This window comes from Mirounga leonina, unplaced genomic scaffold, assembly GCF_011800145.1.
Source record: "Mirounga leonina isolate KUSES-001 unplaced genomic scaffold, KU_Mleo_1.0 Mir_197, whole genome shotgun sequence".
NCBI classification, from domain to species: domain Eukaryota; kingdom Metazoa; phylum Chordata; class Mammalia; order Carnivora; family Phocidae; genus Mirounga; species Mirounga leonina.
In genome coordinates this window covers 1227669-1362908 of record NW_023270494.1, presented here as the reverse complement: position 1 = coordinate 1362908, position 135240 = coordinate 1227669, and the positions used below count along the sequence as shown (strand labels likewise).

Here is a 135240-nt window from a genome sequence, read left to right as displayed (position 1 = left end):
AGCGACCCCACCCCTCCCAAACACGGTGTGAGTGGCCAACCCCGGGGAGAAGGCCCCTCTCAGCCCAGACAGGGGGCTCCAGGTCTCCCACTCCCACCCCACGCGTGGCTCTCACCCCCCAGCCGCAGACCCCGGAGAGCCCCCACCCACCTTGCCCCAAGCAGGCTGGATGCCAAGATAAGGTCTGTGGTCCACCAGCTGGCGTCCAGGCACTCCCAGCCCCCACGGACCCCCACCCAGGCCAGTGCCTCTTGGCTGGGCTGGGTGACCCAGGCCATCGGAGAGCCGAGTGGGAGACGTGGAACCTGGGGGCTGGGGGAGGGGTCAGGACACGGCCATGTGGCCTAGGGCCTGAAGGGAGGGTGAGACCAGATGCCCGGTCCCTAAGCCCAAGTCCCTCCCCGTGCCTGGGGCCTGAAAACCCCCTCCAGTGAGTCCAGCCAGTGTGGTCCAGTCGGGACTGGGGCGCTTTGGGAAGAGCGTGCGAGGAAGGGAGTGCAGAGCGGATGTGCCCAATCAGAGTGGGGAGGAAGGGGCCCCCCCCTCCCCCCAGCCTCTCCCCAGCACCCTCCTCAGCCACGCCTGCTCCTGACCTCACTACCCACCCCCCACCCCCGCCTTAAAGACAGAGGAGCTGGACCCAAGTGGGCCCCCTGGTCAAGGGGGGCTTAGTTAACCCTTCGAGGACCAGACACGAGAGCCCAGAGGCTGCAGAGGGGACAGGTGGCTGCCTGAGCCACAGCCCGTGCTGCCCCCTAGTGGCGCCCAGGGCAGGAGGGTTGGGGGCTCACCCGCCCAGGGCTTGCCGCCAGTCATCAGTGTGAGGACTCCCCTCTGCTGACCTCTGCCACAGGGTGCACTTGGCCTCAGACCCTTGCTGAGCGGGGGAGGGGAGGCAGGGAGGCGTGCCCCAGGGGTCCCCAGAGGGGCCAGCTGGGGTGGCAGTAGGGATGCCCCTGCGCCTGGGAGGAGAGAGGCTGGGACTGCGCAGAGGCCATCCTCTGGCGGGCCAGAGCTGTGTAAGGGATGGTGAGCCACGCGCAGCAGAGGCTGGCTGAGGGACCCCTGGTGCTCAGTGTGGCGTCCCGTCCCCGATGGGGTGACCAGGCACCCCAGCGTGAGGCTCCCAGGGAAGCTCCGGCCTGTGTCCCATTTGTCCTTACCCCCCACCCGTCTCCCCTCATTCACGAAGGTTTCACAAGATTCCACTTTATCTCCTCTCAGCTGGTTAGGTGTCCGGGTCGTGGGTCTCCTTTTCTGGAGACTAGGTGGCGGGCCCCCAGTGACTGCCCTGCCCCCACCCCGCCCCACCAGCGGCCTCCCGCCGGCAGGCAGGGGGAGCGCCCCTCCCCACTGCTGTGTCTCCGCCCCCGGGAGGACGCGTGCTCACACCTCTCCAGGGTTATCCTGTGGGCAGGAGCGAGGCTGCCTGTGTGGGGAGCGGGACGGTGGGGCCCAGGGGCAGCGCAGTGAAGCCCGGGGGCTGGGGACGTGCTTCCAGCGCTGCTCGGCCCACCCCCCGCATCTGTGCCCACCACCGCCCAACCTCCAGCGTGCAGGCTGTGTGGCGGCCGCCCACTCTGCCGACTCGGACCCGGACTCCCCACTGGCCCCTCTCCCTCCTTGGGGACGAGGGACTCGCGTGCCCCGCAGGCCAGGTGGGCACTTCGCCCCAGTGCTGGGAGACCCCCTACCGGCCCCCACGACCACGGAAAGACCAAGGCAAGGTTCATCCGAGCATACCCCTGGGGGGGCCCAGAAATGCAGCTCAGAGCTGCCGCCCCAAACACACACACACCCAGAAGCCGAGGCAGCTCGGCCCGAGAGCACACTTGTTCTGCGGCAGAGGAGCCTCACGCCTCCCGCACGCGCACAACGGCACCATGTCAAGTCCGAACGGGCGTCAGCGCCGGAGGGAGGCAGCTGGGGGGCTGCAGCCCACCGTGAGGGGCCCTGGAAGCAACGCACAGTGCTGGGCGCCGGGCGCAGCCCCGGCTGGGAGCACCTACCGGGTGAGGGTGGGAGCCACAGGGAGCGGCGTCCCAGCTGGTGGCCTCAGCAGAGCACAGACGCAGGGCTGAGGGGCCCCGAGGGGGACGAAGGGGTCTGCGCGTGGCGGGCGTGGGTGGGCGGGCAGCGGGGCGGTGGGAACAGCAACAGTCAGAGACGCAAACCCGCAGGTCCCGACCCCAGAAACCTTGTCCGCGGCCCGACTTCTGCGGGGAGGGGAGGCCGCTGACCCAGCCCCCGTGCCCCGGGCCGGACCGCCCAGCTCGACCAGGTGCCGCGGGAGCCGTGGGCGGCTGTCCAAGGCAGGGGAACGCTGTGGGCCGCTCGGGCCAGGGCGGACGGGGCCGCAAGGGCAGAGCCCGGTGCCCCGGGCGCCTGTGATCGACACGCTTTACACACGCCCTGGAGCAGCCGCGGGCCCCATGTCCCGTTCAGTGGCCCGGCTCACCTGCCTTCCCCCACCCCACAGCCACAGCCAGGGTCAGGCGGCGGGAAGCAGCCTCCGGTGCCCTGGGCGTGTCTCCGTAAAGCCACGGGGGCGCCTGGCTTGTGGCGGGGGCGGGGCGGGGCCCACGAGGCGTCACAGCAGGAGGAGGCTGGGGCTCCGGAGCTGCCCGTACACCTGCAGGAGCCTCTCGGCAGTGCCACAGGAGCTGGCTTCGTCCTCCGTGCACAGCCGGTCCCGAAGGGCCCGCACCTCCTGCAGCAGTGTCTGCGGTGGGGCAGGCAAGGGCTCAGAGCCCCCTCCTCCCTGCTGGGACACCCCCGATGCGCAAATCCTACTTGGGATGTGGCAGCTGACCTAGGAATGCAGGGGACGTGCAGCCAGGCCCCCCTCCCCAGGTGACAGCAGGGGCCTAGTGAAGGTGGACTAGCAAGAGGAGCAAGGCGGGAGACAGAAGTAACTGCAGCCACCCCGCCCCCTGCCCTGACTCTGGGCTGAGGACTGGGCAGGCCCCCCCCTGTGCCGGGTGACGCCTGTGCTCCCAGAGGATCCCAGCCAGGGATGGTCCTCCCTGGCCAGGCTGGCGGGAGGCCCCGGGGACGGGAGCTGGAGGGGCCTCACCTCGTGGTTGATATGGATCTGGTGGAGATACTGCACACGGAGGTCAGGTGGGCTGGAGCTCTGGGCAGCGTGCTCCACAACCATCCTCTGGGGGCGGGGGCGGACAAGGGGCAGGTGGCTGGAGAGGTGCCCAGGGCTCCAGCACCGTACCACCCCCTCTGTCTCTTCCGCTCCAGCCCCAGGCTGACAGTGGAGGCCTTGGAAGTCACTTTCTCCTAAGTTCCTGCCCCCCCACCTCCTCCCTCGTCCCCACAGAGCCACCTTCCACCGCCCCATCTCCCATCCTTCGTCCCAGGCCTGGTGCCTCCTGCCATCACGGGGCCACCCAACCTGCCCCACTGGCACATCCCCTCGGCACAGCCCGCTGTGGGGCTGGTTCTTGTCCTGCATTCCGGGGGAAGCCCAGGCAGCTCCTGGGGGCTCAGATCCAAGCTCCCAGACAGGATTAGGCAGCAAGGCCCCCACTGGCCTCTGTGGCAGGCCCTGCACATCTGGCAGGGTCCCCCAAACTCTGAGCGGCCAGGACAATACAAACTGGTTCTCAGGTACACGCCCATCACGGGGAACAGGGCATCAGCTGACGGAGGACAGACTGGCGTGTGCAGCCCACGTGAGGATGCCCCTCAAGGGAGCATCTGCAGCCCTCCCTGTTCGGAGCCAAATTCACCTGGGAGTGCTGCCCCCAGCAGCTCAGGGACTATACTCGGACATGAGGTCTCTGCAAATGAGCGAGGTCGGACGAGCTCCTGCTCGGGGGGGGCGGGGGGCAAGTCTAATAACAAGCGATCAGGACACAGAGGACAGTTACATGCAAACGTGGGGAGAAGCCGTTTGCGTGACGTGGGGAGAGGCCTGGGCCTCCAGCACTGAATTCTTGCTGTTTGTGCCCCGTCTGTGGCTGTCATGGCAACACCAGGACACTGACCTCCCCCTCCTGCCGGGGGTCCAGGCAACACGCTCCTTCCCCCACATCACACTAACCACACCTCCTGACCGCCATGCTCATGCTCGGCAGGGTCTGGAGACAGCCTGACAGGGAGCAGGGGGACCTCGGTCTAGGAGGCTCCCCTCTGGGCAGACGGAACGGGACGCACTCTGGGGGCAGGGCCTCCTCTGATGGCTCGAGGAACTCGGATCTACACTCCTGAGCTGCGTGTGCTGCCTCAGGCCCATCACAGCGCCACACAGGGTGGCCGCGGTGGCCACGGGCTCCTGAGTGGCGCCCACCTGCCTGGGGGCACCGGTGGGTCTAAACCAGCGGCGCTCAGGTCCTCGTCAAAGCCTAAAAGCCTGGCCTGCAGGTTCTCCGATTCTCAGGGTCTGGGTGGGGCCTGGGAATGTGCCTTGGCACGTTCCCAGGTGAGGCTGAGGGCTGCCACTGCAGAGTCCTCTGTGGCCACCAGGGCCACAGTCGGAAGCAGCGGGAGGAGATGGGCCAGCCAGCCCCGGGGCCTGGGCTCTGCCCGGCCAAGGGCACCAGGGGAGACCTTCACCTGGAACGGGGGACCCTCTCAGACCCAGGAGTTACAGCCCCCAGACGGCAGCGTAGCCGCTGCCTCCTACGCCTGGTGGGGCCCCCAGCAGCGCTGAGAGGGTGCCGCCACTCTTGCTTTCCTGGCAGAGATGTGGAGGCTCAGAGTGCAGGCCCCTCGGCCCGGGACCCACGCCCAGCGCACGCAGCCCCAGAGCACGGCCTCTCTGCACAAGGGGTTCCTCGGCCAGGCAAGTGCGGGGACGTGGAGCGGACTGCGGCAGGAACACGCGCACCGTCCTCCTCTAAGCTAGCGGCAGGGGGCTTACGGGGGCCCAGCGGGGGCTGCCAGCACACCGGGGGGCAGCGTCTGCTACTGAAGGGCAATCAGCAAAGCTCCCCCACTCGCCTCCCGGGCGCCCACAGCTCCCCTGCACAGCACGTGGGAGCAGAGGAGGAGGCGTGGTCCTGCGACCCCCATGCAGGCAGCCCCGTCGCCCACAGTCCCATGTTCCCCCCACTGCCCACCCCCCCAGCAGGCCCACATACCTGCAGCCGCCCGATGACCGCGTGGTGTGCACTGCACAAGCTAGACAGAGAGGAGCTCTCCACCTGGATCTCCACGGTCTGCATGGGCCCTGCTGTGCACAGGTGGGTCACAGTCACCTGCAACACAGGACGAGCCTCAGCGACCACGCACGGCCCTGCCCCACCCCAAGGGCAGCTCCACCTGCCCTGAAGAGGCCCTGGGGCCCCCCACTCCCAGGCCTGGGTCTCCCCACCCCTCGTTAACTTGTATCAGAAACACCAGCCAGCCAATCAACAGTGGCCCGTGGGAACGTGTGTCCAGGAGGAGCCCTGTTCCCTTGGAATCGAGACCCACGGCACTCACTCTACGGCCACGTGACTCTGTGCCCACCCCACCGTGGACAGCCCACGCCTGGACCACCCCTACGGCCCACACTGGGGCCACGAGTGCCAGCTGTGCACGGGGTGGGGGCCCACACGTGAAGGACAGGCTGGTCCCCATCGGGACCCCACAGCCCTGGGAAAGCTGTTCAGCACAGCCGGGCCTCAGACAGCGCACGTCAGAAACCTCTGCAAGGTGGGGACCGATGACCCGATTCCTCTCGAGCAGCCCAGAGACACAGCTGGCTTGGGGATGCCGCTCGGAGAAGCCTCTCCCCGGAGGGCGGACCCCCGCTTGCCTCTCGGATGGTGAGGTGCAGGTCAGTGCCATCTGGGGCCACTCCCTGGACCGAGCACAGCCGTCGGGCCCGCACGACATCCAGGGCCGTGTTCTCAGCGAGGAGCCACTGCAGGGTGGCAGAGCCCAGGGACGTGCCTGCTGGACAGGGGTGCCGCCGTGAGCTCGGGCGGGGCCTGGGAGAGGGAGGAGCCCTGTGTCCCCAGGCCCTGGGGCCACAGTGACGCCAGCCACCACCACCAACCTGCATGACTGTCCCCCAAGGCGGCCCTCAGAAGCTCTGCGGACACCTTGATCGTGGCCACCGACGGGGGCAGGAACTTGGCCCGCAGGGAAGCAGGTCCCGCCGGCTCGCTGCATGGCCCGAGAGATCCCAAGAAGGTGTCCACAGAGTCGCTCACCGGGCCGAGCAGCCCGGGGGCCTGCATGTGGGGTGTGGCCAGGCCAGGAAAGCGCAGACACTGCAGCATGTCCACAGTGTGCTCGCTCAGGGGCAGGCAGATGCCGTCCTGCTCAGGCAAGACGTCAGAGGGGCACTCATCCAGAGAGGGGCCCGTGAAAGACTCCGAGGGGGCGAGGGCCCCACCCACAACCTCCCTGAGGCTGTAGTGTAGTGCGCAGGACACGGTCAGGGGCAGGTCCAGGGCGCCATCCTCCCCAGGGCCCAGGGGCAGCGTCACCTCCCGCCGATCGCCAGGGCCCAGCCGGTCCACGGGGATGGTGTAGGTGGTGGCCGAGCCAGCCGCGTCTGGGTCCGAGGCGGGGGTGGTCAGCACCTGCACGCACAAGGCCCAGCCCCGGTCCAGACTGAGGCCACTGTTGTTCTCCAGCCGGCAGGTGGCCGTCAGCACGTCCTGCGGCTGCAGGCGGCTCCAGGCGGTGGTGGTGGTGCACGAGATGGGCCTGGCGCCCTCCCGGCCGGCCAGCAGGACGCAGCTCACGTTCATCGCTTCGTTGAGGCACGTCAGGGCCTTGTTCCGCTGGTCAACTGCCTTCTTCAGAGAAGACACTCTGGAAGGAGCAAACGTGGCACCCGAGGGAGGGGAAGGAGGCGTGGTGGTGGGCCCCTCGTCCCCTCCTCCCAGGACGGGAAGACACCAGAACCTCGCTCCTTGACACACACCCCGTGAGGGGCAAGCCGCTGCCTCGGGGAGCAGCGCTCCGGTCCCGCCCATGCCACAGCCCTTCCGAAGGGGCCCCCAGCCGTCTGACCCAACCCCTGCTCTCAGGCAGCAGGACCACGGAGGGCAGAGGATGGAGCCGACAGAGCCCACGCTCAGCAGGCCTGGCCTCGCTCACCGGGCTCCCGGCCGCCGCCAACCTCGTCAGGACCACGTGGGCCCAGGGGCGGCTGCGCCTTCCCAGCCGTGTTCTGAGTGGGCCCCTTTGCTCCGCCGTGGCCACACGTGACGGCCCAGAGGACAACAGGCACTTCGGAAATGGCCCTAAACCACAGGGTGCCACGGCCTACAGACTGTCACTCCGTGCCGCACAGGACAGGTGAGGACTGTGGGGAGCCCCGTTTCTCTGAACGGGTCAGAGGAAAAGGCCGCTGGGGCCTTTGCCGAGACAGGAAGGCAGAGGCCCCTGAGGAGCGGGGTGCCCTGGGGGAGGGCCGAGGAGCCAGCACGGGCAGGGAAAGGTGTGGGTGGGGTCTAGGAAACGGGGCACGTCCCTTTCACCTGCTGCCATGCAACGTGGCATCTGGGGCTGTCCCTGGGGTCGGAGGCCTGGGCCGACGCCACCACCCAGGACGCCACCCCCGCGGACGCAGCACTGGCCTCTGCCCGAGCCACCGGCAGCGCGGCTGCTCACCTCTCAGAGACGGTGCCGATTCCAGAAAGCAATTCCTTAATCTTTTGGCCAGTATCAGCCATAGCGGCTCTGGTGGGGCACGGCATCTCAGAGCGCAGGTCCAGGCTGCAGGTCATCAGGCGGCCCCTGGCGGACAGGGCCAGGAGCCTGGCACCACCTGAAGATGCACACCCATGGGGCCCGGTCAACGGGCGGGGAGGGGCAAGCTGCTGGAGGCACAGGGCAGAGGTCGTCGGCAGGTCCGCACCCAGGTGAGAAAGAGCGGGTCCCGGAGACGGAGCTGTGGAGCCCCGGACGCACACCAGGGCCCGGGCAGAGTCCCTGCCCACGTCCATCTCATCACACGTTCTGAAGGGCCCTCCTGGGGGAGAATGCTGGCACACAGAGCAGCTTAGAGCCATGTGGGGAAGGGGTCTAAACGGGGCCAAGCAAGGACCCATGTGGGCCCCTGAATCAGCCAGGTGCAGCTGGACCTTCGACGGGCCCCTGTGGTCTGCAGAGAAGAGCTCTACACTCACCAGGCCTTTCCGGAAGCCTGGGGGCTCTCTAGCATCTTCTGTCCCCTTCCCTCCCCTGGGCTCCACCTCCTGCAACTGTCTGCTTGTCTCCCACACCCACTGCCACTGAGGCCCCAAGCCCCAGGCCGAGGTGGGGCAGCCGAAGAGCGAGGCACGGAGCATGCGCAGGCCGGGCTGCAGCCTGGCACCGCCGTACTCGCGGCCGTCCTTCCCTGCGGCACAGACACTGGCCTTGTCCCCTCGGAGCGCTTCCTCCGCGATGAGTACCGCCCCGTGGGCCATCTCCTGGAGAACGTGTGCCGGGGGAGGGTGGCTCTGTCCTCGCCCCACAGCCCCGGGCAAACACAGCTACCACCTTCCCCGGTGCCGTCCTGGGAAGCCACACCCAGCGCGCAGCTCCGGCGCAGAGGAGCCCAGGGGGCAGGCCGCGGGGGAAGCGGGGCAAGCGTTCCCTAGCCTTCAGAAACACGCCAGGGCTTGGCCGGAACCCACCTGAATCTCCCGGGACTCCCCACCACGGAAGACCTGTCTTGGAGAGATGCCCTTGCTCTGCGCCGCCCAGGGGCAGCCCCCGCCCCTACCCACATGGGACACACACCATCAGGCACCCCCGGACCCCGAGACAAGTGCCAGCCTACAGCAGCTGGGGAGAAGCCTGCCCGTCAGGTTTGCCAAAGACGGGAACATAGCAGGGAGACGAGCATGGGCCGGTTCACAGCTGAGAAGACAGCCCCACGGAAAGTCCCACCCCCACCACGACACGCTGGGGCACCTCCGGTTTGAATGGCAGCTTGTACCTTCGGGCACCTCGGAGGACACAGAGAGGGTGACGACGCTGCAGATGCCTAAACCAGCTGGACACAGCAGAGACGGCAGGCCTCCCGGGCCCCCCTCGGGGGCATGTCCCCGAGCCAGGTCCACGACACAGAGCTCCAAGGGGGTGCTATGGTACACACGGCCCCCCCCGCCACAGGCCGCACAGAGCACAGGCCCCGGCAGCTGGTACTCCTGCAGCTCTGGCACCAGAGTCCCTGCCTTGTCCCAGCTGGCCTTGATGGCCAGGATCCGGCCACCGTGACCAAGTGCCACTAGGCAGTCAGGGTGTGTGTCCTCCGCGTCCTCGGGCAACGACTCTGTCTTCAAGGCCCCAATGAGAATGACGGGTTCCTCCAGGTGATGGAGGATCTTGACAAGGGCCTTCGGGTCGCCTGGGGACAACCTTGAGGTGACCAGGGTCTTCAAGACCACACAGCAGAGCTGGCCATCGGGGAGACCACAGAGGATCACTGGTGATTCTAGAAGGGAGGCATCAACTCCAAAGAGTAGCCCAAAGAGGGCCTGTTCCAGCGAGAAGCCCCTGGAGCCCCGCGTAGGGGTCTGCAGAGCACTGCGGCCCGGAGGAGACGCACAGCACAGCACTGGGAGGATGCGGGGGGCTGCGGGCTCCCCGGGGGCCCCAGCCACGGGGCTGGAGGTGGACAACTCCACCTCGCCAATGTGGCCTCTGGGTCTGGCGCCCTCCCCTGGACAGGGGCACTCAGACAGCTGTACCTTCCACCGGGCAGGGCCCTGTGCCAGGGTGACAAGCATGTCATCGACCACAGTGAAAGCGCACAGAGTGTCATCCGGGAGCAGGCAGGCATCTGGGTGCACGGGGATCACAGCGCAAGGGGGCTCGCCGTCCCCACTGTCCTCGCTGTCCCTGTCATCCCCATCACCTCGGTTCACAGACCTTCAAGAACCAAGCAGCGGTGGGTCAGAGCATGCATAAGCTCTCTTCCCAGCGATGCGCCGCTGAGCACACTGGGCCTGGGGTCTTCCCAGGGAGTGACCTCGGTGCCCATTACGGGTGGGAAGGCCCACCCGGGGGCAGATGGCCTGTCACATGACCTCTCATCGGCCCGCAGACTGCTGTCATCAGCACCAGTCACCCCGGGACACACACACACAGCAGGATGTACCCAGGCTTCCAGGAACGGGTTCAGGAGGAAAACCCTCCTCAGTGCAGAACTGTAAGACCCCCGAAGTCTAGCCTGTGAATCCCACCCCCTACCTTCCTAAGTCCTGAGCCAGTAGGGAGCGTGGGCCGTGTCTAGCCTCTGCCCTGGAGCATCGGGAGGGGCCCAGCTCCTCAACATCGGCCCCCTTGACCGCCTCAGGGTCCAGGGTGCTTTGCCGTGACGGCTAACTGCAGAGACCCGCCTAAAAGGTGTGCCACGCCAGCGGGGACAGGGTCCTGCCGCAGGCTGCACACTCTGCAGCCTGAGCCCCATTTACTAAGGATGCTCCTCGGGCAGGAGCCTGCTGCACATGCTGGGGGCTGGGGACACCCCAGACTTCAGAGCTGGGCCCTGAGCCCACCAGCCCTCCAGGGCCCCCAGGGGAGGGCTGGTGCGTGCTCCCTGTGACCCTGATGCAGGCCCCGCTGCGCGTCTCGGTCGCACAGGGGCAGTGTTTGAGGAGGCAGGGTGGGGTGGCCGGGGCCAATGAGGAGTGCCCCGGAGGCCGAGGCAGCCTCCCCCACGCGTTGCTGCCCGCTGTCCCCGTCACCTGCTCGCCTGGTCCAACGACAAGCAGTAGATGCCTTTCTGGGCGCACAGGACGTAGAGCAGCCTGCCGAGGGCCCGGAGCTCCAGGTGCCACACCGGGCCCGGGAACCTGTACACGGCCTGGACATCGGGGACAAGACAGCGTCAGGCCAGCCGCGTGAAGGACGGAGGGGAGGCAGAGCACGGCACCCAGTCCTTAAACGAGCTCCTCCCAAAGAACCAGGGCGCCCCTCAAGTCTCCTCGCCCCGACCCCCGACCGGGGTGGTCTGTCCCCCGTCCCCCCGCCCCCCGGGGCTCCAGGGGCCCGACCCCTCCCCGCCCGCTTCTCCTTCCCGGGGGCCCCCGCCCGGGGCTCACGGTCAGCAGCCGCCCCTCCTGGTCGTAGACGTAGACGAGCTCGCTCCCGGTGGACGCGAAGATCTCGGCCCCGTGGCACAGCACGCGGGGCTTGCCCGCCGCCAGGCCCCCGAGCGGGCAGCGGAAGCGCTCCAGGTACTCGACCCGCGGCCCGAAAGCGGCCATCGTGTGGGCCGGCGGCGCGCGGAAGCAGCTCCGTCTGGGGGCGGGGGCGCGGGGCGCGGGGCGCGGGGCGCGGGGCGCGGGCGGGGGCGCTTTACGGCTGCCCACGTCGCGGCGCGACCTCCGCCGTAAAGCTGCCCGGGCGGGGGCGGGGCGGGGGCGGGGCGGGGCCGGGCCGGCTCGCGGGCTCCGCGGCGTCGGGGGTGGCGTCCCGCTCGGAGCCCCGGCTGGCGGGCTGGCGGGCTGGCGGGGGCGCGCGCCCCTGCGAGCGAGCAGGCAGGTGGACCCGGCGGTTTGCCAGACAGCCAACGTGTTTGAGGCCAAACGCGGGACGCCCCAGAGCCTGCGCTCGCGGACCCGGTCCGCCCGGGGGTGGGGGAACCTCGCGGCCTGCAGCCCCTCGCACGCACGTGCGGGGCCCCGGGGCCCCGGTGGTTGGGCCCGAAGTCGCGTCGCGCCTCCCTCTGCGCCCTGGAGCCGGGCCGACTCCGGGACCCTGCCAGGACGCGGGCTCCCTCGGGCCGGAGCCGGGGAGCCGGGGCCAGCCGAACGCCACCTCCTCGGGGCAGGCGGCCCACTCCTAAAGCGATTTTGGGGGGTTTCGGGAGCGGTTGGATTTCACGGGGGCTGGGTGCGCGATGCCCGCCCCACCCCCAGCGTTTGAGGTGCCCCTCCCTCCACACCGGGCCACAAGCTGTTCGTGGGTGCGTTGGTTTGGACGATGGGTCACCAGCAATCAGTCTGGGGTGAGGGTGAAGCGAGACACCTCCCCTCCCACCACCCTGGCGGCTCCCCCTCATATTCCACAGGGCTTTGCAGAGAGGTGCTGACCAGAGAGGGGCCAAGAGCTCTCTTCTGGGTGAGTCAGGAGACCCAGAGCATCCCTGAAGGGTGTCTGTGGATGGAGAGGTCAAGTACATCGCATTCCTTTAAGGCCAGACACTCATGAGCGAAAGAGGCGTCTGTGGGGGCGTGTGACCAAGCACAGCACGCTGCCAAACGTCCCCTGGGCTTGGACGTGAAGCTGACCGACCTCACGGAGGCTGGCACGTCTGTGTGTCAGGACTCAGAGCCGGGACAAGTTCAGACCCCTCTTGTAGAGGTTGAGGTGGGCACTCAGCCCCCAGGACAGTGGGCAGCCCGTGTCTGGGTTGAACTCCATGTGAACTTGGCATCTGCAGTCCATCGTTTGCCCCTTTTGCTCCCAGCTGAAGTCTGGGCTGGAAACATCGTCCGGGATGAGGAAGACTGACTCCCACTAGGCCTTCCTAATTGGGAAGTGAGGGCAGGCTCCTCTCCTAGGAGAGGGCACAAGTCTTCTGGGCCAGTCTTGACTCCCATTCCCTGTGAACTGCCCCCCCCCCGGAGGACTGTCCTGCAGAAAATGAGCACCTGGGGAAGTGGATCTGGAAGGGGGTGGGTTGAGCCAGGCAGGCCTCTCCCCTACCCCCCATCCCCCCTCCACCCGGGTTTAGCCCTTGGCTGGCCAGGATGCCCCTGCAGACATTGTTAGGTTGGATCCCTACTCCCTTTGCTGTGATGTAAGGATTTATGATCAACAGTCTATCTAAACAAAGACAGGGGCCCTGAGTGCTGACCCCTGGTTGACAGACACCCACAAAAGGGCTGAAGGTCAGCTCGGACAGCAGCGGGGTGAGCGGAGTAAGGCAGCCGCCCACGTGGGTGTGCAAGGTGTGCACTCCAGTCAGTGGTCTTTATGCCAGATCTGCGGGCAGTGTGATCTTCCCAAGGTCAAATGACACCACCAGCCTGGGGAGAAGCCACGTGTGTGCAGGGCAGTTGCGGGCTACGCTGGGCACTCCTCACAGGCAGCACACCCCCTTCACGTGGTTTCCCGAGGTGGGAAGTCCAGCAAGTCCAGCTGTCTGAGATGCACCAAGGGCCGGATATGACAGTCACCCCAACTTGGGGACTATGGTTGGTAGCATGCACCACACCCCTGCTGAGAAAAGCCAGGCCCGGGGGTAGGACTAGAGGCACCCAGGGCCCCTTACATCGGCAGGTGCTGTTGTCTCTACTTGTCCAGGGAGCAATGCGTCCCGAGGCCAAAGGACAGGGTGGTACCCGAACACCAAGAGTAATTCAGGACAGGCACCACGTCCCCTCCAGGCCTCACACCTCCAGGCACCAGTACAGTTGGGGCTTCCGGACTGCATCCCTCACCTGCTGTTGGCTGCAAGCACCTGCCTCCCCCAACCCCCACCAGGCCCAGAAGCAGCCACATGGCTGACAGGCAGGAAAGCACCCAGGAGAGGCCACGCTCTCCTCCCAGCCCGATGACACGCTGGGGTCCATCAGCGAGGACAGTGACATGTGGAGAAAAGTGAAGTCCCACAACACAAAGCAACTCGGAAGGCGGCCTACAGACACACACTCGGCGCAGGGAAGGCCTCAGGGCCCAGGAACAACAACTGGGAGCTCAGCGGTCGCTTCAGGACTTTTATTGGCTTCACGGCGGGACCCGAGTCCAGGTAACGCTAATGCAAACCCAGCTGACGCACCTGCTGGAGCGGCAGCACCAGGAGCAGACTGTCAGAGGCCAAGGCCGCCGGCTGTGTGCACCTGGACAGCTGAGCAGTCACCCCGCGCCCAGTGGCCAGAGGGTGCGTCCACACGAGGGCGAGCAGGATGCAGGTGGGGCTGGGGGACCCCTCCCTCCCTTGGGCAGGAGGAGGTGGCTGAGCTGCCCATGGCCAAGGCCTCTGGCAGGGTGCCCCCACACCCTCACGCTGAGCTCGGGGTCTGTTTATTTGGACAATAAAATAAAGTGCGTTTACTGAACAAAGAGTGACTCAAAACCAGAAGCAGAGAAATCAAAACGCTCTTCCTTTAGCTAAAAGATGAAAGGAAATGAATTCTGCATCTGCCAGAACTTCAGAGTGAGGAGAATGTTGGCTGAAGAGAGACGGGAGCCAGCTTGGTGGGTGAAGGCGACACAAGGAGAATGGGGGGTTGGGGGGGCCTGGGGGACACAGAGGGGGAGCTCAGGGCCCAGGGCCACCGGGCCCCTCTGCAGCCTCACACTGGATCGCAGGGACCACACGACACGGGGCCCGTCGTGGAGAGCCCCTCAGCAGGCGGCTGGGAGCTGAGCTTGAGCTGGGACAGCCGCCACACCCTGGCGGGAGTCTGCGCTCCGCGCCTCTCCTGCCCACCCCCCTCCCCCAACAACCGATGGCTCTGCTGAAGCCAGACCCAACCTCATCGGCCCCTGGCCCCCAGAGGAGACGAGACACCAGGTGGACCTGCAGGTGCCAGGCACAGCCCTGCCGCGAGAAGCCAACATGCAGAGAACAGAGTTCTCTGTCCACAGTGCCATGGGTTAAGGTAGGGTCACAGAGGCCTCCCCCCACCCCCAGGGCAGAGACATGAAGTCCCCAGCACAGTCCACGTCTGGGTCAGCCTCTCCCATGGGTGCCATGCAGCTCAGAGACATGGCCCTCATTAAGGCAAAGAGGCATCAGGGTGCCGCCCACAACTCCCTGGGGACCCCAGAGCACACGTGCAAGGCCTGATCATGACCTCTGTCCTGGGACCCCCACAGCAGTCCAGTCACCCGACAACAGACCAAGCCCCTACTCTCTCACTCGGGCCTGTTGCAGTGGCTCTTCGCCGTGCAGGAGGCCCGGGGCTGGGCGGGGCAATGGGAGAATGGTGCACAGGGCAAAAGGGGCTAGAGCTTCGGGTCCCGGGCGACCCAGCTCACCCCAGGCAGGCCTGGCCCATCTGGAGGCGCCGATGCGTGGACCACCAAGTCTGCAGCTGCGGCTGCTGTGTGGCTTGGCAGGAAAGTCTCAGGCACTGAGGTTTACTTCCAAGAAGAACTGACTGTGGGTCCCCGTCCACCCTCGCCCACCTTGCGTCCACCCTGCCCCCACGCCCAGGGACTCACTATGGGAAGGAAGAAGTGGGAACTAGTCTCTCACTCCCCTTTTATGTAGTTTTTATCTTAAAAAGAAATAAATAAAAGTCTTCTGGGCAGAAATTACTGATAACTGTTATTACAACCAACGCAGACTTTAAAAACCCCACCTGGATGTCAGGTGAGCGCAAGGAGGAGGGCGGGCAGCAAATTAACCTGCAGGTCAGGCAGAAGGGAGACCAGCAGCCCTGGGCCCACTCATGTTTCCACAAGACAACGGCCGCCGGCAGGGGAAGAAATGGCCCTCACAGGCAGGGTCAGCCCAGAGCAACAGTGCACAGAGGTCACCAAACACTCCCCACGGGAACCACGGGAGGGGCAAAAACAAAAAGCATCCAAAAGAAAGGGAAGAGAAAGCTGGATGGCGGCAGTAAGCCCTCCCCACCCCTCCCAGCCCCAGGTGATGGTTCCGAGGTGCCCAGGTCCTTCCACCACCTCGGAGGCTGGTACGGGGCGTCCAGGCGGGCCATCGTGCCGCTCCGCTAGAAGGCTGGTGTCAGCCCGCAGAGCACCAGCCCAGCTCTCCCTCCAGGGATGCCGGTGCTGAGAAGCTTTGTGGGTCAGAGACCCGAGGGCAGCCACCCTGCCCTGCCCCCTTCAGGGCTGCCCACCATGGGGCAATGGTTACAATGATCCCGGCTTCAGAAAGGGCTGGGGTGGGCCCAGTCCTGCCAGCAGGGGCCGGGAGCCCTAGGTCCTAGGGAGGCTACACATCTCGCAGTGGCCGGTGCCCGGCTGGTTCATGAAGGTGCAGTGCTGACAGGCCCACATGGCGGCCGCGGCAGCGTGCGTGGAGCCCCCGACGGCTCCGTACTCGTGGAGGCCCGGAAGCTGCACTCCGACGGTGCCTGCAGGGTGGGAAGAGAAGCTGTTTGTCGCTGCTCAAGGCCTCTGCCACGCCCCCCTCCCCGAGGGCTCTACCTTGCTGCGCGGATGGACAGGGCTCTAGGACCTCAGAGAACCCACCGCACAGAGCTGCTGTCCACAGAACTGCAAGCTGTCAACCGCGGCCGGCTCGGCCCCACCGCCAGCTCAACCCCACCGCCACCCTCCCGGCTTGCTGGGCGGAGCGAGGCTTCTCCGCGAGAGCACCACCTCTGGCTACCCATGTGGGTCGCTGACTGTCCTGGGCCATCACCAGCAGGGCTGCGGCGCATACTCTCACACACAGCTCCGTGTGGACCTGTGTTCCGTGTCCCGGGGAAAACCCCAGGAGCGGGCCGCCTGGGTCGGAGCGTGAGTGAAGTCTCCCCAAGGCTGCCCGCCCGGCGGCCTGCACACGTCAGCAGTGTGTGCGAGGCTTCCAGGGCTGCTGGAGCCCCGGGACGGAGGCGTGACAGGCTCTCACTGGGTGTAGAGTCCACGTCCCTGCTCCCCGGTGCCCTTCTCTCGCCAGACCTCTCAGTCACCCAGGTTCTTTTCAATCCAGGTGTAGTCCACACGGGACGCTCTCTTCGTTTCGGGGGTAGAGCACAGTGCCCCCCCCACCCCACCGCCCAGGCACCACACCACTGTCCACCCGAGGGCACGAGGCTGCAGGCTTTCACTTTAGGGAATCTGGTGGCAACAACTGTCCTCTGCCTTAGAATGACTGGACAGCCCCACGACCGACCTGCCGGTCAGAACTGCAGAAGGGAAGACGAGACCCAAAGCGCAGCACAACCAACACCGAGGCGCCTCAGAGCACGGACCCCCAGGTACTGGGGTCCAGAGAGAACAAGCGTCCACGAGGCTCCCTCGCAGCTTAGGTTCCACTGAGGCTTTTCCTGGCTACTTATGGCTCTAGTATCTAACCTACTACATAGAGAAAACGGGATAAACATTTCGGATATGTATTTTCAAAGCTGTCTGAAGAGGGCATTCCAGTATTTCTCAAAGCCACAGGGAAAGGGACCGCTCCAGCAGCCTGCCACCACCCGGAGCCCCCGGCTGATGGGGCGCCTGCACCGGGAGCTCCTGCCCCGGACTGAAGACAGAGGCTCCCCCTGGGGCAGCGAGGTCACTCAGGCTCCTGGACAATCTATCCTGTAAGGTTTTTCCTCTTTATCCTTCAAGAAAGCTCTGAGACCGGTAGAAAGAAGGGAAAAAAGAAAAGCCTGAGGAGACCAAAGATTTCTGCCCTTTCAGCACTGTGGTGAATGTAAGGTTTCTGTTTATCTAAAACAGTGACCTTCAAGTTGCTCCTAAGAGGCTGATCCGCGCATCCTCTCTATCCATGCCAGCACAGAGCTGTGTTCCAAAGGCCTGTGTGGCCTCGAGAGCAGGCACAGCGCAGCAATGAAAAAGTCCTGTCCTTGTCTGACTGCCCACTACACCCATCAGAATGCACCTGGCGTCAGGCTTCTAGGACCTAAGGAGCTGTGCGGCGTATGTGTCCGGTTCCCTGGGCTCTGGCAGTGGCAGTGGGAGGGCGTGATGCCTGGGACTGAGGAGGGGGAGGACACTTACTGCACAGTTGCTCGATGGTGGCCCACTGCTCAGACTTCTTCCACGTCTGGGCGAGCTCCTCGTTTCTTGTCCTCACGGCCTCCAGCAACAAGCTGATGCTGTCCTGCAAGAACCCAAAAATGAAGGCTCCCACGTGCTTCACGATGGTGGACACGCTGTCGTTAGTGTCTCCTTCCCCAACATCAAGACACGCTTCAGGGGCGATTAAAAAAAATCTCACAGGCTGTCACTATGAAACACAAAATGCCACACACTTAGCTCTATAAAATCAAGTGCTAAATTTTAGAGCTAAGTTTAAGTTCTTCCCAAATAGCCCTACTATGCTGCTCTCTGTCATGAGGAGTGTGCTCAACCAGCAAGATACTAAAGCTCACGTCCCTTATCCTGAGGGCCTGGATGCACGGACAGGTGCCCAGGGTCATGGGGTCCATCCTCCACCCTCATGCTCTCCCTGCAGGCTCTCTATCTTCTCAACCATGTCTCTAGATCCTAGGCCTCCAGGGTCAAAGTGCAGAGAATTAAAAGAGTTTATACAGTGGGGAACTAATAAGGCTTCGGGGGCTCTCAGGGGCTCCCCAGAACAGGTTTTCTAACAGGCGACTGCCAAACAGTACACGTCTACTGGTGAGGAGGCCCTGGTGTGAAGAGCCCAGACTTTTGCCGCCTGTCCAACTGGACGGGCAGCGGCTGCACCTGGGGCTGAGGGGCCACCCTCTAGGCTTACCAAGGCAAGCAAAGCCAGAGGGAAGTCTCAGGGTGCCTGATGTCCAATGTCAGAAGTGGGTAGTTTGGGGATGAAACACAGACACCAGCTAAACCCAGCAGGATACAAGAACAGCCACAGGCCGCCTGACGCAGGAGAGCAGTGGGGACAGAAGGGCCTATTTTGTCACCTTCAGGGAACGTGTCAAGTCAGAGGCTCAGAGAAAACTCGTTCCCCTCTGTCTGGTGTGTCCTTGGGTCTCAGGCAGGAAAAAAGGGCACAAAGTAAGGGCTCCCTGGCTGGCCCCACGGCCCCACATTGCTCAGAGAGCAGCCGCCGCCCATGACACCTGCCCTCTTCTTCCCAACAGTGCGTCTTAAAAATGCCAACCATGCAGCTGTGCACTCAGGGCCTGGACGCGAGCCAACCGTCTGGGCCAAGGCCATAAAACCACAGTTGATTCAGGAGGAGGGGAGAGAGCAGTAAGGAGCAGAGGCCGTGATTCTGACACTGTTAGGACAGGAATTCTGTAAATTGCTGGCTCTCTAATGCTCCATGCTAGAGGACACAGAGCTCAATACAGAATTATAACGAGTGAAACTGTCCTCCGTTGTGGGGGGCAGACCCGTAAGGAAGCTGTTTCAGGGCAGATGCTAATGTGAAAACTCCATCTTTCTACCAGTAAGCCTCCTGCGAAAAGCCACTGCCCACAGAACGTAAGAGGGACTTTGACCCAGCTTCCCAGCCATGCTCTGACTACAGCCAAACCCCAGCTGGGGACCCCCAAAGCCAGGTGCTCAGCGGGCACACTCAGGCCCATACCTGCAGAGGCATGACCTCATTGGTGACCAGAAACAGCAGGAGGTGGAAATCCGAGATGGTATCCAGGAACACGGATGAGGTATTCTGGGATAGATAGGTGGCCAAACTGTGGAAGTCCTACAGTGGCGAGGCAGGAGGAAGCGAGTGAGCAGGCGCGTCCCAGGACAGCCCCAGTGCCCAGCCCAGAGCCATCTGTCCCCTCCTGGACACGGCTGAATGCGGAGTGCAGACACACACCTCTCCCCATCTTGATCTATAATCACTGATGGGGACCCAGGCCAGAGGGACACGCAGCTACCATATAAGTAAGCTACGGCTCTATCCTCCCAGGACGGTGCTCTCAGTACGTGTGACTCACTGACGTGTGTAAGAGAGCATGTGTATAAAGCCGACCCAGCTGGAAGACACATTCAAAAAGACAGAAAATGCCCCCCACCCCTCCAGGTGGAGAGTGGGTTGTGGGAAGGGCTCACTTTGGGGCTAGAAGACCTGTCTGCACTGGACTGTTGACCTCGGACAGCTGGACAGCGAGGAGCATGTGTGTGTGTGTGTGTGTTGGGGGGGATGATGCAACACTCCCACTGTCAGCAAAACTAAACACAAGAGGGGGCGCCTGGGTGGCTCAGTGGGTTAAGCATCTATCTGCCTTCAGCTCAGGTCATGATCCTGGAGTCCCAGGATCAAGTCCCGCATCGGGCTCCCCATTCAGCAGAGAAGTCTGCTTCTCTCTCTGACCCTCCCTTTCTCGTGCTTTCTCTCTCTCATGCTCTCTCTCTCAAATAAATGAATAAAGTCTTTAAAAAAACAAAACAAAAAACTAAACACAGGAGGTTCAAGAGTGCCACCAGGAAGTGGCTCTGCACCTCTTCAAGCACCCCGAGTCCCTGCACAGATGCACCATGAGGAGAGCAAAGCATCAGGGAGGTTTTGCAAATAAAGCACCACACTTCCCAAGAGAATCTCCTTATATTCTTTTCTGCAACACCTGTTAGCAATTAGAACCTAAGAACAAATGTGTGTCCCAGGCTGTCCGTGTGGCAGCACGAGGCAGGTGTGCAGCGGAGAGCAGGGACCGCCGCACAGGAAGTGCTGTGTGGGACCCGCACCGCGTGCTGGAAAGCCCGGGCGGCCAGGCCACAAGAGGCCCACACGGCCCAGACGGTGTGTGAGAAACGCACAGGGTGACAGGGCTGGAAGCCAGAGCGGTGAAGTGACATCTCCACAAGGAGATGATGCTTGTTAACAAACAAATAATAAAAAAGTTGTTGGGAGAGGACACAAGTGACAAATACGTTTGGGGAAGAAAAGAAGTCAACTGAGAACGGCTCTTCTGGCAGATCCACAAGCCTGTGGCCTTACGGGGAGTTGCCTCTGTGGTTACATCAGCCCCGGCCCCACAGAGGATGTCTCGGTGATCAACAGTGTCTCAGAAAAAGTCCTAGCTGGGCTTCGTCACAAGAATCAATCAGGAGAGTTTGAAAGCTTGGTACTTTCTGGAGAAACAACACTGACACTAGATAAACAAGCAGTAGTTACTTTAAGTTATGTTTCTAAAGACAAAGAGCTTACCTGTGTCTCACCCAATACATCCCGGTTTTCAATAGGAAATGGATTTTGCGAAATAGAAAAAGTATAAACTGGATCCTTGGGGAAAGTGGTTGTGATCTAATGAACAAAAACAAAACCCCTGATAAATTGTGCTGCAAACAGGGGTGAGGGCGGCCCCAGGTGCTCCAAGCAGCCCTGAACACAGCACCCTCCCCCGAGCTCCAGCCAGAGTCCTATTTTCCACTGGACACCACGGTCCCCGGTTAAAGACACCCCGAAATGAAATCCCTGACACTCTGATCTGGGAAGCAAAATGAAGGATCATTGTTCACAAGTTTTAGGATCGTGCCGCTTGCGGGCAGTTTGTGTGTGCCGGCCTCCGGGCTTCCGTCTGCCGAGCCGACCACACAGCGGCCCTCGCCCGCGGAGGAGCCAGAGAGTGAGCTGTGGGGACATAATAGATGAGGCCAGGAGAATTCTCAGGGTCAGCTGTGATGGTCTGAGAGACGCAGTGACCTCCAGAGAGCTTGCTGAGGCCCCTTGGGACGTATGGCCCCACGGGACGGAGCTGGGGCAAGTCCAGGCCGCAAGAGAACCCATGCTTCTGAGCTGCAGGACACGGCAGTCGTGCTTTCCCCATCAGACGGGCTGGAGTCAAGAACTTGTGTCCAAAGGGGAGCCTAAGCCCTTCATTTGGCTCAGACATGCTTTAGTAACAACAGAGGGCATTTTAAATCTAACACACAATCGATACAAACTACAGGGACAGTGGTAAATGTGCACGAATCAATACAAATACCGTTTTTCATTCCCCCTGGCAGGCGCTCCTCCCACGAGAGCACCCAAGTGTGAGCTATCAACCACCTTTCAGTTGACACAGCCTCTCCTCTACAACATGACACCAGCGGTAGCAGATTACACCTCGTCCAGATTTAGGGTAGCTATTCTGGTTCCTTTGGGACTATTTCTAAAGAATGAAGATGTTGTTCTGGTCTGTTTTCTGCATCAGCAAAGGCAGCGGGCCGTTTCAGGCTGGCTGGCCCAGGACTCGCTGTGACTTTGCCAGCTCACTGGAAGACGGCTGAGCCGGCAGCAGCAGCCGAGACCGGAGCCCCACTGCTCTTTTAAAGATGCTATTTTGGGGGCGCCTGGGTGGCTCAGTCATTGAGCGTCTGCCTTCGGCTCAGGTCATGATCCCAGGGTCCTGGGATCGAGCCCCGCATCGGGCTCCCTGCTCTGCGGGGAGTCTGCTTCTCCATCTCCCTCTCCCCCTGCTTGTGTTCCCTCTCTCGCTGTCTCTCTCTCTGTCAAATAAATAAATAAAATCTTTAAAAAGAATAAAAAAGATGCTATTTTTAAGTCATCTCTACGCCCATTGTGGGGCTTGGACTCACAACCCTGAGATCAAGAGTCACACATTCCAGCGACTGAGCTAATAGCCAAGCGCCACTCCCGCTGGTCTCTTACTGACGAGACCACGCAGCCGTGTGGGCTCCGGCCACAGTGCCACGTACTGGCCGCGTGGCCTCTGTCAGCTACGGATCCTAAGCCTCAGTGTGTTCCTCTAGAGTCAAAGATGACCCGAGTGCCTACGTCCACTAAGGCTCAGACACGCAAGCCCTTCTCAGTCTCCAGCTGCTGTCAGAGAGACAGCGGAAGAGACGAAGGCCCGTGGACGGCACAGCGCTTCTGCTTCGGGAAGGCAGACACGGTGGTGGACCAGCAACTCAGAACCCCTACCAGGCAACAGATGTGGGATGAAGAGACGTCTTTGTTAGACTTGTAACCTCCCCTCAGAGCATGACAGTACCAAAGTTCACTAGGCAGTCTGTGAATATCCCAGACACCCACAGAGGGGTGCAGGGCATCCAGCACCTTGTCCTGTGTTTAAGCCACCCCCCAGCCAGCCTGTCTCAGGTCATCTAGCCGATGCCCGGACACCTCCACAGCAGCCCAGGGAATGTGGCCCATGCCTTCTCTTGCCTGAAACAGCAGACTGCTCATGAGGCTTGATGAGGGGCTGAGCACACCAGTCTGGACACCTGCTCTCAAGGGACTGCTCCAACCTCGTTCCACAACAACAGAGAGCTTGGCTATCAGGAGGCAGAATGTTCCTTCACAGCCAAACTCTACTGACACAGCACACTAAGCAAGAACTCGGCTCTTTTGTAAGAAGAAAAGGGTGGGGAGGCCACGGGGAGAGAAGACCTCAGAAAGCTGGCTTTAAATCATGCCGACTCCTCCTAAGTGTATGTTCCATCAATCTGTTTTCATCTTAATTACACCCTAGGTAGTCTAAATAACAGATGCCTTTACGGCCTAGGTAATAAATACGTTCTCGGGAGCTGTCAATTGGAATGGAGCACCGATGGGCTTGGCTCCTGGGGACCCGCTACTCCAAATGCAATGATCTTTTACAGCCTGAATCACATGCCCTTCCTGAGTCCTAATGCAGCCCAAAGAGAACCTGGCAGGCAGCAGTTAGGAAATGAGCAGCCGCCTGTCCCCCTGGGACAGAGCTGATGGCTACAAATGTGTTGGGCATTCATGCCGGAGCCCTTTGCTGCCCTCTGGCCTGGGGCCACACCTCCATGAGCCGAGCACACCTCCAGAAAGCAGCCGAGACGAGGATCGTGCGTTGCAGCCAGCTGCCTTCTGGGCTCCTGGAGTTCTCTCCAGGAAAGCACATACCACCTCACTTGAGGACAGTCACGCTGGCTGCCCCTGGGACTGACTCAGGTGGAGAGGCCCACCACGAGCCCGGCTCCGGCAGCCAAGCTGTGACCAGGGTCGCACCTACACACGGTGCCACGCTGGGCTCACTGACCTTCAGAGGCTGCCTGGCCAGGTCGGTGGTCCTTTGCTGCACTTTAGTTTGGGAGAAGGTAAACCCTAAGTTGTACTTAAGGAAATAAAAAAACTGAAACTAGACGGAAAAGCCCTTAAAATCGCCTGGTTTTCAGGGATGACAGGAGCTCAATGATTCATCTACTTCCTGGGTGCCTGTCCTGGGCCAAGCAGAAGGCAACTGTCCAAGCCACCGCTGCCACCCTCACCCAGCCCCCACCCGGCCGCCCAGGGTGTGGTGGACGCCGCACACTTACATCTATGATCAGATACTCCACGGGCAGGGGCCGGGCCAGCTGGGTGATCTCATTGCCAAACTTGTCTATGTCCTGAAACAGGAAACAGAAGCAAGCGGCGTGAGTGAAGGCGTGCTGACCAGTGACATGGTTAGTCTTTCACATGTTTGTCTTACCTTGTCAACGATTATGAGTCTTGTCGAAGTGTATGAAAAGCAGAGAGGAAACTGTGCATGTTTTTGCTACACATCCACCTGCCGTCATTGCCCAGAGCTCGGTATGACAGCCGTAACATGAAAAGCAGCCGTGCTTCTGGCTAATGGGGAGTCTCCGCTGGGAGCGTGCATCACAGGCCCCTGCCCAGCACACACATGAGGCCTGGTAATAACACTGCCCTGTGTGAGCAACACATGGGCCCAGGGCTCCCTCCCGCCTGCCCCCCCCGCCCCCCAAGCTACACCCGTGCCTCTCCATCCTTCACAAGCACTCCTCAACCTCGGGTCTGAAGGCTAGCTCCTAACGATCCTACTCACACCTCTGAAACCCGATTTAATACGTGTTCGTTCATAAAACAAATACACACGCAAATAAGTACACACACACACAAATACGCAAACGTGGAAAACCCCCACCAACAATCTGTCAAAGTCTAAACTTGTTTTGCTCTGTCAGATGCACAGAACATAAAGTTTAATTATGGGGAAAAACGGCCAGCATATGTTCATTAATCATAAAATGACAATTATATCTGATTTATGTCAAACATGCTGAGTTCAAACAGAGCTCTAGAAATAAGTTCGTAAGAACCAACACTTTTCATTAAAGATTCTGTGAGGGGGTCATATTTTCTATCTAAATCATCACTTAACAGCATATAAATCATTCACTGAGTCATATATAAATTATACATCCATAACTTCCAATTATGGGGCCTTCCATAAAAGTTTACATTTATTAAAGCCCTCGGACCCGAATGGATGCCAGCAGACCCCGCTGAGGCCTGCAGGGCGACATCAGGCCACCCTGGCACATCCCACCTGTCCACGGACGTCACAGGCGCACACCACCTTTCGAGACAACCTTCACAGGCTGTTCCTACGTTGAAGCAAATCTATCATCCTAACGGCAAGTCCAGAGGTCCTATTTGGCCCAGATCCCTTCGTTTAGAAATTAAAATTTCTGGTCTGTAATACATCTCAGTTTATGCCTTACCGACCTTTCCTCGATTCACAACTTAAGAGAGCTGTCAACCGGAACCTGCCCCTTTGCTCTCCCAGAAAACGGTCCAAATCTGTCTAACCAGCTAGCTACACAGGAAGCATCAGCACCCCATCAAAGGACACATGCCTGGAAACAACACACCGCTTTGTCTGTCTGCCTTCCTTTGAAGTTGGAATTACATTCCAGTCCATTTGGGTAAGTCACTTGTCCTTCATGTGACAGGTGGCCACCCTGTGCTGCTTTCTGCAGTGGTCAGGGTGGGCCCAGCTTTCTGTGGCTGTACCAGCTTCGAAGGGGGCAGCCCGAGACACGAGCTGGCTGAGTGGGTCCTGGAGCCCCAGAAGCGGAAGTTTCTCGGAGGAGATATGGTAGGAGGCAGGAATCAAACCCAATCAAACTAAATCACCACTTCCAAAAATATAAGTTTGCCCCTACAAGAAATAACCTGCAACAACTCATACATAATTAGCCCGTCTGGAATTCATCTTCAAATCTAATTAAGCTCTATTATGCAGAAACATTCTTCCAGCACCTGTTCGCTTTCATCTTCCCCTCTAGGGATTTTTCTTGTTAAATGCCCCTCTCTCTTTTTTCTGTGTCGTGCTATTCTCTTTCAAATTTAACTACCCAACTGTACCTTTCTGCTCCCCAAGAAAATAAAGGTGTTACATCCCCCTCTGTTCCCCGGGGGGAAACAGGTAACTTCCATCTCTCCCCCATGCCTCCACGTCGATGTTCTTGCCAGCCAGTCCCCGGTCCTATACAGCATCTCAAAAGCAATTACTTTTTATGGGCATCAGCAGATGTCGGGCTGGGGGAGGAGGGCCTCTTAATTCCCAGGTCGGCAGCCGACAAAGTGTCAGCGGTTTCATTTCCACGGGGAGCACGCCTCTGGGAGAGACAGGGGCTGAGGTCCCTGGTGCCCCGCACCTGCCACGGCCATGTCTGCCACGCTATCGTGGAGAAGTCCTGTGCTTGTGCCAGGACAAGGGCAAGCTCCACTGACCGGGGGCGCCATCTTGCCTGGAAAAGGCGGATGGAATCCCTACTGTATTGTTCTTCTCTTGAAAGAACCAGCAAGAAGGATCTCAAGTGACACCAGCAGCTTCATCTGACTTCACAGGACAAAGAAAAAATTCGAGTTCTCTGAGCAAAGTTCCTCCAAGAATCACCAGGAAACAGTCCTGTCGATAAGCACCTACAGAGTGTCTGTCGATGAGTACAGAACCAGTGACCGACATATGTTAGGTGGCGCACAGTCCAGGCCAGAAGCCATGTGTCCACAACCACCAGGTCCCCAACGCATGAGGACACCAAGAGCTAACAGGCGATTCGTGTGCCTGAGATTGAGAGCCTGGTAGACGCGGAGGGGGCTTAGAGACCCGGTCCACCCACAACTCAACTCAGGAGCTCAGCATCGGAACTGGGCACACTCTCCCCCACACGGTGCTGGCACCGTGAGGTCACATATTCCAGCCACACTCCTCTCCTTGTGGGGACCCTGTGGCCACAGACCCGGGTCCTGACAGCACTTGGGCTGAGCAAGACTTGCTACCTCCAAGTCAAGGGAAACAAGAGGTACCACAGGTACCAAAAAATCCTTTTTCCTAGACTGGGATATTATGCCAATATGTTGTTCAGAATCTCTTCTCTTATTGGCAATTTCTTTCTTCTTTCTTTTTTTTAAGATTTTATTTATTTATTTGCCAGAGGGAGAGAGAGAGTGAGAGATCATGCGAGCACAAGCAGGGGGAGTGGCAGGCAGAGGGAGAAGCAGGCTCCCTGCCGAGCAAGGAGCCCGATTCGGGACTCAATCCCAGGACCCTGGGATCATGACCTGAGCCGAAGGCAGATGCTTAACCGACTGAGCCATCCACGCATTCCCAGCAATTTCTTGATTGATAAATGTTCCTGAATAATGCCCATTATGTAGCAAACATAATCTCCTGTAATTAAAACATTCATTTAAAAAAGCTGAATGAATGCAGGGTCTTACCCTGATAAATACAAAAACGTATTATGGAACTACAATAAACAGAGAAGCACTAGAAGGGGGTGCCTGGGTGGCTCAGTCGGTTAAGCGTCTGCTTTCGGCTCAGGTCATGATCCCGCATACTGGGATCGAGCCCCACATCGGGCTCCCTGCTCAGCAAGGAGCCTGTTTCTCCCTCTCCCTCTGCAGCTCCCCCTGCTTGTACTCTCTTTCTCAAATACATAAATAAAATCTGTAGAGGAAAAAAACAAGCACTAGAAAAAATGTAGGTATATACACTTTTGGAGTAAAGAATTATTTCCTAAATATGATGACAAAGGCAGAAATTATAATGAAAAAGGATCTTTTTTTTTTTTTTTTAAGATTTTATTTATTTCAGAGAGAGAGAGAGAGCAAAGCAGGGACAGGAGTAGAGGGAGAGGGAGAAGCAGACTCCCCGCTGAGCAGGGAGCCTGACACAGAGCTTGATTCCAGGACCCTGAGATCATGACCTGAGCCAAAGGCAGATGCTTAATGACTGAGCCACCCAGGCGCCCCAAAAAAGGATCTTTGAAATCAGAAACTATTTCAGCTTCTTTGTAGGAACAACATGAAGAAAATGACAGCCTGGCATGTGTTTGCAACATGACAAAGGGTTAATATACAAAGACCCGACAAACGATGTAGAAACAATGACCGGCCTCACAAATACTTACGTGCCGCCCCCGCCAAGGCAATTCACAAGGGACAAAGATGACTCCGGGATGAAGCGGGTGCAGAGCAGGGTCCTGAGAGCACCACTGTGCCCCAGCACGGCAAGGGCAGGGTGGTCTGCAGGCCAGCCTGCATGTACGAACTGTGCCACCTTCTTGGAGATTTGGGAGAATGCATTACCCCTGAAATACAGCTCTCCTTCGACAAGTAATGCAGAGCACACGCCAAGAGTGAGGCATGGGATGGCCCACGAAGCACGGCGGAAAAGTGCCAGGCGCTGGGCCAAACCCAGGTCCCTCAACAGCCAGCTCCTGGAAAGAGGGACACCCCCCCGCTGCCTACGTGCCCTCCTCCCCACAACCCCTGGGACCGCACCCACCTGCCCTACTGCCTCCCTGTCCTCTCACTTCCTCCAGGGCTTCCAATGCAGGTAATGCCAAAAATGGCTTGCTCGGCTTCGTTCCTGTCCCACCAGGCCAGACCTCAAACACGAAACACTGGCCCCTGGCTCTCAGTGTGCTACTCACCGCAGCTTCTGACCCCAGCGCCTGCCCGCTCACCCCAGCCAGAGACCTGGCTCCAGCCTGGGTTCCTCCCTGCTATCCCGGAGCAACCCAAAGGCCACAGGGAGTGGACACATGCCCCTGCATAACAGCACCAGCCATCTCTCTGGGTTCCCCAACTCTGTGCCCCAGAATGACCTTCTACAACAATGACCTCCTGCCCGCAACCTTGTTTCCAGCCCCCTCCTACCCCGTCTCATACTGACTGCAGGCCCACCTCACATCTCCCTCCTGCTGCCCTCTCCCGGCCCGGCCACCGGCACGTGAGGCTTGTGCTGTGAAATCCCCCCGCCTCCACGTCCCTCCAGCAGGAATGTCCCAGCACCACCTTCCATGTCTCTGTCCATGTTTTCCCACCACCCACCTCACCATCTTAGCACACTGGTGCTACCGCAGAGCCTCGGCTCCCAGACGCACCGTGCCCTCCTGACGTGCAGGCCCTGGATGGGCTCCCCCAACCTGGCTCTCTCTCTAGGTTCTGCAGCGCCCTGCCACACCACACTGGGACACCCCCCCAGTCGCCCCACAGACAGCCCGCGAGGAAGGCACCAGTGTGACTTGTCCCAGGACCCAGGTGTGACACCTGGCATAGTCTCCAGGTCTGGACTGAGTGAAGAGGCTGCAGACCCACTGATGATACCATTACAAGCTCACCATGTGTGCACAGCGGGTACTGGAAGGGCAGGGGGAATGGTGCTGGGGTGCCTGTTTTCCTATAACCAAAAATTTCTGATTTTCCACAACAAACACTGGATTTCGTATCAGTAAAGCGTCCCATACATTAACTTAAGACAGACCTGCACTCCTGATCCACATGAAACTCTCAACTGTGACACAGCCCCTCGAGGTCCTGCTACCCGTCCCCGGCCGTCCCCTCACCTGCTGTCTAGACGCTCACTTCCAAGCTTCCAGCAGCTCCACCTGTTTGTTGCCTTGCTCTCAGCTGATGACTGGCTTCCCCCAGACCAGCAAACTGGTCCTCCAAGACTCCCAGTCCCAGCCCTCCACCAGCTGCCCGCCAGCTCAGGAGCTAGGGGCCCACGTCCGCGCCCACCGGCCCCTCCCCGTCTCCGGATGCCCCAGAGCCCCTTCCCACACCAGGTCCTCTCCCATCGCCAGTCACCCTTTGCCAAGGGCCAACGCCAGTAGCACACGCACGCGGTTTATTTCTCTTACGCTAAAAAAAACCCCAAACAAGAAAAGTGTCTTGATCCTACTTCCCACACCAGCCCCGTCCACTGCCCCACCTGCCTTCCCAGCAGACTCGGTTCTTCCCTGGCCTCTTTTTTAAACCCATGCTAACCAGCCCCACATTCTCTACACTAGCTGCTCAGGGCCCCGACGGTCACGTGGTGCCGACAGCACCATGAGACAAGGAAACTCTTTCTCTGCTTGGCTTCCAGGTGCCCCCTGGCACCCTATGGGTGCACACTCAGCCTCTGCTGTGGCTCACCTGCCCATGTTGAAGGTCCTTTTGGCCCTGGATGCTCGTCTCCACCTCTACGCCCCAATGATCGCATCCAGGCAACAGCCCCAAACACCATCCACACACCACGCCTGCAGACCCACCTCCAGGTACACCTCACTCTCCCAGGCTGCACGCTCACCCACCCCCGACCAGAGGGTGCACCGAGGCACACCAGGAGCGCTAACAACATCCAGGAACAACCAAAGTAGCTATCATATATCATGATTTAGCCAAATATTCAATAATGTACTCCTTTATCTCTATATTCACCATATCAACAACTGACCTAAAACAACAGGAAAGAAATAAGAAGGAAGTATGCCAGATGCAAACAGTGGTTACTGCCCACCAGGCCTTCCTCGTGTCTTTCTGCAGGACCAACCACGAACACGGAAAACTCTAGCTTTAAATTATGAAAGGAACCCACGTATAGAGCGAAGCAGCAGAGAGAGACAGAAAGGAAAAGACCACACTCCTCCCCTCCACCCTGCACACCCCCAAGATAACCCATGCCAAGCGGTGACTCAGGAAAAGCACTTGCTTCTACAAACAACAGGCCGTGGATGTTGCTGCAGTCCCCCCGTCCCTTCCTTCCCACAGTGTCACAGTGGCTCTAGGTTATACTTCTCCCCTCCCACCAGCCATTCTTTGCTGGCTGCATAGTACCCACTAGGAAATACACATCAGAGCTGTGGACAAGCACTGACCACCCTCCCAAAGGACCCCCAAGCTCTCCAGGCCCGTCCTCTGTAAACACACACACAGGAACGTGTGCATAAACACCAACATACGTATCTCAATGCTGCACATGCAGGTGTATGTATAATTTTACATTATGAGTTTTATCCTAGATCTTTAACTTAAATTGAATTAATTGACATATACTGCATTATTAGTTTCAGAGGTAGAGATCAGTGATTCATCAGATGTATATAACACCCAGTGCTCATTACATCATGTGCCCTCCTTAATGCCCATCACCCAGTTGCCCCATGCCCCCACCTCCCTCCCTTCTGTAACCCTCAGTCTGTCTCCTATGATTAAGAGTCTCTTATGGTTTGTCTCCCTCTCTGATTTCATCTTGTTTTATTTTTTCCTCTCTTCCCCTATGATCCTCTGCCTTGTTTCTTAAATTCCACATACGAGTGAGATCGTATAACTGTCTTTCTCTGATTGACTTATTTCACTCAGCATTATACCCTCTAGTTCCATCCACGTCCATTGCAAGTGGCAAGATTTCATTTGTTTTGATGGACGAGTAGTATTCCATTGTATGTATATATATATATATATGTATCACCTCTTCTCTATCCATTCATCTGTGGACGGACATCTGGGCTCTTTCCATGGTTTGGCTACCGTGGACATTGCTGCTATAAACACTGGGATGCAGGTGCCCCTTCAGATCACTACATTTGTATCTTTGTATCCTAGATCTTTAAATAATTTTCAAGCACACGACTTCCATGGCCACATAATATTCTACCCCAGAGATATATTCTAATTTAATGCCCCATTATTGGACTTTAAGATTGCTTCCCATTTTTGTTATCACAGACAACATGACGAGTAGCCTTGGATGAACCTCGGTGCATGTCCCATTTGCAAGGCTGACTCAACCCAGCCACAGCCCACAGCCCACAGGAGGACCAAGAGGATTACTTCCATGTTTGCCCTCAGAGGCCTCTTTGCTCAAACTGATTTTCCTACAACATATGAGAAATGAGTGTCTCAAATCCTACAAGGCTATAAAAAATTGTGGGAAGCACTGCTAGCGTGCTCTCACTAACAGACGAGTAAGCAGCCCAAGAAGACCACAGCATGCCTAAGGCAATAACACAAGCTCCTGACAAAAGGGAGCTCACTTCTTGGGGCGCCTGGGTGCCTCAGTTGGCTACGTGTCTGACTTCAGCTCAGGTCGTGATCTCAGGGTCCTGGGATTGAGTCCCACCTCGGACTCCCTGCTCAGCTGGGAGTTTGCTTGAGATTCTGTCCCTCTCTCTCTCTGCCTTCTCCCCACTCATGCTCTCTCCTTCTCAAATAAATAAATAAAACCTAAAAAAAAGAAAAAAAAAAAGGGAACTCACTTCTTAAGTGCAAGAAATTTACAAAACATGGAAATAAAAAGCAAATTTCCAACTCAATGAAGGGTACTACCAAACAAACAAACCCACAGCAAACTCATAGTTAATGATGAAATCCTGAAAGCACCTCCTTTACGGTTAAAAATAAGATAACAGGGCTGGTCACTGGACATTGTTCTGGAAGCCCTACCAGCAGGAGCGGAAATGAATGGGAAGGGAGAGACAATTGCCGTTCCTGGACAATATGCTCATCTGTGCAGAAAACCCAGAAGAATATACATGTAAATTTGGGGAACCAATAACAGATAGGAAAGTTGCCAAACAAACATTTACCAGTTTCAAACAACAGTTTGAAAACGCAATTTTAAAAAGACACTATTTATATTATGTAGAAACTATAAAGTACCTAGGAACAATCTAACAGATGATGGGCAGGACCTCCGTGCAGATGACCCTAATGCCCTGAGAGACACCTGGGAACATCGAACAGGTGCAGCACCCCCCACATGTGCAGGGGAACTCAGCACAGAAAAGGGCGCGATGAAATCCTAATAAAACCTGTTTGTTTTGGTGCAACTTGCGAGCTAGTGTTCAATCTTCTGGGGAGGAACAAAGGGTCAGGAGAAGTCAGGGCTGTAACCAATCAGGTATAGAGAGTAACTGCAGAGTCGGAGTGGTGGCAAGCGCGTGGTGTTGTGCCGGTGAGGAAAACCGGCCAACGGAGCAGAGAGCAGCAGAGACACACATCCTGGGTGAGGGGACAGCAGATGACAGAAACACCACAGATCAACAGGGTCCAAAGAAGAGGGTTCTTCTCAATAAATGGTGTTCAGACAGTTGATTATCCATACAAGATTAAAAAGAGAAGAAAGAAGTAAGTTGGGCCTCTGCCTCACCCCATACACTGAAAACAGTTCCAGGTGGGCTAAGAACCCAAATGTGTAAGACAAAAGCAAACCTCATACAAGGTGACAGACTATCCTCTGACTCAACTTGCTGAACCGTAACGACAAGAGTGACAAAGCTGACCATCGTGAAACATAAAGCTTTGGCATCAAGACACCACAGGCAGGAGGAGCCATGCTAAGAGCTGTCACACGAGTGACTGACAAAGGGAGGAGACGGAACATGGCGAGAACACCTACAAATCAACAGGCAAAAGACACAACCACCCAGGGAAAAAAAAGGAAGCCGACTTGAACACGCACATCCCAGGATGCAAGAAGAGCCAACACACAAATAAAAAAGGAGTCTGCCCTCACTTAGCATCAGGTCGGTACAAGTTACGACACGATGACAGAGTGTGTGGAGTCGGAGTGGCGGCTGACACCTGCACGTGGCCGGGGGGCCATCCTGGGGAGAGGGCCCAGCAAGTGTCTGTCAACCACAACACACAAGTCACCTGGTTTAGGAAAACCAGCACAGGAGGTACAACTAGGGAGAGAAGCAGGGAAGCTGTAGCTCAACTGTGCACGGTGGTCACCTCATGAGAACGAGGAAGAGGTGGAGGCCTAGGAGGGTCCTAGGAATGTTTGGTCCTTAAACTCCCGGTGAGAGCCTGGGTATTATGTGATGTTGTACTTCTTAAACACGTTTTACAAATAATCTCTATTTGATATTTAACTTTAAAAACTTCGAAAGAGAAACAAATAGCAGTCTGATTCATCTACAGGGACACAGTCATTCATCTTATGCACGAAAGGGTTTCCTGAGCTTGTGCTGGCGTCGGAAAGCCTGGGTGAGGAACCTCAGGTGTAAGACACGCTGAGCTCTTCAACGGGGACACCAGGTTCTGCCATCACCCACAGACCCACAAGCTTTCCTGAAAAGGGTTAAATGAAACTACTGTCCAAATGCTCAGAATGGCATCCTCAGGTCCTAAAAATGAGTCAAAACATTGATTCTGCATTACAAAACATCGCATCACAAATGCATCCTTGTAAGACACGAACTTTGGGGGGAGGGGGCAACAACACGCTCCTATTTCTCATACTGGTTCCCAGCATGGGGTGGGGTTTGATTTGTGAACATTCACTAATGGTTTAAAACTGAAGTGCCTGCTCCACAAACAGGAATTAAGGGCGAGGTCTATGCTTTCAAGCCCAATTGTTAAACACCATGGGGGAGGAGGGAGGAGGAGAAGAACCCCTACACAAGGGGCGAGGAAGCGCTTTCTCGAAGACTGATAAGGGTGCCCCTCCCCACCGGCTCCATTGCTGCCCCAGCCCCGAGAGGCACCGGGGAGGCACCGGGAAGCTGCAGCAGTCTGGAAGGAGCAGATGCAGCAGAGCCGCCGTCCTGCGCTCCACAGCCATTTCCAGAGAGTGGCTGACAAGAGCACACCTCGCGCCTTGGGACATTCGCCTCTGCTCGCCAGCCCCGCAATTCCAGCCAGGGTTCCAGCCAGGGTTCCGGAGCGCCGCCCGGGGCTCCCGCGGACCCCACAGCCCCTTCAGCTGCAGCAGCTGTGCTGACTCCGAGACAGAGGAAGAGAGGCGAGGAGGGGCCGGGAGCCAGGACACAGGCACTGCGGAGCGGGCCCACGCCCGCGGCCCCGTCCCTTCCCATCGCCCGGGCCTCCCCTGCCCGGCAGACATTAAACAGGCGATGCGACTCCACACAGCGACTCAGCCTCCCCTTTTTTCTGATGGGTGAGGAAGTGAATTCTTTGTTACAAGGGCTTCAAAAGTCCCTCTCCAGGGAGAGGTCCAAGCCTCCTCAGCCCCGGGACCTGCCCGCCACCGCCGCCCGCCAGTCTGGTACACTCTCGGCACTGAGCGATACTCAGGAAGACAGAGACTGAGGACTACATGCTACAGACACGGCTGGACCTGAAGACGTCCGGAAAGTGAAGAAAGTGCCTCACCACAGACCCACGTGGTGCGATTCTGCCAGGCGAGCGCACAGACACAAGCAGACGAACGACAGCGTTCAGGGACGGGAGGCTCGGGGGTGGGCAGCTAAGGTGTGCGGGGTGTCTGTTTCGGGGACAAAAGTGTTCCAAAGTCCGATGGGGGTACACGAATATGTGCGAATATGCTAAAACCCACTGAATTCTGTACTATCAGTGGGTGAACTGTACTGCATATGAGTTATATCTCAGAAAAGCCACTGAAACATTTAACTTGAAGGGCGCCTGGGTGGCTCAGTCAGTTGGGCACTTGACTCTGGTGCAGGTCATGGTCTTGGGGTCTGGGGATGGAGCCCCACGTTCGGCTCCCCACTCAGCGGGGAGTCTTCTTGAGATTCTATCTCTCCCTCTGTCCCTCCCCCTGCTCTGTCTCTCTCTCTCTCTCTCAAATGAATAAATAAATAAAATCTTTTTAAAAATTGCTGGAGGGGCGCCTGGGTGCCTCAGTCGGATGGGCGTCTGCCTTCGGCTTGGGTGATGATCCTGGGGTCCTGGGACTGAATCCCGCATCGGGCTCCCTGCTAGGTGGGGGGCCTGCTTCTCCCTCTGCCTGCCTCCCTCTCCCTCTCTCTGCCTGCTGTTCCCCCTGCTTGTGCGTTCTCTCTCTTTCTCTCACCAATAAATAAACAAAATCTTTTAAAAAAATTATTCTTTAAATTGCTGGAAAAACCAATTCATTGTAAAGAAATTAGATCATCAAATTTTGGCCTAGATATCCTGGACAAGGTATAGTGGCCACAGAGATCATTCTCAGTAACAGGAACTATAATCACTAAAATTTGTTACCATTAAAAATGTCTAGCTTCGGGGCGCCTGTGTGGCGCAGTCAGTTGAGCATCCAACTCTTGGTTTCAGCTCAGGTCATGTCTTGGGGTCACAGGATCAAGCACCGCATCGGGTTCTGTACTTGGGTCAGAGCCTGCTTGGGATTCTCTCTTTCTCTTTCTTTCCCTCTGCCCCCATTCCCTCCCCCTGCTTTCTCTCTCCCTCTCCCAAATAAATAAATAAATAAATAAATAAATCTTTAAAAAAAATAGTTAGCCTCATTATTGATTGGAGAAGTACGGGAAGAGGCACTACTTGACCACATCAATGAGGGTGAGGACGCGGAAACAGGAATACTCCCTGACTGCTGGCACCTGGTCAGCGGAAACCCCCAGATCCCACCTCCTCCCATTTCCACGCCTCGGCACCTGCCCGGCCTCCTGGACCCAGAGGTGCTCGCACACGCGCACCAGGATTCGCAGACCAGAGCTCGGCAGCTGAGTTACTCATAGAGGCAAAACCCTGTGGACCACCAGTGTGGCCCCGGCAAGGAGAACGAGATGGGCTGGGGCGCACCTTGCTCACCAGTGGAAACAAATGCACTCGGGTTCTACATGGCCACGGGCACAGTGCAGGGATGTGAGGGACGTGAGGGACGTGAGGGATGGTCACACAAGAAATTACATCACGGTGGTCCCACTTAAACACATTCAAAAAGGGGTATACGACGATACATACAAGCGGTACAAGAAAAAACAAGGAATGATGAACCCGTCAGAGGGGGCTCCCTAGGGCTTCTACAGCACTGATAAGTTTTCTTTTTAAGATTTTATTTATTTGACAGAGAGTGAGGAAAAAAAAAAACGCATGCACACAAGCAGGGGGAGAGGCAGAGAGAGAGGGAGAAGCAGACTCCCCACTGAGCAGGGAAGCCAGACTCGGACTCAGGGCTCGATCCCAGGACCTTGGGATCATGACCTGAGCCAAAGGCAGACACTTGTCACTGACAGAACCACCCAGGCGCCCCTCCAGCTGCATTTTAAAAGCTGTTAGAGAGTTGTGGGCATATGATGCAAAATTTCTGCCGTGTATGGGGTGGAATGTCCACGTGTTTAAACTGCACGAGGCAGCAGCCAAGCTAGAGACTTCTTCAGGACAAAAACCAAATCTCCCAGTCTTTCAGGGCCAAGGAGACAAAAGTGCAAAGCCTGAAGGACCATACTCTACGGAAAGGCAAGAATCAGCAGCAGACGGAGTCTTACACAGATGCGAGTCAGACCTGACCCAGCGAAGTACTGCGTCAATGTAGTGGACAGCCCGTCACCCCAGTTCCCCACTGGAGGAAGGGGCAGCCCTTTCTGGCGGAAAGGTCCTCCAGGGTCTGTGGCTCTTTAATATGCCATGACCAGCACACAACAAAAACTTCCCAAACACCTGAGAAGAAAAAACAAGACAACAGCTGCAAACCCACAGATGATACATGTGCTGGACACAAGGGTCTGAAAATATGTGATCACAACCCATAATTAGAGGAGGAAAAAAGAAATCAAAACTGATCCAGAAATGACAGATTTAGTAGATAAGGACATGAAAATGCTCATTGTAACTGCATCGCAAATGTGCATACAGTCGAGTAGAGACCTACGAGCACCGGGCGAAAGCTGCGGCGGTGACAGTCACAGTGACCGGGCCACACAGTTTGCTAGCCAGGAGCGGCCACAGCCCAGACACACACAAGTCAGCACGTACAGGCTGCAGAACTCAGCAACGCAGACTACCCAAAATGAAGCACAGAAAGAAAAAAAAAACGACAGGGTGCCTGGGTGGCTCAGTCGTTGGGCGTCTGCCTTCAGCTCAGGTCATGATCTCAAGGTCCTGGGATAGAGCCCTGCATCGGGCTCCCTGTTCAGTGGGGAGTCTGCTTCTCCCTCTCCTTCTGCTGCTCCCCCTGCTTGTGCTCTTGCTCTCTCTCTCTCCTCTCAAATAAATAAAATCTTAAAAAAAAAAAAAAAAGACTGAAATAAAGTGAACAGAGCACCAGTGAGCTGCAGGATGACTTCAAGCAGCCAAATACATGGAGTCCCCAAAGGAGACGGAGGAATCAAAACCAACAACAAACCACCAAAACCAAAAAATCAAAAGATACTGAACAACCGGTATCCACAGAATTCTAAAGATGGTCCTGAAAAATCTCCCAGCCTCCTCCCCAGGACTGTAACTAAGACAAGAACTCGTGCCCACGGACACGTTCCCTTACGTGGCAAAGGGGATTTTGCAGGTGTGATTAAGGTCACTAACCCACTGACTCTGACGTCGGGAGAGGACCTCAGGGCAGCTGCGCAGGCCAGATGGATCAGCAAGAGCCTGCTGAGCACGCCCGGGCAGCGGCGGTCAGAGAAGCACACCCCTGCGGGCCTGTGGGGCGAATCAGCAGACCACCATGCTGTGAGCAGCCGCGGGGCTGGATGACCAGGTGCCCGGGGCCGCCAACACCTCACACTGCAGGTCATCAAATCAGAGCCCAACCAACATCACGGTGGCTGAGCGAAGCCCAGACCCTGACCGTGGGGCTGTGAACGCACACACAAGGGTGGTCTTTTTTTTTTTTTTTTTAAAGATTTTATTTATTTATTTGACAGAGAGATAGAGACAGAGAACAAGTACGCAGAGAGGCAGGCAGAGGGAGAGGGAGAGGGAGAAGCAGGCTCCCCGCTGAGCAGGGAGCCCGATGTGGGGCTCGATCACAGGACCCTGGGATCATGATCCAAGCCGAAGGCAAACGCTCAACAACTGAGCCACCCAGGCGCCCCACGAGGGTGGTCTTACGGCCACCAATGTACAGCTACTTGTTATGGCAGCAACACAAAATGAATACAATGGCCAAAAAAATGACACAACTCATGGACCCAAGAAGCTCAACAAACCCCAAATGCAGGACACATGAGGAAAACTACCCAAGCACATCAAGACCAAGTTGCTAGAACGCAGTAATAAGAGAACATAAGGGATGCCTGGGTGGCTCAGTCGTTGGGCATCTGCCTTCGGCTCAGGTCATGATCCCTGGGATCGGGGTCCCGGGATCGAGCCCTTCATCGGGCTCCCTGCTCATAGGGGAGCCTGCTTCTCCCTCTCCCACTCCCCCTGCTTGTGCTGTCAAATAATAAACAAACAGACAAAAATAAATAAATAAATAAATAGAGAGACAACATAAAAAGCCACCAGTAGGAGAAGTCCCATTATGGAGGGAGGAAGCCCCGACAGTGACAGCCAGCTTTCCCGCTGGAAACGCTCAGAGTCTAGTAACAGGGGAGCCAACCTGTCAACCTAGAATTCTTTATACGGTGAAAACAGCCTTTAAAATGAAGACAAGATACCCTTTGGACAGACAAAAGCAACCTCACGCCGGGAGAGACAACTGAAGGAACCGTCCAGGCAGCAGGCCGGTGCCAGAGAGAAACCAAGTCTGCCCACTCAGGAAGCAAGAAGGTGCCTGGCCCGTAAGCAGGAACAACTGCCAAGCTGAGGAGGAAAACAGACTCTCTCCGGTCCTAGAGGGAAGCCCCTAACTCCTACATGTTCGAATAGGACATTCTTCAATAAAAATAGCTTTTATAGCTCTCACAAGAAACAAAGATTTAGAAATGGACAATGATGTGTCTAAATCGTTAACTCACACTTTGGTGCCCTGCGGAGAGCCCACGTACCCACCCCACAGCTCCGTTCTTTTTTTTTTTTAAAGATTTTATTTATTCATTTGAGACAGAGACAATGAGAGAGAGAGCAGGAGAAGGGGGAGGGTCAGAGGGAGAAGCAGACTCCCTGCCGTGCAGGGAGCCCGATGCGGGACTCGATCCCGGGACTCCAGGATCATGACCTGAGCCGAAGGCAGTCGCCTAACCAACTGAGCCACCCAGGCGCCCCCCACAGCTCCGTTCTGGACTCCTGCTGAGGCTCTGACATATCCAGGCTTCTTATGTTCAGAAACGGAAACTGTGTCTGTGTTGCAAGGGTTTGATTTGGTGTCCTATATCCCCAACCCAGTGTGTGCTCATTCTACTTTTGGTGAGACACCCCGGACATGCTCTGGAATGCCTTTATCCACAAGGCAGGCTCTGAACCGCCACAGGGGACCAGCGGCTGACAGGACCACAGAGTCTGACACAGGTCAGCGTTCACAGCATTCCCCGTCCACCACTCCCTCCGCACCTCGGTGATCTTACCTTATAGAACACGTCGGGCACGTACTGCTCGCTGCTGGACTCCTTGGCGTAGCCAAGCTCGGGGGCGTCCTTGCAGGGAAGGAGGCACTCGTCGCGGACCAGCGCCATGCACTGATTGGACACCTGGTACCCTTCAAAGTGGACCTGGTTGTCGGGACCACCTGCAAGAGAGAGACCTTCATGGAGAATCCACCAGAGGAGATTCAAACCAAGTCTGTATGTGTTCATCACTTCGGACCCACAGAACAAATAAACCCTCAGGAGTCTGTCTTGGGTAAGAGTTGAAAAGCATCTGACGGCAACCTGACAAGTGGCCTGAGCACATGGCCTAGGATGCAGGGCAGGGAGGCACCACCGCAGCTCCTCCAACAGGTCTCCACTCCCCGCCCTAACTGCGCGCCGTGTCCTCAAGTACCAGGGACGTGAATGGCAGACAGCGCCCCGCATCCCAACAAACTTCTGCTCCTGAGTGGACGGAGCAGGGGGATGGAGGTGGACGGGACAAATGGTGAAAACCAGGCCGGTGTTTGCACCGTGGTCTCTCCCCTGCACACACCGCACAGCCGCCACACTGTCTTCCAGCACCACACCCGGGAGGAGCGGACACTGCCCCCGAGCCGGGGCCGCCGCGTTCACTGCGCCGTGCACTGCCCCGCGTGCCTTTCACCCCTGACCTCTCCATAGTCACGGCATAAACCCTCCACTGTGACTTCAAGTTAGGGACATGGATAGTGCAAAAGCCGCTGAGAGGGAACCATCCAGTAAGTTCAGTGGGGCAGGAACCTGGCTGAGATCCTCAAGAGAAGGACCGGCACCCTGTAGAAGGCGGGCCCTGAGCAGAAGAGGGAAGACCAGATGGTGGGGACAGCTGACTTCCACCACCACATACACGTGCACTTGCACCACCGGGTTAGGCTCTAACGTCTGTTACCATTTCCAGCTTTGGAGAATTAAAGAAAAACCCTCAACATCTCTATTTTAGTTTCTTTGACAAAAACAAAATAATTTACTCATCAGGGAATAGAAATTTTTTCCATCTGGCTTTCAAACATTTATCAGAAACCAGACCTGGTGGCCAAACAACCAGAGAATGTGAAGGGTGGGGGCAGAACAGCCCAGGAGGGGACAAGCCAGGGGCCTGCCGTCTGCTCAGCTTCGCGCACCAGAGGCCCCGTGGACGGCAGACAGCGCCCCGCATCCATCCCCCCGTGGACAACCAAGCCGAGCACCTCTGTCCCTCACTCACATACTCAGGGGAGCTGGGCATGACCACTCCCTAATGTCAGGCCGCGGATGCAGGGCGCATCACCCCCTGCTGTGCTCGGGGTTGGGGTGGGGGGAGCAATATCAGGGGTCCCTGGGTAGGGCAGTCAGTTAAGTGTCCAACTCTTGGTGTCGGCTCAGGTCATAATCTCAGGGTCGTGAGATCAAGCCCTGAGTCGGGCTCCGAGCTCAGCAAGGAATCTGGAGTTTCTCTCGCTCTCTCTCTGCCCCTCCACACAAGCACTCTCTCTCTCAAATAATTTATTTATTTTTTTAAAGATTTTATTTATTTACTTCACAGAGATGCGAGAGCAGGAACACAAGCAGGGGGAGTGGGAGAGGGAGAAGCAGACTTCCTGCCGAGCAGGGAGCCCGACATGGGGCTCAATCCCAGGACCCCGGGATCATGACCCAAGTCGAAGGCAGACGCTTAACGACTGAGCCACCCAGGCGCCCTAATTTTTTTTTTTAAAAGCAACATTAATCTGGGGCACCTGGGTGGGTCAGATGGTTAGGCATCTCCCCTTCTCAAGTTAATCTGCCAAGGAAACCTGCACGTCGGAGGAAAGGGCCTGTAGCAGAAGAACTGTGCCTGGGGCACAGCCTCAGGAAGGGACTCTCATGGCCCAGAGACATGGGTGGCCAGCCCACCAAGACAGGGAGTTTAAACTTAGGCTCAATGGTGCATTCTCCTTCCACTAGATCCTTCAAGTCCACACATAAACCCCACAGTTAATCATGACTCTCTTCCTCCACCAGTCTCCAGCTAGAGCTGTTCTCAGCAGGGAGAGGCAAGGCCAAGCCTGCAGCTTCAGCAGCAGCTCTCAGGGAGCTGCAAGCACAGTGCCTGCAGAAGCACCATAAATCCCAGATGCAACGGTCAGTCTCCTGGGAGATGGCCACACACACACACACACACACACACACACACACACACACACAGGTCTGCTCCTTCCTGGCCCACGGGGCACTCAGGGATGGGGTATGGCAAGCACAGCTCAAACAGCTCCACGGGGCAGCGGCACATTCCTGGTGAAGAGCCACTGACGCGGGGGAAAAGCACACCTTGTTTGGAGGTCCAAGATCTGCGACTACTGTGGATGGCTGCCCCTCCGCTGGCCGCCCCGGGAGCCAGAGAGAACTGTGAGCCCGAGCTCATCACAGCGTTCGACCAGGGGGACAAGTCATCAGAGAAATGCAGGGACTCTAACCGCAGATCTTACTGTAAGTTATTTACTGTCTATAGTTCCGAAGCCTTTCAGTAAAGTGGCAATTCTGAAGGAAAAACTCCATGGATGATCTATACTCTCCAACCTCCCAACAAGAGCTATGAATCAGTAATTGAAGGTACAGGCAGCCCCCAAGTAGAAACTATTTATAATCCTAAAAATGTGCCAGTTCCTTTGGCCCACTGAATAACTCCCCATAGACAAAGTAATTAAAAGGTCTAGGTTACCATGGGAGCCCTTGGAAACCTAAGACAGCAGTTCTGGAATCTGTGAAAGTAATTTTTGGTTGCCCTCAACAATAGGGCACAGGGCCGGGGGGGGGTTTGGGGGGGCGCTGCCAGCCGAAGTGGAAGAGGTCGGACACCTCGCTGTGTTTGGGGAAGTCCCATACAACAAAGGCCCATTCCACATCCCACACAACCTTGAATGTGCCCTGCACACTCTTATAGGCAAAAACCCCCATGTATGATCTCAGATTAAAATCCATATTTTGGGGTGCCTGGGGGGCTCAGTTGGCTAAGTGTCTGCCTTCGTGTGTCCTGGGATCAAGCCCCGTGTCAGGCTCCCTGCTCAGTGGGGAGCCTGCTTCTCCCTCTACCTCTGCCCCTTCCCCAGCTTGTGTGTGCTCTCTCTTAATAAGTAAAATCTTAAAAAAAGAGTAAGAAGAAAAAGAATCGGGCGCCTGGGTGGCTCAGTTGGTTAAGCGACTGCCTTCGGCTCAGGTCATGATCCTGGAGTCCCGGGATCGAGTCCCGCATCGGGCTCCCTGCTCGGCGGGGAGCCTGCTTCTGCCTCTGACCCTCCCCCCTCTCATGTCCTCTCTCTCTCTCATTCTCTCTCTCGCAAATAAATAAATAAAATCTTTAAAAAAAAAAAAAAAAGAATCAACCATTTTTCATATAGAAGCACAAAAACAAATATGCAGTTTTGATCCACGGTGAATTCCCTAGGAGTGTGGTAGCAAGTCAGCGGAGGGAAGGGGACACGTTCAGCTCAGCACTTCACGGTGAGGCCAGTAAGCATCTCAGGGAAGAGTGGCGCTGGCACCAGTGATGTCCGCGCACGGCTGTCAGCTCTGGCTCAGTCACCGTGTTGTCCCACCAGGCGTCAGTCCCCAAGCACTGGCGTGCGCAAGGACACAGGTCTGTGTTATGGCCAGGCGGCCTCTCTGCTTCCTCTGGTACGTTCACGTGTGCAGGGAGGTATATCATCTGTGAGTTTCACTCTCTGCACAGTAAAGGGTATCACAAAGTATCCTGAACAAGGGGCTTTCAAAAGGGGGTGTCCGATAGGTTTGAGAACCACCCATCTAAGCAACTGTACCCAGAACATCTGCCTGACGTGTTGCGGGAGTGAAAAGGTAACACGTTTCCCCCCTTGGTCAAATACAGAGCAGGCGTGGTGAAATTCCAAATGACGCGAACGCTGCCTCCTCCCTGCTCCCCTCCCCGGCGTCCAGTCTGAGCTGCTCTCCCCGGCTGTCCCCACGGAAGGACCCTATGCCAAAGAACTACTTTCCTGTAACCCTGGTCAACACTCCCATCCACTCGCTTAAGTACCTGGCCCAACAACAGTCCTAAGAAAATAAATCAACTCAACTAGTTCACACTAGCATGTGAAAGATGCTGCCGCTGCCTCTCACTCTTTCAAAGGACACTCATCTCAAAAAGAAAGTGGCCATCAATCCAAATGGATCTTAAAAATGAGGGCAGTGTTTTTCTTCATGGTTCTCATGACAGTCCCCTCAACTGGGATTAACAGGGGATCCAGTTACTTACTAACATGTTTGGGCTACTTGTAAACTGGTCTTTGTTAAATTGGGGGTGCTTCTTTCTATGGAACTAGGGGAAGGATGGCTACCATGAATAAACTGGGTTGCCAGTTCAGTGAGAGTAGAAACCAGGTCTTCACAGGATCCAAGTTAGTGTTTACTTTAAAAAAATTACCAAATAGACTATGCTTTCATGAGTTGGTTCTCCAAATTTAAAATTCCCACTCTTTTTAAATTGTATAGTCCTATGACCAGTTTTTTTCTAAGACAACATATGTTAAGCATGTTATAAAAGATTTGGTGGCACCTTCTTATAGACCACAATTTTTTATTATGTATTTATGATGTACATAGCACTGAATATGATACACGTATTATCTCTCACTCACACACACACACATGCACACTCAGAAATGGTCTTAAAATGACTTCCACTCAGGGCGCCTGGGTGGCTCAGTTGGTTAAGCAACTGCCTTCAGCTCAGGTCATGATCCTGGAGTCCCGGGATCGAGTCCCGCATCGGGCTCCCTGCTCGGCGGGGGGTCTGCTTCTCCCTCTGACCCTCTTCCCTCTCGTGCTCTCTGTCTCTCATTCTTTCTCTCAAATAAATAAATAAAATCTTAAAAAAAAAAAAAATGACTTCCACTCATACTGTCAAAAATAAAGAACAAACAGTAAATCCTTTTCTCCTACACAGACAGTCATCTGTGGCTACTGGAAGGGGTAAAGGCAGCCCTGAGCTAAGATCCAGAATCAAGCTGACTTCACCTTAGAACACAAGAGGATGAGAGAACAGCTACACTGAGTCCCTGACTCTAGTGGTTTTGCAGGCAATGCAGTAAGTTCAGGATTTTTACCATAAAACAAAAAGAGGAATCCATGTCCCACGGGCACGTTAAGAAAATCTCTTGTAGCTGAGTTACGAATGAAACGCTACAAGAAGAGGAACAGAACACGTACCTGTAGCCACCGCAGTGACGAACTTGGAGCCAAAATGTCCGTCTGGAGAGAGTCGACATATGTTAGGATGCTTATTTTGGAAGTCTCCTGCAGTGATACATTCTTCCGAACTCAGAAAATAGGTGTCCTAGGAAAAAAAGAGCTGGCATATCAAGTTTTACAGCATCGTGTGGAAATACACTCCTGTTTCTTCTTTAGAAAACACCAAGAACTAAACTGTGGCCTGTCAAACACTGCATGAAACAAACACCTATAGTTCCTAGCTGTTACGGGCCCTTCTGCTCCCACCACAAATAATTGGGAAGGCTAGAACCATCAAGCAGCCACCCCCACGGGCTGACCTCCAAAAAACACTGGTGGGTGAAGGCCAGGGAGTGTTGCTCTACAAGACACAATCAACAGACCCACCCTTAGTTTATCAAGAACACGGTGTTGAAAATAATTTGGTCTAAAAGCCAGGATGAGGGATGCCTGGGGGGCTCAGAGGGTTAAGCATCTGCTTTCGGCTCAGGTCATGATCCCAGGGTCCTGGGGTCAAGCCTCGCATCGGGATCCCTGCTCAGCGGGAAGCCTGCTTCTCCCTCTGCCTGCCTCTCCCCCTGCTTGTGCTCTCTCTCTGTCTGACAAATAAATAAATAAATAAATAAAATCTTTAAAAAAAAAAAAAAAAAGCCCGGATGAGCCGTGCAGAGCCGCCCTGCTGGCATGAGCCCGAGCTGGCTTGTGACCAAGCTGCAGATTGAGCTAAGTGGGCACACTCCCGTCCCACCTCACCTTATTCCGGCTGTACCGGACGGTGCCCTTCCGGGTGTCTTCTGAGACGAGGTCTGTAAATATCCAACCAACCTGCATGAAAGAGGAAAGTATCCTCTGAGCCTCTCCCTGAAACAGGTGATGAATGTTTTCTGGCCTCTGTGCAGAGACCTTAAGAGCATTTTGGTAAGAGACTCCTGTGAGCCAGTTATTTCCAGGTGAGTCAGATCCTCAGCTAAGCTGCCGGGGTTTTCAAACTCCACCCAGTTGAAAATGGCCACCCTCCTCTGGTGCTGCTGGACTGGAGGTGATGGTGCATGAGCAGAGCTCATCTCTTTGTAAGAAGCCCCATGGCACCAACTCTGTACCCAGCACTGTGCCGGGTTCAGAGGAAACCTCAGCAGTGAACAAAATTAGCAGAATGCCTACGCCCCAAACAGGAAGACAGACAATGAGCAAGCAAAGAGAGACAATGCTATTTCAGATGCTAAGGCTTTCTCCGTAAGATAAGAAAACGGACTCCCTAGAGAAGGCACTTAAAATAAGGACCACCACCACAGAGTCCTTACCCAGTGGCTCCTTCGCGCTCCGCTACAGGACTGAAGACAGCAGGTGAGGGCACAAGGAGCTGAAACCCCCGACACTAGGACACCCTCACGCCAGTCCCGGACACCTGTCTGTCTGTGTGCTCTGTGGTCCCTAGCCCTCCTGTGCCCACGAACCTCACAGCTGGTTGCCCCTCCTAAACCAGAACTGGGCTGGGAGGTTTACGAGCGGGGTTGGACCCCAAGTACACGTCCTTTGGAGAAGGACGTGGTGGCCCATGACCCTGTCCAGCAGAACCTAATACAGAACTCTTCAAATCCATCTCATGCACACAAGACCAGGCAAACGTGGAGAATTTTATTTTCTTTAAAAATACCCAAGCAAACAAAAAGCCCATGGAGGATGCAGCAAAGAACAGGAGACTTGCCGTATAAATGGGTCGAAGCAGTGAGTAGAACAGAGCCAAAGCCAGGCAGAAGTCAGCTAGGGCAGCAGAGCCAGGGTTTCAGAGAAAGACATTTAAGTCACCTCAAAATCTATTAGAACTACAGAGTTCGTGAGCTATATGTTTAAAACAAAGGTCCAAAAGTTACACTAATTTTTCTTTTGAACGAGAGACACTAAAAAGATTTAAACCAAAATATAACCCTAAATCAAGATGCTGACTCCTGGGGCGCCTGCGTGGCTCAGTCGGTTAAGTCTCTGACCCTTGATCTCAGCTCAGGTCATGATCTCAGGGTTGTGAGTTCAACCCCCACATTGGGCTGTACACTGGGTGTGGAGCCTACTTTAAAAAAAAAAAAAAAAGATGCGGATTCCTTACTAGAAACAATAGGACATTGTTTTCTTAAAATGACTTGGCTCTATCAGCTCCTAGGCCTACAAACATATTCCCTATTTTCCCCCTTTTATCTACAGGAGTTCATTTTTCACTGTCTAAGTTATTAACAAATAAAGGATAAAACTTATGGGGCGACTGAGTGGCTCAGTCGGTTAAGCGTCTGCCTTAGGCTCAGGTCATGATCCCAAGAGTCCTAGCACTGAGCCCCGCATCGGGCTCCCTGCTCAGAGGGAAGCCTGCTTCTCCCTCTCCCTCTGCCTGCCGCTCTGCCTACTTGTGCTCTCTAATAAGTAAATAAAATCTTTAAGAAAAAAAGAAAAGGATAAAACTTACACAGCTAACATTGAAATTCTAAGAGGTATTCAAATTCACATTCAATATTTACCTGTACAAACCCTTCTGCAAAGTTCCTGGGAGCTCCACCAAGGATGTAACACAAAGCAGATCAACAAAAGTTCTTCCCTGTCTTCTAACTGCCCAGTAAAACTAGGAAACCTCACATGCTCAGATGCCTAAATTAACAACAGGAAATCCAAGGATGATGGAAGAGGGAGTGCCAGAGGCTCTGAGCACCCGGGGCAGAAAATGAACAGGCGACAAGGACACATGAAGGGAGGGCTCCCCTAAGAGGCCGGGCCTCGGGGTGCGGGCAGGACACACAGCGCAGCAGCGAGGCTCCTTCCTGGGCAGGAAGAAGGGGTCTGAGTCCTGCTGCCTCTTTCTTCCACCCTCTAAAGCTGTCCTCAGGAAGTGGGGCAGGACGATTTCAACAAAACAGTCCCAGCACAGGGATCACTTGTTTTCATTTTACTTTAAATCAGAGAAATAGTCTCATTCTATTTCGAATCCTTGGATCTGAAATAGGAACATAAAAGCTACAGCGCCCAGAAAACACAAGCAGGCATTACAACATGCTGGGCCCACACCTGACCTCGGGCAGCTGGGAGTTCAGTCCCAGACAGGGCCTGGCCATGTCGCCCACCTGGATGTCCCCAACAGAGAGCCCTGGTCCCCCATTCAAAGGCCAGCAGAATGCCTCAGTACCTTCCTCAGGCCAAGCTTGGCAGCAATTTCATCCACCACCTCAGCTTTCGGGTCTTCCAGAAGCTCCAGGCTGTTCTGTGTGCCAATCTGTTGGGGCAGTAAAGGCAGAAGACAGACTCAGAGGAGCCCACAGCCATCCCACTCGAATTCTGGCTCAGGAATCCCAAGGGGATTCCCTTGCCAAAAAGGAGAATTATGGCAGCAGAAAAAGGTTGACATCCAGATAAAACACAGTCCGAGCCCTCCAGGCTTTGCCCCTCCTCAGGCTACAGTGCGCTTTCCAATCAAGACTCAGGACAAGAAGATGGTGACACTCAGGCTGGTTCACATCACACCGCCTCTCGTCGAGTGTGTGGTTGCTCTCAGGACTGAGGAAGGCTGTCTACACATTTTTTGGGGGGGTTCCTTCATTGGGGAAAGTCAGTTTCAAAACTCCTTCGGATAAACAGTTTCCTTCCAAACAGGTTTGGGTACATAAGGCAAGATTCCAGCTGTATGGTAACATTTGTTTCCAGAAAACAGGCTGGGAAAAGCTCCTGCAGGGGAGTGCTGTGCTTCACAGGCAAGGTGCTGAGTGGGGGATGACAGAGGAATGGAAAAGGCACCTGGAATCAGCAACCTGCTGGTGGATGGGCAGAGCACTGGGCTCGGGGCAGCAGGCGGGCTTGGACTCTGACTGGCTCACATGCAACCTAAACCGGCCACAGGACCCCAACTTCCTGCAGTGGACAAAGCTTACCGAAATCCTTCATCTGCCCTGAAATGCACTTCAAGGGTCACTAATAGTAAGTATCATACCTAGCAGAAACCCCGGCCAGAGGAATAGGAAAATGAAGGTAATCCCAAACCAAGTTATACTAATTGGGTACATCCTTGCAAATGAGTCAGATTCTGGCAAAACAACAAAAGAACTTTCCGTTGCTGGGTATTAGCAAAATGGAGATCATTAATACCTCCAGAGCACAGGTCACATCACAAACTCAGAACAAATCTAAGGATCTGGTTTCATGACCCGTGGCAGCATGAGCTTCAACTTCTAATGAGCTGCAGGTTATTGGACGTCAATGGTTCCAACCTTCAGGATTCCCACGTTGGGAGCTCTGGTGGTGCCATTCGTGGTCTGGACGCCAGAGGTTTGTCTCTGTGTTTTATTCGATCATACTCCTAGCACGACTGCTGAAACTCCTCATGAAAGACGCCCTCTACAAAACTGAATTTGAATAAACTGTGCTTCCAAAAGCAGCTCCATCATTACAGAGAGCACACTTAGTGCCCTGGCGGTTAGGCAACCCCGACACTCTGGCAGGGTCTCCACCGCCACCTAGTGTCCCCTTTTAAATGAACCACCACAGGAGGCCTCCCTCAAACACCTCCTCTACAGCTTTCAGTAAATATGGAAACTGGCCAAGGGGAGTAGACCACACTCAAGCTCTGCATCAGTGCAGCCAGGGAGACAATGGCATGTGTGTGGAAGCCACGGACCGGCACCCCAGCCAGCAGCCACGGGGCCTGCCCTTTCAGACCCTGGTTTACTTAAGAAGTCATGGGGTGATTCACAGAACACAGTTGTAAAGTGACCAAGGCGAGTATGGTATGGCATACACCCAAAGAAAGAAGGAGAGTGGTATGAATATCTATATATTTGCTTATATTTTAAAAACTTAAACTCTAGTAGTCTACACCAAACATTCTGGAAAGAGAGGGACAGGAAGAAGGGGGTACCTTGTTTGTAGATCTGACTTTGGAAGCATGCAAAATTTTTTTTCTTTTCCAACATTTTAACTACAAATTTCAAACATATAGCAAAGTTTAAAGAAATTTCAAACATATAGCAAAGTTTAAAGAATTTCTCAGTGAGGACCCACACACCTGCTATCTAGATTTGGCCACACTCTACTCTATCCACCCCTCTAATCACCCCAAGTCCTCTTAGTTTTCCGTTGTACTTCATAGTAAACTGCACACACAAGCACCCCTCCCAAGTACTTCACCATGCACATCATGGACTAGAATTCCATGTTTATGGTTTCCACTTTTGTAATGAACAGTACATATATGTATATATATATATATAATACATATGATATATACATATGATATATATATATGATGTACATATATGTGATGAAACGTACCACGTAAATATCTCATAGAACTATACAACAAATACATATATAAAAAATCAATCCCAGGACGCCTGGGTGGATCAGTAGATTATACAATGTATTTATGAATGGGTAGTTAATTGTGTAGGGCTGTCCTTCTTAAAAGTGTGATTCCCCAGACCTGCAATAGGAATGTGAACACTATTAGCAATGCAAATCCTTGGCCCCACCCCAGACCTACGGAATCTTGCAACTGTCCTTAAGCATCTGCCTTAGGCTCAGGTCATGATCCTGGGGTCCTGGGATCAAGTCTCGCAGCGAGCTCTTTGCTCAGCAGGGAACCTGCTTCTCCCTCTGCTTGTACTCTGTCTCGCAAATAAATAAATAAAATCTTAAAAAAAAAAAATCAATCCCTAAATACCAAAAATAAAACAAATGAACATAAATGTGTTACCTAGGTGGTGGCATAGTCACACAGAGAGCACCTTCCAAGTGACTTTAAAACACAGTATATGATTGCTGGTCCCTCATGAGACACACCCTGAGGATCCTCCTCCTTCCACCAAAAAAAAAAAAAAAAACAAACCCAAAAAACCCCACCTTAAACTGTTTTCAGTCCTATACTGGTAGTAATTTTGGTAGTCATTCTAAGACAGTGTGTGTGTGGTGTGGGATAAAGGACACGGGTAACCCTGTGATCCTCTAACTCTGTCATTTCTGGGACAGCTGACCACAGACGTGGGCGAAGGAGATACAGAATTACAAGGGACGGAGCAGTCCCTGTGGCACTTTGGGGCAACTGACAGAAGTGGAACACAGCCAACAGATTAAAATATTCCATCAATGTTCAATTTATCGACATTGCAAGAGTCCTTATTATCAGTAAGACAACGTCCCTATGCTCTGGAAATGCACACTGAAGTACTTAGGGACCATGAGCTTACCCTCCAGGAATTCAGGAAACAGACACTGTGTGTGTGTGCGCGGGCAAATGACAGAGCAGAGGAAGTGGAACGAAGTCTGAAACGAGAGTCCCGCACAGACTTCAGAGCCCAGGTGATAGAGAGGCCTGTGAACTGGGAAGCCTGTGCTCGCCTACCTGAGGAGGCTCGTAAATGGCAGCTACTTCGGCTCTGATGCCAAGAGGAATGTCTTTGTGCTCTGTATACCGTCCATACAAATACCCGAAATGCTGGTTCCCTGTCTTCCTCCAAAAGTCAAGGAAGCGATCGGCAACTGTGTGGTTCTCAAACATGATATTGTCCACATGTCTGTATTTCTGTAGAGCAAACAACGGGCTAATGAATACACTCTGTCGGAAATAAATAACTTACTTTTCTAGTATAAGCCATTCATAAATCTCCATCTAGCTCTTTACACACACGTGTGCACACGTGCGTGCACACACGTTTTAAAATGTGCTCTGCCCTTAAGACCATTTCAGATTCTAGAGGGTGGGTGGGGTAGGGGTGGGATTCCTCAATAAATTAATTCAGATTAATCTTACTGGGATTTCACCTAAAATGCAGGTTTTCACAACCTCTAGCACAAAAATTAGTTTTCAAAAAGAGAGAGCAGGGAGAAGGAAGAGACAAGTTTCCAAGCAGTCACAAAGGCGGTGGAGAACTCTCTACAGAGCAAATGTGGGCCAGTAGCACAGAGAAGGCGAGGCGAGCGATCCTCAAGGGCACAGAGACCAGAGGGGAAGAGGCCAGAATACTGCGTGCCGCTGACACTGGTCTCTTCCTCCTCCCAGAGCCCAGCTCCCTTCTTCACCTGGCCTGGACAGGTGCTCTGAGGGGGCTCCAGGACAGTTTGGTTACCAGCTTCCAGAGCCATGATTTCTTAGAAGGGAAAGTGCAACCACGAAGTTATTTTAAACAGTCACCAAGAAAGTTCTGCCTCCATGCAAGCGGACAAAAGAGAAAACAAAGGACTCCCCCCTCCACGCATGCAACAGCTAGAGATCTCACCAATAGCCTCTCCAGCGTACGACCTGAAGTGCACTTGGACCCACCACCGAAAGTGCGCTCTGCTAGGGGCGGGTCCCTCCATGGAGGGGCTTTTCTGCAAATTTTCATTTCTGAGCCATGAACACAAATCTACGGTCTAGATGGACACAGTGAACATCTCACCTGTCTGTTCAGCGTGATGGCACTTGGCTGGCACTTAGTACAGATGCCGTTAGGCCATGGAAGGTGTCCCTCGCACCCTGATTTAATCTTGCAACTGATGTTCTCCAGGGCAACAAATTTCCCCCTGAATAAGAAGAGGCAGCTTAATTAATTCAACATCCCAACAGTGAAAACTTTAGCAGGAGACTGGAAATCCTATGTCAAATCTCTTACACGTCCAGAACAAAGTTCTAAGAAGCTAAGCACGTGGCAGGCAGCAGCAGGGGAATGTGCTAAGAATTGCTATCGTGAACTCCCAGCTTCTGTCCTGCACACGGAGACTATGCAGAAATACGTAACTGTTGCCCTATAAAAAGTCTCCATTTTCAAGGTCTGTCGCTAACACCCATGAAGATTTTCAAGGATACTATTAAACACCTATTGATCTAACCTGAACCGCTGACAGAAAACAAAGCCTGTTTTTAAGTTTCATTAACTTATAAGCAACATCTACATCATGAGTCCAGTACTTACATGTTTGTAAAAAAAAAACAAACTCTGAATCACAAGGAGAAACCCTGATGAGGGTACCTCGCGAAGACATCTTCCCCAGCTTCTGGCTGAAATAAAGACTATCCAGTGAGGAAGCCAGGGCCCCACCCCGATGTGGGGTGGATGCGCACAGATGCCTTCACCCTCTGCCAGTTTCCCACTCACAAAACGGTCCAGGAATTCGATCCTATCTTCACAGGCCAACAGCATGCTGGCCTGCGGGCCCCTGGGAAGCAATGACCACCACCAGCCTGCACGGGACCGAGAGCTGCCAATGTGCCCCCACGGGATACTGTGGCCTGGACCCAGACTGGTGGAAGGCTGACGGATTTCAGCACAACGAATCTCTACTCGTTCAATAGTCCAGAAAGTTCCATGGCTTACCCCACTGACAGGCAAGAATGGGTTTCTGGTAGGATTTTTTTCTCGTGGTCTAACTTTTTTAAAAAGCCATTTTAGGATGTCAGCAGGTTGTCAGAGAAAAACTATAATCAGGCCAACATGACATTCTTCACAAAATGTTGCTGACTTGGGTTCAGCCACCATCTCCTCCTGCTGCACTGATGGGAATTATAAAATGGTATGAAGTCCATCACTTTCTGGGAAGGTGAACGTATAGTCGTATAGTCAACAGAAAGGGGTCGCACAGGGAAGTCCTTGACATGGTTTAAAAGAAATCAAAATGCCCTCAGTTCGCCTCTCTCCAGCCACTGTCACAGCCTGCACTTGGGGACTTGGGGAGCCGAGAGATGGCCGCCCCACCGCCCACCTGGCCGAGCCTGTAGACAGTTCCCGCTGAGGCACCAGGAGGCCCAGCCAGGGACAGCACGGTTACTCCAGCCCCTGCCACGGCTGTGACATCAAGCCGGTAAAGAGGCCAGCTCCAGGGCAAAGGGCGGATAGGGGCCGTGGAATAGGTGAGCCAAGATAACCACCACGGGGTGGTTCAGTTTTTCCGGAAAGCAGAGGATGAGCTCTGACCACCATCATATCTTATCTCATCTGCCTTCACATACACCTAAGTTGCCAGAGCACCACATGCCTGCAGAAGTCTGGGATGTTCCCCCAGGGGTCTCCACGTGGCCACTGCCAGCCTGGCATCTGCCCAACACGCTGGGCATGTGGACAACAACAGGGCGTCAGAGTCTCCGCCCCTGTTCCTTTTCTAGAATCTGTGCCAAAAGTCACGAACTCAAGTGCTCTGTGCCCAGACCCTGATCTTTGCTTTTCTCATTCATATGCTCACAGGCTTTAAGCAACACCTGCCAGATACATAAAAGGGACTTCTACACGCCAAAGCCACATCGGCACAGCCTAACTGCGCTCAAGTTGCTTACTTGTCGGCCCCCCCGGTCAGCTTTCGGATGTAGGCGTGGAAGGACATGTGCTTCACAGGAGGTTCAAGATGGTTCAGGTAGTCCTCGTCAAATGGCTGCCAAAACACACACAGTCAGTACGGTCACGCACCTGCTGGCGTCTCGAGGCAAGGAGAGGCGGGCAGCCAAGCCGCTGCTGCACGCAGGGAGAGACCCAGCCAGCAACCGTAGAGGGCAGTGGGAGAGGACGGGCCCTTGGTTCTCACTTATCACTCCAGGTCAGAACCAAAGGTTTCTTTGTGTACCAGTTATCTTTCTAAGATTAAAATGAATCTCTATTAAATAAAAGATGCTCTAGGTCAAGTAAATATTAGGAAAATTTGGGGGGGAAAAAAAAAGTAGCCCATAAGATGAAGAGGAGGCTCATGAAGAAAATCAGGTTGGCCTTGCTGCTGTAAATTCAGCATTCACCAGTTACCAGTCAGCATTATTACGGTAACTCTCAATCTCACCAGGACGAATCAGCAGGAGGACTCGGGGAAAAGTAAATCAAAACAATGCCGAGCACAGAAACCGCCAGCCCCAGCTTTGTGTCAGGTTTTAAAAGGACTGTCCAGGGAGCCCACTCTAAGTGCTGCCCCTCGGTCACAGCAATACAGACGCTCCAGCCGTTCACAATCCACCCCGAAGGTCACTCCCACAAATAAAGGTTCGTCCTCTTGAAGCTGCTTGCACGAGTGGGAATGCGAGGCCCCGGGCAACAAAGAGACCCAGCGCGAGGGCGCAGGGCGCAGGGAAGTACCGACGTGCTCTGGGAGCAGCCCCTCCCGCCAGCCCAGAACGTCCGCTGCACCAGCTCTCACCTCGAGTGGAACACAGTGCACGCATTTCCCCAAAGGGCCGTGTCGGCACCTAAGAGCACAGGGCAAGAGAGACACACAGCCATTAGTACGCCTGCTCCCCTGTTGCTGCCTCCCAACGTTTTTGGTATTTGTAACATATGCCGCACTTCATAGAGTATTTCCCTACCTGTGTGGAATTATCTTTTTATTTATTTATTTATTTATTAAAGATTTTATTTATTTGACAGAGAGAACACAAGCAGAGGGAGACAGGGAGAAGCAGGCTCCCTGCCGAGCAAGGAGCCCGATGTGGGGCTCGATCCCAGGACCCTGGGATCATGACCTGAGCTGAAGGCAGATGCTTAACGACTGAGCCACCCAGGAGCCCATGTGGGCATTTTTTATTTTAATATAATTTAGTATTTATTCTGATTTAGATTAGAAAAAACTGTCCAGCACGTCAAACCTATGGATATTAACGGCTTAAGATGACACTAAATAAAAGTAAAAGTGAATGGACTAAAACTGATTTAAACAGATGTTAAGTAAACACTGAGGAAGTTGGGATGTGGATGTGGCAAAAAGCCTTGTCAGTGGGACAGAACTAACTCCAGTTTGGAAAACACCCATTTTGTGCATGTTTTGGGAAAAGCATGAAGACGCCTGGCTCTGTGGGTTTTAGTGACCTCAGTCAGAGAAGCTGTAGAAACCCCACACGTATGATGTGGCAGCACGACGTGCTCCGATGAGGAGGGCGGTGATGGCTGCTGGGAAAGCTGAGCGGCTGTCCCTCTGGGCTCGACAGGACCCTTTTCCAAATAGGGTCACAACTCCTGGACGCACTTCCGAGTAGAGATGGCCTGCGTCTCCTAACAGCCAGGCTCTTACAGACGGCAAGCCAGAACGCACGCACACACGCACACAAGCACCCTCTTAAAACACTCCTCCTGAGGCCTCCAAGACACAGATCACGGGGGGGCGGGGGGGGCGGGGGGAGCCAGCATGGGTTCCCTGGGAGGAAATGCAAACGGAAGGGGTACGCGGGCTGACAGCGATGGCCACGATGCGGCTCCGTACCAGCCGCAGCAGAGCGCCATCTGGGGCTCTTGAATCTAAGACACACAAGTTGCTAATGCAGCACTTAGAACCCCAGCATCTCAATGTCAGCACCCTGTCACGTTTACAGAGTGATGCGGTTACAAGAGGCTCTGCTGCAGAGACAAACCACCTTCACTCAGACATTTCACATCACTGACTGTAAACTCAGGTGTTTCTAACCGGTTTCTTCAAAAAGAACTACAGGGGCATCTGGGCAGCTCAGTCGGTGAAGCGTCCAACTCTTTGATTTCAGCTCAGGTCAGGATCTCAGGGTCATGGATCAAGCCCACATCCAGCTCCACGCTCAGTGGGAGTCTGCTGGAGATTCTCTCTCCCTCTGCCCTCCCCCACACACATGCGCCATGTGCACACTCTCTCTCCCCCTAAGATAAAGAAATCTTTGGGGGCGCCTGGGTGGCTCAGTCGGTTAAGCGACTGCCTTCGGCTCAGGTCATGGTCCCGGGGTCCCGGGATCGAGCCCCGCATCGGGCTCCCTGCTCAGCGAGGAGCCTGCTTCTCCCTCTCTCACTCCCCTTGCTTGTGTTCCCTCTCTCGCTGTGTTTCTGTCAAACAAATAAGTAAGTAAATCTTCAAAAAATTAAAAAAAAAATTTTTTTAATAAAAAGAACTGCAAAAAATCACAAATACAGAAACGTACCCCAGCATAACCATTTCACATAACCCTAGGTGAAGGGTAAATATTCAAAGAAGGAGCAGCACGTTCAGCACATGAAGCAGCCACTGAAGAGAATGGGAAGAATGCGCTGCATATATGATGCTGGCATTTCCTGACTGTAATCCCACAAGGTGACCTGAACAAGCACCTTGCACTGGTGGGTGCCTAGCATCACCTCGTCCCCACTTCCCTACTCCTGCCCCCCCGCACACCTGCTAAAGCCCGATGCGCCAAACTCAAAGCTTGTGTTTCTTCAGTAGATACTCAAACAGGGCACGTTTCAAACATCTCACCTCCTGAGCCACTAAAGTCAGCACAACTGGGACCGGACCCCGACAGAGACTTACAGCTGTGGGTCACGGCTTCTATAAATCTTCCCGTCCTGCTTGCTGAGGTACTGGTCGATCTCATCCTCCACCACGCTGGGAGCACCGTAGGCCTTCAGCCCCAGCGGGGCCGACGTCTCCATTTCCGAGGAGGGTCCAGCGAGGCCCGAGGGAAACAGGAACAGCAGATCTCCATGCCTATCAGACAACAAACACAGGGCAGGGCCTGCCTGCTATCCTCCTACAACCTAGGCTGCACAGAGGAGCTGCTCACCATCATGTGAGGGTCTCTGACATCCAAGAGGCAAATGCCAACCTCCCTAAAAGCCTGAATAACGAGGCCTCTTAATTGTAAGAGACCAGAATTCTCCCTTCACATCTCTCCTACGCTCCCTAGCGTTCTAAAGGTCAGAGCGGGTTCTCTGTAACTGTGACTTACTTTCTTTTACAGTTGTAAAACATCCATATGCCCATTGGATTCCACACAGATGAAATATGGCCACAACATACACACTTGGCCTGTAGGCAGCGTTCTTCCTGCTTCTCATTCTGGGATTGACATTCCTTCTCCTCGTTCATTCCTTACCGTCTACTATTCAGCACCCCGACACTTCATCTACCTAGTACACAGGCTTCCGCTTCTTTCTCTTCGCTCACACCCCCCCCCCCAACGTGTACACAGACATTGTATGACGCTGTTGACAAAAATGAGATTATCAAAGACATAACGTTTTGCATTTGCTTTTCCCATTCAACAATACGTCACCGCAGATCCCACCAAACACAGGGTCTGCGTCTAATCACTGCTTCCAGTGGCCGGACAGCACTCGGCAGCAAGCCCGACCCCTCACGTACAGCAGCGCTCCCACACGGACGGGCACGCGCGCTACCAACAGGTTTCTACCACCAAGAACACTTGAGGAAAGGCCCAAGGACAGGCAGCTGTGTGGTTTTCCTTCTACAGGGCACATTTCCAGGAGTGGCCCTGCTGGAAGGAGGGTTTTGTTTTTGATGTCGCCGATGTGCTGCTTTCCCAACAGGCTGCACAATTCACAGTTCGAACAGCAGTGTTTGATTTTCTATCATTTCCATGTAAGTCATGCTCTTTTCCTTGCTCATTCACACTGCTGACTCACTGCAGGACCTGGTTACCACAGCCAGACCAACGAGACCACGGCGTGAGATGCTCCCGCTTCCGAGTGCTGGACAGAAGCAGCGTGGGCTCCCACACCCAGAGAGAGGGTCTACAACACTAAAATCAACCTCGGTCTTGGAGGAAAAGCTGCAGCACTGCCATTTGGTAAATACTTAACTGCCGTCAGTAACACACACACGGAAGGAACAGCCTGCTGCAGCCCCAACCCAACAAACTGAAGCGGGGGCGGGGGGCAGGCCTTGAGAACAAACACCAAAGACACGGGACACTAAGAGGCTTGGCTGTAGCTGTTCAGTAGGTCTGTTCTCTCCTCTTCTTTCTTCCATAATTTAGGGGTGATAAAACTGCCAAACTGCAACTAGAGATTTCTGTTTCTAGCAACGGACCAGACATTCCTAAACACCCTCCAGCTATAGAATACATGGCTCAGCTGCTCTATCAGTTTTAATAGCTATGCTCTACATGCACCGCGGAGCTCTAACGAAAGTAAGGAAAGTAAGGCGAGAGAACACTGCCCTACAGAAGCCCTGAGCTTGGCTTACACGGTCATTTTATGGACAACAGGAGGCGAGTCTGTGGGCCTGCCTACCCGAAGCAGGCTGCTGACCAGCTGAAAATAGGAACCAAGGAGGAATCCTGCCTTCCTGAGCCCACTGCGCAGCAGGGAAAACAGTCCCCTCTGAGAGTCTGCTCTGCCACGCACCCAGGGTGGAACTAGGGATGCTACTTGGCTCCGGAAGCCCAGACAGAAAGTAACTGGAGGGAGTGCCGGGTCCACAGCACCCCCCTGTGCCAAAAGAAGCAAGTGCAAGCTTCCCCCACAGAAAAGCCACCGGCCTGACTCCCTACAACCAGGTTTGGTCATTACAAGCTCTCAAAAAGGGATCACCAAATGTACAAGAGAACCGAGCCACCATGCACAAGAGTGGGCAGACACAACAGTAACAGGATTAGAGTTCCAAGGACTTCAGATTTGGAACTGCAAGACGTGGAATATAAACGTCTACAAAGTGTTCAATGGAAATGGGATGGAAAGAGCATAAGCAACGAGAGGCCGCCCAAAATGACAGGGGCTTCTGGGAAGCAGGGTGGCAGGGGCCACAGATTCGGGTAAATCTTCCAAAATCCCCCCCCACACAGTCAGGCCAGACAACACACGGACAGCTCTGACAACAGTGCCACTCTGATTCCACCTGGGGGGGAGACAGACCACCTCAGACACCCTGAGACCCAAGAGGGAAGCATCACGCGTGTGATGGGCCAAGGCAGAGCCCCAAGGAGCCCAGCAGTCCTCAATGGAAGCCCAGAAGGCCAGTGTGAGCAATGCAGCCCCCCTGAGCACACGGAGCTAATAGCCAGGTTTGAAAAGAAAGCAAATATTTTAAAAGTGAAAAATATAATCCCTAAAACAACAAAGAGAATGGGAGAGAAGTGATATTTAAAGAGATAATGGCCACAAATTTTCCAGACCTGATCTGCAGGTACAGAAAACACACTATCCAGGATGCCTGCCGTGGCTCAGTCGTTAGGTGTCTGCCTTTGGCTCGGGTCATGATCCCAGGGTCCTGGGATCGAGTCCCACATCGGGCTCCCTGCTCAGTGGAGAGTCTGCTTCTCCCTCTCCCACTCTCCCTGCTTGTGTTCCCTCTCCCACTGTGTCTCTGTCAGATAAACAAATAAAATCTTGGGGCGCCTGGGTGGCTCAGTCGGTTAAGCGACTGCCTTCGGCTCAGGTCATGATCCTGGAGTCCTGGGATGGAGTCCCACATCGGGCTCCCTGCTCGGCGGGGAGTCTGCTTCTCCCTCTGACCCTCCCCCCTCTCATGTGCTCTCTCTCTCATTCTCTTTCAAATAAATAAATAAAATCTTTAAAAAAATTATTAATAAATAAATAAATAAAATCTTTAAAAAAATAAAAAAAATACACTATCCATTAAGTAGGATTAAACAAACAAACCAGGAATCCATACCTGGACAAGTCAGACAGAAACTGTAGGACCCCAACAGAAACAGAAAATCTTAAAAGCAGCCGGAGGGGGGAAAAGAAAAGATCACCTATAAGCGAACAACAGAATACAGCAGACCGAACTGCGGCCAGAGAAGCCAGAAGTGGAGAGAGACCAATGCCAAGCTCAAGGAGAGGAACATCACTGCCTCCTCCAGACACGCTTAAGGTAAGACAAACGTAGCCCTCAAGGGTAGACCCAAGCCGGTCGAGAAGTATTACGACTATCGCTGGAAAGACACACTCAAGGGTGACTCAGGAAGACAGCCCTCCAAGTGCCCCCTCGGGATGTCTGAGCCGTCCTACCCCTCTGGGACACACCAGTATGACAGCGCTACAGTTCGATGGCTTCTCTCAGAGGTGTCTGTAACCTCCTTTGCTCGTATCTTCTATCAAAATAGTTTTCAAACACACAGCTCTCATCTTCCGCAAGCTTGCCCCACATGGTGCCCCACGTGCAGGCACTGTGCAACCATGTGCAGGCGGCACTGCCACCCGCCTGCAGACGTGGCTGGCGAAGCCCAGTGAGGTTAAATAACTTCCCCAGGCACACGGCGCTGAGTGGTGGAGTATGAACACAAGCCACATAACATTCGCGAGAAATGATTCTCAAGATGCAAAAGCTCTTTACAAGCTGAAAGGAAGGCTATACCTCAGACGACGTCAACAACGATGAAAAGCTTTCGCTAATTACAGAGATAGGCAAGTGGCAGGTGCCCAGCAAATATTTGTTGAGGAACAAATGAATGACTGCCCTAACTGCGTATTTCTTCCCAGATGTACTCATTTGCGAACCTAAAAATGACCACACCGATTGTCAAGAGAGCCCACCGTTGTGACTGGTAAGCAGGCGCCTGGCCGGCTGCCAGCGAAGTGCAGCGCGAGGAGCCAGCAGTGGCCGCAGCAGCCGTGCTGCCCCCGCCCGGACAGGAGGGCGCCGAGCCCGCTGCCGAGGACCGCAGTCACGGGTATGCGAGCACAAGTGCACACACAGGCTGCACAGGAGCCCGCAAACCTCCTCTGTAAAGAGCCAAGCGGCAAACACCTTCGGCTCTGCAGTCCATGCCACCCGTGCCACCATCGCTCAGCTCTCCCCCGGCAGCAGGGATGCGCGCAGACGAATGATGTGGCTGCGCTCCAGCTGAACTACAAGAACAGGGAGCGGCTGCAGGAGGAGGTCTTTACATCCTGGACACTCCACTGACATGACTGACCGCCTCGGAGGAGCTCGAGGGGGTCACGCCACCACGAAATATCGTGTGGGCAACAGCCCCTCCGACCCAGCAAGCAGTCCCGAGGCGGAACCGCACACAGCTCCGTTCGAGGTCCCTCCCTGCAGAGAAGGGGCTGAGCGTGCAGCTGCACACAGCCCCCGAGCCCATAACTCTCCCCACTCAGTGACACACGTCACAGCCTGCGAGTCAATCAGCTCAGCACAAAAGGAGCGGCACATTCAGCGTGACTGCTGACGACCCCACAAGAAATACGGTGGTGTCAAGGGGAAACCGGGCAGAGCCGAGCAGCCTCGGGGGGCCCTGCGGTCATCCGCTCCCGCTCCCTGTCGCCCCCTCACAGCACTTACTGGATTTTGAGCAGACTGAGGGATTTAGTCGACGATGCGGTTATCTCTCCAGTCTTGTTTCTATTGATGTAAACTGAGAAGCCGTTATTTTGGAAGCCAAACTCCTTTGCAACCTAAAACAAGCCCCAAAAAAACAGATATTGAAACAAATATTTGAGTATCACTACTCTGGCCACATATACATCAAATGATATTAGAACAACGCTCACTAAATTTAGAAACTGCTCCTCGGGAACCAAATTTCTCTTGCGATTTTCTCTCTTGTGAGGAAATTTGTACTGCCCACACAGATGTCAAGTAAAATGAGGAAAGTGGCCGAACAGAAGCAAAGCTCTGTGTAAATGAGAAGACTATATGACACATTTAAGAGTCTGAGGCAAACAAAAGTCATGGCTGTATCTGGAAAGTTTAATTTCTACTTTTGGAATCAATTGTAAAAACCCAATTCCAGGGGCGCCTGGGTGGCTCAGTTGGTGAAGCATCTCCCTTCAGCTCAGGTCATGATCCCAGGCTCCTGGGATCGAGTCCTGCATCAGGCTCCTTGCTCAGCAGGAAGCCTGCTTCTCCCTCTACCCTTCCCCACTGCTCATGCTCTTTCAAATAAATAAAATTTTTTTAAAAATTTCCAATTTTGAAACCTAAGAGAAGAAAAACAGAAGTGAAGAATGGTGCCACCAAGTCAGTCCTGACAACGAGTACCCACACCCAGGCACTGCACCAGGTGTCGCAAACACTCACTCGCTGACTCCACAAACAGTAAGCAGTCCCATGTGCCACCTCCATTATGCTCAGAACACAATGAATAAAAACAGACAAGGTTCCAGCCATGGAGGGCCTCAGCATCAGATGGGGGAGAGAGAGCTAACAGACGAGAACCACAGGTGCAGGTAAGCACCAGGCAGGAAAGGAATAGAGAGAAGCATGGGAGAGGCCACTCTGGACAGGAGGACAGAGAAGGTCTCTGAGGAGCACGTCCGAGCAGCGCCCCAGAGGAGGAGACTAAGGCTGCTACTCACAGAGCAGAGAAAGAATAGTGCAGGCAAGAAGAGCAAGCACAAAGGCCGAGAGGCAGGAAGGGGTTGGGAAGAGAGAGGCCAGTCAGGCCAGAGCCCAGCCCGCAAGAAGGAAACGGTTAAGAGACAAGAATGGCGAGGCAGACAGGACCGTGTGGGCTAGGAGGAGTCTGCATTCCAGCCCAGGAGCCATGGAAGCCACAGGGGCTGACGGCAGGGGGTGGCCAAGCTAGGAGGCTAACTTCTCATTGACACTCTGCTGAAAGTGGGAAGAGGGAACAGGAGAGCCGGCTGTGCAGCCCAGAGACAGGCTCAGACAAGGCCAGGCCAGCGGAGATGGAGGGAGGAGCACACCTTCCAGCTCTTATAATCAACAGCCCTTGCCAATGTGGGATGAGGGGCAGAATGGACTGAGGGAAAGGAAGGGCATCAGCGCGGTGTTCAGACTTCTGGTTTGAGAACTGGGAGGAAGGCCACACCAGTAAGAAAGCACAGAAGAGGTGAAGGAGGAAGAAGACCTAAGGGAAGGTCAGGCGTTCCCTTCAACACCGACACTGAGATGGTGCCCGGCACCCCGGGGAAGACATCAGCAGGCAGTCAGCATTTGAGTCTGGGGCCGGGAGAAGAGTCCAAGCTGTAGCTCAACATTCAGGGGTCATCAGAGTAACGGCAAACACATGAAGAGACCCAGGAGTCTCAGCAGAGAAACAAACGATAAAATGGAATCAAATAAAAATTCTACCACAGGAAACAGTAATGGAAAAGGAAGCACTGGATGGGCTTATCAGCAGACGGGAGATGCAGAAGGAGGAGTCGATCAGCCTGAAGACAAATTACGAGAATCTGCACAATCTGAAAATGGAAATTTGAAAGAAAAATGAAGAGAACCTTAAGAACTCCTAGGACAATATCTAATGATCCTAAGGACAATAAAATAAGGAAAGGACTGAAAAGTATTTGAAGAACAAATGGCTGAAAACCTCAAACGTGATGACTAACACAGAGTAACAAATCCAGGAAGTTCAGCAACCCCCGAGTGGGATACATAAAAAAAATGATCCCTCAGTGCATGCGTCAGGGTCAAACAGCTGACAGCCAGAGATCAATGGAGACCAGAAGACAATGGAATGACATCTTCAAAGTGCTGAGAGGGAATAAAAATCTGTCAACTCAGAATTCTGTATCTGGCAAAAATACCCCTTGAATACAAAGGCAAACTGAAAACGTTTTCAGGCCAACAAAACCTGAGGGAGTGTGTCAACAGCAAGCCTCCACTTCGGTAAATGGCAGGAGACATTCTTCAGGCTGAGGAACAAGACACCAGACCTAGTCAGAGCCAGAGAAAACACCAGAAGAACACATAAGGCAGAGACTAGGACAAGGGCTCTGAACTACACAGTCTGAAACCTTCACATTAAATGTTCTGTGATTGGTTTTCAAAAGAGAAGTACAGTCAACTATACCTGAATAAAGAATTAATAAATAGAGAAATAAATAAAGGGGGGAGGGGTGTCATGAGAATTCTGACAGAGACAATGCAAGTCAGGGATGAGACCGGAGAGGAGCTCTGCGTGTTTCCCTGAGTCAACCAAATACCATTTATGCCTAGTTCTACCTGTTGCTTTTCAGCTCGTTTCTCCTTTAATGTGGAATTACTGATAAAACCTACTATTTATTTACTATGAGAAAAAAGAGTTGATTTAATGATTAGCTTTACATACTAACCTTATTTCCTACTGATGTTAAATGAATGGATTACAAATAACTCCACCTTGTCATTCTGAAATTCTCAAAGTGATAATAAGAAATGGTCCTTAAAACAAACAAGATTTGGGGCGCCTGGCTGGCTCAGTCAGTGGAGTGTGTAACTCTTGATCTTGGAGTTGTGGGTTCAGGCCCCACGAGTGTAGTTTTAAAAAGTTTTAAAGTTTTAAAAAATCTGAGGCACCCGGGTGGCTCAGTCGGTTAAGCAACTGCTTTCAGCTCAGGTCATGATCCCAGGGTCCTGGGATCAAGCCCCAAATTGGGCTCCCTGCTTAGCAGGAAGCCTGCTTCTCCCTTTCCCACTCCCCCTGCTTGTTTGTTTTTTTTTTTTTTAATAAATGAATTGATTTACTTTCTTTTTTTATTTTTTATTTTTTTAAAGATTTTATTTATTCATTTGAGACACAGAGATACAGAGAGAGAGAGAGAGCATGGGCAGGGAGAGGGGAGAGAAGGAGAGGGAGAGGGAGAAGCAGGCTCCCCACTGGGCAGGGAGCCCGATGCAGGGCTCGATGCGGGGCTCGATCCCAGGACGCTGGGATCATGACCTGAGCTGAAGGCAGACGCTTAACCATCTGAGCCACCCAGGCGCCCCCCACTCCCCTGCTTGTGTTCCGTCTCTTGCCGTCTCTCTGTCAGATAAATAAAATCTTAAAAAAGAAAAAATTCTGAAGTTTTTTAAAAAATTTATTTTAAAAAAATAAATAAAAATAAAACAAGATCTTAAATGAACTTAAAATAAGTATTTGAGGGGCAGGTGGGTGGCTCAGTCGTGAGCTTTTGCTTCTCCCGACTGCAAAAAAAGTTAAGACTAAAGAATAAAAATAATGTCTTTGGCTTTTCTCTGAAATAGCTTAGATATAAACTGAAATTAACCAATTGCGGCATTTCAGCTATTCTGCAAACGCATCGTGTTTTTCTGTACCCGACACCCTGCAGGCTATTTCCAAAAATGAGAAAGCTTTCGCCAGAAGTGTGAGCTTCATGAAAGCTACCACATTACTCCCAGGATGAAAAGGAGTTTCCAAAATGGGGAAGGGGCTGTTGTAGGGCCAGCCCTTTGTATAAAGGTAAGTCCCCTGGGACCACATGATGATTATGCTCCCCAGGAGGACTAAGATACAGCTGCCTTTTTTTTTTTTTTTAAGATTTATTTATCTTAGAGTGCGCATGCACGCACACGCACACGAGAGAGAGCAAGAGAGCACACAGGGGAAGGAGCTGAGGGAGAATCTCCAGCAGACCCCACGCGGAGCACGGAGCCCAACTTGGGGCTCAATCTCATGACCAGGTGATCATGACCTGAGCCGAAACCAAGAGTCAGCCGCTTAACCGACTGTGCCACCCAGGTGCCCCTAGCTGCATTCTCAAATATGACAGCCAGCATTAGGACTGGACGTGTGGAATCCCACTTCTGAGATCCAGAAATAGATTATTACTTTTTTATGCTACTCCCATGACCATAACTGCTTCTATGAACTTTTGAGTTCTTTATCTGAAGACACAGGAATCTAACACAGGGCAGCAACCATTAAAAAAAAAAAATCTTAGCAGAGTCTTACAACAGCATCATTAAAATCTTAAAAATGGGGCCACCTGGGTGGCACAGTCGCTTGAGCGTCCAACTCCTGATTTCGGCTCAGGTCATGATCTCAGGGTCAGGAGATTGAGCTCTGAGGAATCTGCTTAAGACTCTCTCCTTCTCCCTCTGCCCCCGCCCCACGCACACTCTCACACTCTCTCTCAAATAAATAAATAGATCTTAAAAATCTTAAAAACCTTATATTCACACCTGAGGTAAACTTTGTGTATAACTGATGTAATAAAACCAGAAACACAGCATGGAATGAAATTAATACACTTACAATTAAAGGTAACAAAAAAGAACACATAGCAGGATTCCATTCACGTTAAATTCAAAAACAGGCAAAAGTGCAATTTAGGGTTTAGGAATGCACGCTGAGGTGGCACAACACAGGTAAGGGGGAAGCCATCCTCGTCAACGCCGGAGGCAGTGAGGGAGGGGGGAAGGCTGACCGGCTCTGCGGCACCCACCATGCCCCTCCTTGACCTATGTGTTTGCTTCACCATCAGTCATTTGTCCATATTTTTCAAGCATTTCTTAGTATGTATTTTACTTCGTGGTTTAAAAAAAAAAAATTAAATATAAGGAGAAAGGAGCGGGTCACAGACTGCTGAGGTCAGTGAGGACAGGACAAAGCCATCCTCTAGGCCGCGCGGGGGAGCGACAGCAGCCCGACACAGTGAGCTGAGGAAGGGGAGCTGCTGCTGAGCAAGACAGGCAGAAGACTGTCCGCGAAGGGCTGAGAGTCCGATGGGCCACAGAACGAGCAGCGCTAGATTGTCTCGAAAGAACCGACAACTCCAAAACTCTGTGAGATCTCCTCAACGTCACCCATCTCCTCATACTTGCAAACAGCAATCCCTAAGAGGGCATAAGCCACATAGTAAAGCAGGATCGAGGCTTCAAACGTGGGCCCAGCAAGCTGGAGCCGGCACGTTCACAGCGGTCAGCCCACAGGTCTGCTTCAGGCCCACTTATGCACATGCACAGCCAAATTACCAATTATTGAAGAGGAGTATGGTCGACTTAGTAAGATACCTGAAGGAGTCATAAAGACACAAAATACGAAGGCAGTTACCAAGGACTGGGGGCAGGGAAAAAAAGGGGAGCTGCTGTCTGATGCACACAGTTTCAGATTTGCAAGATGAAAAGGTTCTGGAAATGGATGGTAGTAATGACTGCATAACATGAATGTACTTTAACACGACTGAACTGTAGTCTTAAAATGGTTTAGACTGGGGGCGCCCGGCTGGCTCAGCTGGAGAAGCACACACCTCTTGATCTCAAGGTTGTGAGTTCAAGCCCCACGGTGGGTATAGAAATTACTTTACTTTAAAAATTCGTTTAGGGGCACCTGGGTGGCTCAGTCGTTAAGCGTCTGCCTTCGGCTCAGGTCATGATCTCAGGGTCCTGGGATCGAGCCCTACTTCAGGCTCTCTGCTCGGCGGGAAGCCTGTTTCTCCCTCTCCCACTCCCCTGCTGTGTTCCCTCTCTTACTGTCTCTCTCTCTCTGTCAGGTAAAGAAGAAGAATATTTTAAAAAATAAAATAAAACCTTTAAAAATAAATAAATAAATAGTTTATTTATTTGTCAGAGAGAGTGTGCACGTGCACAAGCGAGGGAGTGGCAGGCAAAGGGAGAAGCAGATGCTCCGCAGAGCAAGGAGCCCAATGTAGGGCTGTGGGGCTCGATCCCAGGACCCTGGGATCATGACTTGAGCCAAAGACAGATGCTTAATGACTGAGCCACCCAGGCGCCCCTCAAATAAATAAAATATTTAAAATAATAATAAATTTCCCTATCAAAAAAAAAGGAAAAGAAATTTCCCTACCACAAAGCCTCAGAGAAAAAAAAGAACTGCATGCAGTCCTCTGATGCCTGGTGTTTATCCACACAATTATCTAAGCAATAGACAATGCGTTGATGCTTCGTCTCGGTCTCAGATGATCTCTCATAAATTCCAGCATGCACCATACCCTAGCACCATCTCTAGGAGCAAGCGGGCCACAGTCAGCGGCTACTCAAAGAGCAAAGAGTAGGAAATTACAAATTTCTTAAAGACTCAGAGACCCTCCACTCTGGTGCCTATTGCATCTAATTCTTTTTTCTCTTATTCTTATAAATACGCCCCACAAGCAGTGCTATGGCAAGCATGATAGCAACTACCTTTTAGGAACCAGATTTCCCAAGTAAGTGTTGTGGCTTAGACCGCAACCCAGTGATCCTTGGCAAGTATCTTTACTTCCTAGGCCTTCAGTTTCCACCTTTGTGAAAATAAAAAGACTGGACTCCATGACACCTAGGATTCCCTCTGGCTCTGAAAGTCCATAACCCCAAAGCTTGTATGTGCTTATGAAAATGAGAAACAAAAACAAAAACAGAAAATGAGAAACACTTATTATTACAAATGTAACACCTGTTTGCAACAGATTCAAATAACACAGACTATAAAAAGTAATGGTTGGCAAACCTTTTCTGGAAAGGGCCACACAGTAAATATTTTTGGCTTTGCAAGCCATACCGTCTCTGTCACAACTACTCAGCTCTGTTGTTGGAGCGCAAAAGCAGCCAGACAATAACTAGACCAGTGAGTGTGGCTACGTTCCAACAAAACTTTATTTACAAAAATAGGGGGCACCTGGGTGGCAGAGTCGGTTAAGTGACCAACTCTTGGTTTCGGCTCAGGTCATGATCTCAGGGTCATGAGATTGAACCCCACACTGGAATCTACACTTAGCTCAGAGTCTGCTGGAGATTCTCTCTCCTTCTCCCTCTGCCCCTCCCCTCCCCCCATGACTAAGTAAATAAATAAAATCTTAAAAAAAAAAAAAAAGTCAGGGAAATGCAATCTGTGTGCCAGGGGGAAGAATAGGAGGTCATCCCACAAACCATAGTTTACTGATCTCTGCTATGAGGTATAAAACCTAAGCCACTCCTTACTACAGGGCTCTCCTCCCAGGGTTACCCTTTTTAAGTCTGGCTGTGCTCTTTTACATTACATTCTGTAAATTCACAACAGATCTGTGTATGTGGCTCTCATTTTCTTTATTTTTATTTATTTGAGAGAGAGAGAGAGAGAGAGAGAGGGAGAACACACACGCGCAGGCAAGAGAGGAAAAAGGAGAGAAGTAAAGTCCGTGCTAAGCATGGAGCCTGACGTGGGGCTCGATCCCAGGACCCTGAGATCATGACCTGAGCTGAGACCAGGAGTCAGACACTTAATCAACTAAGCCACCCAGGCGCCCCCTGTGGCTCTAATTTTCTAAGAATAAAGTGGGATTACTCTATACGTATTTTTAACATTTCTCTTTTGATGGACAATTCAAGTCCTTCACTCTCTAATTTTTCCAATTTTTCATTCTCCTAAGTACTAGTCTCATGAACTACTCTTACACACAACTCTTTTTGGCCACCACAGCTGTAAGCCATGGTCAACTGTGATGCAATCTGACCCTGGATCAATCCAGTCATGTGAGAGAAGAGCAATGCAAGACACTGTAAACTAGGGAGTGGGCAGAATCAAGGACTGAGGAGGAGAGGGAAGGTACAGATGGGAAGGGAGTAACAGGAGAGGATGAAGATGCAAATACCCAAGCCACCACTACCTTTTTCAAAAACGCTGCAGCTGTTTCTCTCTTTGTGGCTGTGATCCGCTTCACCCCATCTGGGGACTGGACACGAATTATCTGTCACAAATGAAACAAGGTGGTTACTGCACAGACTAGTAAGTTCCTGACCTCTAACTGAGACTAACATCTGCAGTTTTTCAGCATCTGGGTCACCGAAACTTAGAGCCAAACCTCACCCTTCCCCGTGCAACACCCAAGTATTTCTAAAAGATGAAGAAGAGGTATGAGATTCACCAACCTATGCAAAGATATCTTGAGAGTCCCTCTCAACTCTGGTCATTTCACTCAGAAAAATTTTTAACCATTATTTACAAGGAATATATGTGAAACACTTAGCTATCTCGGGGCGCCTAGGTGACTCAGATGGTTAAGCGTCTGCCTTCGGGTCGAGTCAGGATCCCAGGGTCCTGGGATTGAGCCCCGTGTCAGGCTCCCTGCTAAGCAGGGAGCCTGTTTCCCCCTCTCCCTCCACTGTTCCCCATGCTTGTGTGCTCACTCTCTGTCAAATAAATAAAATCTTAAAAACAAAAAAACAAAAAACACTTAGTTTTCAGATTTACAAAAACAACAATAACACAACAGAAAAAAAAAAACCCCTCCATGAATCATGAATGACTGGGTTCTCTGAAAAAGATCTCACTTTGAGGGCACCTGGCTGGCTCAGTTGATGAAGCATCCCACTCTGGTTTTGAGTTCAAGTCCCATGTTGGGTGTAGAGATTACTTAAAAAATAAATTAAAAATTTTAAACGCAATTGACTAAAAAATAAGAATAAAAATAAAAAATAAAGATCTCTTTGTTCTAGAATCTATAGGCAAAAATTAGAATGATCTAAAAGAATCACAGGATATCTTCTAATTTGTTATTTCCCTTTAATAGAAAGACTAAAAGAAAAGAAATAAAGGTGTTTGACATCATGGTAAACATAGCAGGGTTTTAAAAAAATACTTTTATGGCAAGCCTGAAATGGTTGGCAGGCCTGGAACACTGCACAAAGAGCATCATCTTCTAGGACTTGATTTTTATACAGATCAAAGTCCTTCTGAAGGTGAGTTACTATGCCTGGCCAACTGAACAAGTTCCTGCTTTCGTCAGGGAGCATGAAAAGGCATGCCCTGCCACAAACAAGGCAGACGATGCTCCAACGATTTGAGGGGTAGGAAGAAAGGCAGGAATACACCACCAAGTACTCATGATGGTTTCTCTTCTCAGCAATTACTGCACTGTGCACTGTACTGAAAACACTTTAAAAAAAAAAAAACAAAACCAGGGTGCCTGGGTGGCTCAGTTGTTAAGCGTCTGCCTTCGGCTCAGGTCATGATCCCAGGGTCCTGGGATTGAGCCCCACATCGGGCTCCATGCTCTGCGGGAAGCCTGCTTCTCCCTCTCCCACTCCCCCTGCTTGTGTTCCTGCTCTCACTTCTCTGTCAAATAAATAAATACAATCTTTAAAAAAAAAAAAACCCTTTACACATGAAAAGTGTCACAAGCCATTGTTTTTTGTGTTTTGTTTGTTTGTTTGTTTTGGAACACTTCACGAATTTGCATGTCATCCTTGTGCAGGGGCCATGCTTATCGTCTCTGTATCGTTCCAATTTTAGTATACGTGCTGCCGAAGCGAGCACAAACCATTGTTTTTTAAAAACTATTTTCACTGGGGTGCCTGGGTGGCTCAGTCAGTGAGGACTGCAACTCTTGATTTTGGGTTGTGGGTTCAAGCCCCATGTTGAATGTAGAGATTACATAAAAATAAAATCTTAAAAAAAAACCCACAGTTTTAATTGAAAAAAAAAAAGATTTCACTGATACATGATAAAATGCCACGATGGCTTTTGATCTACTGTCCACTTTTATCAAACAAGATGAATCTAGATTTTCCTAAAATAGTTTGACTTTCTCATTTTCTACTTTCACTTGAGTGAAAAGGCTTTGCCCTGATACTGTTCTCAATTCTTAAGACTGTTTTGAATAATTGTTATGAAATCCCAATTGTTAAGGCAGAAAATATCTTCTTTTTGCTGTATACTGTATGCTGTATACAGAAGAATACAAATTCTTCTAACTTTTACCCTTCACTGTGGATTCAAAACCTAGAAAAATGTCTTCATAATACGCAGCATGGGCACCAGCCAATTCCATTCGTTTCTGAAATCTGTCTCCCACACTGGGGCACGTTAAGAGTTTGGTTTCTCTGCAGGAGCTTTTGTGACCGTTCCTTTGTTCACTTGGGAACAAGAGCATGACACTCCTTGAGGAGCTAAAGGTCCGGCTTCCGTGTTTCCGGAGGGTTCTAAAACTTAAGAAGTTACCGTCTTTGATCATCTACAACAGGGCATGGCAGTCCAGGTTTGTCGACTGAGCCCAGTATTTAAGTCCAACAGAAAAACCTAGTTGGTAGTGAGGGAAGTTCTCGCTTCGAATCTGACACAGGCTACAAAGTAAAATACTCCAGAAGAGACAGACCTGGCAACACACTCACACAGACAGCCTCCTGGTAACTTCGGCTTCACCATTTTTAAGAAAATGAGCCCAGAATACTTCTTGGGAGAGTCGAAGAATTGGCAAGACAAAAAGCAGTTACACCAGACGCAATTCGAGGACAGCCAACGCTCTCAGTAAGCACCGAGCCTTGTACACACGCTAGCAGAAAAGCATTTAATTGAAAAAAAAAAAAGATTTCGGGGCGCCTGGGTGGCTCAGTCGGTTGGGCGACTGCCTTCGGCTCAGGTCGTGATCCTGGAGTCCCGGGATCCAGTCCCGCATCAGGGAGCCTGCTTCTCCCTCTGACCCTCCTCCCTCTCATGCTCTCTGTCTCTCATTCTCTCTCTCTCAAATAAATAAAATAAAATCTTAAAAAAAAAAAAAAAGATTTCAGTGATACGCGATAAAATGCCACGATGGCTTTTGATATACTGTCCACTTTTGTCAAACGAGATGAATCTAGATTTTCCTAAAATAGTTTGACTTTCTCATTTTCTACTTTCACTTGACTGAAGAGGCTTTGCCCTGATTCTGTTCTCAATTCTTAAGGCTGTTTTGAATAACCGTTACGAAATCCCAATTGTTGAGGCAGAAAATATCTTCTTCTGGCTTAACTACATCCTTTTCTGAAACAGCTCGTTTGTCCGTGCTTGAATTGAAAGTACTGCAGTAGAGAGAGAATCTGGACGGAGATTCCTTTGAGCCCGGATCCGCATCCTTTCCTAGAAGTCGACGACGACGAGGAAGTCGTGTCTTGAAAGAGCCGCTGCCTTTCGCGTCCCCGGGGCCATCTGCTGCCTCTGCTCTTCCCGGGCTCCCTCCCCAGACCCAAGGCCCTCAGGGCGGACGGCCGCGGCCGAGCGCAGCCGCCGGCCGCGGAGGGAGGCGTGGATGCGACCGGCCGCCCGATACGCCTTTGCCCCCCCAAACCCCCGCACCCTTAACGTCAAGCGACACGCTGCTGACTCTTCCCACTTGCTCCTGAGGGGGAACCTGCCGCAAGCCAGCGCGGGGCTGCTTTGGTTCGGGGGCCTATTTCCCTCACTTTCACCGACTTCCCTCACTTGGGGGGCACGCGCCGATTCCCACTTTCGGGTCCGCGTGAGGTCGACCTGCGGAGCCGCCCTCCTCCAACGGCAGCTGTCCCGCCGTCCTCGCCACCAAGCCCCAGAAGACGCCGGCGGCCGATTTCCCGTCCTCACGGCCCCGGCGTCCGCCAGGCCCCTCCGGACCCAGCGCTCTCCCCGCGGGGCTCGAGCCCAGGCGGGGCGCGCCCCGGCCCCCCGGCCCGGCGGCCCCGCGGAGCCGGCGGTCGCGGAGCGGCCGGAGGGGGGCCGCCGCCCCACAGGCCGCGCCGGTAAATCTGCTGCCTCATCCCGGCGCCCCGCTCCCGCTCCCGCCCCACTCACGATGCTCTCGGCCATGGCGGCCGCTCCCGTCTCCGGGCTGGAACCCCGGGCCGCCGCCGCCGCCGCCTGCCGCCCCGCGGGCCTCGAAGCCCCGGCCTCAGCCCCGGCCCCGGCCTCCCGCCGCCGCCGCCACCGCCGCTCCAGCTTCGCCGCCGGCCGCCACCGCCGCGCGACGTCCGGCGCCTCGCGCAACGCGCTCCGCCGGCCGCGCAGCCCCGAACCCGAGTTCCGGCCCTGCAACGGCCCGCGCATGCGCAGGCGGGGCGGCCCCGAGCCCGCGGGGGGGGGCGCGCGGGGGCCTGAGCCCCGCGCCGCAGGCGGCAAGGAGGCCCCGGGGGGAAGACTTCGCGACCCGCGCCCCTTTCCGAGCCTTCGGGCAACGCAGGGAGGTCCGAGTCTCGCCCAGAAACCCTCATCGCTGGGCTGTAATTGGGGGAAATTGCATAGGGCCTAGGTCCTGCGGGCCCGTGCAGAGCGGCATCGTATCAGGACGGTGACATCACACCGTCATGATACGGAACAGGAAAGAAGGCATTTCCACGAATCCAACACGAGAGACACGACTGAATTTAAACTGCATTTCAGGGGCGCCTGGGTGGCTCAGTCGTTGAGCGTCTGCCTTCGGCTCGGGTCGTGATCTCAGGGTCCAGGGTCCTGGGATCGAGCCCCGCATCGGGCTCCCTGCTCAGTGGGGAGTCTGCTTCTCCCTCTCCCTCTGCCTCTACCCCTGGCTTATGCGCTCTCTCTCTCTCTCTCTCTCAAATATATAAATAAAATCTTAAAAAAAAAAAAGCGTGTGAAGTGTGTCTTTTGTAAAAGGTTAAGTCCTAGAGAACAAGGCCCATTGAGTGCCCATGGGGGTGATGGCAGCAACGGGACGCGTTTCACCTGGTGGTTCTATACTCTATGGATGAACTTCACCTCTGCATGAAATCCAGCAGTCAGACACCTTCACAGGACCCGGAAGAGCAAGTGAGAGTAAGCAGCACAGGGCATAGGGAAGGCCCCTCATCCCGTACCCATTCTCTCAAAGAGCCACTAAGACGACTTCCCGGGGAAGAGGAGGGACATCCACGCAGCATTTGCTTCACTTTTGAGAACATCCCTAAGAATAGATCCATTAAAATGTTTCAGTATGAAGGGGCGCTTGGGTGGCTCAGTCGTTGAGCGTCTGCCTTCGGCTCAAGTCATGATCTCAGGTCCTGGGATCCATCCCCGCATCCGGCTCCTGCTCCGCGGGAAGCCTGCTTCCCCTCTCCCACTCCCCCTGCTTGTGTTCCCTCTCTCGCTGTGTCTCTCTCTGTCAAATAAATAAATAAAATCTTTAGTTTAAAAAAAATGAATAAATAAACTGGATTTCAGGGCAGCGTCCCTTGCCACAGAGATGGGATATCCTGAGACCTGTCCCCAGGGCCTGCTTCCTGGGCCGCGGACCCGGCAGGAAGGGCCTCGTGCTGGGGTCCTAGGGCTTAGCTGTCAGCTTCTTGCAATTCTTCACGGTTTTCAACGGGGAGCCCCCCCCGCCCCGCCCCGTTTTCATGTTGCACCAGGCCCTGCAAATTCTGGAGCAGACCTTTCCCGGGACTTTGGGGAAAAGTTACAAAGACGTCCAGGATGCCAGAATCTATGTTTTTTTTTAACCCCATGGCTCAACTCCAGGTTGTATTTATGTATCTCCTGTGCTGAAAAAGTCGCCCTCGTTTCCTCCCCATCCCCACTCCTTAAGTTCCCTGGGTTTGTATCACTGTTAACAGTATCAGTGTTGACAACACAATCTGTTCTATCATCTCGGTTTCGGCCTCTAGTTCAGCTTGCCTATTCATCCCATCCGCAAGGATCTATTACTCTGCGAGTCGCATGGCTAATGCTGGGAAGACAGCAGAGGCAGGGGAGATCCCCACCCTGATGGAATCTACCAGCAGGAGGCAGCTTGTAAACACAACAAATATGTTAAATATGCAATGTGCTGTAGCCAACAACCATAGCAGAGGAGGGGGTGGAGGGTGAGAGGCTATTTTACATAAGACCGTCGAGAAAGACCTCTCTGAGGAGATGAGGTGTGAGCAGGTCCCAGATAAAGTATCTGAGGGAAGAGTGAAATAGGATGTGGGGAAAGCATGTGCAAAGGTCCTGGGGCCTAGGACGTGCTGGTGCTCCAGGAACAACAAAGCTGGTGTGGCTGGAGCATCACGAGTGAGGGCAGAGGAGGGCTGGGTTGGGAAGAACCATGTGAGACGTGGAAAGGCCTTTAGATTCTATTCTGAGTGTGTTATGTTAGAAAGCCTTTGGAGGGATGAGAGCAAAGAAGGCATGCTTTCCGTTGTGTTTCAGGAGGATTCTCTGGAAGCCGATTGCACAGGAGACAGCATGGAGAGGCAGAAAGAGGAGCAGGGAGACGGGGGAAGAGGCCATAGCCCAGAGGACATAGGCTGCGCGGCGCGAGATCCAAGACAAGGAGGGAGAGCAGGCAGGATTGCCTGAAAGACCAGGGTACCGGGCTGCATTTTGCCAACACACATCCTTCCGCTCTTATTCTTTCCTCTTCTTTACAGAATGGCCTCTGATCTTTTCGCTTCTCTTCTATCCAAACATATTCATTCTACAGAAGGGCAAGACTCCGGCTTCTCCAAAAGTTCCCCGGGGGTGCTCACCGGCAAGCACTGCGTGATAACAGGTGTGTTATCTGCTGTTTGCTGCTTACCTTTTTAACCTCCTCCACGGTACTGGGAAGATACTATGTTGACTTTTTTAAAAAAGTTATATGAGTAATTGTATCACTTTGCTAGGCCTGTCTTAAAATTCCACAGACGGGATAACTTCAATTTATTCTCTCCTGGTTCCAGAGGCTGGAAGCCGGAGATCAAGGAGACAGCCAGTCGGGTTCTTCGGAGGCCACTCTCCTTGGCTGGCAGACCGCTGTATCTTTCCTCTGTGCTCAGGCATCCCTGGTGTCTCTGTGTGTCCTAGTTTCCTCTTCATATGAGGACACTGGCCTCATTTTTAAGTTGACTGCCTCCTTAAGGGCCGTCTCTCCAGATCATCTTCTGAGGTTCTGGGGGTGGGAACCTCAACATAGGGATTTGGGGGAAACGCAACTCAGTCCCTCCCCGTGCTGGTAACTATAATTTCATTCAGCGTCGCCCAGTATCAGGACAGGAGTGAGACATTGCTGGAGAGGTGATTGTCGTCACCCCGAGAGCCTGGCCTTGGAGCTGGATGCAGTAACCGAGGGGGTCTGGGTTTGTCACTTCGAGGAAGAGATGAGTGAAGGCTTGGCTGCACGGGATCAAATCTGCAGCTTTCGTCTTTGCCCTGAACTGCGGCCTGCCACACCGCAGCCTGAGCCCTCCCTTCACAGCGGGAGTCGGGTCATGATGCTCCTTCACCCCCCGCCCTCTCCCTCGGAGGGGACCCCACCTGAGAAAACCCACCTGGCTTGTTCCCCTCCCTTCCCCACGTTTCTCCCCTTCCTCTTTTTGTTTTTGTTTGTTTTTTTGTTTTATTCATTTATTTGACAGAGAGAGAGATAGTGAGGGCAGGAACACAAGCAGGGGGAGTGGGAGAGGGAGAAGCAGACTCCTTGCTGAGCAGGGGGCCCGAGACGTGGGGCTCGATCCCAGGACCCTGGGACCATGACCTGAGCCAAAGGCAGACGCTTAACGACTGAGCCACCCAGGCGCCCCCTCTTTTTGTTTTTTTAATTAAGATGAAATTCACACAGCATGCAGTCAACCATTATTCAGTGAACAATTCAGTGGCATTTAGTGCTTTCACGATGTGATATAACCACCTCCTGTATCTACTTCCCAAACATTTCCATCACCCCCAGAAGGACACCCACACCCATTCAGCAGCAGCTCCCCATTCCCCTCCCCCAGCCCCCAGCAACCACCAGGCTTACCTGTTCTGAGTATTTCATGTCAACGGAATGATATGTATGTGCACTTTAGTGTCTGGCTTCTTTCGCTGAGCGTAACGTTTTCCAGGTCCACCCGCTTTGTAGCAGGGGTCAGAGCTCATTTTTATGGCTGAGTAATATTCCATTGGGTGCATAGAGCACATTTTGATTATCCATTCTTTGCTGATTGATATCTGGGTTGTTTCCACCTTTTGGCAATTGTAGGTAATGCTACCGTGGATATGTGTGTATATGTATTTGTTTGAGTCCCTGTTTTCAGTTCTTTGGGGTACATACCTAGGAGCCAGACACCTTACAGTGAGGCCCTCTCCGATCACCTTACATAAGGCGACAGCCCCCTGACTCTTCACCCTCCTGTCCTGGCTTCAGACCTCTGACGACCGTGTAAAATCACATATATTCACCTATTTCCCCCCTCACTTTATGACTTCCTCTTCACCAGAGGTAAGGTCCTGCTGACTAGGCGTTGACAGGTTTTTCCCCTGCTGTATCGCCAGGACTCAGGACACTCCCGGACTTCGATCAGTGATCCATTGTCCCATTTATCTATTGTATAATTGTATATCTATTGTAAATCTGTTGTCACAATGATGCTGTGAAATGAACTCTTTCAAAACTTAGTGGCTTCACACAACAGCCATTTACCAGCCTCCCGATCCTGCAGGTCGGGAATCGAGACTGGGCTCAGTTGGGTGGTTGTCATGCGGGAAGCTGGGGTGGGGGGCATGAAACAAGAACACAAATAACTACAAAACGAAGAGAAGAGTGTCCCAGAAGAAGAGGGGAGGCCTCCGCTTGCGGGGCAGGATGTGGCCTAGAGCTGGACACGGAGATTTCAGGGGACGGCAAAGGCCAAGGGCACGTGAGAGCTGGGTTGCCTGGGGCCAGCAAGCAGTCCATGTGGCTGGATTGTGAGGTGGCGGGTAAAGTGAGGAAGAGAGGCTGGGGCTCGAATGTCAAACAAAAGAAGCCAAGGAACAGCAGGGGAGAGGAAGGTGAAGACAGGCTGGGCAAGTGGCCTCGCCCAGGGGTCCCCCTCAGCCTCCAGAGGTCCCTGCAAGCCAGAGACCGACATTCATGTCATAACTTCACAAAGGCATGGGGGAGGTGTGGAGAGCTATGTGCCCGTGTTCTCACAGCGCTGGTAGTGGGGGGGATCCACTCTGAGCCCGCCTTCCCACCGTGACGCAAGCAATGCAAGCAGAGGAGAGAGGACAGGGCAGGGCAGGGTCAGGGAGCCTTGAGCGCCCCTGTGCGCGGGGCAGCTGCGTGGCCCGGGTCCTTCCAAGCACTAGGGCACAATGCGGACTGTGACAGAGTCCGCCCCTGCGAAGAGAAGCTCGGGAGGAGGAAGGAGCCCACGTCCCTCAAAACCAGGAAGGACCTGATCTGGCCAGTGGATACTGTGTCATTCTTACAGTGAATAACTTGGGGGATGACCTGGCATTTAACTGCTGGTGGGTCTCCCAGGATTGTTTCTGCGAGCCAGTTCTCATGGGTCTGATGTCCTGGGTGACCTGAAGGAGCAGCTGCTGGCCCGCCAGGCCGAGGCCCACACGGACGGGGGCCCTGTAGCGGTGGGCACGGCGTGACAGCCCCGCCCGCATCACACCTGCCCAGAGCTCCAGAGAATACAGAGAGCGAGGCTGAAAATCTGCACTCGAGAAGGATGGTCTGCATCTCAAAAGCAGAGACTGTCTTAAGCCCTGCAACGTGACGCCTCACATGATCTGGTCATGACTGGGGCGTCCTGGTTGTGCTCGCAGCTCACCAGGCCCTGGGCTGCAGAGCTCACAGGACGGCTGAGGGCAGGCAGCTCCAGCTCCAGGGGCCCAGCTAGAGACGCCAGGCAGGGGACCAGCACACCTGTCCTGGGGCAGAATGGAGGAGGGGGAAAGGAGCCCCCTGCTGTCCCAGGTAAGCCAGTGCCCGGTGCCCTCTGCCCCCCGTTTGGGACTGTCTCCACCCCCGAAAGCCCTCGGGAGGACCTCAGGCCGGTTCTCACCCACCCTGGCCCCAGGCCCCACCCTGAGCCTTTCTGTGTGCTGGGGCTAGCCAGTAGGTGGACACCAACGAGGAGCTAAGATTGCGGTGGGGGTTTCACTAATCAGGTGCTTTATCCTCACCCAGCGCTTTGCCCCAACTCGGGAATGTTTCCTATCCTTGCCCTTGTGTTTGATGTGGTGTGCGGTGCATCCACACTCTGAGAAAAGCACACACCCAGGGGACATGCTCACGGGGGCCTTCAGCACCTCCCTCATATCCTGCCCATCCGCCTCCACCTACGACCTCTCGGCCTTCTTGCCGCCCCTATTTGCCCCTTCCCCACGGCTGCCTGTGGTTCTGGAAGCAAGACAACGAGTTCTGGCTCCCGACATCCCTCCCGGCTGGCCGCGAAGCTGCAGGATAACTTCCTGGCCCACGCCCACGGCCTCCGGCAGCCCCAGGCCCCCCCAGCCTGGCATCCAGCAGCCTGTCCTTTTGCTCCCACTGACTGTTGGGGTCTGGGGGGCTGATAAATACTCCTTTCATCTCCTCCAAGTTCACAGTGAATGAGGTTTCAATGCAGGGTCAGATGTGGGGAGTGGAGGGCAGCTTCTTCCTGGGAAACTGGTTTGGAAGGGAGGCCCTGTCTAGGTGTGGGGCCACAGCTTCCAAATTCTCCTCCCAGATTTCAAGGGCAGGCTGTCCCTCTCCTCCCTGCAGGGAGAGAACAGAAGTTTCTCCCACACCTGCCTGCAGGTGGAGAGCGTTGGGGGTGGGGGGCAAGCAGATCTGAAATGGAGATTGTTGGTTAAGGGATGAAGTGGGACGGAGTCAGCAGCTTCTCCAAACCTCACGATCATTGAGCCACTCCGCTGTGGGAGAACTGGGGGCGGGAGATGGGTCAACACTTCTTTACTTTCCACACTTGGTATGACCAGTGTCCCAGAGCGTGGCTGAGCATCGCTGGAGGGCAAGGCAGGGCTCCTGCCTCCCACAGAGCCCTGGTCTCCTCCCTGCTCTGGGAGCCTGGCTGGCCCAGCACCGTGTCTGCGCTCAGAGAGTCGGGCGGACTGCAAAGGAGGAGCTCCCGGGGGGGGGGGGGCTCCTCCTGGCACCCGGTGCCCTGTGGAGGAAGGGGGAACGATGGTCAACTGTGACGCGATCTGACCCTGAGAGAGATGGCTGCGCGGGTCCTGGGACACTGGGGCTGGTCTGAGAGGGGGAAGCAGCAAGGGCAGTCCCCGGGGCCAGCCCTTCTGCTTGGAGGGCCTGCACCTCCTGGGCTGGGTGGGTAAGCCCCTCTCTGGACTGCATGTCCAGCCCAACCCACATAGATGCTGCTCAGGCCACCTGCCACGTGCCTCTGCTGAGGGACCACATCCTCCATCCCACAGAGGGGATCAAGGACAGGCGTGTGTTCGTGCCACGCCGGTCTCCCAGTATTGCCTCGCTTACTCTCCACCATGAACTGGCAGGGTGCAGCTGTCCCTCCGTTCTGCAGGAGACAGGCCCTTCCTGTCCCCCTGCTGCCTGGCCGGGTGACAAGCCTGGAGGCCGCCATGGTCCTCCCCAGCCATCTCCAGTCCCCGAGTGTCCTCTATCCACTGTCTAGTCTCTTCCCCTGGCCACGAGGAGGTGACCTCCCTGTTGATTATCACGTCTTGCTGGTGAGGTCTCCCTGTGTGTTCCTCCTTCCTCCACAGGGCACCGGGTGCCAGGAGGAGCCCCTCCCCGGGAGCAGCCCACTCACTTCAAGCCGCCCAGGGCCGGCACCCCGAGAGGACCAGGTCTGGAGGACAGGCCTTGGGGGAGACCCGGCCTCCTCTCTCCCCTTGGGAAGCAGCTGCCTGAAGTACCTGACCTTCCTATTCAACTTCCTCTTCTCTCTGCTTGGTCTGCTGGCCCTGGCCGTTGGGCTCTGGGGCTTGGCTGTCAAAGGGTCTCTGGGGAGTAGCCGGGGGGCGGCCCTGCCCGAAGACCCCTTGCTGGGACTGACACTGGGGGGGCTGGTGGTCAGTGCAGTGAGCCTGGCGGGCTGCCTGGGTGCCCTCTGCGAGAATGCTTGCCTGCTGCACTGCTTCTCTGGGGGTCTCATCGCCTTCCTGGCGCTGGAAGCTGTGGTGGGTGCCTTGCTGGTGGCCTTCTGGGGCCCGCTGCAGGATGGCCTGGAGCCCACCCTGCGTGTGGCCATCACCCACTATCAGGATGACCCGGACCTGCGCTTCCTCATTGACCAGGTCCAGCTGGGGCTGCAGTGCTGTGGGGTGTCTTCCTACCAGGACTGGACGTGGAACCTGTGAGTCCTGGAGCCCATGGGGAAGGGGGGCATCCCCAGAGGCCAGCAGACCGGACTGCACGTGCACTCACATGGATGCATTCACTCGCACACATGCTCACTTGTACGCACACACGAGTGTGTGCACACGTGCCCGTGCACACACGTGGGCCCCCGAGTGTTTCTGCTCCCTCCAACCAGGACCAGGTGAACAGGGCTCTTAGTGGAGATGCTGAGCCAGCAGACTTAGAAAGTCAGTTTGGCGAGTGTTTTTGGTAAGGTCATCATACAAGACGTCTCAATGTCAAATGCACTTGTTAAGTGGGGACATCGTTCCAGACTCCACAGTTCTCCCTCCACAGCGTGTGCATGTGTGCGTGTCTGTATGTGCACGTATGTGTGTGTACATGCGTGTCCATATATGTGTGTGTGGTGCATGCATGTGTGCCTGTCTGCGTATGCACGTATGCATGTGTGCATGCTTGTTCGTGTCTGTGTGTCTGCATGTGTCTGTGTGCGCATGCATGTGCGTGTGCGTGGTGGTGTGTGTGTGTCTGTCTCTGTGTCTGCACATGTGCATGTCTGTGTGTGTGCATGCATGTGCGTGTACATGCTTGTCTGTGTGTGCGCGTGTGTCTGTGTGTGTATGAGTGGGTGTGTGTAAGCGTTGTCTATTTAGGAACACTGGGCAGTGTATCTTTTACATTTTGCTGGAGGACAACTGACCACGAGGGAGGGAGTCCTACAGAGACTTGAAAACCGGCCACTTGTGTCCAGCAGTCACTGAAACGTGACAAGGGTTCTAGAAGCATCCACATGGGTGTTCTCATTCATGGGCTGTGGACTTCGGATTGGTGGCAGCCCCCTGTGGTGTCACGTGGTCACCCATCCTACTGGCTTTTGAGTCCTTGCCTTAGTGAGGCCCACTCTTCTGGGGGATGAGAGCATGCCTGGGAGGGAGGGCAGGTGCAGGACCGTGGACCCCAGTCAAAGGCCAGGGACGCTTGGAGGAGGCTGCCTGGAGCTGGGGCCCGTGAGGAGAGCCCCGAGGCTGCCGAGTGCTGCCCCTCGGCCTCCCGCACCGACCCGCTGACGGGCACGGCGACCTCTCCCAGGCTTCAGCGCATCTTCTCCCCTCCGGTTCTGCCTGCTCAGACCAACTCAGCAGCCCCTATCGGGCAAGGCTGTCTGATTCCCACCCCTCATCACATGCTTGTCTCCTCTTCAACCGTCTCACCAAATATGTCCCTTCCTGCCAAGAGGCTTTGACATCTGCCTGCGTGTGCAGAGGCTACCGGGTGCCGGGATGAATCACAGGAAGCTGTTATTGTGTGTGCACAAGTGTGTGTGCGCATGTGCATGCGTGTCTGTGGGGCGTGGATGTTTGAAGGGCCGGGAAGAGACACCTGACTCAGCGCCGGGCCCCCAACAGCGGGCCCTGCCCTCCGGACCGATGCCCAGATGTACTCTTACAGGTACTTTAACTGCAGCTCCCCTGGGGTCCAGGCCTGCCGCCTTCCCGCCTCCTGCTGCATCAACCCCAGGGAAGATGGCGCGGCTGTCAACCCCCCGTGTGGCTTCAGAGCTCTGGGCCTGGATGAGGATGCTGCTCAGAGACGGGTGCATCTGCAGGGCTGTGGCCCTCCACTCCGAGCGTGGCTGCGCAGGAATGTCCGGGCTGTGGGTGCCTGCACAATCGTGGTTGTGGTCGTGCAGGGGGTGGAGCTCCTGTTGGCCGCCCAGCTGGTGAGGGCCCTGGCTGTCCGTCGGGTGGGGGGTGGAGAGCCCCAGAACCGCGGGGACGGAAAGGTCCCCTGCCAAACTGGCCCAGGGCTGACAGCCCCATAGGACACCCAGGGAAGGTGTCGGAGTAACCACGCTGGGTCTCAGGCACCCGGGCCTCCTCCACCTGCTGTACCTCCCCCTCCACAGGGGCCCATTTCCCTGAGGGCAGGCCATGCCCACCTCCTTCCCGGTTCTGTCAGGCCCCGCAAGGATGAGTCCCTGTGCCACCACCTGATTTCACTCTCTTTTGGAGACATTTGTTCTCGACCACGGAGCCCTTGCAAACACCGCGTGGCCTGTGTAAGCCACGCCACCCACGGGGGATGCCAGGCAAAGCTACCTGGCCGGTGGGGAGAGTACAGGGCTCTGAGGACTGGATGAAATCCTGCCGGCAAGCCCCCAACTCCAACTCCCACCCCTGACTGTCACCTCCAACCACCTCCCTGCTCCCAACCCCCATTCTGACCCCACCTCTGAGGCCCACCCCGGTGGCCCCACTCCCTTACCACCGCCTGGCCCCTTCCCATCCATTGTGGTGGCCGAGGGCGAGGCCCAGGCAGGAATAAGTTTTACTGAGCTGTATCATTCAACAGTAAATGGCACCTGTCTCAAGTGGGCAGCGTGAGGAACTCGTCCCTCCGTAAACCCGTGCGGACCCACGCCAGGTCAGGAGCCAGCCGCGGCAGGCTGCTTCGCCTCCTCCCTGGGGGCACCCCGACTGGCCCTCGTCACCTTCGGTTACGTGGCTTTTTCTGGCTTTCACATGAATGGGACCCCAGAGGGCCCTTCCCAAGAGTCACCATCTGGTCCCTGCTGTGTGAACAGGCCCCACAGACGCACCTGGTCCACGTGGACACACACTTGGCGGGCTCCCGGATGGCGGCTGCCACTAGGGACTTTCACCAGGCCTGTGTGTGCGGGTGCGCCTGATCCCCCCAGGTGTGGCATCAGGCATGGAACCCTGGGTCACCGGGCGGGTGCCTGGCCAGAGGTAGTGGACAGCTAAGGACAGGCTGGCTGGGCCACTTAGCGAATTCCCCGATCTCTCTGCACCTGTTTCCTCACCTGTGAGGCAGGGTTGAGGGCTCCCTCCTCCTCACATGAGCTGTTGCGGGGCCTCATCCGCCTCCTTGGGGAGGACTGCTCCAGGGGCCGGGCATGCACGCGACTGCCTCCCAGCCTAGCCGGCCTTGCTGCATGGACCCCCGGCCACCACAGGCCCAGACGCAGCATTTAGTGGGTTTCCTTCCCTCTCAGCCTGGCCAGGCCCGTGCTGCGCCCACCAGCCTGCACCTTCAACCTTCATCCCTACGCTCCTGCTGGAGACCCACGCCGTCGGGCCCTGCCCCCACCCACAACACAACCCACTCCAGCTGAGTGCGCGGGGGCGTGCGGAGTTTATTTTGAAACAGGGACAGCAAGCGTGGGCCATGTTGGAAAGGACGTTTCCTGCAGATGATGGGTTTGGAGGGGTGTTGGTCGGATGCCACCAGGACTCCCCCAGCCCCCCACTCCAACCCAAGGGCAGCAGCTGGGAAGGGCCAGTGAGGGGAGCTTGGTCTCACCACCACACAGCAGGACGGGAGTGGGCTGGGAGGGACATTCCTGGGAGACCCTGCCCTGGCTTTCCAGCCCTAAGACAAGGTCTGTGGGCCAGTGTTTCTGGAAGCTAAGCAGGGCCTGACTGGCCCCAGGGTGTCCTACAGGGAGCTGGTGGGCTTCTGGTAACTGGCATCTGGGGGCCTGAGGTTGCCACCCTGCAAGGGTCTCCAGACACAAACTGGGCAACCTGGACACCCTCAGGGGGGCCGGCCTCCTCACAGGAATCCTGAGCAGGGGCGGCAGCGGGCAGCAGGGGGTACGGCCCTGAGGCTCTGGGTCAGGCTCTGGAGCTAGATGATGCCATACTGGGCCAGTTCGTGCAGCTCCAGGTGGTTGAAGGCCTCCCATGGGCAGATGACCGTGATGTCTGCAGGAGAAGAAACAGTGGCACCAGGAGGCTCATGGCCCCAGGGGCCACCACCCCCTCCATGCCCTGTTATCTACACCCCAAGTGGTGAGAGCAGAAGTCCTGGGTGGGGAGCCCTTCCCCCAGGGCACGCCAGCTTGAGGGTGTCGAGTGGAAGAGGATGGATGCAGCACGCCAGGGAGGAGAGAGGGGGACATCAAGGCGTCCTTGTTGCTTTCCAGCCCCCCCCAAGTACCCGGTGAACCCACTGAATGGGAGCAGCCCCACCTCTGTGAGGCCTAAACCTTGATGTTGGGGCAGAGAAGGAAGGACGGGCTTGAGGCAGTGCTGTAGATAAGCTTTGGCTGGGGAAAGTGGAGTAAGGATGGGGCCCCAGGCGCACGGACAGGCGGGAGAGTGGGGGGGACCTGGGAAGACCCTGGCAGCCATCATACCTGTTCCCAGGCCTTCCATTCCAGGGATGTCGTCTCCAAACCTGCAGGACAGAGTGGTCAGGGCCAGTGGCCGGGAAGAGGGGAGTGGGGGTGCGTGGGGGCATACGTGCCCTTGAGTGCCAGCCCCTGGGTCTGCCAGCGCGCCCTGTCTGTGAGTGTGCAGGGACATATGCCGGCGGGTGGGCTGTGGCTGAGTCCCTGAGCGGCAGTGAGCGTGGTCTCCAGATCCATTTGGCAGTAACAGGTAGAGGGTGACAGGAGCCCCCGAGCCCTCCTGCCCCCCATGCTGAGGAATGGGGGCCCTTGGGAATGACCCCAGCCAGGGAAGGGTGGCCGAGCCCCCTGCTCTACAGTGCCCCCCCCCACTTCTTGTGTAGCCTGCGGCTGGCCCTCCACCAGCCCTGCTTACCCTTGGACGCCTTTCTTGGGGGGCTTGCTCTTGAACTGCCTGGTTTGCCGCTGTTTAAATTTGGGGGGCCCTTTTCTGGGAGTGACGGGCCCCCCCGTCACCCTGGTGGCTGACCGGATCTCGGCCTTGGGTGGCTCCAGGTTCATGGCCAGGATGGCAGAGAGCCCACGGCGACCTCTGGCTTCTAGACTCCCTCACACCGTGGGCTGGACGCACACCAGGCTGGGGGGCTCCTGGTCAGCCCCTTGCTTCCGCCCCCTTGCAGGTCTCAACCCAGCGGAAGAGAGGAAGTCCTGAAACAGGAAACCCAGGAGGCCCTGAGCGTGACCCCGATGGCAGCCCCCCGCCATCTCCACGTGGCCTGCACCTGGGGTCAGGCAGGGGGAATGAGAGTACCAGCGGCGCCCCCGGTGCACCCCCCTCAGCTGTCTCCCCTTCTGCGTGCCCCACCCCAATCACCGGGGTAGGGACACTCAGCCTCATTCCTGGTGCATGCCAGGCGTCAGAGAAGTGGAGGGCAGGGTGCCTGGCAGGGAGGGGTCTGTCTCCGGAGAAGTCCCGAGCTGAGCTGTGCAACCAGCCCCCTGCAGTTTCTTCCCTCTACTGGTAAATCCCCCAGCCACTCACTGTGCCTGGAGACTGCCCTGGGCACACAGTGTCGCCTGCTGGTGTTTCTGAACCCACTGCACAGGGTGACCTCCCCTCTGCCTCTCCCTGGATGCCCTAAGCCCCACTGACCCTGCTCAAGGGCAACTCGGCTTCCCCTAAGCCTATTAGCACCAGAGGGCGACTCTAATCCCTCAGGGCTGCCGTGAGCCTAGAAGGTTCTGGGGCTAAGCACAGGACACAGACAGGAGCCCCTGGCACTAGATGCCCCAGGCCCCACCTCATGGGCCCCCTTTGCTGCTCTGGTCTTGTGGGCTACAGTGCCTGACTCCAGCCTTGGGCTACCACCAGCTGCTGGCTAGAGCATCAGGGCTGAGACCGGCTGGCGGGCAAGGCAGGCTGGGTGGTGGGGGTGGGCACCCAGTACCAGGTGCACCCCACCATGGACCTTTCCTCCCTAACATTCATCCTCCGTGCCAGAACCCGTACCAGCCAAGGAGGATGTACGCGGGGTCCAAGGTGACCTGCACCAGTGGTCCCGGCAGCTCAGACCCCATCATGCCCACCCCTCACAGCCTAGATGGTGTAGGCCCAGCCAGACCCCTTCCCCAGTCCCAGGCCATGGGCCCGGTGCACACAGCCCTAAACCAGACGGAACTCCCCCTGTCAGATGCTGGCCTCGTGGAAACCACGGTCCAAGCTCTCCCAGCTGGCCCAGCCGCAGTCCAGTCTCTGGCTGATGACCACTCAAGTTAGCTGAGAGTGTATGGCCTTGGGGACTGCCTGCAACCACCCTTTAATATGGGGGAGCTGAAAGAGACCGGCTGGAGAACCGCTCTGACTAGGACAGTGGACAGACTCCTGCAGATCCAGCCGTCAGTGTGGCGGTGAAAAGCCCAACAACTCCCCACCCTCTGTGCAGATATTCAGCTCCCTTGGGTAAACGGCTGTCAAGAAAGGCGACTGGGGAAGGTCAGTACTCACCAAGCACTGGGCAGGTCTCAGGGGGCCGTGGGTGTGAGTGGCCAGACCTCCCTCAGCAGGGGGCCGGCTGGGCATTTATCCTGCTCTTGGGTAAGCCAATTAGGATCATCCTCTGACACGACACTAATGAGATTGTCAGGGCCACTCAGGAGGGTGGCGGGAGGGCACCACCACTGAGGGTCAGGGAGATGAGGGAAGGGGCTCAGGGGCAGGCAAGGGCCTGGGGATGGGGTCGGGACGGAGATGGGATGTGCAGACACAAACCGCTGGATGGGCAAGACTCACTCCTGAAGCTGCTCCTCTTGGAAGCCAAGAAGAAACTGCACTGGCTGCCGTCCTGGGTCTCCCCATTTTCAGTTCTCTGATCTCTAAAGAGTCTGCCTTCGTGGCCCCCAAAGTCCTGTGTAGTCTGGTCACTATCTACCTCTTTGACCTTACCTTTTATCCCTCTGCCTCACTCTCCATGCTCCCAGCCCCTTCCACCCCAGGACCTTTGCACCTGCTGCTCCGTCTGTTGGTGTACTGTGCACCTCTCCTCGTTCCCTCAGTTCCCTTTCCCTCAGCTCCCTCTTCCTGGGACGTCAGAGCTCTGCCCCAGGACCATTTCCTCAGGGGCGACCCCTCAGGCTAGACCAGGAGGCGTATCTCATAGGACCGCACGGCAGCTGATATAGTTGTACATTGGGTAACACTCGTGGTAACCTCTGTCTTCCACGTTAGAGTGAGTGTGGCAGGTGTTCCTACCGGACCCCAGTGCCAGACACGTCACAGGTGGTCACCCGGCGCCTGAGAGACGAACGAATGAGCAGACAAGACCCGCACCTGCGCGAGTCTCGGTGAGCCTGGTGCTGGGCTGCACGGGCATCCTCGACCGCTGCGTGCTACGTGGGGGAGGAGTCCGCCTCACTGCAAGGAGCCAGGCCAGCGGCTGCCCCTGGGGACAGGATATCGCCATGACTCTTGCATTCCCCAGTAGGGCTGACTTAGTAGGATCCTTCGGATGTACGCATGTACGTGTACCCAGGTCCATACGGAAACCCTTATAAATCTGCATTTTGGGGAAAAATACGGAAAACCTCTACATCTCTGAGATAAGCCACCCCTTCACGGAGCCTCGGAGCCTGCCAAGCTTTGCTGTGCTGCTGTGCCTGGAGGAAGGCTCTCTCTTTCTGGGACGTGTTTGAATCTGTATGAGGACACGTTGAATGAGATGCTCTCTGAGATACAGCCTAATAGATCTGTGTCACCATAAACCCTGTTTCTGGAGGGCACGCAGCTGTCCAGAAAGACAGCCTGAACCATGGGTGTCTAACTAGGCACCGTGCTTTGCTTCCATTCTCTTGCCCACACATTTCTATGTGATACACCAGCTTTCTGTTAAAGGCCCCTACCTGGGAAGGCCTGTTTATCAGCTCAAACCCCTCATGAATTTATGCTAATCTTAGTTTTTTCTTTAAATGAGGAGAGAGAAAACACGCACAAGTTCCTTTAACCCCCGCCCCATCCAGGCCACTGGTTTCAGCGCTTGGAAGTGTTGGGGGAGGGAGGTAAGATGGGACAATTTCCACGATGGGGGTGAGCAGGAGATGGGGACGGGCAGTGAGGGCCCTAAGATGAAGTTCTTCCCGGGCTGAATGGTCCCGCGGCCGGGTCTGCAGCCAAGGACCAGGCTAGTGCCGGGAGGCTGATTCTAGGGCTAATGCTGGAGGCCCCTGGGTCCTTACACCCTGATCAACTGCCTCGATCATTGTGTCTAAGTGGGTTGGAAGGACTGGAGGCTCAGGCCCCTGCGGGCTGATCTACAGCTTTCTACCTGGCTGGTGAATGGGTAGCTCCCCAAGGAGCCCTGCAGCTGGAATAATGGGGCCCTTCTCAGGCTGCCTACCGGTGTCCATGCCTGCCAAGGACTTTGCCAGCAGCAACTTCATGGAACCAGACAGTCCTCCCTCTGCCACTGAGAATAACCAGAGCTGACCTTGGGGCAGGACTTCTGGGGTGCTGGGACATGGAAGGGGACTCCTGGGGTCGTCGTCACGTGGATCGTCAAAGAAATGAAACTTACTTCACCCTTACAGGTTGGTGAAAGCTGCAGGCTCTCAATAAAAGTTCAACAGCAAGCTGCACCTGCTTTCTTTGACAACGGAACGTAAGCCCTACAGAGAACACAGAAGCCTCCGTCTAATCACCACAAACTTATTTATTCTCAGATAAAGTCATTAAATAATTCCTTCTGTTCCTGTCTGACTCCGGCCTCACGAAGGGCCACAAGTAAAGCTCCGTGCTGCTTCCTGAGAAGGAGCTGTCAGGCTGGAGCCGGCGTGGGTGTTGGGCAAGTCGGCTCAGCCTCCACTCCTCACTCGGAGCTGGATCTCCATCCTGAGGAAGGCCTTGAGGTTCTCGTCAGTCACGTGCTCCTCGAGGGCAGCCAGGGCCCCCTGGCCACCATCTCGGTAATGCCGCAGCAGTGCGTCTGCGTACTCCACCCACACACAGTTGGGGCAGCCACTCATGCAGCAGTTTGTGGGGGGCTGGAGCTCAGGCGGCAGGGGATACCGGGCTTCTGGGGGGCCCCCGCCAGGCAAGGACGACTTGGGCTGCCCTGTGCCATCTGCACCTGATTGAGAGCCCTCCTCTACACGGTCCTTCCCAAAATCTCTGTGGCCTTCACGGACTTGGACCCAGGTGTGCGGCCTGTAAAGAACGCTGCCGCCTCCAGGAAGCCTTCGGCACCGGTCCCAGCTGGAGGGTCGACATGGCCCCTAAGAAGACAGATGCTGGTAAGGCCTTGCCGGCCCCCAGCTCCAGGGAAATTTCAGCCTCCTGTCACTGGCAGGGGGCTCCAGGTGCTTCCCCGCTTCCTCATTTCCCAGGAGACCTTAGACAAGTTACTGCATCTGTAGACTCGGTTTCCCCTCTGTAAAGTGGACGTAAGGGCTGGAGAAATGGGTTCAGGGACAGGCACTGGGTGCACACTCCAGCAGATGGTGGGGTGGGGGGTACCCTGGAACCCCACCTCCTTGGGCAGGAATGGGGGCGGGTGGAAGCTTGCGGGCTGGGGCCACACAGCGGCTTCTCCCTCTCCAACCAGTGCAGCCGAGCGCCTTCCCCTCTGACCATGCTGATACTCCCTCCGCAGTATCCCTTGAGCGCCGGCTACGTGCAGCCCCTTGGGGAAGCCGCAGTGACCAAGGAGCTCGTGCTCCTCGCAGGAGTTAGGCAGAATGAATAAGTAAGGGCGGTGGCAGTCAGTGTGGAAGGCCCCGGAGACCCCAGAGCAGGACACAGGACCCTGGGGCCGGGGCCGGAGAAGGGAGGGAAGGCTGCCCGCGGTGCCCGGTGCGGGGGGGGGGGGGGGCTGCCCTCGGAACCTTTGGGGGATGACCTGGGAGGAAGACAGGGATGAAGGGGCTATGCAAAGGATACTGCCGAACCGGCGGCCCAGCGCAGGGCGGCCCTTCCCGCGGAGCCGGGGCCAAGACAGGAACGACACCAGGCGGCGCGGGCCGGGCGTCTCCGGTCCCTGCCGGGCCCCCGCCTCCCGAACGCGCCCCGCCCCGGCCCCCGCCCCGCTGGTACTTGCCGGACCGCAGGCAGCAGCGGCCACCGTCCGGCCTCCCCCAACCAAGCTCCGGAGCAGCATCACCTGCGGCCGGGCCAAAGCGCACGCGCGCCGCAGCCCGGGCCCCGCCCCAGGCGGTGTGAGGGGCGGCCGCTCTGGCCAATCCCGGTCCGCCAGGGAGCAGCACCGCCCCAATGGGCGCAGACCTAAGTGCAGGAAGCGGAAATGGCGATCGTGGGGCGGGACTGTGCGGAAAGGCGGAAGTGGTTTAGTCTGGGAGCCCGCGGTGTGCGGATGGCTGGACCCTGGCGCCGAGGTGCTCCGCCCGTGGGGCCGGCGGGGCCTGGGGGGCCTGGGCGGCCGCAGGGGCGGCCGCAGGAGCTGCGGGGGAAGCAGCGCTCAGCGCCATGGCCCGGACCGCGCAGGTAGGTCTCCGCGCCCCGCAGTCCCTACCCGTGGGTGCGCGGGAGGCTCGGCCGGGTGAGCGGAGGCGTGAGGGTCTCCGGCGTGGCAGTAGCCACTTCCAGGGTCGGTCCCTGCCCTCCTGGGGCTCCGGGAGAGCCCCTCCCCCCAGCGACCTGCGAGAACCCAGGTCAGGGGCAGTCTCCTGGGAGGATGCGCCCTCGCCCGGCGCCCCCGGCAGCCAGGTTCGCTTTCCAGGCTCGGCTTCAGTGTCTCCGATTCTGCTTATGCTGAACTTAGGACGCGTCTCACCCTCCTGTTCTCGCTCCCAGCAAAGAAAAAAAGAAAGTGAATTGCAAGCCTAAGAACCGGGATGAGCAGGAAATCCCCTTCCGGCTCCGAGAGATTATGAGGAGCCGCCAGGAGATGAAAAATCCCATCAGTAACAAAAAGAGGAAGAAACAAGGTAACGTGCAGGCTCATGCTGGGTGGCCATACAGCTTTGTGTGCCCCAGTCCACTTAATTGCCTAAATGTTTAATCGTGCTTCGGGCAGCAGAGATCCACAGACACCCAGCAGTCTGAAGGTGCAGGAGCTTGTGGAGCACTGACAGAAGGCTGATGTCACCAGGGCCACAGAGGTGGCTGGCAGCAGGTGGCAGTGTGGTTTCGGATGAGGCTCCAGAAGGAGCCCCTGGGGCCTCCTGTTAGGATTTTTGGTTCCCCTCCCAAACTAGTGGAGATCCATCAGAAGCGATGGTGGGTTCAGACTGACTTTGAGAAAAGATCCCCGTGTAACAATTGAGGGAGTGGACAGGGCAGGCCAGGGAAGCTCTTGCAAGTGAGAAACGGCCGTTTCTTGGACGGGAGTGCAGAAACAATGGGGGGAAAGAGTGGATGTTTTCTGGAGGTTAAGGAGGGAGTTGATCAGACACCCCCCCCCCCCCCGAAAACTTACCTCTCCAACCCCTCATCCGGGGCCAGGTTGGGTAGCCACCTGTCAGCCTCTGCCAGAGATAACGCTCGGGGCATTTTGGAGAATGGAGTCCAGCATGATGGTGTTTTGTGTATTTACATTTGTTTTCCCAAATATGAGATTGTTTTTACATCAATGCTGTTTTTTTTTTAAAGATTTTTATTTGTTTATTTGACAGAGAGAGAAACAGCGAGAGCGGGAACACAAGCAGGGGGAGTGGGAGAGGGAGAAGCAGGCTTCCCGCCGAGCAGGGAGCCCGATGTGGGACTCGATCCCAGGATCTTGGGGTCATGACCTGAGCTGAAGGCAGACGCTTAAAGACTGAGCCACCCAGGCGCCCCATCAGTGCTGTTTTATAATTTCTTTGTAAACCTCATGCTTTTCGTTGGGGGTTGTATGAGCATCAAAGAGACGGTGACAGAAAGAGGCAGGGAAGGTGAGAAGTAGAGGATGCACACCGGCCCCAGCAGAAGAAACCACAGTTTGAACTGTGCTTTACGGAGCTGGCTCTTGTTTTTGGTGATTTAAGACATAAACTCATACGTGGTAAAGCAAACGGGTGTACAGTATGATGGACAGCACGGCCTCCCTCCCTGTCTCTGAATCCTGCTCTTTTGCCCTGAAAGAAAGCGCTGTTCAGGGCGCCTGGGTGGCTCAGTTGGTTAAGCGACTGCCTTCGGCTCAGGTCATGATCCTGGAGTCCCGGGATTGAGTCCCACGTCGGGCTCCCTGCTCGGCAGGGAGTCTGCCTCTCTCTCTGACCCTCCCCCCTCTCGTGCTCTCTCTATCTCATTCTCTCTCTCAAATAAATAAATAAAATCTTTAAAAAAAAAAAAAAAAAGAAAGCGCTGTTCATTTTCTGCTGTGCCTGCCCAAGAGAAATATCCTGCACATTTTCACATACTTAGGATAGGAAAGCTACATGTTCATTCTGTGCATTGCGTAATGTTCTGGGTTTGTGCAGTGAAGTCTTCGCATGAAGATAGGGTAGTTATTCAACCAGTCCCCCGTTGATGATTAACATTCAGGTTCTTTCCTATTTTCTTTCTCAACCAAGCTGTGGTGGACATCTGTGACTTGCAGCAGTGGGCTGTGGGGCTCCCATCCACATGGGTGTCCGAGCTGCCCCCCCTTGAGTCTGGTCTTCCTTCCCTGTGGCCCTGGCCAGCCTGGCACCACACTGCCTGACCTCTCCCTTTGGTCTCAGCCCAGGCAGCCTTCAGAAAGACGCTGGAGAAGGAAGCAAAAGGAGCCGAGCCGGACATCGCTGTCCCCAAGTTCCAGCAGAGGAAGTGGGAGTCTGACAGGGCCTATATCCAGCGAATGGAGGAGGAGGCCCAGCACGTGCTCTTCCTCAGCAAGAACCAGGTGGCCCGGCAGCCCGAGGTGCAGGAAGCTCCCAGAAAGAAGTCGGAGCGGAAGAAAGCGTGAGTGGAGTGGGGTTGGGGGTCCCCTGACCGTTCTCTGCATCGATAGTGTTTTCTTCCTGGGGGAGTCCCACCCCACCCCGATTCAGGGGGAGCACAGAGAGAAGTGAAAACCTGTTTTTCTCTACGTCAGAGCTTTTCAACCCTGGGGGTTCAGGGAGTCTCCGAGCCCACGGAACTCTGAAGGGCCAGATTTGTCTTTGCCTTTCTCTGGGAAAGCATCAAAGGGGCCCAAGAGCCAGATGAGGTCAAGGGCCTGCTGCCCACCCTGGCCAGTTGCAATAGAGAGAGGGGAAAAGATGAGGCTGGTGGTCCCTCAGGAAGGCTTGCTGGCCACTGGGGGATCCCACGCAGCTCTGGGGTTCCCCTGCTTCTGACTGGCTGACACCACCTCCTCGAGGACCTGGACTGGGGTCCTTTCCATGAAAGAAGTTTGAGGGCCTTCAGCTGTGCCGTCCACACAATTCCTGCGACCTCTTTCAGCTCCAGTGCCTCATCTGTAAAGCGGGGATACCGGCATCTCCAGTGGGGGCTCGGATAAAGTCCTTGCAGGGCTCCTGAGGGCGGCATCTGGCACCAGGAGGGAGCCCACCGCCCGCTGTAGCTCCCCTGCCCCTCAGCCCTGGAGAAGTCTGGGAAGGAAGCCCTGTGCCACCTCCCTGGGCCTGTGGGCGCGGGCGGGGAGGTGGTTTTGACAAACAAGGGCTTTTTGAGATGTTTCTGCCACCGCTGCAGCCTTTGAGGTGGGCGGACCCAAGCTTTCGTCGGAGTGTCTGTCACAGCTGCGGGAGTCGGAGATGGTCTGCGGTCCCGGGGCGCTGCCGCATCTGAGCGCTCTTTGTGCTCGTGGTCGGGCCAAGTGACGAAAAGTACATCACAGAAAACCGGAACCACGCACCATCCGGGGCCACAGCCACCCCCCAAACACAGCGCTGCTCTGCGAGACCCTTCAGATGCAGCAGCCCAGGCGACGCGTGGGGCCAGAGATTGTCTGGGGTGGGGGCCGCTCAGGGTGTGGAGCGACAGCCTGGCCTCTACCCGAGGTGCCAGGAGCACCCCCCCCCATTGGGACAACCCAGAACGTCTCCAGACGCCGTCAGAGGTGCTCTGGGGGCACAGTCGCCCCCCCCCAAGAATGTGGCCTTGGAACCCCGGAGGCCTGCTCTTCTGAGCACCCGGCTGTGAGGGGCAGGCGGTCGCTAGAGTGGGGACTTGGCAGGAGCTCGCTGGGCTCTGCTGTGGGGCAACCTCCTGGGCATGGGTGACCTCCGCCTTCTGAGTCCCATGAGATGAGACTTGGGGAATCTGAACAGCACTGTGCTTTCTTCCCCAGCTTCCAGAAACGGCGGCTGGATAGAGTCCGGCGGCGGAGGGAGGAGAAGGCCGCAGAAGGGCTGGAGCGGGAGCTGTTCCGAGGTAGGTCCTCCTGAAGTGATCGTGTGGGCCCCGGGCCTATGCCTCGGCAGTGGGGGGCAGCGGATGGGTGGCTGCGTGGCCAGAGGCATCAGTTGTGTTCCTCTGCCTCTCCAGACACGGTGCAGTTTGGCGAGGTTGCCCTGCAGCCCCCAGAACTGACCGCCCAGCCCAGGACGAGCACAAGTCGGGGTCAGGTAAGCAGGGGCAGCTGCCCTGGCTGTCCCCCAGGGCCGTGTGGTCCGGGGCCTACACGCGGGATGCCACGTTCTCACTGGGCATACAGCTAGAGGACCAACATGGGCTCTTTCTTCTCTCTCCTCTTTCCCCAACTGTGCCTCAACCTTCCATCTCTGTTCTTTAGCCTGGGAAGAAATCGCTGATGCTGAGGATGCTTTTGAGCCCTGGTGGCGTGTCCCAGCCTCTGACCACGTCACTGGCCCGGCAGCGGATTATTGGGGAAGAGAGAGAGCGGGCCGTGCAGGCCTACAGGGCGCTAAAGAAGCGGCAGGGGGCTCAGTCACCGCAGCTGCCCTGTTCCCCCCACTTGGCTTCCAGGAGGAAGGCAGAGACGCATCTGTGACGGCGAGACCAGGGCCTCCACACCTGGGTTTGGGGAGGACGTAGATGGCCTGGAACACATGCTGGGACTCCCAGGCCCTCCAAGTACTCGCTCTCCAGTGCAGAAGAGGGCTCCGGGCCTTTGCTCTCTCGTTTTTTCTCCCTAAGAGGACTTTTCTGTGAGTGACCATTTGCTGGGCTGTCCCTCACAGAGCATGATCTGTCCCAGGTGTCCATAGAGTGGCCAGCACATCTGGGACACAGCTAGTCGGGCACACCTAGCATCGTTCATCGCAGCTGTGTTCTGAATACACAGGTCCAGTCTCTCATAACCCAGGGCCGCTTTAGGGGGGACGATCCCATAATCCTGTCCTTCAACGCCAGTCCGCTGGAGACACTGCAGACTTGGTCAGCTGAATCTAACTGAAGCTCCGTGTGTTCAACAGTGCAGCTCGGCTGGAAGCATAGGCCGGAGCGGGGTGGGCGGGGCGGAGGGGGGGTCAGGAGTCAGGGTCTAGGCCACCGGGACCTGTTCCTGGCACCTCGTCCCTGCAGGGGCAGGTGCAGCTCACCCAGGCTTTCAGTGGGATATGGAGACAGGACACCACCCACACCCAGTGGGTTTAAGAGGAGGTTTGTGTTCTCAAGTCTCTGGGGAAAAGAAGAGCAGGTCTGAAGCAGCTTGAGGGCAAGGACAGAACCCTGGCCCGGGACCTTCCCGAGGCTGAAAGGGTTACGTGGGGAATTCCTGCCAACAGCAGGGCCTGGCAAGCTTTGACTCTCCCACCAGAGCCAAAGGAGGGAGCACACAGATGTTACCAGTGTGATTAGCTGTGGGGCGCTGGGTGCGGGGTGCTGATACTGGAGGGTTCTCGGCAGTGGAACATGAAGGAGAGCATCCTGCTGCTCATCCTTGTGAGGACAGCACCTGGCTTCTCCCTCGGGCTCAGACAGCGCGGGAACTACCACGTCTCAGCCTTGGCCATGGTGGCCCTACAGAAAGTGTGGGGCAGTGTGCTTCCATGGGATCCTTTTTTGCCTTTCCCTGTTTGCATCCTTTACAGTGTTTTGTGTTTGGTTTTTTCCAAATTAAAAACTTGAGTTGAAGCTGTGTTTGTGACCAGGGCTAGTGTTTCAGGGGTGTGTTTCGGGGGGGGGGGGGCTGTGCCCCGCATTGGGTGCCCGGGACCCTGGCTGCCACTGTGCTGGCAGATCACAGGTGCCAGTGGGGTGGGCAGCACGGCCGCCCCTTCAGTGGTTGGCATGCTTCCCGCAGTAGGATTCCAGGATGTAGGCAGGACGGCAAGACCGGGGTGAACGCAGCCCCTGAGAAACACACTCCCGGACCCATGGCCGAGCGTGGCACGAAAGCAGGAAGGTGGAAAGGCATCGTGGTTGGAGGGGGTTTGCCTTTCAAAACCAGCTTCGTAGCTCACACGGAGGATGAAATCACTGCAGGCCTGTCAGAGTGTCCCGAAGACTCACCAACCCAGCCCAGGCTGCCTTAACCGTGAGATGTCACCAGGCCCAAATCAGAGGAGCCCCGTGCTGGGGGCCACCCCCAGAGATGGAGCCAGGTGCCTGTCTGCTGAGCACGCACTGTGTCGAAGTTCTCTGAAGCGGGGGTGCCAAGTTGTCTGAAATCCACAAGGACTGCACCCCCGGGGTGGAGGCCGCTCGCATCTGCGGCTGCGCGACCTTCCCAGAGAGGAGCGCTTCCACAGGGTGGGGGGGTCGGGGGGGGCTGGAGCCCCTGTAGCCCTGCAGGCTCTGCGAGAGCTTTTCTGAGGCATCATTTACAGCCCCCGCGTGAACACACATCCCTGCAACAACGGGGCCAACTGGAAACCCCCGCGGCTGAGGCCGGGCCACTGCGCTGCACGCTGGGATGGCACAGATGCCTGGCGTTCCCTCGCGGCCCAACTGGCCTTGACTGCCAGCTGAGATGGAGAAAGCCGCTTGCAGAAAACGCACAACCACACCTGGGAAGGGCTTCTTAACCGACCGCAGTGAGCTGAACAGTAGCCCCACACAGACCTCTCCCTGTACCCTGGGAACATGCAAGCATGACCGTATTTCCAAAAAGGGTCTTTGCAGATGTAACGAGGGATCTCAAGATCATCCTGGATTTAGGGTGGGCCCTAAATCAAGACAGAGGCAGGGGTTTAGTTCGAGTCACAAGCCAAATTATATCGAGAAGTACCAGCAACCACTAGAAGCCAGAAAAGAAGCAAGAAATGCATCCTCCCTCGGAGCCTCCAGAAGGAACCAACCTTGCTGACACTTTCCTGTCAGTTTTTTGGTCTCCAGAACTTTGAGCTTAAGTTTAGATTGTTTTAAGCCAGATGGCAATTTGTTATGGAGGCCCTAGGACACGAATACACCCTAGTCCTCCCACAAACCCCCTCAGCTGAAATCAGGGTGAGCTTGCCAGGACCTCCCATGCTCTATCAGAGCTGCCCCCACTCTCGCCTACCTGCGGGATCCCTATGCCCTCCCCGGCGACGAACGTGCACTAAGCAGATGAACTAATGAAAACACCCTTCTCGTCCTGATTCCAGGCTCAGTTCTTTCCATGACAACGGCCTCATACAGTGGGGGTCACATCATCAGCCTGTCAGAAACTCTACAGAGAGCCCTGTGGGGCTGTGCAGTCCAAACACCTGCGGGAAGGGAATACATCCCGGGATGGGAGCAGGTCGCCCAGCCACCCTGCAAGCCTGTTGTCCTCTCCCAGCCCTGGGGACGATCTTCTCATTCGGAGGCCAGCTATCAGGACTTTCTGCAACCAGGGTTCCTCAGTTTACCCGTCCCTGCAACTCCGGCCAGAAGCCCATCCCCTAGGCTTGTGCTGGGTCATCCAGGTCACTGCAGGCCAAGCAGGGCGGCCCTCGGGCCCTCCACAGGGCCGGCCCGTCATGGTCTCCTCCTGCGGGGCAGCTGTCAGCTGTCAGTCCCCTGGGTGTCCTGGAGCCAGTGCAGGACCTCTGCCAAGCCGGTGCCCTTGTGAGCGCTGACTGCCACTGCGCTGATGCTCTGCTTGGCACAGGCAATGATGTCCGGGAGTCTGATCAAGGACTTCATCTCCTCCACGGTCATGTAACAGGGCACATCGCTACAGCGGAAGAAGCGCCCTGTCAGGCTGGGCTGCCACAAGCCGATCCCAACCCCCACTGTACCCCCCATGAACCCCCTCCTGGCTTTGCTCCAGGGCACTCCTCGTGGGGGGAGGCACCCCCACACTCCTCCAGGATGACAGACCCGTACATTTTATTGAAGAGTATCAAGACCGATGCTTCTGCTAGTCCTTCCGCAGAAAGGAGACCCAGAAGTTGCACGCAGGAGGCAGACAGCTGAGTGGGGTTAGCCGCGTCCATCATGAACTAGGGAAAAAAATGCAGACCAGTGCCACCTGTGAGGGAGACCGTCCTTCCCAAACCCTCTTCTTTGGGTGTCGTGACCTGGCTCAGAAGAGCACGATGACTTTGAAACAACTTTGGGGGCAGCAGAAGTAAAGGGAGATGAGCTGCATGAGCGGGACCTGCTGTCACTTGTTTCCACCCACACGGGTCTCTACTGGCGTGGCCATCCGTGCTCCCAGGACGGGTCCTGGGATTTGGGGCACAGGCCTTGCTAGCATGGGACAAGGCATGGAGAAGTCAACCATAAGAACCCATGCAGAGAAACATGTCAGAGAGCAAGCATGTTGCTGGCAGAGAAAAAACACTTCTGTCTGGAGCCCCGCATGAGCTTTCCCGTCAGCTCTCGAACAGGAGCGCTAGGGATCAAGCTGCATTCCCAAAAGGAAGTCCTTGACTAGCCCAGGAACCCAAACTCCAGCCTGTACGGAGTGAGGTCCAGCACTGCACGATCCCTAAACAAGTTCACGGGATCATGACCTACCAGGAGAGAACGGCAGTTTCCATAGTAGCTGGGCCAGATGGGGCCCATGCACCCCCCCAGCTCCCGGATGGTAATCTTTCTTGGAACCACGATGTCAGTAAGGTCGGTGCCCACCTGTGGAAAAAACCAGGAAGCATTAAGGACACAGCTCCTTCCCACTGGGAACTCCTGGAGAGGAACATGCACTGCCCTTTACACAATACGCCCGTTCTCAAGGGCTCAAACCCTAACGCACAACCCTAAGCAAGGAAGGCTAAAGTAGCTTCCAAAGGTCCACGCCCCAACCCTCAGAGCTGGCTGTGGCCGCGCTCCAACACCCCTCAGTGGGATTCGCCTCTGGGGCGACCAGAGAAAGTGTGAAGAGCGTGAGGGGCGGGCGGCTCGGGGCCCCTGCCATGCACCCACGTCCACCGCAGCTCTGTCCCAGCAGGCAGGCTCCTTCCCGTGACACCCCGCTCACCTCCCGAGGGTTGCATTAACGCACTGACCCGCCGGACTCCAGCTTCCACTTAAAACCACCCAAAACGCTTTGCAAACCGTCAAGGGTACCCGTTTCTGCTAAACCTGCGGGACAGGGGCGGCCTACCGTGGGCCGCGTCGGCGGAGGATCGCCCAGATCGCCCTTCCCATCCCCGGAGCTCAGCTGTGCGGGCAGTCAAGGATCCCGAGCCGGGCAGAGAACGCGGGCGGCGGCCGGACCCGCCCGACCCACCCAGCACCCCGCTCCCGGGACCCCAGCCCCGCTCCCCCGGAGCACCCCGACGCCCGCCCCGGTCCCCTGCCCGCCCCCGCACTCCTGGCCCCCGCCCGGCGCGGAAGGATATTCAGCAGTCTCTTCACCAACAGCGTCTTCCCAACGCCCGAGGCCCCCAGAAGGAGACACATCACGGCCCCTGACCCCACCCGGGACCCGTAGCTCGGCGCAAGTCCCGCCCTCCACCCCGCTCTCATTGGATAGGCTCACGTCCGAGCTGTTCATTGGTTCTCGGCGCTCACCGTCCGAAGATGTGCAGCCTGCAGCCCAATCGGCGCACAGCGTCTGGGCGAGCGAAAAAGCCCGCCTCCTCGCGTCTCGCGGCCCGGCCCTGCCCGGTGACGCACGCGCGCGCGCGCCCGAGGGAAAGGCGGAAGCGGAAGTCGGGGGCGCGCCGGTTCGCAGCGGAGAGCGCAGCGGCGTCGGGTCGGGGTACCGGGTCGCCATGGGGCGCGGCAGCGGCACCTTCGAGCGTCTCCTAGGTAACGCGGCCCCCGCCCCTCGCGGCTGGCCGGCGGCCCGGGAGCAGAGCCGGGGGGCGGCCGCAAAGCGACCGGGGCCCCGGGGCCCGGGGTGTGGGTGGGCGCGCCGGCGGTGTAGGGACCTGGCAGTCCCGGGCGCTGGGCGCGGGCTCCGACCCCAGCGGGTGAGGGTCCGCGGAGGGGCTGGGCCCGCGCTCGCGGCGACCGTGCTCGAGGCTCTGCTCCTGTGCCGGGGCGGGCAGGTCCCCCCCCGGAGCCACAAGCCTGACTGAGCGGGCCACGAGTCCTGAGTCACGGAAACGGTGACCTAGTCAAATAGATCCCCTCGCCCCAAAAAATCCTAGGTTGCAGGGGAACTGAGGGTGCCCCAAACTTTGGGCTCCAAAGGGTGGAACCAGCAGTGTCCTCCCGGGGACCTGCCAGGCTCTTTGAGCTCTGCTTCCCTGGGAGGCAGGCCCGCCCCGTGTCCCCACTGGCTCCCCCACTGGCTCCCCCACTGGCTCCGGGAAGGCCTCGGTGGTTTAGGGAGGTGGTTTTTCTGTTTGTCAGACGTGGATAGCTGATCCTTTATGAGCTTTCTGGAGGTCACCAATTTTAGCAAGGGGAAGATGGATGTTTATGGGCATGTTCTCCACCCGCAATGCTACTGGTGGGCTCTGTGTTTGCAGTGGGTGCTCTGGGTGCTCCAGTGGTTGGTCTGAGCCTGCCCTGCTTTTTCCTTGAATGTGGTTTTGGAGGAGACCTCATATGAGGCACCTTCCTTGTTCTGAGAACATGCATGCTGAGGGGTGGTTCAGTCCTCCAAAGATCAATCCAGAAGTTACTACCACATCAGTACTATGTGTGGACGCACCTTGTTAGAGCCCCGGTGTGTCTCCAGGGAGGAGAGTCAGCAGGGCTGGGGGAGCAGAGCATAGTGTGTGTGAGCCAGCCGTGACATACAAGAGAGCACAGGTGTTGTTTGAAGAATACTTCCTGGAGGTCATTCCTGGGTTCATCCCACAAAACACTTGAAGCAGAAGACTGGAGTCCAGGCTGCATCTTCTCCAGCCTTGCCCACGCTGAGATCTCATTGGACAGGTTAAACGTGGGGAAAACCAGAGACTCAGGGTTGAGGTGGCAGAGTGCAGTGTGGAACCCCGCCTGGCTTGGCCCGGCAAGCTGTGTGACTTTGGGCAGTGACCTCACTTCTCTGCTTCGTTGTCTTTGTCATGAAGACGATGGGATTAGGACGTTGCTCAGGAGATTGTTTAAGAACTCGGTGATCACGTAAAGCGTTTGGATCAAGTGTACAGCAGGTGTGCCGGTAGTATTTTTTAAGCTGTTTGCTTTTCTGGAAAGGACAGTACTCTCATGATTATCAGGCATCAAGAGGATTTTCACGGGGTTTTCCGTTCAGTCCAAATGTTTTAAATGGGAAGGAGGCGGTCCTTTCTCTCTGTTTCTGAGCTCTGGGACCGACCAGGGAATCATAGAGGACAAGCTCCAGTAATGGTGTGTTTTTGCTGTAGACAAAGCAACCAGCCAGCTTCTGCTGGAGACTGACTGGGAGTCCATCCTGCAGATCTGTGACCTCATCCGCCAGGGGGACACACAGTAAGTGAGGAGGGTCTGTGCCTGCTCAGAAGCAAGGGGGTGGCAGCATGGCACTCCCAGCTCCCTTGGTGCCCACTGATGCTCCAGGATCCCGCAGTATCCTGCCCCGATGGACGTCGACCACATTAGGTCTTAGGAGGAGAATTGAGTGGTCTCCACGCTGGGGTTTTGGGGATCTGGGGACAAGGAAAGGGTTTTCTCTGTACTGCTTGGAGGTACTTAATATTTGCGTGAGGATTTTGAAGACCAAAGGGTGGCAGAGGTTTTTTCAACTTGGGTTTTAAGATAATATTTTTTATCTTTTTTCTTTTACCAACGTTTCTTTTTTCAGAGCCAAATATGCCGTGAGTTCCATCAAGAAGAAAGTCAACGACAAGAATCCTCACGTGGCGTTGTATGCTCTGGAGGTAACTAGATCCCTGCACTCTGGCCACTTCAAGGGTTGCCCGCCCCAGTGTCCAGATGGCAGAGACAGCATGACCCTGGGGCCTTGCCCAGCTGCCTGGGGCGTGAGGGCAGGTAGGAGCAGCCCTGATGGAGGACAGTGCCTCAGCTGCCGCACCTGAAGCTACAGACTCAGGGCCCTGAGGTTGACCCTGGTCTCTGTCCCTGGTGGTAAGAAATGGAGTTAGAAGGGGCACATACAGCGCTGGTTGCTGCCTGACTCAGAGCTGCCACGGGGACTCTTCTGATGGGCTAGGTTGCCCGAGGGGCCTGTCCAAGGCGGGTTAGCCCTGGCGGGACCGAGGGCTCGAGACTTCCCTTTTGGGTCCTGCAGGTCATGGAGTCTGTGGTGAAGAACTGCGGCCAGACTGTCCACGATGAGGTGGCCAACAAGCAGACCATGGAGGAGCTGAAGGAGCTGCTGAAGGTGGGCCCTGGAGGGGAGGCAGTGAGGCCCAGACGGTGGGGAGGACACAGTTACCCCGAGGCCGTGCCTGTGCCTTTCTGGGGCTCTGCTGGCCCCTGAGGCGGTGGCAGGGCCAGGCAGGACTGAGGACAGGTAGGTGGGTGTTGGTGGTCCCCGAACCTCCCGAATCCCAGCTCGATGATGTCAGGGCTTTACCGGAAGCGAACCGGAGTGCTGTGCTGGGGATGCAGAGGAGACCCTGCTCTTCCTGGGGGGTCAGGGAAGGCTTCCCAGGGGCAGGGCTTGGAGTCTCCCCGGGTTGCAGAGAAGGAGGGGAAGGAGCTGTGCATGTGTGGGTGGCTGTGAGCAGAGGGTGTGGGCAGAGGCCTGGGGGGAGCCCCGAAGGGCGGCTGGGTGGGTCCCATGTGCAGAGCCAGGATTCTGAGCAGGGAGATGTGTGAGTCTGACATGTTTATGGAGGGAGGTTGGGGGGACACGACACAGCAGGGACACATTTGGGAGTGGGTTTCACAGCGTCCATTTGTAGAGGGGGGACAGTCCTCCAGCGCCCCGAGAGAGAATGCTGCACAGGCCACCGTCCATGGCCCCGCAGGCTGGCGCTGCCCACCTGCAGGGATTATGATGTGGGTGGTGACACCAGCAGGTTGTGTGACGCAGAGAGGGCGGTACAGGGGTGCACCCGTCCCACAGGGGTGAGGCGACCGGGGCGGCGGCCAAGGAGCGGAGCCCCAGACACTGTCTCTGCTACATTGGGGGGCGGGGCCACAGCTTCCTGGCCTGTGTGGGTGTCCGTGGCCTCACATGGCTGAGAGCCCATCTGGGACCTGAGCTGGGCCCTGACTGGGGACCCTGCATCCAGGCTGAAAGAGTAGAAGGGTCAGACCCTTCGCTTCTCGTGTCCTGCAATTGTGTCCTGTTTGTGCTGCATGTGGTCTAAGCCAGTCAGTCCCCCCTTGGAGAGGGAGGGTCACGATAGGAAAGAGGGGTCCACCGACCGGACACGGATCACAGGGAAAGAACCAGAAGCCTAGTGGGTGAGTCTAGTTGGCATCTCCCCGGAGCAACTTTCTCATCCTGCCATCTTCCTGAGCGTCCCCGGGAGAGCTCTAGGCACGTAACTGATGATGCTCTAAGCTGGTGGAAGTGGTGGCTCTGCCTGTGGGGCGGCTCCTGGGGCAGTCGCCCCCTTGCCCCCTTGCCCCCCTGCCCCCCTGCCCCCCTGCCCCCGCCCACCTAGGCTGGCCGTGGCCAGAGGAAGGGCGGCCAGCTGCACATCTGCTCCCTCAGCATGGGTCTGGTGGGCGCTGCCTGATGGAGCCTGGCATTTGCTGGAGCCACACCGGCTTAGACTCAGGGGCCCCTGACATTGACCAAGCTCCTGGGGGCAGGGAAGGAAGAAGCAGGTGGTTATAGCGTAGTGGACCTGGGGAACCGGGCTTCGGGGCTTCCCCAGCTTTTCCCAGGGCATTAAAGAAGAGTCAGGCCCTGAGTGGGCACACCGCTGTGGCAAGTTTGTCCTCAGGGACCGGGCTTCATGGAGGAGGGCTGGGCCTGGGTAATGGGTCCATGCATGGCCCTGGTGCCCCATGCGGGGGGCCCTCCCTGCCTCTGCCCACCCCACGTGCTCAGAGTGGTGGGGTCTTCCTGCAGCTTCCTCATGCTGAGACATCTCTGGTGTTCCATGTCTCCCATTTTCCTTCTCCGTCCTCGTTTCTATGCAGAGGCAGGTGGAAGTAAACGTCCGAAACAAGATTCTGTATCTGATCCAGGCCTGGGCTCACGCCTTCCGGAACGAGCCCAAGTACAAGGTGGTCCAGGACACGTACCAGATCATGAAGGTGGAAGGTGCGTTGGGCGGGGGCTGGGGGTGCGCCCTGTGCGGGGCAGGGGGATGGCACCATACTGCATGACCAGCGGCGGTGGGAGCCTGCTCTGGGCTCTGGAGCCCCTGCCTTTCCCGACTTCACGCCCAGTCAGGGCAGGACAGGGGCATGTGGTGGACAACACACAAGTGAAAAGACTGAGCAGAGGAGCTAAGTCCGGAGTGTGGGTCCTAGGAAGGAAGTAAAGCCGGGGGCCTCGCCTCTTGGGGGCTGATTTAGCACGAGGGGTGGGTGGAGGCCTGGAGAGCAGGCAGCTCATGTGCCAGAGCTGAACGTGTAAACAAGCCAGCATCCTCTGGAGGCCTCGCTTCTGAGGCCCCGGGGCCATCACAGACTGGGGACAAGGCACAGGAGGGACCAGCCTGCCAGAGCAGCTCAGGCGGGAGCTGGGGTGCCCCGAGAATGGCGGGAAATCCTCGGAGGGCTGTGACAGCCGGGGGACCTTTTCAAGGCCTCATCTGTGCTCCTCCCAGCTGCTGCAGCAGCCACACAGATCTGCTGGGGCTTGGCGAGGAGGACAGCGGATTCAGACTGTAGTGCTCACGCTGGGGGGGGGGGGTTGCTGGGGCGGCTCCTGCCTGTGCAGAGGCCCTGAGATGAGGCGTGGAGCAGGGGCGGCATCTGGTGGCTACGGGCGAGTTGGACCCCATGGAGACTTGTGATGAAGGTTCTGTCCATGTCAGTGAGCTGGTCTCAGTCCCTCAATCCTGGATGTTGGACATGGGATGGCGGGTGTATGCTTGCATTCACTTTCCTGGGGAGACAGCCCAAAGCTTCGTGGAATTCTCAAGGAGCCTGTGCCTCCAAAAAGCTTGGGAATCTGTTTTAAGAGTCCTGAGAGGTACAGTTGGCTGGGGTTTGGGGCCAGGAGCCGGACAGCAGGTCCAGGGAAGATCTGTGAAGCCTCGATGGGGTGCGAATGAGGCCAGGCCCCGTGCCCTGGGATGGGGCGGCCCGCTCACGCACCCAGGCACTCTCGCCTGGTGCTGGGTCATTGAGCTTGCTGCCCGGGGGCTCTGGGCCTCCTTTTGTAGGTGTGCTTGGGGAGGTGGCTGCCCAGAGCTAGGACGTGGCTCCTGAAGGTCTCGGGGCAGACCGGGCAAGGACAGCTGAGGCTGTCAGAGCCCCGCATACCGGAGTGGCACTGGTGGTGACCGTGGTCTCCTTTCTCCAGGACACGTCTTCCCGGAGTTCAAGGAGAGCGACGCCATGTTTGCCGCAGAGAGAGTGAGTTCACGGGGCGCTGGCCATCTAGGAGTTCGGCTGCTTTTTTTTTTTAAGTTTATTTAAGTAATCTGTATAGCCAATATGGGGCTCAAACTCATGACCCCAAGGTCGGGAGCCACAGGCTCTTCCAACTGAGCTGGCCGGCCGCTCTGGGAGTTCGGCTGCTTTGAGGAAGCAGAAGGGAAGTCCTGGGTCCCAGCTTGTGGGGAACATCGGTGGGTGAGCTGCCGTTTTGTCTCAAAAACAACACGTGTGGGACGTGCAGCCGTGCCTCCGGAGGCTCAGTTTGGAACATAGCTCAAGGTCCCTTCGCGCTGCGGGTGACGGGTTCGCGTAGTTAAGACAAATACTGACCCCGAGCTGCGGGGGGTTTTGCGGTCACACCTTCAGAAAGGAGAGTCTGTTCGGGGTGGGCTCCTGCCTCGCATCTGCAGACTGGGACCTCAGCCCCGGAGCCCACACTGGGGTCTTGTCCCCTTTGTGGGAAACAGGGATCTTGGCCGGGAAGGTGGGGGCCGTGCGATCCTGACTCTGCCTGCCCCCCAGGCCCCCGACTGGGTGGATGCTGAGGAGTGCCACCGCTGCAGAGTGCAGTTCGGGGTGGTGACACGCAAGGTGAGTGTGCCCACCCCGGGGCCGACTCCACCCCCCCCCGGCTGTCCCCAGGGGGCCACTGAACCCACTCAGGATCCTTTTTCTCTTGGCTATGGCCTCATGGTGCAAGGAGCAGTTCCAGCTCCTAGCTCCGTGGTGAGCAGGATCATCAAGGGGTCCCGAGCCCGGTGGTCTGTGCCGTCCGACAAAGCTTGGGCGCGGGTGCAGCCCCCTGGGGACAGGAACACTGCAAGCTTGGGGCTGTGGGAGGCTCGGGTGTGTGTTGCCGGGGCCCGCAGCCCCCTGGCTGCCTCTCGAGGCTAACAGCCTGTGCACTTGGGCCCTCGAGCCACCGCGTCCCTCCCTCCTGAAGCACAGACCACGATGGTGGAGGCTGAGGCCAGGGCTTCTGAGCAGACTCACTGGACCACTGTCAGCACAGCCTCTTCTCTCCAAGCAACTCGTGCGGGGTTCTTAGGAACTTTTCTTTTTAATTTGGCTTCTTTCCCCCAAACGGTGGCTGCAGTTGAGAGCCTGGAAACGTGCCATTTCCCTAGGGTCTTTGTGGCCTCGCAGGCCTACCGTCTGCCCACCCTGGGGGCCCGGCCTAGCGGCGTCTACGGCGAGCAGTGGTGGGCAGGGTGGGGTGCGAGGGGGCCACAGCCTGACCCGCTCCATATCTCAGCACCACTGCCGGGCGTGCGGTCAGATTTTCTGCGGCAAATGCTCTTCCAAGTGCTCCACCATCCCCAAGTTCGGCATCGAGAAGGAGGTGCGCGTGTGCGAGCCCTGCTATGAGCAGCTGAACAGGTGGGTGCCCTGCTGGGGGCCCTGGGGGCCCGGGTGTGCTCCCTGAAGCCGGGCTGCTGCTCCTGGCCATCCGGGGGCAGGGCTAGGACCTGCCAGCCAGCTGCTGGGGGTTGTTGTTTGGTTTGTCTGCTTTTTAACTTCTTAGCTTGGAAGTAAAACTTAGAGAAAAGATGCGGGCGTGGGAAGCAGGCCCTGCGGGGTGCGGCCTCCTCCCGGGTCCCTCGGTGTTGACACGGCCTTGTGGGCGATTGGCTCAAGCGCATGGTCTCCCTTCCCCATCTGCACGGGTGTTCCCGCGTATCTTGTTCCTTCTGAAGCTCTGAGAGTGAGCTGCAGGTACCCCATCCCCGAACCCCCCGTGTGCATTTCCCAAGAAGCGTGTACTCCTGAGACCATAGCAGAGCCGTCCGACCAGGACACGTGATGTCTGCTTTGTGTTCCCGTCTGGTTCCAGCGAGTCCCAGTCATGTCCTGCGGCAGTCTTGCCCCCGCCAGGCCCGCCCAGGCCCCCGGCACACGGCAGGTGGCTGTCACTGCACTCCCAGGACCCAGATCTTCACGCAGCCTCTTTGTCCCGACGTGTGCGTTTCTCGGGCCTGGGCTGGTGTGGCGCCCCCCTTGGTTTGGGTCTGGGGCCTTGTGGTTAGAGTCAGGTTGTGCGTTCCCGGTGCGATCCCAGGATGAGGCTGTCTCTCTCCGTGCAGCCGCTCTGGGGGCCCGGGCTGTCCGGCTCCCAGTGTCAGCAATGGGAACTCCTCCCGCGGTTAGGTGGTGCCTCCAGGCCGCTCCCTGGAAAGTTCTTTTCCCGTGGTTGAACCTCATTTCCAGGAGAGGGGGCTGGGGCTTAGGCCGGGTGACCTGCCTGGGGTCCTGCGTCCCAGAGGCAACAGAGCTGCTTGGAGGGACCAATTTTTCTCCAGAGCGTGGCCTGTGGCACCTGTGGGGATGCTGGGGGCCGGGGGATGGTGCTCAGCCACCCAGTGTCCTCTCGCTTCCAGGAAAGCAGAAGGAAAGGCGTCGTCCACAACAGAGCTGCCCCCGGAGTACCTGACCAGCCCCCTGTCCCAGCAATCCCAGGTACTGGCCCCGGGTCCCTGGGGGTGCCTCGTCCCCAGGCCCTGCTCACAGCCTGTCTGTTCCTAGCTGCCCCCCAAGCGGGATGAGACGGCCCTGCAGGAGGAGGAGGACCTGCAGCTGGCCCTGGCTCTGTCACAGTCGGAAGCCGAGGAGAAGGAGAGGATGGTGAGCTGGAGGGGAGCTCCCCTGGTGCAGGCGTGCTGGGCTTGGGGGGGTGCGCCGAGATGTTTGGGGAGGGCAGAGGAGTGTGGTAGGTCCGCCCCCTTGCACCAGGACCCTTCCTGCCTCGCCCGCAGAGACAGAAGTCCGCGTATGCTGCTGCCACATACCCCAAGGCGGAGCCCGCGCCCGTGGCCTCGTCGGCGCCCCCGGCCAGCAGCCTGTACTCTTCACCTGTGGTGAGCGCCCTCCCGGGCTGGGCCACGCTTTGGTGCGGGAGGGTGGGAGGGCTGCCCCAGAAAGGATGGCCTGATGAAGCTGGGGAAGGTGAAGGTCCAGCCTGGCCCTCCCCAGCCCTCCGCTCCAGGTCGGGGTCCTCTGTAGGGGAGGATGACACTGGGAAGGTTGGAGACCTCCCCAGAGTGAGAGGACACGGGCAGACGCTGGGCTCGAAGGTGGCCTGCCTTTTTCTGGCCTTGGCCCTCTCTGTAAATAAGGGGGTGAGTGGCAGGTGAGACAGAAGGTTCAGGAAGTCATGGCCAGCTCTGCGGGGCTCTGGGTGGGGCCGGGTGGCTGAGGGCCTAAGAATAGTCCACCGTTGGGACCGGCGGTATGGTTGCAAGGAAGGCTGGCGGGATACTGCCCTGCACCTTGTTCAGTCACAGAGCCCCGGGGGCCCCTCGGGCAGACTGGCCAGTGCCTGGGGTCCACTCTCACCGTGGTGGCATCCCAGCCTCCCGAGCGACGGCCTGGGAGGAGCTGGGCACATGTTTGAGCCCATGGGTCACTGCTGCTCTGGTCTGTGTCTCCCCAGACCTCGTCGGCGCCACTGGCTGAGGACATCGACCCCGAGGTGAGGGTGCCCCACGTGCATTGCTTTCCCCTGCTGCTCCCTGGCCCTTGGGAGTGACCCTTGCTGTGTGCACAGCTCGCCCGGTACCTCAACCGGAACTACTGGGAGAAGAAGCAGGAGGAGGCCCGCAAGAGCCCTACCCCGTCCGCACCCGCGCCCCTGACGGAGCCGGCCGCCCCGCCCGTGGAGGGGCATGCAGTCCCCGCCAACGCGCTGGAGGTGCACTGCTCTCAGCATTCCTGGCCCACAGTCCTGTTTGGGGGGGGGGGCCTGGAATAGGCTGGATGACCCCCTCACCCTCTCTGTTCTCTTCCAGACTCCCCTCCCAGAGACAGACTCTCAGCCCATAGCTCCCTCCGGCGGCCCCTTTGGTGAGGTAAGCTGTGGTTCCCTCATGGGCCCCGCACAGGCAGCTCTCCTGATGGGGCCAAGCCCTACCCACAGCGACCTCCCAGGGGCAAGCCATTCCAGCCCAGAACTCTCGATGGAACGTCTCTGGGTTGGCTGGCTGTGGTCCAGAACTTGGCCACTTGCTGCCTAGAATGGATCGGAATATCCTAGGGCAGCCCAGAATCACCTGGATGAGTCCTTGTTCTGTCCTGGCGCTTCTGGGCTCTGTTGGTCATTGGGCTGAGAGACCGGGGCCTCTTTGAGGGAGGCAGGTCCTCTGCAGGGTAGGGGCAGAGGGGCTGTGAGCCAGGCTGCCCGAGCTCCAACCAGCTCTGTCCTGGCCAGCGCCACGCCCAAATGCAAGAGTTAAGCCTCTTTAGGCCTCAGTGTTTGCATTTGTCAAAGCGGGTGCTAAGGGTGCTCCCTCATAGCACCACTGGGAGGATCGAGTCCTGCGCAGAAAGCCCAGAGCTCAGTGCCTGGAGTGGTGGGTGGTGCCCCGCCCAAGGGGCTGCTCCGCAAGAGCCCCCACCTGCCCCCAGCAGCAGTACCAGAACGGGGAGTCGGAGGAGAGCCATGCGCAGTTCCTGAAGGCCCTGCAGAATGCCGTCACCACCTTCGTCAACCGCATGAAGAGCAACCACGTGCGGGGCCGCAGCATCACCAATGACTCAGCGGTGCTGTCCCTCTTCCAGTCCATCAACAGCATGCACCCCCAGCTGCTGGAGCTGCTCAACCAGCTGGACGAGCGCAGGTGTAGGTGCCGCGGTGCCCGGGGGGCCCTTGGCGCGCTGTCGTGTGAGCATCTGTGCTGGCCACTCGCTGTGGGCACGGGGAAGGGCCTCGGGTGGGACTACCCCGCGGGCAGCAGCTTCTCTAGAGTCCGTCTCTGGGCCGTGGGTAACGCGGGAGGTGGTCTCTGCGATGAGAAGTGTCCCACTAAGCATAGGACCGTCGGCCCCAGCCCTGACCCTGGGAGCCCAGATGCCAGCTGTGCCCTGCAGGCAGGCTCTTGGCTGGGTGAGGGCAGGCCTGGTGGCCAGTGTTCCCCTCCCACGCCCCGCACTCTTGGCACTGCCCTCTCCCCGCAGTATACTACGAGGGGCTGCAGGACAAGTTGGCGCAGATCCGCGATGCCCGGGGGGCACTCAGCGCCCTGCGGGAGGAGCACCGGGAGAAGCTTCGCCGGGCAGCTGAGGAAGCCGAGCGCCAGCGCCAGATCCAGCTGGCCCAGAAGCTGGAGATCATGCGGCAGAAAAAGCAGGTGTGGTGGCCGGCCCCCCGTGGGGGGTGCCGCGGGCGTGGACAGCCCTGACGGTGCCTTGTGCCCACAGGAGTATCTGGAGGTGCAGCGGCAGCTGGCCATCCAGCGCCTGCAGGAGCAGGAGAAGGAGCGGCAGCTGCGCCTGGAGCAGCAGAAGCAGACCATCCAGATGCGTGCCCAGATGCCCGCCTTCTCCCTGCCCTACGCCCAGGCACGCACCCACCCCGGGCCCACCCCAGCCAGGGGCTGCAGCCACCGAGGAATGCCCTGACGGCCGTCTCTCTTTGTCCCCAGCTCCAGGCCATGCCCGCGGCCGGGGGCGTGCTGTACCAGCCCTCGGGCCCAACAAGCTTCCCGGGCACCTTCAGCCCCGCAGGCTCAGTGGAGGGCTCCCCCATGCACACGGTGTACATGAGCCAGCCGGCCCCCGCCGCCAGCAGCCCCTACCCCAGCATGCCTGGGGCCGGAGCAGGTAATGGGGTGGGCGCAGGTGTCCAGCAGCCAAGATGAGCTCCAGACTACTATGTTTTCCTTCATTTTTGTTTCGCTGTAATTTCAGTTTTACAGAAAAGTTGAACGCTACAAAGGGTTTCTAGATTTTCCAAACAATATTTCATTACATTTGCACTTTCCTTTCATACATGCAGCCGTGCATGCACACGTATACGTGGACTTTTTTCCTTGAATCTTTTTTTTTTTAAGATTTTATTTATTTGAGAGAGAGAGGGAGAGAGGAAACATGAGCAGGGGGAGTGGGAGAGGGAGAAGCAGGCTCCCTGCGGAGCAGGGAGCCCGACGCGGGGCTCGATCCCAGGACCCCGGGATCATGACCTGAGCCGAAGGCAGACGCCTAACGACGGAGCCACCCAGGCGCCCTCCCTGAACCTTTTTAGAGTGGGTGGCGGCTATGATGCCCTTTGCTGCAAGCGCGGTCAGCATGTGACCTCACCTGTCGCTGGGTTCAGCTCTCCCACACCGTTCCAGTAACACCCCTTGTGCAGACAGGAAACCCCATGGCTGTTGTCTTCAACTGTTTGGCTGCTTTTCATCTTTGATCGAGAATGTTCTTTCTCTGCCTTTGTGTTCGTGACACTCCTCAAAGAGCACTGGCCTGCTGTCTTGCAGACCAGCCCTCACTGGGCCGTGTCTGGTCTCCGTGGCTGGGTTTTGACCGGCCATCCTGGGCACTGGAGTGTTCAGCAGGAAGGCACAGCCGGCTGCTGGCCCGAGGCTGCAGGCGGCCTCCCGGGGTTCCTGCAAGGGCCTGGCTGGCCGGTGGCAGCAACCGTTCAGTCGGGACGAGACTTGCACACAGCCTTGTTCTTCCTCAGTTGTCACCTGCTAGCTTTAGCGTCTTCTCCGTCGTGTCTGAGGCTGTCATAACGGTTGTCACCCAGTGACTTTCTCATCTCGTTCCTCTCTTGTTGGTCCGTTATTTTTTCACTGTAAGGAAGCACTTTTCCTTCTCTTTACTCTTTCGTCATTTACATCCACGTGGACCCATTTTATTCAAATTTCACAACTGGTTTCATGGCTCAGATGGTCCCAGGTGTGGCCGGCTCCTGGGCCATCTACCCACATTCTGTGTTCACATTGTCGCTGCTCAGCCCTGGAGGCAGCCCCTGTCCAGGGAGCCGCTAGTCCTGGAAGTGGGGGTTGTTCAGCACCTGGGGCCCAGGTGTGCTTTGCGTGCCAGGCCCTTGCGGCAGCCCACGAGGACGTGTGTACGCACACACAAGGCTCGCCTGCGGACGGCAGACCTGGGTTCGGTGATCCGGCCCGGGGCTTCCTCCCCTCTCCGTGCCTGTATCCTCCCCACATTGGCTGATCTGTTCGTTCCTGGAGTACACAGAAAGTAGTTTCGGGAAAGCCAGCCCGAGCCCCTGGGGAGAGGTCCTCCTGACTGGGCTCACTAGGTCTGTAGTCCCCTGTCTTCAGGCCCTGAGTTTCAGAAGGTGCGAGAGCTCGTTTCCCCCGCCCCTCCCGTGCCGTCCTGTTACACCCCGTCGATAGTTTGGTTCATTTTTTCTGATTGCATTCAGCACTAGAGCTCCTCTCCCATCCTTGTTTTCTTTTCCTTTTGTGAGAATGTGAAATGTGAAGTTGGTTCCAGAAGTCACCCTGCAGGGTAGTGAGCTTGCTCCTCTCCCTCCGTAGATCCCGGCATGGTGAGCGCCTATATGTACCCAGCAGGGGCCACCGGGGCGCAGGCAGCCCCCCAGGGCCCCACCGGGCCCACCGCCAGCCCCGCCTACTCGTCCTACCAGCCTACTCCGACACAGGGCTATCAGGTAGGCGGGCAGGGCTGGCTCCCTTCCCCAGCGAGGGTCCGCAGCCCTTCTCCCATCACACGCTTCCCTCCACAGAACGTGGCCTCCCAGGCCCCCCAGAGCCTCCCGGCCATGTCCCAGCCTCCGCAGTCCGGCGCCATGGGCTACATGGGGACTCAGTCGGTATCCATGGGTTATCAGCCTTACGGCATGCAGGTGAGAGACCGCGTGGGGTGTCCACGTGGAAAAGAGGCTGGGGGAGCGCTGGGCAGGCCCCGGCCTCCTGCCCACCCCCCCTCCCCACCGGGAGGCTCTCCTAGCTGGTGGGCATTTGATTTTCCAAGTCAGAAACGCTCCTGTATTGGCATACAGGGCTCCTTCACATGGGGTTCACTTCATTTTCACAGAGTCTCATGAGCACCCTCCCCAGCCAGGACGCACCTCTGCCACCCCCGCAGCAGCCCTACATCGCGGGGCAGCAGCCTATGTACCAGCAGGTGAGTGTCTCCCAGGGCTGCCGGCGGCTCGGCTGGAGGACGATGGTGGGGCTCTCTTGGGAGGAGGAGCCCGTGCAGGCCAGGACTGCTTCCCAGCCGGCACATGCAGCCACGCACACAGATGTCCAGACCACGCGTGTGCTCAGCCCCGTGGACACTGGTCGGGAACTCCTGGGGTCTCCGCTGGGGCAGGACGAGAATAGGGAACCCACGACAAGCTGGGAGGAGGGAGGCCTGGCGTGGACTGGGCTTTGCAAGGACTGAGCACTAAGGTTGAGACCAGGGTGTTCTAGAGAGAAGCTATTTGGGGGGAAGGCCAGGGTCTGGGGAAGGAGGACTGATGGTTCCTGTGCCTTCCCCCCAGATGGCGCCCTCCGGGGGACCCCCCCAACAGCCACCCCCTGTGGCCCAGCCACCACCCGCACAGGGCCCTCCAGCGCAGGGCAGTGAAGCCCAGCTCATCTCGTTTGACTGACCGTGGCCGGGAGCGCGCCATCCAGAACAACACTACGGTTCTCTGAACCACCGCCTCCGTCTCTAACTAGCGTCGTCCTGCCTCGCTCTCCTCTTACTGCCATGTAGTGTCCCTGCTGCGTGCAGGGGGTGGCCCTTCACCCTGGCCCCCGCCCTCTGTCCTCTCCCGCGGACTCCTCGTGCCCCCAGGCCGCACCCTCCTCCCCATCTCCCTGAGTTGGTCTCAGACTTCTTTCCCCAGGGCTGGGCCTCGGAGGGTGGGAGGGAAGGATCTCTGAGAGGGAGCCTTCAAGCCCCGTGTCAGGTCCTGTGAGGGCTGGCTGGAGTGGGGTCCCTCTTCTGTGCAGTCTGGGCCCCCTCCGTGTGCACCCGGGAGACCACACGGCCTGTGGTCTGACTTGTGTGCGTGCTTTCCAGAGCCCTCTGGCGTGCCCCCTGCGGTCAGCATGCACTCCTGGCCCTCACGGGAGGGTGGGGGCTCGTCGCCAGCTTCTCTGCTTCTGAGCTGCCATCTCATCCAGTGCCCTGAGTAGATGGAATGGAACACTGATAATAAAATGTCTTTCAACAAGTATCGGAGTGTCTGTTCAGAAGGAAGGTGGTGGGCAGCTGGTGCAGCTCTGGACAGGGGCGAGTAGGCACATGCCTGTGGGCCAGCCTGTCCCGAGCCAAGCCTGGTTCCACGGTCGGTGTCGAGGGGTGGGCACTGCTCTGGCAGCAGCTGCAGACCTGATCCTTCCCTGAGACAGCACACGGAGCTGTGCCCTTGGGGAGCCCAGCAGCAGTCCTCCCCATCCGGCCCTGCTCTACCCTGAGTCCTCGAAGACTTGCGACGCCTGAGGATGAGTGTGATTCTACACCAGTCAGAGTCTGGAAGAAAATACCTTATCAGAGTGTAGACTCAGCCCCTCGTATCCAGAGTTCAGAACATTTCACACCCTTTAAATACCTCGTACGTGACCCCAGCATTAGCTCTTCCGTGAAGAAACGGACTAGTTTACCAGGCAGAGAGGCTCTCTGAGCTCAGGCCTAAGGCAGGGCCAGGACAGCAGAAGGTCGCCAGGCAGAGGACGGCTCTGCCCTCTCGATTTGATGTAACAAGCGCTGCTCCGTGCCTGGCTCTTGGAACTCCGCTGGGAGAGCCAAGGCCCAGGAGCCTCACGGCGGAGGGCGTCAGCGGCGCCGGGGAGGCACCCCCCGTGCACAACGGAAAGGCAGGCGCTCGGGCAGCTGGACCCAGAGCCAGGGCTGAGGAGTTCTCTTCTCCAGGCGAACCGCTAGCCCTCCCGCCCGCGACCCTTCCCGGCTCAGTCACAACCCTTAGCCAGGCCGTCGGCGGGGAATCCCGAGTCCAACCGCCCAGACGCGCGGGCCTCGCTCCCGGGGCAGAACACGTGTCCCCGCGCTGGCGCGAGAGGCAGCCCTCCGGCGGGACGAGGGAAGCAAGGAGAAGGCTGCCCAGAGGGCGGCGGGAGCTCTCGGCGCCGGGGGAGCCCGGGCGCGGGCGGCCGGGGAGGGCGTCACGGGCCGGAAGCGCTGCCGGCCGGCGCCAGGCTCCGGCAGGTGTCGGGGAGTAGGGGTCACTGCACTGTCCCCCCGGCCGGCACCGCCTCCCCAAGCCTCGGCCTTCTCTGGCCTTCGTCCGCCGAGCGAGGACGGGGCCCCAACAACTCGGCGCCTGTCCCAGGCCCCGACCCCGACCAACGAGCCTCTGCGCCTGCGCGGCTCGCCGTCCGGTGGGTAATCTCTGGGAGCGAGAGGAAGCCAGCGCGAGGTGCGGCTAGAGCGTCCGCCCCAACTCGTTTCCCCGGCGGCCTCCTGGGCTAGAGCGTCCTGACGCAGCTCGAATGCTCGGCGGCCCCGGCGGCTAGAGCGTCCTGACTCAGCTCGAATGCTCGGCGGCCCCGGCGGCTAGAGCGTCCTCCTCCTGGGGAGCCGCGTGTGACCTTCCCGCCCGCGGACCGATGCTGCTGGCGGCCGCTCGCCCCCTTTGGGGGCCGTGTCTCGGGCTTCGGGGCGCTGCACTCCGTCTCGCCAGGTACCGCGGTCAGCCGAGGGCTGGAGGGTGGCAGGGTCGGGGCCCGCGGCCGGCAACTGAGGGTGCAGGTTGGGGGCGGCGCCCGCGCGCGGCAGGCGGGATGTCACCCCGACTCGTCGGGTCCCGGCGCAGGTGGGCGTCACGAGGGCCCCCCAGCTGCGCCGACTCCTTACCCTCGCGGGCTGCTGAGTGTGCTGGGGTGGCCTCAGATGACCGTGCACGTGTCCCTGCCCCTCCCCGGGCCTCAGTTTCCCCCGCAGCCCCAGTGACGTGGTAGGGCTTCCATCAGTGGGTCCGGCGTTGTGCCGCCCGAGGGCCCCAGATTCTGAGAGGCTTGGTGTAGCAAAATGCATTCAAGTTACTGTCCTGCTCCCTTGGGCCGATAGTTTTTTCCACCCGGAAGCTAACGTTGTGGGTAGCACGTCTGCAAATACTCGCGTGGACTTCTAAGGCTCGTGAAGAATTTAAGGCAGCTGGGAAACCCCCTTATCCTCGTGGACCCTGGAGTCTGAGAACCCCCGGGTTGGGACCAAGGAGCTAGACCTGAGCTCATAGCGCCCACCCGCCTGGTCTGTGTCACCCGCTTGTGCCAGTCTGACAGCCTTGTTTGAACGGGGGGCTAGGCAACAGGTGCCCCGTGTCTGCGCTGTGCGGCTGATGAGATGCGGCGGCCATCGAATGGGGGAGGCCCTCGCCGGGGCACCCCTGGATAACGCGCCCAAGGAGTATCCCCCCAAGATCCAGCAGCTTGTCCAGGACATCGCCAGCCTCACACTCCTGGAGATCTCAGATCTCAACGAGCTTCTGAAGGTATCACAAGCCCAGGCCTGTGTCTTGTTCTTGGTATATTTGGGGAGCGTAGTAAATCGTCCGAAGCGTGCTCCCTGAGTATGAGGACTGTGCCAGCCTTGTTGTGTGGGTGTCTTCGAACGTGACGGGCAGCTACTGAGACTGCTCTCCCTTCTCCCTGCAGAAAACACTGAAGATCCAGGATGTTGGACTCATGCCGATGGGCGGCACGATGCCCGGAGCTGCCCCTGCCGCAGCAGCACCCCCCGAGGTGGGCGCAGGCCAGGGTCCCGTGCAAAAAGGTTTTCCTCTGGCGCCACCACGTCACGTGGCCAGATTTCTCTCATTGTCCCTCATCTTGAGTCTGCATCAGCCAACACATCCCGCAAAGCTGTGTGTGCTGGCTGTGGGCCACCTGCAGTCTCCTTGGGACCACCTTCCTGCGGAGGATGTGCAGATCCCTGCCCACGTGGAGACCATGTTTCTTGTGGAGGGAAATTGGCGATAAACCAAATAAGAAGAAAAAGAAAAATTTTATTGAATAGCAGAACATGATAAGTGATGTGGGAAAAACGCAGGGAAGAAGCTTAAGGGGAGGGGAGGGTTACAATTTCCAGGGAGGCCACAATAAGGAGGTGGCACTGTGGGGGAGATTTGAGGAATACAGGAAGGAAGCAGGGCATTCCCAGCAGAGGGCCAGCGGGCACGAGGTGGCAGAGGTGGGGCAATGGGCAGGTTTCGTCTCTGCGACGAAACCAGCTGACCTGAAGCCATGCGCTAATTTGTTACGGTTTTTGTTTGTTTCTGGTTTGGTGGGGGGCTGTTGCACTTTCTGTTGGGAAAATTCCAAAGTTATCGACAAGTACAGAGAACAGCCTGTGTATGTATCACCCGGTCTCCATGACGATTAAGGTTTTGCCGTGTTTACTTCGCTTGTCCCTTGAAGCTTAAGGCACGTGTGTGGTCTGTCCTTTCTCTGTGCTCCAGCACATATCTCCAAACACAGAGGTGTTTTCTTAACGTAGCCACGAGCCATTTGTACAACAAACGTCATTAACAGTGATCTTCTCGCTCAGTCTATTCAGATTTAGCTAATGGTCCCAGACTTTTTAGCAGTTGGTTTACCCCAGTCTAAGCACTGTGTTGCATGTGGTCACTGGGTCTCTGCAGTCTGGCTCCCGGCCTCAGTCCCCTTCCCCTGGCCATCCCTTACTACGAAATCCGGGTCAGGGGTCCCGTGGGGTGTCCCACGTTCCAGATGTGTCTGCTGGTTCCAATGGTATCAGCTCCACTCCCCCATCTGCCGGGAACTGGTAGCTTCACAGGCTGGTGAGATTCAGGCTGAACATTTGGAGCAAAGGAGAGACGGGGTTCCTCTGAACTTCATTGTGGAAACTGGAACGCTTCTGAGAATGAAGGGATACTGTCAGTAACTGGGGGGCAGGGGGCGCCTGGGTGGCTCAGCTGGTTAAGCGTCTGCCTTCACTCAGGTCATGATCCTAGAGTCCCAGGATCGAGCCCCACATCGGGCTCCCTGCTCCGCGGGAAGCCTGCTTCTCCCTCTCCCTTTGTGCTTCCCCTGTGCTCTCTATCAAAAATAAAATCTTTAAAAAAATAATAATAATTGGGGAGCAGATCTAAAGCAGGACTGCCCCAGGCTGCCGGGCCACGTGGCCCCCGCCCCGTGGGGGTGCTGTGTCTTCAGCTGTGACAGCTCTGTCGGCCTCGTCCTTCCGTTGTCGGTCACTCGGCGAAGGTGGGGCTGCGGCTGCCTGTCAGTTTGTCATCCACACACGATTCGGGGCTTGGCTGAGGATGACAAGGGCACTGCTTTCCTGAAACGCTGTTGGATAAGAGCAGTCGGTGTCAGCCTGCCTGTCCCACGATTACAGCTTTGAAGGGAAAGGGAACTTGAGCGGGTGGATGAGGGGAGGCAGATTCAGAACCGCCTCTGGGGAGAAGGCAGCGTTCTGGCCAGGGAGCCAGGTCTCAGCTGGGGAGCGTGGGAGGGAAGGAAGGTTCCAAGCGGTTAGCCCCGAGCCCAGCAGGTCTGGTGCGCCTCCGGCTGGAGCTGCAGGCCTTGCTGGCCTTGCTTTGGGGCTTGGGGGTAACAGGACAGGGTGGCCCAGGAGCGAATGTGCCTACTTCACCCCGTGCTTTGTCTCTCCCTCTCCCAGGTGGCAGAAGAAGACATCCCCACACAAAAAGAACAGACACATTTCACTGTCCGCCTAACAGAGGCAAAGCCTGTGGACAAAGTGAAGCTGATCAAGGAAATCAAGAACTACGTCCAGGGCATAAACCTCGTCCAGGTGAGCTCCGTGTGCCTCACGGGCCTCTCCCCTGCTGTCCCTACCATGCGAGCGGTTCTGGGACTGGCCCCTTCTGGGGCGGGTGGGTTGCGGCCACCCAGGCCCCATTCCTGACTTTGCTCTGTGGCAGGCAAAGAAGCTGGTGGAGTCCCTGCCCCAGGAAATCAAGGCCAACGTCGCCAAGGCTGAGGCGGAGAAGATCAAGGCAGCCCTGGAGGCGGCGGGCGGCACCGTGGTTCTGGAGTAGGCCAGCTCTGAGGACTGGTGGACAAGGGTCCCTGGGACCCGGGCGAGGCGCGCCCCCGTCTGGGACCCGCTGGTGGGAGCAGCCTCCGAACAGAACTACGGCACTGGCACCCCTGGGCCAATTCCGTTCTGGGACGGGCGGATGGACCTGCTGAGCCTGGGGGCGCGGCTCCTGCGGGAGCACCAGGGAGACGGACTCTAGAACATACCGCGGTCAACATGCACCCCCTGGTGGCCACTGAGAAAAATACATTGTTTGGGCGCCGTGTGTGCAGAGTGGTGTGTCTGGGTGGGCTTCCAGGTGGGTGGTGGGGAGCTGGCTAGGGTAGCCCCCTCATTCCCCAGTGGGATGTGTGGGGGTCGGCCAGTGACCTTTGGGTCCTTTGTGTGCAGGGGCCTGGCCTCCCAGGGCTGGTGGCAGCACACCGGGGGTGTGGGCAGCGCCCGTCCTGCTGGGGTGGCAGCAGCCGGCTGATGCCAGATCATCACCCGGAGGTGGGTGCAGGGCACCTGTGGTCTTTAGCAGACTGAGGTGAGCGGTGAGGCATGTGCCTGAGAATGGCAGGCCCCCGTGTCCACTCCCTGGCCACGTTGGAAGAATGCAAGCACAGGGCTGTGGGACCAGAGAGGACATTGCGTCTAGGATAGAACCCCCTCAGGACAGGACAGGCCTGGGGAGCTGCTGTGCTCTCGGGGGCATGCCCAGCACCCAGAGAGTATGCGTCCTGCTGGACTCCTTGTAAGAAGGCTGCTGCCTGACCCAGAGAGCCCCACTGGCCAAGTCTGGCCGGGACAGTCCCAGAGGATTAATGATTCACCATCAGCAGATCTCTGGGCATGCCCTCCCTCAACAGGTGACTACTGGGCCACCTGGGCGGGTACGGCTGGCCCAGTATCCTGTTGACCCAACTGCCTTTTCCTGGGGTAAGGGAGTGGTCTGAACTCAGGGACAGTCCTCAGCCTCAGCCTTCTGCAGGTCACCTACAGAGTCTGCTTGTTCTCTGAGCCCCTTTGTCTTTCCAAGGGAATTGGGGTGATGATGAGGACTCCCTTTCTCCCTTCTCTCTTCCTGGGATGATGGGACCTCCTGCTCCATGCTGGACGTCCTGGGGGTGGCTGCTCAAACATGCAGGTGATGCCGTACCCCAGGGCCATCAGGCTATCAGGCCATCCCCATTCTGCCTACCTTCCACCAGGCTAGGACAGTGCTTGGATGGTGATCGCTTGGTGCCCCCACCTGACCTCACAGTCCCTGGTGGTCCTACCCCCTCATCCCCCCCAGCTCCAGTGTTGACCTGCTCTGGTATGCGGTTGGCCAATAAAGTGTCTCCGACCTGGCAGTAGGTGGGGTGTGCCCTGAGTCCCTGGAGGCCGCTCGGCCTTGGCCCCTGAGCTCAGCAGGGGAAGTAGAAGTAGGTCTGCTGTGCATCCTGAGTTGTCCTGATGGCGCCCACACGTGAAACCTTACAGGTCCTGGTAGGAGTTAGCATACTGGGTCTTTGTCCAGGCGAATGAAACATGGAAGAGGGAGATCTAGAGCTGACCCCTGCCTCCTGCCCATTCCAGGGACCCTGGTGTCTATCTGACACCCCATGTGGCCCCATGAGGACATGGGAATGCTGCAGCGCAGACAGGCCCCACCCGAGAGGCCTGGCCAGGCAGCCTTGTTCTCAAGACCTCGCCCGACCTCCCCATCGAAAACCTTGGGTTTATGCACAAGTTATGATCCATTTGAGAATTTGGCTGGGGATCTTTTTGAGTTTGCTGACCTAGAGCTTGCAAAGTGCCACCTTTGTCTTAAAAAGGTGCCCCTTACTTGGTGCATCTTCCAGGATTCCTCCACGCTTTGCTCTCGAGTGTTTCCAGGTCTTGAGGGAGTTCACAGATTGCAGCGTGCTGTGCTGCCACTCTTGACGCTTCAGTTCTCAGAGCTCTTGTTTCTGCTCCGAAGCTTCAGGGAGCCGCCACTCTCACCTGGGGGCCGTCCTCGGTCTGTGCCCTGGGGCTTTCTCCCCACCGTGGGTTCAGGACCCTGTCTTGCTGATGTGACCACAGAGAGGGGGCAGCCCCCACCCCGGGACCTGGCCCCTAGCTTTCTGGGCCGTCCCCTCCACTTGCCTTCTCTGAGATTAGCTTCTGTGTAGTCAGGAGCTGATAACATTGCCCTTGGGCTGACCAAAGATTCAGACATCTTGATTTATCCTGAATGAGACCTGGTTCTGGGCAGGTTTTGTGCTGGCTTGGGTCTCAGGAGTGGGCTTGAAGACGCTACTTACTTCCCATGGGACACTGGACAAGGAGGCCACTCCCCTGCAACCTACTGGTCCGGTCTGTTAGCTCTGTTTCTTTAAACAAAGGGCTTAGGTGTGAAAGCCATCTCACATTTTCACATTTCCTTGCAGAGCTTTGGTGTCTCGCATCTTCTCTTTTTTTTAATGGAATTGTTTTTCCTAATTTCAGTTTGTTTATTGCTGATACATAGAAATACAATTGAATTTTTTTTTAAGTAACCTCTATGTCCAATGTGGGGCTTGAATTCAGAACCCCAAGATCAAGAGTCACATTCTCTTGGAACTGAGCCAGCCAAGTGCCTCCTCTGGTTTCTTCTGGAGAATTGCTGTGACCCTTCCCCCATTGTGCCCCCCACACACACCCCGGGCCCATGTTTCCATCTAGGCTACAGCTGGCGTCTTCTTTCGATCCTGCCCCTCTACTTCAGATAAAGCAGGATGCCCGTGTGGCCAACTCCCCCCACCTCCCAGGGTCCCCAACATTTCTGGGCTGGACACCATCTCTGCAGCGGTTCACTTCCCCCGCTGATGACCTCAGGGGTCAGAGGCCTCCTGCAGTTCTAAAAGACAGAGTCCTTAGTCTCCAAGTGGCAGCTCTAAGTAAATAGGGAGGTTTGCTGGCCCATACTATGCCTCTGACACATAATTGCTGGGCGCTCAGCGGGCTCAGGGGACCCAGAGTTGTTTCCCCAATGCCTCTCACACTTCTCCCTTGGGTGGGGGTGGAGGGCTGCAGTGGCCAAGCTGGGACTGTAAGATGTAGGTTCTTCCCTGGGGAAGGGGTCTCTGGCTCTGTCTTCTCTGGATCTGTGTGGCCCTGCTGTAAAGTGGCCCTGGAGATTCAGATTTCCACCTTGCCCAGCAGGTGCATCTCTGGCGTAGGAGCATACTTGCACCTCCTGTTTGCTGGATGGTGGAATGAGAGTGGGGATCTGCACACAGGTGGCTATCTCCTGGGGACAGGCAGTCTCCCAGCTGCCACCTCCCAGGAGACTGAACCCCCATGGCTCAGAACTTCCTGTCTCCTTGTCCTCTTCCAGGATGGCTGTCTGGTCAGAGCACACCCGAGGCCGGACTTGGCTGGGAGCACCGGAGGGTCGCTAGTCTCCCCGAATTGTCTTTTGCCCCTAGTTTTTCTGTAATCTGCAGACTGGCTCCAGGAAGGTTTTCTGCCACCCCCTCCGGATGCACGTGTCCCAGGGCTGACCCCCAGGGCCTGCGTGGCGAAGCTGGGACACTGGGTGCAAGGTCAGGGCCGCGACTGGGGCTAGGCTGTTTGCAGGAGGCCAGCCTCCGGGAGTGGCAGGGACTGGCCGAGCGCCGAGGCCGCTCCTTGGCGGCGACCTTCGGAGACCTGGCCTAGGCGTGCGGGTGACCCTGGAGCGGCCGGAGCAGGGCGAGGTGGGGGGACGCCAGGTTCCCGGGGGGAGTGGAGCAGGCCACCCAGCAGGCTCCCTGGGGTCGGTGTGGGCCCCCCGCCACGCCCTAGCCCTTCGGGCACAGAGGCAGGCGGCTCGGCGCTGCCCACTCGGCTCCGCTGCTGGGCCACGGCCGCTTTAAGGCGCGGTCCACCCCCAGCTCGAGGCGGGGTCTATCTGGCCCCGCCCCTGGCCTGGCCCCGCCCCCAGGGCCGCGCGGGCGCATTGGCTGCGCCGGGCGCGGGTGGCGGGTGGCGCTTTGAACTCGGCGCGGGCGGCGGTGCGGGCCGGGGTCCGGGGCGAGAGTCGGGGTCCGATCGGGGCCGGGCGGAGGCCGGGTCCGGGGTGTGGGCAGCAGGAGCTGCAAGCGGGCTGCCGGCGCTCCTGGGCGTCCGCGGTGCGGGCCATGGCGGCGGAGGCGCGCGTGTCGCGCTGGTACTTCGGGGGACTGGCCTCCTGCGGGGCCGCCTGCTGCACGCACCCGTTGGACCTGCTCAAGGTGAGGGCGGCGCGGGCCGGGGGTTGGGGAGGGGGGGCGCGGGGGGCCGCCCACGCCTGGGCACTGACCTGCCTGGCCCTGCACTGGCCCTGGACGGCGCGAGACTTGGGGCCGCCTTGTGGTTCGCTGCCCCCGCCCGGAGACCCTGCCCACTCCGGGGTGGAGGTGCCCGTTGTCGGGGACCGGGGGCCGCGTTCCAGCCCCGGTTGTGCCCCATACTACCTGTGTGACCTCGGGCTAGTCGCTTGGCCTCTCTGAGCCAATTTCCATCCCGCAGTTGTGAGGACAGTTCTGCCGGGTTTCGAGTTGAGGGGGTGGTTCTGTGGGGCGCACACATGTTGGCTCTAGCACACCCAGGGCATGGACCAGGTGCCTCCCTGCCTGGTGGGTACCCAGCACACAGTGAGGGAATGGCACCCTTGCCTGCGCTATGTTCCCTGGGATCCCTGCTTTGGGCTGCTTCCTCCTGGACTGGGCGGGCACCTGGAAGCCGCAGGTCCTGCACCCACACAGGTCCTGCTCTGTGAGGGTGAGCAAGAGGCAGTCACACTCATTTTACTTTTTTTAGGAAAAATGCTTATGGGGCAGTATGACACAGAGCTTCTCTTGTCTCCCAGGGCCAGCCGGGGGTGGGGGGGGGGGTTGTTTTCTGCCCCTTTCTCACTACAAAGAACAAAGAAGAAAGGACCGATGATGCAAAGCCTGGTCGGCCCAGGAGGCCCTGCCCTGGGGAACCTGGGCTGTGGTCACATGGGACCTGTGGGCCAGGGGGGCAGCTTCCTGGCCACCTCCTTCCCTACCCCCACCCAAAGCAGCCTGACCCCCATACTCACCCCCTGGGAGGGATTGGCACCTGTGGCCCTGTTGACCCAAACCTCAGCCTCTGGCCAGGCCCCCACCCCAGCCCCTCCTCCACCTGAGGGTATGTTTCTTTCAGCAACTTTTGTCCTAAATGAAGGAGGATTGACTTCTCTAGTAAAAATGCTCACCTCCAGCTAGGCAGGATTAGCAGCCGAGGGGGCTGAAGGTGGTAGCCCCACTGGCACATCTGAGACCTGGCATGTCCTGGGAGAGGCCTGCATGCTCCTAGTAGCCCCCAGGGCCTGAGAGGGGGCTAGGAGGAACAGGGCCAGGCCTGGAAGGTGCTGTGACCACCTGGGAGAGGAGGTGACAGTGAACTGAAAGGTGCTTCTTGTTTTGAGAAAGGAGGAAACTCCCCTCATGTCTGTTTTATTTTGCTTTCCCGATGCCCAGGCAGGTACTGTGCCGCCTGCGCCGTGCCCACCGTGGGGCCCTGGAGGGTTAGGCTCTGTGTCCGATTGTGGCTGGGCACAGCTTCTAGGGGCCCTTGGAGTGGCCCAGAGCCCCCTGTCCATTGTCCAAGGCTCCTTTGGGCATCACTGCCCCATGCCCTGCCCCCCGGGTGCTGTTTTGCTGCAGAATGCTGCCAGGAGGGTCAAGGGCAGCAGGCAGCCACAGGACGCTGACTGCTGTCTGGCCCAGGGGGTACTCAACCCCCCTGCAGAAGCAGGGAGGACAGCTTTGGAGGCAGGCCTCCCTGGGAGGCCCTGGCTGAGCATGTTGCCCTCAACGACGTGGCCACTGGAGAAATGATTTACAGCTCTTTGATCTCTCCCTTTGCCCCGTGTCCTGGCTCAGTCCTCACAGCTGCTTCTCGCCTGGACAAGGGCTGCTTCCTGCGTGGACACCTTGCCCCCAGGCCCAGTGCCCTCTGTCCTGTCCAGCTGGCCGATGTGGCTGAGTGGAGCACAAAGCCCTCTCCGTCCCCACCCACCTTCAACTGCCCTACCACCCAAGCCCCTGGGCGGGGACAGAGAAGGAAGAGAAAGGTGCACCCACTGAGCTACTTAATCCTCATAGCACACTGAGGGAAACTGAAGCAGGAGGGTCCGTAACCTGCCCAGGGAGGCCCAGCCAGAACACGACTGGGGCTGGACAGAGTGGGGTATATGGGGACAGATTCCAGGGTGGCCCTCCCAGGAGTGTCCTTTCCCCTCTCCCCCACCGGACTCCCAGCATCTCTTCCAAGCCCACCATGTTTCTTCAGCCTGTCTCTGAGTCCCCATAACTTCTGATCCCTCTTGAGAAGTGGCATGGCTAAGAAATGGGGCTCTGGAGTCACCTTGCTGGGGTCTACATCCTGCCTCAGTGTCCTCATCAAAATGGGACTGATGACCCCCACTCCTGCAGCAGGTGCCGTGAGGACTCAGACACATAGGTGAACTATTTCTCACGGGCCTGGTGGGCTCACGTGTCAGTCGGCATTGTTCCTTGTAAAGCAAAATAGTGTGGACTAGAGGTTGGCGCCAGGTGTGGGCATGGAGTCCCATCTGCACCCAGCTGGGCACCCTTAGGAGACCTCTGTGTCTCCTGTGCCCCAGTTTCCCATCTCTAAACTGGAGTGCTGAGAGGACCCAGCCCGTGGGGTCTTCGTGTGGGAAAGGGCCCGGAGGGAGCCGGGCTGGGCGGTCCCTGCGGCGGGGCCCGGATGAGCAGCTGTACTCCGACAGGTGCATCTGCAGACGCAGCAGGAGGTGAAGCTGCGCATGACGGGCATGGCCCTGCGGGTGGTGCGCTCCGATGGCGTCCTGGCACTCTACAATGGCCTCAGTGCCTCCCTCTGCAGACAGGTGCCTCCGGGGCTCCCCCCTCCCGGGACGGTGGGTGGCTAGGACTCCCGGGAGGGCACTTCTGCCTCCCAGGGCCCCCCCACCGCTGCGAGGTGAGGGCTTCCCTAAGCCCTGGTCCCAGAGCCCATGCAGGTAGAGGGAAAGACTGGTGTCCCTGGCCTGGACTCAGACGCACTGTGGGTGCCCTGTGGGCCTGGGAGTTACTTTGTCCTCCTTTTCAAGGCTGGGTAGGAGAAAGGAACCACACGGCCCCAGGAGTCGGCAGGGTGTGGTGGCCTGGGATGTGCTTCTGCCTTCCACCGGGCCAGCCCTGCTCTCACAGCTGGCTCAAGACCTCCACTTAGACATGGGGAAACTGAGCCTGGGGAGGGAAACTCTGGACTCAACCAGCCCCGGGTTTGTGAATTGGCTCAGTCACTCGCTGACAGTGTGGCCTTGGGAGGGTCCTTCACTGTCCCCATGGCCCATTTCGTGATGATTGTGCACCAGAAGGGCTGGGGTGGGGAGGGCCGACGTGCCCAGCAGGGTTCCCCCACGTGCACCCTCTGAGCTGGGCCCCTTTCCCCCCAGATGACCTACTCCCTGACTCGGTTCGCCATCTATGAGACCGTGCGGGACCATGTGGCCAAGGGCAGTGAGGGGCCCCTGCCCTTCTACAAGAAGGTGCTGCTGGGCTCCATCAGCGGTGAGCTGCCAGCCGGGCCGGGGAGGGTGGGCGCAGGTGGGCATTGCAAGTCATCACATGTTGGCTCTGGGGTCTGTCGCCCCAGGTTGCATTGGAGGCTTCGTGGGGACTCCCGCGGATATGGTCAATGTCAGGTCAGTGTGTGCCCCCACCCAAGGTCAGGGTCTTTCCCGACTTCTGACGGGGCGGGAGGCTTACTTGCTAGGGTCTGCGGTGTGTTCAGCCTGGAACAAGCCCTCGGACCTTGGGGCCTGGACACGGGGGACTGGGGGGCAGGCCAGCGTGAGCCCCGATGCCCGCCAGCTTCTGGGTGGGGCGTATTTGGCCCCCTGCCGCCCCCCTGAGCCTGTGGTTGTTTCAGGATGCAGAATGACATGAAGCTGCCCCCGAATCAGCGCCGCAAGTGAGTAGCGGGCGAGTTCTGCTCTTGGTTGGGGGGGTGCCTGGGGCGGGGCGTGCAGAGCAGGAAGACCTGAGCGCCTCTGCCAGGCCCCGGCTGGGAGTCCCAAGAGGCCTCGTTGCCTGTGGCGTCACCTGGAGCAGGCAGAGGCTGCTGTCGGCGCCCTCATCCGTCCGGAGTTGGGAGGGCCTCTGGGTTCTTTCCTGGTGGGGGAATCTGGGATGGAGGCTGGCTACTTTCCCCCCTTTTCTGATATCTTGTACTTGTTCACAGGAAGGATGGTTTACAAGTTTAAGTGAGGGGGTTTGGGCCTTTAAACAAGTTTGGGGGCTGGGATTTTTTTTTTTTACGGTAAAAATACCATTTTTCATGAAGTCTGAGATCCTATTAATTCCAAGGCTGCCTACGGACGGACGCCCCAGCTAGAGAGCAGGCATTGGCTACAGTCCAGGGGTAAAACAGGCTCCGGGCAGGCCCCACCCTCTCACCGTCAGGACCAGCCCGCAGACAGACCCAGCCTCGGCGGGGCGGTGTTCAGGCACTGTTGTCCCCTGACCCCTGTGGCAGCTGCATGGCTCTCCCTGGGGAGGACCCTCCCCCGGGGGCCATGGGCAGGGAGGGCCTCACCCCCGCCCCTTGTCTGTCCCTGGCAGCTACGCCCACGCCGTGGACGGCTTGTACCGGGTGGCCCGAGAAGGTAAGAGGAGCAGGCCCTTTGGGGGGTCCAAGGAGGCGGAGGGGCCTGGGGAGTATTGTGCAGGACCTGGGGGGAGGCCTGAGGGGTGCGGCTGGGCGCCTGACCTCCTTTCTCCGGCAGAGGGTCTGAAGAAGCTGTTCTCGGGCGCGAGCATGGCATCCAGTCGAGGGATGCTTGTCACCGTGGGCCAGGTGGGGCTTCTGCTGGTGGTGGGCCTCCTGGGACAGCATCTGGGGGGCCCGCCCTCAGCCCCTGGAGAGGTGGGGGAGGAAGGCAGTGGGCATGGACCACAGGTGGGGGCTGGGGCGGTGGGTAGGCCCCTCCCAGTCCGGGCCTCCCCCGTCTGCCTGGTCACAGTAACTGGAGGTGACCTGCAGAGCAGGCACTTGGTCAGTCCCGGTGATGTCCCTGTGGGCCCCTGTCTACCCTTCCTGGGGCCGGGGGCCATCCCACAGGCCCTGCTCACCCCTCCCCTCCACAGCTGTCCTGCTATGATCAGGCCAAGCAGCTGGTCCTCAGCACCGGGTACCTGTCTGATGGTGTCTTCACTCACTTTGTTGCCAGTTTCATCGCGGTGAGTGCTGGGCCTGGCTGTTGGGGGAAGCGCGGGGGCGGGGGAAGGCTGAGTAGTCTTGGGAGCTGAGGGTGCCCGCCGGGACGAGGCCAGGGCTCAGAAGGCAGGAGGCTGTGGGCAGGTGTGGCGGATGTCCCTCTCGGGCTGCGTACGTACGTGGGCGCTGAGGCCCCGGTGCCCAAGCTGGGATGGTTTCTAGTGTCCCCAGCAGCCCAGGGTCCTATAGCCCTGAGGATGCCTCCGGGGGTCCGGGCCCGGGGCTTCTATGGGGGTGGGTCTGTGGGGGAGGATGACAGGTGCCCACGCACTCTGCCCGGCAGGCCCATTGGTGATAAGCCCCCCTCCCCACAGGGTGGCTGCGCCACGATCCTGTGCCAGCCCCTGGACGTGCTGAAGACGCGTCTGATGAACTCCAAGGGCGAGTATCAGGTGAGTGGGGGCTGCAGGCACTGTCTCCCTCAGGAGTACAGGCCTGGGGGCCGGGATGGGGGACAGGGAGGGGTCCCCACACTGTTGTTATCAGGTTCCAGGCTCCATGGCTGGGTGAGCCCGTGTCCCTGTCCTGGCACGTGGAGGAGTCTTTCTCCCCCCTGCACGAGCACATTCTCCCCAGTTGCTGTTTCCAGCCAGCCATGGAGCCGCCCTTGGCCCTTTTTTAAAGACTATTTTTTTTAAGTCGGCTCCACGCCGAGCGTGGGGCTTGAACTCGCGACCGTGAGATCAAGGGTCGCGGGCCCTACTGCTGGAGCCGGCCAGGCGTCCCCCTGTGTTTAAATCCGATTCCTTGGTGTTCACAGAGGCGGCCCGTTCACTGCAGTCAGTGAGAGTCGGTGAGCTGCCACATTCTACTGGGCAGGCCCAGGACCCGGTGACCCACAGGCACGCACGGCCACTTCTGTGTCCCTGCTGTGCCCTGCTCCTCTTCCCAGCCCCCCACACGCTGTGGGTGCCCGGCGGGTCCCGTGCATGTTTCTGGTTTCGCTGTGTCAGCAGGCAGGGTGGCCTTGACCTTCTCGGCTGCTGGCTTCTCCAGCTGTCATGACCTTTGACCGTCCAGGCCGCTCACTGCACAGGGCCCCTGGCTAGTGCCGGGGGAGGGGCGTGTTATTTGTATTCTGCAAGTAAAATGCAGCTTTTTTTATTGCTTTATTTTGTGTTTTCTGCAGGGTGTTCTCCACTGCGCAGTAGAGACAGCAAAGCTCGGGCCGCTGGCCTTTTACAAGGTTGGGCTGGGCAGGGGCTGGGCGGGACTGGGGGGGACTGGGGGCGCTGGGCAGGGGCTGGGGGGGCTGGGGAGGGCTGTGCAGGGGCTGTGCAGGGGCTGGGGGGGGGCTTGGGGGCTGGGGGGGAGCCAGGGGCATGGTGGGAGGGGCCTGCGGCTGCAGGGGCGGGATAGGGGGCTAGCTGGGGCGGGGGTCCGTACTGCTCCCCCGCGACCGCCCTGCGGGGGCCCCCCCCCCCCGCCCCCCAGCCCCCGTGGCTGCGGGGGCGGGGCCCTCTCTGGGCTCCCTTCACTTCCTGTTATCCCTGTCTCCGCCCAGGGCCTCCTGCCTGCAGGCATCCGCCTCATGCCCCACACCGTGCTCACGTTTGTGTTTCTGGAACAGCTCCGCAAACACTTCGGCATCAAAGTGCTTTCCTGATGGGCGGGGAGCGGGCTGAGCGCGGCCCCAGTGCCCTCCTCCCTCCTCCTGGGCCCGGACCTCCACCCTGGCCTTCCCCAACAGGCTCCTGCCCACACCCAGCCTACCTGGGCCTGAGCTCATTCCAGTGACCTCGTCCTCTCCACCTCCTGCCTGCCCACCCCAGGCTCTCCCCACCTGGTATTCCGGCAGCCCCCCCGCACACTAATGACTCAGAGGGGAGGTGTCGGGCCCTGGGTTCAGTTTTCTCTCCTCCCTGAGTAGCTGGTTAACACAAGGTGGGCTGTCCAGGCTTTCTAGAGTCTGGGGCCCTCAGCCCCATCTTCCAGCCGCTTCCATTAGGAGTTGGGTGGCCGCGGAGAGGGGTGCAGACCCCCAGCATGGCTCACCAAACTAGGTGTGTGCATGTGCCCTTTTGTTTCTGGAGAGGGACCATAGCTTTTCTGCCATTCTCAAAGGTAGCTCTGCCCCCGGAGCTCCGGGGCCCTGGGCAGATGGCACCATGCAGAATCAGCCTGCCCGGGAGGGAGGGTGAGCACATGGCCTGCGGGCACCAGGTTCAGCCAGCCCCCTGCTGCTTCAGCAGGTAGTTTCGCCAAAAGCTCTCAAAGCCACGAGCCGGCTGCCGCTTCAGGGAGCGTGGGGTACGCCCGGCGTCCCCGCCTCCCACAGCTCCCAGGCAGAGGCAGGCTGCAGGGTGTCCTCGGGGGCCCACTCCGTGTGGACGGCGGCATCCGCCCACAGCCGAGACCCAGAACGCCCGCGCCTGAGGTCTGCCAGAGCAGCCCGTCCCCCCGACCCCAGCAGGGGTGCTCTGCAGGGGTGTTAATAAAGGACTGTGAAGTGCTCCGCGTCTGGCATGTGCGTGTCGGCTGCTGTGCTGTCCGGGGGCCACAGGACCCGCTCTGCACCCTCCGAGGAGGGCCGTCCGGTTCTGGGGGGCAAGGCTGAGGGCCCAGAGGGAGAAAGAAGCCCAGCCCTGACTGGATACGTTGGGGTGGGCTGTGGGCAGAGGAACTGGGGGGGCCCAAAACCAGGGGAGGAGAGGGGACGGGGGTGGGCAGGATGTGCGTGTTGGGGGTCTGGATCCAAGTTACCATGGACGCCTGGGCCCTTCTTCTCAGCAGGCACCTGGGCACTGCAAGACACCCCGCCCCCTGCTTTGAGAGTCCCCTCTTGGCTGTGGGGGGAGCCCTTGGGGTCAGAGTCCTGGGCCCAGGAAGGGACTGGGCAGACCCAGGTTCTCCAGGCCGCAGACCCTTGCACGGACAGGCGGGGGCAGGAGCTGCTTGGGGGCCACCCTGAGGCGGACGCTGCCCAGGGCCTGCTGCTGATGCTCTGGTTCTGGAGCATTTCAAGTGTACAACAACGTAAGGGGTTAGGTGGCGGTGAGGCTGCCCGGCTCAGAACTAAAACCCGCTAAATCTGGATAAGCTGCTACCGCAGCAACCCACACGCACGCGTCCCCTCAGTTCCCCCCAGGTCCCCTCAGTTCCCCCCAGCTCCGGCCGGGAGCACGCACCAGCCCCGCCCCCACCCACTGCATTGTTTGGAAGGCTTGGGGTCATTTACAGATAAATACTTAGGCACGTGTATCTAAAAATAGTCTTTCAGGGCGCCTGGGTGGCTCAGTCGGTTAAGCGACTGCCTTCGGCTCAGGTCATGATCCTGGAGTCCCGGGATCGAGTCCCGCATCGGGCTCCCTGCTCAACGGGGGGTCTGCTTCTCCCTCTGGCCCTCCCCCTCTCATGCTCTCTCTATCTCATTCTCTCTCAAATGAATAAATAAAATCTTTAAAAAAAAAAAAAAAAGAAGTGAGTCCCAAGGGCGCCTGGGTGGCTCAGTCGGTTAAGCGACTGCCTTCGGCTCAGGTCGTGATCCTGGAGTCCCGGGATCGAGTCCCGCATCGGGCTTCCTGCTCGGCAGGGGGTCTGCTTCTCCCTCTGACCCTCCTCCCTCTCATGCTCTCTGTCTCTCATTCTCTCTGTCTCAAATAAATAAATAAAATCTTTAAAAAAATAAAAATAAAAATAGTCTTTCAGGGGCACCTAGGTGGCTCCTCGGGTTGAGTGACTCTTGGTCTCGGCTCAGGTCATGATCTCAGGGTCGTGGGATGGAGCCTCACATCAGGCTGTGTGCTCAGCACAGAGTCGGCTTGAGATTCTGTCTCAAATAAATCCTTAAAAATAGTCTTTCAAAACCTGTGTGCGTGACTCCAGCAGTAATTCATGATATGTGGGAACAGTAATGGTCCGTCTCTACCCTCTACCCGCAAATGTCCGCAATTACACTTTGAGAGCTGGTTTCCTGTGAATCAGTCCAGGCCTGCGGTGTCTCCTTCCTGTCCTTTCTCTGCTGTTCTGGGTCCTGCCACCGCCTCTCAAATTTGGCCCCTTTGCCCCTGAATTTCCTAAAACCGGATCTGGATCCAGGTCCCATTTCTGAGCAAAGGACTTGGTGTGGGGCGTGGTTCCTGCATCCTTGCCGGGGCCTCAGGACCTGGCCAGGTTTGGGGATGGGCACAAAGCAGCCACGCACCTGGGATCTCAGAAGGTGACGTGAGGCTTCTGGGGTCGCGGAGCTGGCGGGGCGGGGGCGCATGGGGGCAGGCACCAAAGAGGGTCCTGGCCAGACCCAACTCTGGCGGTTTGGGCTTGCACACAACTCCCCGTGCCCGGGTCAGAACCCCCACTGAGACAACTAGAACCGCAGCCCGATAATAAAACAGGAGGGGTAGGGGTGAGTAAGGCCAGGGGGAAGGCTGCGGCTGCCCTCAGACCCCAGACACGTAAAGGCAGATTTGGGCCACGGAGGGGCGTGTTCCCCTTGAAGCTGCTTCGGTTCCGAGCAAGGAATCCTCTTCGCCTACGTTCATGTGCCCCAGGCATTCCGGGACGCCGGCCCCTCTCCAGCTTCCATCCAGCCTCTCCCTCCCAGGACCAAGGGGAGAAAGTGCCCCGACTGGTTTGGCCAGGACCACGGTGGTGCGGCTGGGTGCAGCGGGTGCGGTGGGAGGGACGCTAGCTTTCCCGGCGCAGGGATGACACAGGGATGACACGGGGACGGGCGGCGGCTTCCTGGAGCCCGCACTCAGGGTGCAAGGACGGCGGGAGAGGCCTGGCTGGTCCTGGGGCCCCACGTTCTTCCTCCGTGGGCACTCAAAGCCAGCCTGAGAGCCGAGCAACGCGCCGGGCCAGCCCCCAGCCTTCAGCCCCGGGGGCACCTGCAGTCCCGGCCCAGCATTCCGCCTTCGGCCCAGCCTTTTTTTCTTAAAGAAACACTTCATACTTCACAAAAAGTTACATTCCAAGTACTTGTTGTCAAGAAATTTCAACAGGGGGGCTCAGACCACTCACCGGGAAAGGACATTGCATCAACAAGAAGTGCTGGGCACCTGGACATCCATGTGCCGCGTGCTGACGCCGGACCCTCCTCACCTCACATGGACACAAAACTCACCTGGCAATGGATCCTACACCTGGATGTCAGAGCTGAAACCGTAACCCTT

At 57.0% G+C, this 135240-nt stretch overlaps 10 protein-coding genes and 1 non-coding gene across 16 annotated transcripts in view; 5 read left to right on the top strand and 6 right to left on the bottom strand.

The window, feature by feature from the left end:
* Positions 1-11220, bottom strand: part of FAAP100 (FA core complex associated protein 100) — a 12351-nt gene extending 1131 nt beyond the window's left edge. The window contains exons 1-10 of one of the 5 annotated variants that reach the window (XR_004683012.1): positions 10995-11220; positions 10638-10756; positions 8885-9819; positions 7570-7726; positions 5999-6765; positions 5756-5895; positions 5097-5213; positions 3077-3163; positions 2459-2722; positions 1819-2216 (exon numbers count right to left, since the gene is read on the bottom strand). Coding sequence is in view for 2 of the 5 variants with exons in the window: in XM_035025792.1 (XP_034881683.1) it covers positions 2591-2722; positions 3077-3163; positions 5097-5213; positions 5756-5895; positions 5999-6765; positions 7570-7726; positions 8885-9819; positions 10638-10756; positions 10995-11159 (2619 nt within the window). In the remaining 3 variants the exon portion in view is untranslated. Of the gene's footprint in view, positions 1-1818; positions 2723-3076; positions 3164-5096; positions 5214-5755; positions 5896-5998; positions 6766-7569; positions 7727-8884; positions 9820-10637; positions 10757-10994 lie in introns of those variants that run through there. The other 4 variants (XR_004683011.1, XM_035025792.1, XM_035025793.1 and 1 more) reach the window with 4 other exon arrangements.
* Positions 11221-13559: 2339 nt separating this feature from the next.
* Positions 13560-73805, bottom strand: NPLOC4 (NPL4 homolog, ubiquitin recognition factor). Its single transcript, XM_035025791.1, has 17 exons — positions 73682-73805; positions 69768-69848; positions 61801-61913; positions 57079-57255; positions 54979-55027; positions 54137-54231; positions 52269-52392; positions 51233-51412; positions 48029-48115; positions 45619-45690; positions 44845-44971; positions 39622-39782; positions 23725-23796; positions 20642-20737; positions 19073-19189; positions 17548-17650; positions 13560-15947 (listed from the first exon to the last, which is right to left on the bottom strand). The coding sequence occupies exons 1-17, from the start codon at positions 73694-73696 to the stop codon at positions 15790-15792; spliced, it is 1827 nt and encodes a 608-aa protein (XP_034881682.1). The 5' UTR covers positions 73697-73805; the 3' UTR covers positions 13560-15789.
* LOC118024474 lies at positions 71310-71416 on the bottom strand. The gene has a single exon (XR_004683122.1). It is a non-coding gene; the product is annotated as a U6 spliceosomal RNA (small nuclear RNA).
* On the top strand, positions 73695-83709 carry TSPAN10 (tetraspanin 10). The gene is made up of 4 exons (XM_035026341.1): positions 73695-74070; positions 79071-79177; positions 81290-81882; positions 83337-83709. Exons 1-4 carry the CDS (start codon positions 73695-73697, stop codon positions 83707-83709), a joined length of 1449 nt encoding a protein of 482 aa, XP_034882232.1.
* Positions 83710-85490: 1781 nt separating this feature from the next.
* On the bottom strand, positions 85491-86604 carry PDE6G (phosphodiesterase 6G). Its single transcript, XM_035026381.1, has 3 exons — positions 86459-86604; positions 86050-86090; positions 85491-85615 (listed from the first exon to the last, which is right to left on the bottom strand). Exons 1-3 carry the CDS (start codon positions 86602-86604, stop codon positions 85539-85541), a joined length of 264 nt encoding a protein of 87 aa, XP_034882272.1. The 3' UTR covers positions 85491-85538.
* Positions 86605-90225: 3621 nt separating this feature from the next.
* OXLD1 (oxidoreductase like domain containing 1) lies at positions 90226-91726 on the bottom strand. Its single transcript, XM_035026380.1, has 2 exons — positions 91629-91726; positions 90226-90807 (listed from the first exon to the last, which is right to left on the bottom strand). The coding sequence occupies exons 1-2, from the start codon at positions 91686-91688 to the stop codon at positions 90388-90390; spliced, it is 480 nt and encodes a 159-aa protein (XP_034882271.1). The 5' UTR covers positions 91689-91726; the 3' UTR covers positions 90226-90387.
* Positions 91727-91865: 139 nt separating this feature from the next.
* CCDC137 (coiled-coil domain containing 137) lies at positions 91866-97508 on the top strand. Its single transcript, XM_035025788.1, has 6 exons — positions 91866-92032; positions 92342-92475; positions 94192-94411; positions 95745-95827; positions 95942-96021; positions 96189-97508. The coding sequence occupies exons 1-6, from the start codon at positions 91902-91904 to the stop codon at positions 96405-96407; spliced, it is 867 nt and encodes a 288-aa protein (XP_034881679.1). The 5' UTR covers positions 91866-91901; the 3' UTR covers positions 96408-97508.
* Positions 97509-98914: 1406 nt separating this feature from the next.
* On the bottom strand, positions 98915-101203 carry ARL16 (ADP ribosylation factor like GTPase 16). Its single transcript, XM_035025789.1, has 5 exons — positions 101113-101203; positions 100875-100933; positions 100289-100402; positions 99653-99768; positions 98915-99500 (listed from the first exon to the last, which is right to left on the bottom strand). The coding sequence occupies exons 1-5, from the start codon at positions 101171-101173 to the stop codon at positions 99329-99331; spliced, it is 522 nt and encodes a 173-aa protein (XP_034881680.1). The 5' UTR covers positions 101174-101203; the 3' UTR covers positions 98915-99328.
* Positions 101204-101407: 204 nt separating this feature from the next.
* On the top strand, positions 101408-116063 carry HGS (hepatocyte growth factor-regulated tyrosine kinase substrate). Of its 2 annotated transcripts, none has more exons than XM_035025786.1 (22): positions 101408-101524; positions 103036-103120; positions 103452-103527; positions 103899-103991; positions 105713-105836; positions 107049-107101; positions 107648-107716; positions 108381-108505; positions 109504-109582; positions 109649-109747; positions 109879-109980; positions 110556-110594; positions 110670-110813; positions 110911-110970; positions 111530-111740; positions 112076-112248; positions 112319-112459; positions 112543-112720; positions 114406-114539; positions 114615-114734; positions 114926-115015; positions 115380-116063. In XM_035025786.1, exons 1-22 carry the CDS (start codon positions 101488-101490, stop codon positions 115488-115490), a joined length of 2343 nt encoding a protein of 780 aa, XP_034881677.1. In that variant the 5' UTR covers positions 101408-101487; the 3' UTR covers positions 115491-116063. The 2 variants fall into 2 exon arrangements, with proteins under 2 accessions (XP_034881677.1, XP_034881676.1); XM_035025785.1 differs by having other exon boundaries at positions 111527-111740.
* A 990-nt stretch (positions 116064-117053) lies between these two features.
* On the top strand, positions 117054-121142 carry MRPL12 (mitochondrial ribosomal protein L12). The gene is made up of 5 exons (XM_035025787.1): positions 117054-117527; positions 118151-118337; positions 118501-118587; positions 120494-120628; positions 120759-121142. The coding sequence occupies exons 1-5, from the start codon at positions 117454-117456 to the stop codon at positions 120873-120875; spliced, it is 600 nt and encodes a 199-aa protein (XP_034881678.1). The 5' UTR covers positions 117054-117453; the 3' UTR covers positions 120876-121142.
* Positions 121143-124871: 3729 nt separating this feature from the next.
* On the top strand, positions 124872-132592 carry SLC25A10 (solute carrier family 25 member 10). The gene is made up of 11 exons (XM_035025784.1): positions 124872-125082; positions 127614-127733; positions 128304-128418; positions 128504-128552; positions 128780-128821; positions 129472-129515; positions 129636-129706; positions 129997-130089; positions 130441-130518; positions 131256-131312; positions 131631-132592. The coding sequence occupies exons 1-11, from the start codon at positions 124990-124992 to the stop codon at positions 131730-131732; spliced, it is 864 nt and encodes a 287-aa protein (XP_034881675.1). The 5' UTR covers positions 124872-124989; the 3' UTR covers positions 131733-132592.
* The last annotated feature ends 2648 nt before the right edge of the window (positions 132593-135240 follow it).

Bases quoted from the DNA above. Each gene is read 5' to 3' on its own strand.
- TSPAN10 (XM_035026341.1), top strand. From the start codon at position 73,695: ATGGCGGCCGCTCCCGTCTCCGGGCTGGAACCCCGGGCCGCCGCCGCC. The intron at 74,071-79,070 runs GTCCGAGTCTCG...TGGGTCTCCCAG, and splicing joins CCTTCGGGCAACGCAGGGAG to GATTGTTTCTGCGAGCCAGT. The intron at 81,883-83,336 runs GTGAGTCCTGGA...GTACTCTTACAG, and splicing joins CAGGACTGGACGTGGAACCT to GTACTTTAACTGCAGCTCCC.
- NPLOC4 (XM_035025791.1), bottom strand. The intron at 57,256-61,800 runs GTAAGTGCTGTG...GTTGTCTGATAG, and splicing joins CTCAGTCTGCTCAAAATCCA to GCATGGAGATCTGCTGTTCC. The intron at 55,028-57,078 runs GTAAGTCTCTGT...CTGTGCTCTTAG, and splicing joins AGAAGCCGTGACCCACAGCT to GTGCCGACACGGCCCTTTGG.
- PDE6G (XM_035026381.1), bottom strand. From the start codon at position 86,604: ATGAACCTGGAGCCACCCAAGGCCGAGATCCGGTCAGCCACCAGGGTG. The intron at 86,091-86,458 runs GTAAGCAGGGCT...TCTGTCCTGCAG, and splicing joins CCCAAGAAAGGCGTCCAAGG to GTTTGGAGACGACATCCCTG. The intron at 85,616-86,049 runs GTATGATGGCTG...CTTCTCCTGCAG, and splicing joins AATGGAAGGCCTGGGAACAG to ACATCACGGTCATCTGCCCA.
- OXLD1 (XM_035026380.1), bottom strand. From the start codon at position 91,688: ATGCTGCTCCGGAGCTTGGTTGGGGGAGGCCGGACGGTGGCCGCTGCT. The intron at 90,808-91,628 runs GCAAGTACCAGC...CTGTCTTCTTAG, and splicing joins CCGCTGCTGCCTGCGGTCCG to GGGCCATGTCGACCCTCCAG.
- CCDC137 (XM_035025788.1), top strand. From the start codon at position 91,902: ATGGCTGGACCCTGGCGCCGAGGTGCTCCGCCCGTGGGGCCGGCGGGG. The intron at 92,476-94,191 runs GTAACGTGCAGG...CTTTGGTCTCAG, and splicing joins CAAAAAGAGGAAGAAACAAG to CCCAGGCAGCCTTCAGAAAG. The intron at 95,828-95,941 runs GTAGGTCCTCCT...CTGCCTCTCCAG, and splicing joins GGAGCGGGAGCTGTTCCGAG to ACACGGTGCAGTTTGGCGAG.
- ARL16 (XM_035025789.1), bottom strand. From the start codon at position 101,173: ATGTGTCTCCTTCTGGGGGCCTCGGGCGTTGGGAAGACGCTGTTGGTG. The intron at 100,403-100,874 runs GTAGGCCGCCCC...TTTTTTCCACAG, and splicing joins CTCCGCCGACGCGGCCCACG to GTGGGCACCGACCTTACTGA. The intron at 99,769-100,288 runs GTAGGTCATGAT...TTTTTTCCCTAG, and splicing joins GAAACTGCCGTTCTCTCCTG to TTCATGATGGACGCGGCTAA.
- HGS (XM_035025785.1), top strand. From the start codon at position 101,488: ATGGGGCGCGGCAGCGGCACCTTCGAGCGTCTCCTAG. The intron at 103,528-103,898 runs GTAACTAGATCC...TGGGTCCTGCAG, and splicing joins TGGCGTTGTATGCTCTGGAG to GTCATGGAGTCTGTGGTGAA. The intron at 114,540-114,614 runs GTAGGCGGGCAG...TTCCCTCCACAG, and splicing joins CTCCGACACAGGGCTATCAG to AACGTGGCCTCCCAGGCCCC.
- MRPL12 (XM_035025787.1), top strand. From the start codon at position 117,454: ATGCTGCTGGCGGCCGCTCGCCCCCTTTGGGGGCCGTGTCTCGGGCTT. The intron at 117,528-118,150 runs GTACCGCGGTCA...ACGGGGGGCTAG, and splicing joins GCTGCACTCCGTCTCGCCAG to GCAACAGGTGCCCCGTGTCT. The intron at 120,629-120,758 runs GTGAGCTCCGTG...GCTCTGTGGCAG, and splicing joins AGGGCATAAACCTCGTCCAG to GCAAAGAAGCTGGTGGAGTC.
- SLC25A10 (XM_035025784.1), top strand. From the start codon at position 124,990: ATGGCGGCGGAGGCGCGCGTGTCGCGCTGGTACTTCGGGGGACTGGCC. The intron at 128,553-128,779 runs GTCAGTGTGTGC...TGGTTGTTTCAG, and splicing joins GCGGATATGGTCAATGTCAG to GATGCAGAATGACATGAAGC. The intron at 129,707-129,996 runs GTGGGGCTTCTG...TCCCCTCCACAG, and splicing joins TGCTTGTCACCGTGGGCCAG to CTGTCCTGCTATGATCAGGC.